Genomic DNA, 142,814 nt, shown 5'->3' with positions numbered 1-142,814 from the left:
GATGCACAGGAAACTGAGGCAGTGCTACAGAAACCTGATAAATGGCAAGAAACTACAAGAAGGAAACAGCTGGAGGGAATGACTCATGGTTTCAGTTGTTTCTACCAATGCACAGAGTATGGGAAACAAGCAGGACAAATTTGAGCTCTCAATAAAGTATGGCAAATATGACCTAATAGGCATTACTGGAATGTAGAAATGGTAAGGTATATATCAGAACAAACAGACCAAACAGGAAGGGAGGAGGAGTAGCATTATATGTAAAGAATGTGTACACTTGTGAAGAGATCCACGACTTGGAGCATGGAAGGCAGATTGTGGGTGTATGGGTAACATTTGTAGGAGAAGGAAACTACACTAGCCTTACTGTGGGTGTCTGCTATAAACCTCCAAGCCAGACTGAAGCCTTCCTGGAGCAGATTACCTAACATTCAAAAAGGAGAGATATAGTAGTTTGGGAGACTTCAACTACCCCATATCTGTTGGAACACAAACTATGCCAAGAATTCCTCCATTGCCTCACTGACAATTTCATTTCCCAAAAGGTGGAAGAAGCGACAAGGGAATAATCTATCTTGGACCCGGTTCTCACCAAGGGGAGAACTAATTGATAAAGTGGAAGTACTAGGAATCTTGGGAGGAAGTAATCATGTGCTTCTGGGTTTCATTATACAAGGGCAGGGGAAAGCTGAGTGCAGTCAGACATTGTCGTGGACTGGCTGGATGCAGAGAAGTAATGGGAGGCACTAGCTGGGGAACTCCCAAGGGAACCTCCAGGCAAAGAAAGCTCAGAGCCAGGGGATTGGTGGTTGGACAACAATGAGAAGAGAAGACTGGGAGGAGGAGGTGTCAGAAGCTGAAGAGGTAACAGGGTTTAGTGAACAGGAGGAGGCTCTGGCAGAGTGCAGTTGTGACTTCTGATGTAGAAGCAAAGGGGAGGTCAAAAGGCTGAGTGGAGGCAGGCTGCTGAATAAGCCAGAGTATCTCCCCTTCCTGCTGTGACCGCCCCCCACCCCCGTCTCCCAAAACACACAGAGAAATGAAGAGGGCAAAGCAAAGAGAGGCAAGATGCCAGAGCCTTAGGCTGCTGGGGAAGGAACCAGGAACCAGGAGAGGAACCTTAGAAAGACCTACTGGGAAGAGTTGCTGTGATCACTACGCCTGCACTGTTTTAGTTTCTTTCAATAAAGAGTTAACTTCACTGACACCAGTGGTTTTTTTATTGCTGATCTCTGACTCTGGCTCATGACAGCTATGTACTCTGGAGATATGATAGCCATCTTCAAATATTTGAAGGGCTGTCACATGGAAGATGAAGCAAGCTTGTTTTCTCCTGCTCCAGAGGCTAGGATCCCAACCAATGACTTCAAGTTAAAAGAAAGGAGATTCCGACTAAACATCAGGAAGAACTTTTTTATGGTAAAAGCTGTTCAACAGTAGAATGGACTCCCTCGGAAGGTGGTGGACATTTGTTGCAGGTTTTTAAGCAGAAGTTGGATAGCCATCTATCATCGATGCTTTAGCATTGCAGGGGGTTGGACTAGATGACTTTCCAGATCCCTTTCAACTCTACAGTTCTATGATTCTATGATGTAGTATGATTTCTTTCCAGACATAATTACCCTCTCCATTTCCGCAGTCTCACTTTACACAAATGAAAGTCACTGGCAGATGCAGGGAAGTACTCAAGATAACTCTGTCAGGAAACAGGACATTGTTTACAAAGTGGGAGCAGGATAATTCAGCACATTTTCTGAGGAAGTCCTGGCTTCTAAGGTGCATTTCTACCCTAAGAGTGTTTACGTTATCAATGCAAGCACAACAGTTCTTAGTGGTTTTTAATCTATTTTTGCATGTCACTAACCAAGAACTAGAGTGAAAGATGAAGGCTTTATCATCATGATCATAAATGGCTCCTGCCAGTCCAATGGTATACCCAATGTGGGTCTAACACGGCGTTGGCAGTGCTACTAATTCAGTGCAGACTCTGAAAGCATGCATTCAGATTGTGTGGATCTATTATGAATCAGTGCACCTCTGGATTGTTGTTGGGAAAAGTGAGTGGGTTTTTGCTGGAACCTTAGACTGCCTGTGTGGGTGTGTGAAGACAAATACCTGTAAAACCAATAATTTTATCCTGACAGACTCAGGGGGAGATCCATGTATGGCACCTTGAGCTCCTTGGAGAAAAGATGGAATATGAATATAATAATAAAGAATGATTTCTATTATTACATTTATACCTCACTTTTCTTCCAAATAGCTTAAGCTGGCGTACATGGTTCTGCCCCTCTCCATTTTATCATCACAACAACTCTATGGAGTAGAGTAGGCTGAGATATGGTGACTGGCCCAAGGTCACCCAGTGAACATCATTGGTAAATGGAGATTTGAGCCCTGCAGTAAACATGCATTTCCTGAGATAGCTTGCATTTGCTGAGAAGGCATAGGGTAGGAATAGATGAGTGGGCTCGTAGTTTTGCATAGCAAGGGATATATACTGTACCTTTCTCCTTGTCTGACTTTTTGGTAACCGTAAACATGATGCAGTAAAGATTTTGAAGGCAAAAGTTAATTAGCTTTTTCCATTCTGTGCAATACTATACCTGAGATTGGTGCATCATATTGAATTCCAAGGAGCCAGGAGAATTACAGGAAAAATCCAGGGTGTCTGAAAATTTGACATTCATGCCTAGACATGTTATCATGTCTTCTGTTTTGTGTAGGGTTCAAGGCCGGCCCACCCATGAGGCAAGTTGAGGGGACCACTTTAAAAGGCAAGATCCACAGGGGCAGCAAATTCAGGCTCCAAATAATTCATTGCTCGTTGCTGCTGCCAATGCCGCAGGCTTCTTGGAAGCCAGATCTGACTCCTCCTCCTCAGCCTCTTGGCAAGTAGGAGTTGTTGCTGGTCTCTTCCCACCCTTGGGAAATGACCCTCAGATCCAGGGTTACTACAGAAATTTTAGGTGACCTATCAGAAGCAAACTATAGAACCAAAGCAACATGGGACTGCGCACACTTGATCCCTCATGAACTTGAAGATCAAGAAGTAGGGCGTGTTCCGAGTGCAGTATTTCTGTAAGACGAGAACGCTTTCTGTTGTAGCACAAGAATTATGGGACATTTCACTTTAAAGGGCCTGCCAAGCACTGTCTTTATCCAAGTTTTGATAACAGGTGGCATCATTGTACTATTAATTTAGTCCAAACAAATTTTGTCCAAATCTCTTGTCTGTGGAGCCAGCTTTATTGATAGCCAACTAGAGCTGAGTCAAGAGACAAAGAGCTTTATTTCAAGTGAGTTTGTTAGTATAGAGGCAAATGAGCCATCAAAAACCACAGTTAGCATATCTGTATCCTTCCTGCCTTCTTGCTATGCTATCTTGGCCCACCATCTCCTTAGACAAAGACAGTATAAGAACATTCTTTACATAATATATATTTACTTAGTTCAAGGGCCAAACTAGTAATTACAGCATCATGACCAACTAGGATAATTTCAAGACATGCAAATTGGAGACCAGGAGGCAGGGAAAAGTAACTGAACACACACATTCTCTCCATCCCACTTTCCCCTTTAATTTTTTTTCAAGACCTGATAACACTCTGCCAAATAAATTATTAGGCATCTTGCACACACTTTTATTTTCTAAATACCTTAATTCTCTGCCAGCGTTGGAAATTCAGTTTCATTGTATTAAACGAGATTGCTTTTATTGAAGGATTATCTTGTTCTGAATGGAAATGGAATTTTTCACACCATAAAAATGTTGTGAGCCATACATTACCAATGTTATCAGTAGCCTTTAAAAGTATGGTTTGAAGAGTTGGGTGGTTTCAGGGAGGGAAATGAGCCTCAATATTATTCATTGGAAATATGGTACTTCAACTCAAACTTAGTCTCTTTCCTGTTTTGAGAGGAAGCTGGTGGCAGTTCTATCAATGTCGTTAAATAGTCTCTTTACTGTTTATACAGTACAGTTCTATGTACGTTTGCCCAGTAAGTCCTACTGTATTCCACTGAACTACTCCCAGGAAAGTGTGCATAGCATAGCTTTGCAGCAGCAGTGTTCTTTGCTGCTTCAAACCTGTACACACCTCATAGGCATAGAGTTGGAAGGGAGGAGATAGATAACATCCTATGGTCAGAACTCTGGTTTCTGACTGGGGGGGATTACCCATGTACTGCAATGGTTTTAAAATTCTGAGTTCAGATGGGCTTTTTTTGCTGTTTGTATGATGTTCTGTTTCATGGCTTTTTATCATTTGTACTTCCTGTTTTTTTAAAAAAACAAACCAGAAAATAGTCAAGAAATAATAATAAAAAATGCCTGCCCTACTTTCAGATGACAGCACAAAATCTAAACACAATATTAGGAATTGGTCATTTAACAGTTCTAACTAATCCTCTTTTGCTATTTTGGAAATGCAAACATTATGGGTGGTAATCAATGCTAGTCCTACAATGCTAGTCCTGCCTAGAGCAGATCCACTGAAGTTAATGGACATGACTAACTTAACCAATTTCAATGGGTCTGAGCAAGACTCAACTGAACACAACTCTAAGCGATGTTTCAAATCTTCCTGGAATTGTTTCCATCTTCCAGAACCTTTGGTGGAAACCAGCTATTTTCCTCTTCAAAATGACAGCTATTGCAGGACCTAGTTTGCTAGCTATGTAGCAACAAGCTTCTTTGCTGTCAACAGTACAGGTTGATTTACAGTAGCAGACTTGGAGAATCTGATTACCGAAAGTAGATGAGCAAAAAGATAAGAGCTGCAGGGTTTAAAAAGGTATTTGTCTCATTATCCTAGTGACACTGAGCAGACTTTTCTCTTCAGGGAGGTCTGTAGCAAGGACCAGGCTTCTATGCTGAGCAGAGGTTATCTGAGGTAGAAGCGTAATCTCTTAAATCTGTAGATAAATTACATGCCAGAAATTAAATTTTACAGAACAAGGTAACTGCTGACCCATAAAGGAGTAGAAGGATGATTGGTTCCCCAAAACAGAGACTGTTATCCTAAGTCCAGTTATGCTGAAGCACTTGATTTGAGTTGGTTTGCGTGCATTAGGACTAATGGCTTGATCCAGAGAAGTTATTTCATCTGGAGCAGCACAAACAGTGATTTGTGCTGTTTCAACTGAAGCAACACCATGTATATTGTGGAACAGAGCCATGCAGCTCTACAGTACCTGTCATTAAAACTCATGATCTTGATCCAGCTGAAGTTAAGCAGTTTCAAGCCTTATTCATTTCAATAGGTGAAATTTCAGCAGGTGCTTAATGCTGCAATTGAAACAACAAGAGCAATAATAACAATAATTATATTTATATGCCACCCATCTGTCTGGGCTGCACCAGCCACTCTGGACGGCTCCCAACAAAATATTAAAAACAGAAGAGAAAAAAACCAAATGAATGAAACTTAAAAACAATTTTTAAAAATATAAAAGGGAATAAATCTGTTTAAAAGAAACAAAACACACTTCATTATTTTAATCACTGTCAGCTATCTATATATTTATGTTGCTAATAGTCAGATTTAAATATCAGTTAACATTCCCAAATTATATATTGAGGGGGAAAGTGTTCTTTTAAGAATTAAAGGTTGGTTATCCTCAGTCCTATCACTTCCATATGCAGACATCTCGGTTCATTCTGGGTTATGTATTTTTTTCTTCTGACATGGACTTGGTTTACTGTTATTGGGCTCTCTCTGTGTGTTTTGGAAATGTGCCGGCTTTGGAATCATGTCACAGCTGCTGTGCTTTTCCCTTCACAGATGAAGCTAGCTAAATTATTTGCATAGGCAGTCCCTTAATTTATCTTGTCTTGGTAGCTGCATTTGTCTCAGATAAGAAGTAGTATCTAATGGAAGCTGATTAAGATAGTGCCTTTTAATATGCACAGGCATGCAATTTCAAGGCATGCATTAAAATGTAAAGCCTGCATGGATATGGCTCTATGCTGCATGTGTGCATTTAGTGTTACTGCTGAGTAATAAATTAAAAGTAGTCCTAAGACATTGACCGCTGAAAAGACAAGCTGCTTTTTAAAGCAAGCCAAACTTTTCTCTTTGTGCATGGCTGTGAATAAAACATCAAAGCCCCAGTTGCAGCTTTCCTGTGCATACAGCCCTTCTTGAAAAATAGGTACCGGTAATTCTTTTATTAGGATTAGTTATTAGAACCAGTTATTAGAATGTTGGATTCAAACTTGTGTCAAATAAATCCCTCGGGCAAACAAACAAACAAACAAACAAACAAACAAACAAACAAACAAACAAATGCAGTCTTTCATGTCTACAGAAATTTCCTGGCCTCAAGACAGAAAACAAAAGCTGAAGCAGACAGCTCACTTATAAATATTAGGGGGCGGGATAAATCATAAATTTGAGTTACAGTTTACAAAAGGTTTTCCCTCCTTTTCAAATTTACTGCAGCTCTTGTGCATCATAGATTCAGGGCCCAAGGTAAATGATTCCAAGGGTGATGTTTAACTGTCCCTTGTCATATTTTATGGAGAAATGTCTGGTGAATTTGAGCAGTTGCTGTAAGCCTAGGGCCCACAGATGCCAGCTGAGGCTCCCTGTGTCTCCCTTTAAAAAAAAGCACCTCTTGGAGTTGGGCTCACTTCAAAGCAAAGTGCTGACCTCCAACCACCAGCATGCTAATATCCCCAGAATGCTCTTGGCCCCATTTGGGCTCAGAGGTATTTCATAGTGGACATTTGCAGACAGCACCCAGCTGTCCAGAAAAAGAGAGAGAAAATGAGCACACTCTTGCTGCTGCCTAATAAGTGGAGCAGTGGGAGTAACTGGGAGAGTAGGGAGTGAGGAAAGGGGTTGGGAAGAGGACAGCCACAGCAGTGCTGTCAGTGTTATGTGATCTCATCTAGCTGCCCTGCTTAACTGATAGGTAACCACACTCTGCACAAGCTGCAGCCTCTGAACCATCTTCAAGGGCAGCCCAACATAGAGTGCATTGAAAAATCCATTCATAACATTATTACAGCATAGATAACTGAGGGTAGGCTATCCCTGTCCAGGAACAGTCACAGATGACAAAGAAACTTGTTTCTACCAAGGCCACCTGTGCCTCTAGCGACACTTGAATTGAGGATAGCCCTAAGCTATGTAGCTGTTCCTTCAGCCCCATCCAGAACAGGCCATCTCCCTAATTCCTGAACTCAAAGAGTCTCCTATCCATAGTGTCTCTATCTTATCAGAATTCAGCCTCAGTTTATTGGATCACCACTGCCTCCAGGCATCTGTCAAACACTTGCACAGACTTTCCTGATTCAGATGGAATGAAGCGATCTTAGCTGTTACCCACATACTGATGGCACCCCACATCTCTGGATAACAGTTCCCTGCAGCTTCACATATGTGGGACCCTGCAGCATAAACACCAAGGAAACCAGCAGGTAGGAGTGGAACCACTGTAACACACAGGCACAAACTTCCAATCCTCAGAGATACCGGTACTCCAGAAGGACACTGTTGGCAAATACCTCCAAGACATAAAGAAGAATTAACAGGGCAACATTCCCAAAAAAATGTAATCATTTAAAGCCACTAAGGCTGTTCCAGTACATACCCAGGCCTGAAGCCAGACTGAAAGGAGTCCATGTAGTCCTCTTCATCCATACATGTCCTGCCACATCCATTTCTTAGGCAAGGGGTGAGAGATGGTTGTGTTTGACTGTCTAATAACTCAGGGTCCAGGGAGGGCCTTTTCAGGAGGAGTCATGCTGACTGCTCTGAAGAACAGAGTGGTATGATTCTCTCCCGTAACAAGGCTTTAATCACTCTATGGACCCACTCAGTTCCTCTTTGCTAGATCTTACCAGCCATGTTGGGCAAGGGTCAAGAGAGCATGTGGTTTGCCTAATCCCTGAAAACATTTGGTCTACATCCTCATGGTGCAATAATTGATCTCATAAATCACAAATGTATCACAGCACTGAGTGGTGAACTGTTGCTACTTGAAGGCTAGATTTGAGTAGTCCACTCACCACTCAAGAAAGCTCTGCTGACAGTTCCCTGTGGTGGAGAAGTACACCTTCTTTGCCTCCACCACTGCCATATAGTGAGTGCAATTTGGTTGTAGGTCACCCAATCTACAGTACAAGCCCATTTCATTGCTCATAGTCCCTAATAAAGCCAGGAGCCTCTCAGGCTCCTTGCACTTAGAGCACACATTTAGGAGTGATTGTGTCAATGTCTCTACTTGTCTCATTATTCCACAACAAGACCAGGAGCTCACCAGGAGTGCTAGTCACACTGGCTGGAAAATCCCCCTTGGATTCCATAAAACAAGGGTGGGTGGGTATTGAACTATCTATTTATCTATTGTATATCCCAACTTTTAGGATTAAAGAATAAAACAAAAAACAACAACAACCCATCAATAACAATAAAATAGCCCAGCATAACAGCATAGCTTAAATTATTCTTTAAATCATGTGAATGTATCCAGGTTAATAACCTTGAAAGTACAAGGAAAGTGGGCTTGCCAAATTTCCCCGGTCAGAGGATGTGGGAAAGATTCTACAATTTAGCAGCTGCTGCAGCAAAGGTCCAAGGTTTATTTTTATTATAATGAGCTTGATACTGGATTCCTCTGCAGTTTCCACACAATCGTTAAACAATACAGTACGGATTATCAAAATGTTTAAAAGCAAGATTGTCCCACCAGAGCACTTTTGGAAATGGTGGTATGAGGGTAAATTCTCTAGCTTCTCTGAAATTGTGGTACTTAGGCTGCAATCCTGTTTATACTTACAGTTGAACAACTCTGAGTAAGCATGCATAGGACATCACTGCATGGCACCACTGGCTTGTAGCAGCCCCAATTTTAATGTGCATATATATACTTTTTGGTATAACATAGCTGGAAGAGAAAATTCTACCAGGTGCAGCTTATGCATTTACCCCGGAACTTTGAATGATGGAAGCAGCATACAGCTGGTGGAAATATTCTTTCTGATACAACTTCTATGGGACAAGAGACATGTATCTTTTATTGATGCATTACCTGCTTATTTATGTACCAGCAGTAACTATAAGACCTTCTGTGTTAAGCACAACTGTCTTTGGACAAAGCCAGCTGATAAATCATTTTAACAGCCCTGGACTTCTCTGTCACAATTATTTATGTTTAAATATTTTATGTTTACTTCATGAGAAACAACAGCTCAGGATGGTGTGCAACAAGAATACCAAAACAAAAACACAAAAATTAAAACCCAAATTTTACAGTACATTAAAAATCCATTTACAACAGTACAGCACCCTTGGTAGCATAAACAAGTCAATTAAAATATTCACGAAAAGTCTGTTAATGAAAGTTCAACCAAGACATGAGTAATGATGCTCAGATGGCATCTGCCTTGCTTCATGGTGGAGGTGACTCTATCTAAAGGCTGGGCACCACAGTAGAAAAGGCCTGCCCCCTGGTGGCTACAGTACATACCTTCACAGGTGGTGAAGGAGCCTGGAAGTTTAGATCTGCAGAGCTCAGGCCTATGTGGAGGAAGGTATTTTCTCAGGTAACTGGGCCTTATATGTTAATAGCAACACCTTAAATCTGGTTCAGTAGCAAATTGGCTACCAATGCAGCTCCTTGAACAGCAAAAATGTAAATGTCCACAGGCCACCTCACTCAGCAACCAAACCACCAAGTTCTGCATCAGTTGCAGCTTCAGGGCCAACCGTAAGGAAATCCCCTACATATAGTACATTGCAATAATCAGTCTTGAGGCTACCAATACATGGATCATTGTGGTAAGCCACAATGTTCAGGAACATTATCCAGGAACAGCCAAAACTGATGAAAGGTATTCCTGGCTGCTAAGCTCACCAGAGCTTCCAGCAACAGTGATGAATGAAAGACTACCTCCAGACTGCATATCTGATCCTTTAGGGAGACTACAACCCCAGCCAGAACAGGCAAACTCTGATTCCTGAGCTTGGGAGCTGCCCACCCACAGCATCATTCTTGCCTGGATTTAGCTCCAGCTTATTGGCCCTTGTCCCTCCCAATGCTGCTTCAAAATCTAGGATTTGCACAGCCACACCTGGCTCAGATGAGACAGAGAAATACTCCTGGTTATAAACAGTGTGCTGATGATACGCTGCTCCAAATTCCCTAATGATAGTTCCAGTGGCTCCATATAGATGTTGAAAAAGCATTTGGGACAAGGTGGTATTCTGTGGGACTGCACAGAGCAAGCACCAAGGAGCCAAGAAGTACCGTATTTTTTGCTCTATAAGACTCACTTTTCCCTCCTAAAAAGTAAGGAGAAATGTGTGTGCGTCTTATGGAGCGAATGCAGGCTGCGCAGCTATCCCAGAAGCCAGAACAGCAAGAGGGATCGCTGCTTTCGCTGCTCAGCGATCCCTCTTGTTCTGGCTTCTGATATTCAGAATATATTTTTTTTTCTTGTTTTCCTTCTCCAAAAACTAGGTGCGTCTTATGGTCTAGTGCGTCTTATAGAGCGAAAAATACGGTAGTCACCCAATGCTGCTTTCTGGAACTGGCCCTGCAGGTAGGGATGGAACAATCATAATGCAGTGCCTCTTGCTCTCAACCCACAGAGCCAGTCCAGGAAATGCCATTGTTGGTGGTATCAAAAGCTGCTAAGGGATCAAGAAGAATCAACAGATTCTTCTTCTTCTCCTTCTTCTTCTTCTTCTTCTTCTTCTTCTTCTTCTTCTTCTTCTTCTTCTTCTTCTTCTTCTTCTTCCAGAATAGGAAGTTTATGTCTCAGCCACTGTAGTAACATGGCTACTGAAGAAGGAAAAGCAAAATATACCTGCTAATGGAGGACTTTATTCTTATATCCTCTTCCTTCCCAGTACCCACTTTCTTTCAGCCAACTGCATTAATGTGACATGAGGTCTGACAGCTTGGGCCAGAAAAGCCTTTAGTCCCCTGGCAATCCTTTTCAAATGACTGTGTTGGTTCACATTGGAATCTCTGCCAATGTGTTGGTTCACCTCTCCCCTTGCATCCCTCCCCTGATCTTCATAGATGGCAAAAACAGCATGTCTTAGCTAATTTCAATTCCCTTTAGGCAGCTCCTCTCATCTCAATTTGCAATAGCGTTATGGACTGATTGCTTTAGACCAGGCCCCATGTGTTAACTCACCCAGCAAGAATGAAGCGTTTTGTGCCTTTTGTTATTGATGTCAAAAACAATAAGTGAGAAACAAATGATTAAGCAGAGGAAAGAGTGCTAAATTGTAATCTTGTCAATGAAATAATGCATATAAAGAGAGAAGGAGTGCACTAAAAATAATATTTATTACGTATAATAATGTGGCAGCTATAAACTTCAGCTAAGAGTCAAATTATTTTTCACAACGGATTTCTGGTAAATGCTTGATTTTATTTAAAAAATCTAAACCATACAAAGGATTAAAATATTGTAGCATAACTGAATAATATGTGTGTGTTGTATGTGTAAGAATCTAAAATTAAAACAGATAAATTAAACATTAGCATTTCTGCTTTTATGCAACCTATTCAATTGTGTCTCTCTAGGAAGTTCACAAGAAACGAAAACCAATAAAATAATAATAAAAGTCCCAACAATAAAAAAATATTCAAACAGTTTGGAACAGTAGCTTAAAGGTTTGCGTAAACACAAGCCAAAAGGGCCAGCTTTAGGACAAAATCCAAAAAAATGTAGTTAAAAGACTCTGAGAACAGAAATGTCTTTACTTGGTACAAAAAAGAAAACAGCACAGGTGCCAGGTGAGCCTTCTTGAGGAGGGCAAGCCATAGATGGGGCACCACCAGGGAAAAGGCCCTGGTATTGTATTGTATTGTATTGTATTGTATTGTATTTTTCCTTCCTTCCTTCCTTCCTTCCTTCCTTCCTTCCTTCCTTCCTTCCTTCCTTAAAAATATTTATCAGCTGACTTTTTGGTAGCCAACATCTCAAGAAGGATTCCATAAATACAAAACCATATACAGAATAATAGCAAAGTATAAGACAATGGCAAAGAATAATGCACGTATGGCTGTTTCTGAGCCTTACTATTTTTCTTCAGGTTAAAGCATTCTTCATGATGTGCATTAAACAGCTGTGACACTGGCCACAGCTAGTTTCTGGGGTGGGGGATGTACTTTTTATTGCTAATGCTACTTTCAATTATTTATTTCCTGGCTCTACTTTGTTTGTTTGTTTGTTTGTTTGTTGTTTGTTTGTTGTTAAAAAGGTTGTTTTGATTTCTACTGTTGGCCCTCAACAAACCTAAAAGCGAATAGAAATATTTTAAATAAAGTATATAGCTCCCTCTCCATGAAATCCTTTTCAGTAAAGTTACTATGAACATCTTGATCCTAAATCCCAGAGGAACGTAGGGGAATTATTGCAACTAAGCAAAATATTTTCCTTGTTCAGATCTCTGCACCCTTCCAGTCTTCACCCCACCATTATTCAATCAATCACATTCACAAAGCAGTAATCTCCTTGCTCAATAGAATCAACACTGAGCATTTTATAGGTATCTATACATTAATGTATAAGAGATTCCATTTTCTCTTTGCAAATAACATTGCCATCACTGTAGATCAATCCCCATCTCAATCAGTTTTACAAAATCAATTCCTATCTCATGAATCACTCAACCTACCACCACTGTTGCACAAAACCTTCCTTTCTTCCCTGTATCACAGAGGAAGGCTGGATTCCTATTTCTAAAATATACATTGTTCTTTTTTAAAATTTAATTTTTATTAAAGATTTTCTTGGTTTACAAAAGTACACGCCTTGTCTCTTTTTTCATGTTGTACAGTCATTCTTACAAATCAGCTACATTTGTTGTGACATTAGTGTTGAGTACAGTATAAGGTTGGGGAAGAAGAGCGGGGAGAGGAGGGGTGGGGTGGTGAGGCTTATATTCCTTTGTATAGTGTATGTGTGGGTTCTTTTTAACATGAGGAACAGGGAGGGCTGCTTTTTTGGGTAGGGTAGGCCCTGAAGGTTTCTCTGCTCTTGTTCTGCAGCTCCAAGATTCACCGTGAAAAGGATTTATAGCCAAGGGGCAGGAGCCCATCTGCAGGCCTGAGAGGGTTTTCATTGTTTCATTATTCACATGTGTTTGGCCCCCTACCTTTATTGTCTCTCTGGTAAGAAAAGAGTCTAGCTACAGATGGACAGTAAAAAAGAGCTGGCAAGCAGCTAGAAAATCAGAGTAGAGACTAGCACAGATAGCAGTGATGAGAGGGAAGAGAGCTTAGCACAAGGGGAGTCTTGTCCAAGGCACAACAGCTGGCGGTTGGGGGTTGGAAGAGCAGCATACAGAAATGACTGTCGTAATATAACATTAATAAGCACCAACAGCATGCTGCATGCTGTGCAGACAACCACAATAGAGATGATGAGAGGAAGAATCAGATTGCAACAGAAACTGAAAGCAGGAGTGTGGGGCATGGAAGAAGAGGTCTTTAAAAATAAAAATAAATTTACAATCCAACGCCTGAGTACCTCTACCTCCTGCCACCACACACACTATTGTATCTGAAGAAGTGTGCATGCACACGAAAGCTCATACCAAGAACTAACTTAGTTGGTCTTTAAGGTGCTACTGGAAGGAAAAAAATTTTTTTGTTTTGACTATGGCAGACCAACACGGCTACCTATCTGTAACTGGAACTATTGTTTAAGTAAGTAACTTACAGCACAATCCTATATATGTCTACTCAGACGTAAGCCATTGAATTCAAAAGTGCTTGTGCCCAAGTAAGTATGTATGGCATGGGTAGGCAAACTAAGGACCGCAGGCCAGATCAGGCCCAATTGCCTTCTGGATCTGGCCGGCGTATGGTCCAGGAATTGCCGCGTGGATTGCCAGCACGCACGGTCTTTCCCTTACATGGCGGCGGCGCCTCCTCCCTCCTGGCTTCTCCCCGCCCTGCCTAGAGAAGGAAGGGGGCTGGGCTTTGTTGGTGCCAGCAGCAGCAGCTCTTGAGCGGCTACCATTTTAAGCAGCCCCTCTCCGGAGCCCTTTTGCGTGCCACTCATTGTTCTGCTAGTGGCGGCAGCCCCTGCCGCTTGCAAGACACAGGTAGGCAACCACCAGGGCTCGTGGTGCTCTTGCATCATTCCGCCCCCCCCAAATATAGTCCGTCCGCCCCCCCAAGGTCATAGGGCAGTGGACCGGCCCCCTGCTAAAAAAGTTTGCTGACCCCCTGATGTATAGGATTTCAGACTTAGTCCATTTCATGTTTTATTAGCTCTTAGCACAAGATGCTATTTTGTCATTAATAGTTTCTCTTAGGCCTAATTCATAGGCTATGTACACACTGAGTTAAAACAAAACTAGGTTGTTCTTTTTCATGAAATGTACATGGAAATACGATGGGGTTGGACAGAGTTCTGCCATTATAAGCCTCAAAATTCAATAACTATCTTCTGAGTGGGCATGCATAGGATTGTATTGTTAGAATACTTACAATCCAAAACTAAGTATCCATAGTTTGATGCAAGTCCCACTAAGTATATGCAGGATTTCAGCATATCCTTTTCTATTAGGGTAGTCAAGATTTTCTATGCAACTGGGCAAGCTGGGAGTAGTCATTTAGTTCTCTAGTCATGTCTGCTGTAGTCAGACCAGCAGGAAAGGCATTTTGCTGCCTTTTCCAAGCAGAAAAAGATAGGTGACTTAAGTTCAAAGGGACAAGATGTAGAAAAGGATGAAAGTGATGGCTAATGGGAAGGAAAATTAGGAGAAAATGAGCATCCGACTGACCAGAAAGGTTAAGTTGTAGGTAGAAATATTGAGAAAACTCTAAAGCTTCAACATCCAATTAAATCATAGGGTCACTCGCCTTGCATAGGATCAAAAGGAGGCTTGTGAGACAAAGTGGAGAATATAAAGGCCTGACTGGATGAGACAACACAGATCTGTGATTGGATAGCCCATCTCTTTACATTTTATAGAGTTGCTATGGAGTTGATACTGGTTTGGAGTTGTGCTCCGTCAGCCCAAAGGAGGTTTAGCATTCTGTCCCTTCCAGTATGTATCATTCAAGGCTTGGATCATTGTGCTAGTCATTGCTGCATATAGAATAAACACCAAGATTTTAAAAGCTGAAATAAAAACTCCTTAGAGAGCATAAGGAAGCTGACTTATCTAATTCCAACTCCTGCACAGGCAGGATTTCCTACACTTAAAGCACGATTTCTTCAGCTTACCCACCCTTTCTGAAAATACAGCTTCCATTCAGCGAAATTATGCATCCAGGGATGTCTGAAGGATTTGTGGGCAGGTTGCCAGCCAATGCAGTTTGGGGTAGAACGGTATCTGGTGGCAATTAAATCTCTTATCTGGTCCCTTCAGCAGTTCTTCATATTCTCTCTCTCTCTCTCTCTCTCTCCCCCCCCCCAAATTCCTGGCAGACATAAAAAGTAAATACGAAAACAGTTTAAAGGGACAGAGGGTTATTGTAAGAAATCTAGTGTCTCAGAGGAAGATGTCAGCAGAGAAGATCTGAATTTTAGTGCTTTCTTTTTGAGAGCCGTATCAGGAATTCAGGTGCAAGGCTAGGTAAGTGCTCATTGTAGGCAAAGAGCAGGTCAAGGCCAAGGTTGGTAGTCTAGTGCCCCCCTCCCCTGCAATGGTAAGTGAGGCTGAGGCAAGGAGCTGTATTTTGGCTAACCATGGGAGTCAAAGTTTATTCAGTGCAAAAATTGTCAATTGCACCATGGCTAGTGCTCAATCTGCAGGAGAAATCCCATTTCCAGCTCCATTTTAGGAGCCTTATACAGCAGTTTTCTGCAAATAATCTATCTGACATTTGTTCCACTGTATCTGCACTGCTACTCCTTCTGCACTGTATTATTAAAGCCTCCAGATGCCAACACTATACATTACTTGGTCACTTGTATATTATGAGATTTGTAGTATTTAAATTGTATAAATGCTTTCCTATGTTCATGCCTGTGTATTTTGCAGCATGTTGCATATAACATGTGATTTGGTAAGAACGCACAACATTTTGGGGCACTCATTAGTAAAAGAATGGATGAAATAAAATTCATATTACTATTAGACATAAGCATGACATAAAAATGAGCATTTCCTAATATATGACAATTCTACATATATATATATATATAAAATGAAGCAAGTTTAAATAACGTACCTCGTGACTATGATATGTTACGCACATGTATCAGGGTAGAGACTTGAGCATGATGAAGTAAGAGGAGGGCTAAATCCTTATTTGTCCCCTAACAACTACTTAATCTGAGCCAACTCTGAGGATTACATGCTTCATCCTGTGCAAGGACAGCAGATGCCGCAAGAGCTGTATAAAAACGGGAAAAGGGAGGTTCCTCTATCAAACACTCAAACCACAAAGAAATATTAAAAACATGACTCAAATTAATACACAAGTACTTGATACCCTCCCCAATCCAACAGTTGCTACTGCTACATATTTGACAGAAAAACAAAATGAATAGCAAAGGCTCCTAAGAATATATTTCAGTGGTCTATATATACCCGGGACGTATATTTGGTTCAAATGAATCCTGAGCTGGATTCAGAAGATTTGAAGACACTCAAGACTCTTCTGAAACAGGTGTCCCACAAACTGTCCCAAGCTAAATCTGGCTGCCTCTGAAGCCCCATTGGGGCTGCTTTGGAAAACCTACGGAACTCAGGCAGACTCAGACTGTCTGTCTCTTTAAAATCATTACGTTTCCCCAAACTACAACTTTTATCAGCCCTGGCCAGCATGATCAATGACTAGGGGTGACTAGTGTTGTAGTTTAGCAACATCTGGAAGGCCACAGGTTGTCCATTCCTACTACAGAAGGATAGGGGGGAAGGTGGGAGTGTAAGTTTCTGACTGAGAGCTCTAACTTACAACCAACTAACAGTTTTTTGTAGGGCTCTCCTTTTTCTATTTGATTGCTGTACTTTGGTGTAGAAGGAAGAAACTTAACTGTTGTCAACTGGGGGAAAAACCCAACCCCCCAGCCTGCAAACTTTCTTATTCATCTTAACTCCTTAATCCCTGTACCAAATCCTTCTGAAATTTTACAGGTTACCAGTTTAAGGACTTGTAATACTCTATGATGTTTGGTATGTTAATATACACCCCCCACACAAAAATCAGGGAGGTAAGTAAATCCTCTTTTAGTCCCCCACCCCTTGGTCAACTTCAAAGGCATCTGGCATAAAACCTCCACTACCTATCATTCTGAAATTGGGCAGGTTTCTGACCTAGGGGTACCTCATAGTGTCTGTTATGTATGCTGTTTTCCTCCAAAACAGAAAGAGGAAAAGGGGAATCCTTTTTTCTAACTCCCCCCCCAAAAAACCCTGTATAAAACTGATGGTATTCACCCCTTCAGAAGAGCCTTCCACAAATTTCTACAAATTTCATCCAATTCAGCCATAAAATAAACAAAATATAGATTGCTGCTTTTTTAAAAAAATGAAACGTGTGCCCAACACAAAAATGCCTGAACCTGTTTGTCTGAAATTAGGAAGGTTGTATACATTCAGGAGGGGCTACTGTGTTTTAAAATTTCATCCAAATATGTGAACAGGTAAAGGATTTATGCCCATGCAATATTTATCCATTACAAGCAATAGGGAGATAGGAAGTCTCATATATGTGAAGTTCTGATTTGTACCCAAGGGAAAGTGTTTGGTCCAGGAGCAGTGGGCTGAAGTCACACCAATCCCTTTCTGTTAGCAGTGCCACTGCTGTTTACCAAGAAGCAGCAGGACAGCAGGAATTGCATGGATTTTCTGGCAGAGCCAATCCAGCATTTCTGCAGGTTCAGCCAGGCAGCCTTGACCTCTTCACCACATCATCCCTCCCAATAAACAACAACAGTGCTGCTATCAGGGGGTTATTGGTGCAACTTCAGTCTACTGAGCAAGTTTCTGGGATTCTTGTGGGTGGGTGTGGACATCATGTGTGTTAAATGCATGGAGTGTTTGCAACCTGTGTCCAGTACCTACTCCTACTGTATACATTTGCTTATCCCTAATACAGTGGTAAAGGTAAAGGTAAAGGGACCCCTGACCATTAGTCCAGTCATGACCGACTCTGGGGTTGCGGCTCTCATCTCGCTTTATTGGCCGAGGGAGCCAGCGTACAGCTTCCGGGTCATGTGGCCAGCATGATTAAGCCGCTTCTGGCGAACCAGAGCAGCGCACGGAAATGCCGTTTACTTTCCTGCTGGAGCGGTACCTATTCATCTACTTGCACTTTGGCATGCTTTTGAACTGCTGGGTTGGCAGGAGCAGGAACTGAGCAACGGGAGCTCACCCCGTCGCAGAGATTCAAACCGCTGACCTTCTGATCCTAGGCTCTGTGGTTTAACCCACAGCGCCACCCGCGTCCCTACATACAGTGGTACCTCGGGTTAAGTACTTAATTCATTCCAGAGATCCATTCTTAACCTGAAACTGTTCTTAACCTGAAGCACCACTTTAGCTAAGGGGGCCTCCAGCTGCCGCCATGCCGCTGGAGCACGATTTCTGTTCTCATCCTGAAGCAAAGTTCTTAACCCAAGGTACTATTTCTGGGTTAGCGGAGTCTGTAACCTGAAGCGTCTGTAACCCGAGGTACCACTGTACCAGCATTTGCCACAGATTGTACAAGGAGCACACCTTGTGCTCTTGCATGACTCTCATTCATTGGTACTTGCTCAATGTAAGTACCCAATGCCCTATAAAGGACTGACCTTGAAAATAGCACTTGCTTAAGGCAGCAAAATATTTAAAAATTCAATCTTCCTAGAGACACGAATCCCTGGTGAGGGGGGAGAAATTCTTCTTTCTTTTATTTTTCTGGGCCTTCACATCTCTGTAGCTGTTCTACGCCAGGCACATCTGTTATGGTATATATAGCTACTGCTTCTTCTTCCCTGAATCCATGTTATGTGCACTGTACAAGCCATTCACAATCAATGTAACATTGTGTGTTCTGCATAAGGCAGTCAAAGTCAGCGTACCCAGTACAGCAAGAGAGGGCAGCACCAAAAATGTCAAGGAAGGCAACAACAGAGAAAAGACAGAGAGGCAACCCACAGTCTCTGAGTGGAGAAATTAAGATTTCCCCAAACATTTCTGCAGTCTTTCTTCTTCAAGGGCAAGAGTTCTCAATTTTCTCCTTTTTTATCAGTGCTCCCTTGGAGTTCTGACTCTCAGAAAGAAAAGCCCTTGAAGAAAACACATTATCACAAACCACTATCGAGGACCATCTTTCTCATCTTGTCCTAGTCTAATGCTTTACTTGATGGGTTGATATGATAAGAATAATCCTTGGTAATGGATCTGTGATCATGACATCACCTAAATGATAGCTGCTCGTGCAAAAAGCTGTTAAGGCCTATTCCCGTAAACCGATTGTATGAATTGCCCTTAAAAATGCTGCTTTGCTCATCAGTTTCCTAGATAAATTTAAGCCAGCATACCCAAGCAAAGTGACATGCAAATTGGAACTCATGATTTTGTCAAAGATTGCAGTAATTAATAATTTAAATTCATGTTAATCCATGTTGGGGAGGGGGCAAAGTGAAGAGAAATGGATCAGAAAAAGTCAAGAAGAAGAAGAAGACGACAGGAAGACACTGCAAGACATGATGGGAAAAGACTGATGGAAAAATTGACAGATTCAAAGAAGAAGCATAAAGGACAAAATTCATTGAGCAAGGCAACTGGGTTCCTAGGGTCATTCTGTCGTTACACCATGAGTATGAAAGTGTCTTATCTGCTGTATACTTGATCTTTTGTTCAAATTGTATCTCTATCTCCTTCCTGTGGCTTTTCCTTCAGTTTCATTATCCTGGTGTGTGTGAATGACTTCATCTGATGGCAGTAATCTAACAATAGAAAAGCATTTCTCAAGCAGAGATTCAGGTTCAAAGCTTTGACTACCAGAAGTGGAGACTTCAGGCAAGGTATCAGATCAAAGTTCCTTTCTAAAACAGGAAAGAAGACATATACACTCTCATAAGTAAAGCAATACACCCAATGTGAAGTATTTCTCTTCTTTTTATACCCTTTATATTTTATAAGGAAATGCAATTCTAACCCAGAGAGGGAATGGATGGGGAAAGATGAGAAGTAATACGGGTTGTAACTGTGAAAAGTAATTCTATTGATGTTAAACACAGTGGTCATGAATTGTGTGGAAAAGAAGAGTTGTGTTCACTGAAATAAATAGGTTTGGAGACTCACTGACAACTTGAGAGTCAGTGTGGCGTAGCGGTTAGGGTGTTAGGCTAGGACCTGGGATACCAAGGTTCAAATCCCGACTCTGCCATGAAATTCACTGAGGGATCTTGGACCAGCCTAACCTACCTCATAGGGTTATTATGGGGATTAAATGAGGGGGAGAACCATGTACACCACCTTGAGCTCCTTAGAAAAAAGGTGGGGAATAAATTCAATAAATCACTTAGTGATTTCTGTGCATTCTTTGTACAATCAGTGATTACTCGCCTTGATGGCTATGTTATACCTCTGGCATCAGAGTATGCTTCTGAATATCAGCTGCTGGGTATCACAAATGGGGAGAATGCTGTTGCGTTCACAAAGGCTGCCCATAGACATCAAGGTGGGCACTCTGAAAAGAGGGTGCTGGACTTGTTGTGCCTTTTGCTCCGATCCAGCAAATTACGGTAATTCTTAGGTTCTTAAGTTTTGAATAATAGAATTGTAGAGTTGGAAGGGTCCCTGAGGATCATCTAGTCCAACTGCTTGCAGTGCAGGAATATGCAGCTGTCCCATGCAGGGACTGAACTTGCAACCTTGGCATTACCAGCACCATGCTCTAATCAATGGAGCTATGAAACATTCATTTGATAAAATCACCTAAAATCATTTCACATATGTGAAAAAGATATTAGAGAAAGAAACACCAGGCAAGGAGCTGAAAGGTTAGGATAAGGGACTGGAAATGAAAGTATTAAACACTTTTTGTTAAAATTATTCATACACACACCTTTTATTTTTTCACTGTGAGTTCTTTGGAGAGTGGATAGTATTGGATTGGAACAAAGAAGGTCTGCCTTTATGTCCTTTCTCAGTCCTGAATTCTCTGCTTGGCCTAAGATAAACCATTCCCACTCAGCTTTCCCATTTGTAAAATGTAGAGCTGTAAGCGTGACATGGCAATGCCCTTTTCCTAAAGGACATACCCTCTTTGCAGGCTGCATCCCCTCCTCCTGACACCAGATTTGATTATTTGAACTTGTCCTGAGTGCTCTCTCTGGGTTTGTGTGGGTAGCTAGAAGAAATTAATGAACCTGTGCCTCCACGGTAGCAATCTAGGTTACAAAGCAACCTAGCTTCAAGAAAGCTACTTCTGGCTCTTCAGTATGACTGTAAGCCTCATAGTGGGTATGAGAGGTTCTCTGGGGATTACAGGCAGCATTTTCTTAGGCTAGAAGGGCATTCCTTCTCCTTGGCTTCATTAATTTCACTTCTGGCCCCTGGAGCATTAAACATGACAGCAGGATGGTAATTCTTCACCTCTGTGTTTCTAATGGAATGATAATTGTGCATCTACTTGCCAAGTGCGGGGAAGTTCTTGCTCCACAGTCTGTCATGACACTTCCATTGCCAAGCCATTTTGCTGACTGAGAATGTAGTTGTTTCTTGGATTCCTTGAAATAAAAGCTATAGAGAGATAAATAAAGCAAGAAAAATGTTCAACATACTAAATTGTTCCACCCCAGCTGTCATTATGCCAAGGCCTAAATGTATAACAACTGACCTCTAAAAATCTGGAAAGTACCTTGAATGAAGAACACAGCCAAAAAATAGAGAAAAATAATCTTGACAGCATGAGAGATTCATTTATTTAAAATATATTCATTATGCCATAAGTTCTCTTTCCAGAGCCATAAACTACAAGCAGATATTGTTAGACATAGCCAGATTCACTGCAGGATGAAGTAAAAATTTGGAAGTTTCCCTGGTTTGAATGTAACATCTGCTTTAACTAGAATATACATTTGACCTGAAAATAGCTACCTTGCATTCTATTGTACATTAACAACATTCACATATGTTATATGAGTTTTGGTGGGAGAAAGTAGGCTGTGCCAAGACTCTTCAGTTGCTTGGGCATCCCTTCTAATTCCTGGATTAGCTAAGCTAGCTTCCCAGTAAGGTGATGGGCCATTAAGGGGAACAAAGGAAGGGGCTCTGTGCGAGAGAGCAAATGGTTGGGGACCCCTCCCTCAACCTGGGAATAGTTAGAAGGACAAAGCCAGAGTTGAGAGTTGGGAGTGATGTAAGCTAGAGGCAAATCAGCAAGCTGGGAAGATAGAACAAGAGTGATGTTTGATTTCTGTTTGAATCCAAGGCTGTCGCTATGGAAGAAGCAAGAGCCTCTTGGGCCGTTAATGCTGTGAACCCCTCCTCACAGGCTCAGGTTGTATATGTGTGTGTGTGTGTGTGTGTAAATAAACCGTATGTCATAAAGACACCATCATCTCCACTTTACCTCATTCCAAAGGGAACACAAACCCAGGTTAAATGCTTGGAACCCTTGGAATCTCTCACTGCTTGGAGATTGGGGTGGTGTGCAATGTTATATTACTTGCCAAGAGGCAGGTGTGACGTGTCTCATTAGATAAAGCAGAGGCTTAGAGAAATACAGTTTTATTGTATTTATTGTGTATTGAAATGTTTATCAGTTGTAGACAACAACAACAACAACAATAATAATTTATTATTTATGCCCCGCCCATCTGGCTGAGTTTCCCCAGCCACTCTGGGTGGCTTCCAATCAAGTGTTAAAAACAATACAGCATTAAATATTAAAAACTTCCCTAAACAGGGCTGCCTTCAGATGTCTTTTAAAAAGAAGATAGCTGCTTATTTCCGTCACATCTGAAGGGAGGGCGTTCCACAGGGCTGACTGACTATGCTTGATACTAGGTTAGAAAGGTGGGTTATAAGTTTAAGATCAAACAGAAGTATTCTTCAAAGATGGCCACCTTCTGTCAAGTTAGACAACCCATGTTGTTGTTGTTTAGTCATTTAGTTGTGTCCGACTGTTCGTGATCCCATGGACCAGAGCACGCCAGGCACTTCTGTCTTCCACTGCCTCCCACAGTTTGGTCAAACTCATGCTGGTAGCTTTGAGAACACTATCCAACCATCTCGTCCTCTGTTGTCCCCTTCTCCTTGTGCCCTTCATCTTTCCCAACATCAGGGTCTTTCCCAGGGAGTCTTCTCTTCTCATGAGGTGGCCAAAGTATTGAAGCCTCAGCTTCACGATCTGTCCTTCCAGTGAGCACTCAGGGCTGATTTCCTTCAGAATGGATCAGTTTGATCTTCTTGCAGTCCATGGGACTCTCAAGAGTCTCCTCCAGCACCATAATTCAAAAGTATCAATTCTTCGGCGATCAGCCTTTATGGTCCAGCTTTCACTTCCATACATCACTACTGGGAAAACCAGAGCTTTTACTATACGGACCATTGTTGGCAACGTGATGTCTCTACTTTTTAGGATGCTGTCTAGGTTTGGGTGCTGTCTAGGTTTGAGATGCTGTCTAGGTTTGAGACAACCCATATTAGCCAGCAAACAAGCATAATTCAACACCAGAGGACCAATGGGCATTTAGGGAGACCATCTGATCCCTTGCAACTTCCTCATGTCCCATATTAATTTATAGGGCCCACAATCTGCCTTTAGCATTAACCTAGCCCTAGGCACTATCCTATCTACATGGGATCTGCCAAGCATAGTTTGGATTTGTAGTGAGAGCTTATTTATTAACTGGTTCAGAGGAGTTTCTTAGAAGAAGAACTGGTGAAATGGGAGAATCCGTTGTTGTTGGCTGAATCTTGTTGCCAAGACAGGGCCCAGAAAATTGGCTATTGCTCACTCCAAGGAGGAAGGTGCTATTTCAGACAATGCAAGGAGAGGTAAGTGGTGCTCTCCTTGCATCCCAAGCTTTTGTAGTCTGCTTTTGAGAGAGAAATTATTTCTGGGGTTTTTTTCCTACCCCCTTTTTCTTCTACCTCCTAAGTGCAATTAGCTGTAACTTTTCCATATTTATAGTCCCATTGCTCCCTGCTATAGCAGTTATGGTATTGGCAGAAACATCATATGAGAAGCAAATGTGGCAGAGCAGTTCACCTCTGCCTCTCTTGCACCATCTTTCTACATTCATTTGCCAGTGCAAGTTTGCACTGGAAGTAAGAGAATATAGCTACTTCCAGAATAAGACATTAGACCTTGCCACTTCCATACAATTGTAGGTAGAAAGAAACTCTGTTTTGCACCAGGAACTTTTATATGTAACAATGAGTTTACAGCTTAGATCAAATCCTGTATGAGAATATGATCCAAGAACAAGCATAATGGCATGTTTCTTGTAGGTCCGTTAATACAATGATATAAGCAAGTTTATACTGTGAAACACTTGGAAACCACTCTAATAACCATCTGAGGATTTTACTGAAATTGTTAAAAATGTGAGTAGTGTTAAACACAGTAATAATTGCTCTGTGGTGGCTCCAGTTTAGTAAGCTGCTTGGGACACACATTGCTAGACATCCCCAATTAACTGAAATAGGCACCTCCTGCAACCAAGGTAGACACAATTCACCTGGAAATTCTATCATGTTATCTATGTCAAAATTAATGTGCAAGATCTCATACTGCGATCTCATGCACAGGAGAATATGCTAAATGTGTAGTGCTCAGGTAATTGTGCAGGCACCTGCTGTTTGTACGTCTATTAAACTGGTACTTTAAGTTGTAGGATGAACAGAGTTGAGACAGTTTTTCATTTTCTGTGTCAACCAGCAATTGGCCCATCAGTTATCAAAATATACCCCAGACAGAAGTTGTGATCCATAGGACAGGATCTCCACACCTGTGGACATTACAAAATTCCCTTCTGACCATAGCTCCTGCACCACGCAACAAGCTGTTTATTAAACTAATGAAACATTTTGTATCAGAGTGATGGTGATGGCGATGATTGTAGTTAATAATACATATATGTAAGAAAACTCTGGGACATTCTGAAGTTCAACACCTTCAAACCACGTTTGCTTCAGAATCTCCTATATTTTTTTCATGTACATACTCATGCTGACATATCAATAAGACAGTGGAGAGATGGCCAAATATTGAAAAAGCCATGCTAACTAGCTGTAGTTAGTATTTTGGCTGGATTCCAGGACTGAAATGATTTATTTTGCATTCCAAGGCACTATTTATTAACTCACCTCTATAACATATATTGCTTCTTTTCTCTTTTTTGGCCCTTCCTCTTTGGCCATATATGCCACTAGCTCAGATCTGGGTAGTAGAGGAACAGATTTAAAGGGAAAATAAAATGTGTTGCATTTAGAACTGCATTCCAGCCAATTCTGGTTTTATATAGTTCCTTGGTAATCTTTCACCTTTTGCTCCCCTTGGTTTCAAGTATATTTTAAAACATCCATACACACTTAAGTAAGCAAAGTGTAAGACTATTTATTTCTAAAAAGGGTCTTGGAGCAACCTACCCAGTTTATTTTCTATACCATTCCTACTTGGGTTACAAACCATTATAATCTCTTCCAAGTCATAAAATAATGGCTTTTTATCATCTCTGTTTTATTCTAGCATTCCATCTTTCTATTATCCTAAACATATGTAGAGCAAAGAAAAAACAGATGGGATTTCCCACTGCTAGTGCATCCTTGTAATGATGGTTATTTCCAACTCACAAAACACTCAGCTGTCAACTCTGATTTATTTTTGAAGCAAATTTGGATTTGGTTGCTAGTGGAGTGGTGCAGGGTTTCTCCCCCTACTTCCAACATAATCTTTTGTGTGTGTGTGTGGAATGCCACTATCCAATCACAATTCAGCCTGTGTACCATCTATAATAATAATAATAATAAAATCTCTTTCATTCTTCTAGTTAACAGTGTGCAATATTTTGTGGTTGGAATTTGTGTTCCAGCATGATAAAGGATATGGAAAGGAAAACATATTTGCAGCTTGCTCTCTTCTTTCAAGCTTCCTCATTTGAACATCCCCGTCTTCCCTCGGGGGAAAGCACGCTATTAGAGATAAAGAAACCCCCACTATGTTCAATCCTGTCTATAAATAATGGATTTTTATCGTATAAAGACATCTCCCTTTAAATAAAACTCGTTCTCTCCTTTCAGTCACATAGCAAGCGATCACCTATTTGCTGAAAAAGCTATTCCCGCCCCCTTTACGGTTCTTTTCCCTTCTGTCTCCCCTTTAATCTATGCAACACGAATTCCAGCTAGCCGACTACTATGCTAACTGCATACACCAAGGGCAAGGAAATTCCTTTGCAATAAACAATAGCTGTCTTCCACCCCTTTGGCTGCAACTAGGCAAGGTCAGTCCCGCTGCGGCAGCAGCTACAGCGCCTGGAAAAGACCCCCGCCTCCAGCTCCACTATGCGTGCAGAACTCAGCAGCTGTACATCAGGAAGAGCCGGCCAACCCCATCAGCGCTATTGAACTCAACCCAAAGGAGCTGTCCAACTCCATCGTGGTGCTGAACCGAGCTAGAGCAACACAGCTGGGGAAGCTGTCTATCCGCGCCGCGGTGCTGAACTCAGCAACATCCGCTCAGCAAGGAGCTGTCCATCCTGCCGCGGTGCTGAAAGCTGACTCCTCTCCGACATCTTTCCAGCTGCAAGAACAGCAGCAGGAAGAGACAGCGGCTACTGTGGAACATGGAGGGAAAGGGCTCCCGGAAGAGCAGCAATAAGGCTGACTGCACCCGGCTGTATTTGCGCTGATCGGTTCCATCCCAGCCCGCTCTCGCTGTTTGGACACAAAGCCACCCGCAGCCATGGAAGAGGAGCTGAAATGTCCCGTGTGCGGCTCGCTGTTCCGGGAGCCCATCATCTTGCCCTGCTCGCACAATGTCTGCCTGCCTTGCGCCCGAACCATCGCCGTGCAGACGCCAGAGACCGAGCAGCACCTGCCCGCCATGCTGCACCCCCGGGGCCCTGCGGCAGCGCCGGGGGCCGGGGCCGGAGCCTCCGGACCAGCCTCTCTCGACTACGACTGCGGGGCCGGAGGGGGCAGCGGAGCAGGCGGAGGGGGCGGCGGAGGCGGCGGCGTGGATCATGCGGACAAGCTGAGCCTGCACAGCGAGACCGACAGCGGCTACGGCTCCTACACCCCGAGCCTTAAGTCTCCCAACGGGGTGCGGGTTCTGCCCCTGGTGCCACCTCCTCCGGGCTCCTCGGCGGCGGCGGCAGCCCCTCGGGGTGGAGGCACCAGCTCCTCGCTGACCTGCCCGCAATGCCACCGCAGCGCCTCGCTGGACCATCGCGGCCTACGCGGCTTCCAGCGCAACCGGCTCCTGGAGGCCATCGTGCAGCGCTACCAGCAGGGCCGGGCCGCCGCCTCGGCCGCCGCCAAGTGCCAGCTGTGCGACCGCAGCCCCCCCGAGCCGGCCGCAGTGATGTGCGAGCAATGCGAGGTGCTCTACTGCGCCTCTTGCCAGGTCAAGTGCCACCCGTCCCGGGGGCCCTTTGCCAAGCACCGCTTGGTCCCTCCGCCCAGCCAGCAGGGAGCCCCGAGCGGAGCGAGCGGCGGAGCAGCTGGTGGTGGCGGCGGGGGCAGCAAAGCGCCCGGGGCTGCCCGCAAGCCCCCGACCTGCGCGGATCACGAGCTGGAGAACTACAGCATGTACTGCGTGACCTGCCGGACTCCCGTCTGCTACCAGTGCCTGGAAGAAGGCAAGCACGCCAAGCACGAGGTGAAGGCCTTGGGGGCCATGTGGAAGCAGCACAAGGTAAGGCAAGAAGAGGTCCTGATCTTTGCTCCACAGCTCGCTCGCCTGCACCGCCTGCTGGCAAAGGCTGGAGCGTGTCACGCCAGATCAGAGCCGGCCATTGACTCCCGGTTCTTTCGTAAGGAGCCATTACCGCCCTCTAGAACTGAACTAGCAATCGCTACAGCAGATGAGAATCCCAACGTTATAGATAAATTGGCACTGAAAGAGTGGTGAAGGCCTACCCTATAAATCACTTTTAGCAGGTAGTTATTTCACTCCCAGGTGGAAATTTTTTTTGAATGCCAGTAATGTACATGTACAGGTTTTAAACAAAAGGGTGCCCGTCTTTCCCAACACCATTGAGTAAACCCAACCCTAGGGAGCAGGGTCACTGCAGCACAACATGTCTTGAATCCAGGCTGAATAGAGATGTGCTACTTCTTCTTTTAGAAATTTGCTGCTGTTCTGTATAATGGTCCCAATAGCTGTATGGACCAGCTCTTAAAGTGTATTGTGGGACAGCTGAACTACATGAAGTGAACTTTGAGTGCATCCCAATATCTCCTCCAAGGTTCTTCGCCCCCAAGCATTACAGTACAAAAAATATTTAAAGTTGCACAGTTCTGTACTATCTCCATTGTGTTTGCCTTTCTAACAACCCTTTCTCCCATTCTAAAGATGAAGAACAATGGGCAAAGAAAGGTAGTAAACTTGTAGATGTCCAGATGTTGTTGGACTCCCATCAGCTCTGGTCAGCATAGCAAAAAGCCAGGGATGGTTATTATTGTTTATTATATTTATTTATTTATTTACTAAATTTGTATACCACCCTTCATCTTTTTTGGGATCGCTCACAACAAGAAAAATAAAAAAAATCAAAACCCCACAAAATACATAATAAAAACAAGAACAAGAACAAACCAATAACCCTTGTCCCCTTCCCACCCGCTCCCACAACACATTTAAAAGGGTATCAGATGTAATCAGCCAAAGGCCTGGTTGAAGAGAATGGAAGTCCAGAACCTCCCTATAATGGGGCTAATGGATAGTGACTTCCTCAAGGCCACCTTGGTGAGAGACAAATAACATTATATTAGATATACCTGACTAGACAGCTCTTACTAATCTGCTGTGCAACTTGCCTGTGCTTTCCACCCTTGGGAAACTTCTACTAACAGCTTTATAAACCACTTTGCAGCAGCAGAATAGTTCAGAGTGACCATCCTGAAACAACTAAGTGTTATAGTAGGAATGTATTCATTGTAATTTGGTTTTGGGGGGATGTTTGCTAAGAAAAGCAATAGGTGTTTATTCAGAGTGAGAGAGGAGAATATGGGAAATTTCCTTGTAGGTTTCCAGCAACATTTAAAAAAAAAACAAACAGTTAATGCAATTTTTGTTCACACATCACTACTCTGGATTTCATTTCCATTCTACAAGTCTGTTGAAAAACCAAGCTGTATTAAAGTTGCAGGATAAAATGCTATTTTCTTGGCTCTTAAATTATGGGAATAAAGAATCCTAGGTAAGTGAATAAGCGTAATCAAGTATTCCCTTCTGCTTCATTATTTTTATTTACTATTTACTACACATTCAACTATTAGCCATTCAATAAAATTTTAGGGTTGAAACAAATTCATGTCAGTTTTGATATCACAGGACATAGATCTCATAGATAACAGCATGGCATTTGTATTATTTCTATTAAATACAGTTGTATTTTCTTTACTTTTGAGTAGAACATGAAGCTCTTGAGATTGAGTTGAAAGCCAATTATGTCCATTCATCCTTGCTGAAAATAAAGGCCTACAAAGTATTTATTGATTATTCACATTGCGCTTGGGTGAAGCGCTTTCTGTTATTAAATAATGCATACATTATACATTTATACATCAGAGCTCTCAGGGAACTGTGACAGTTATGTTCCTGTGGGATGGCTCGAATGCTGCTATTCTATTCTTTTCTGTCATGTGGTAACATTGGGCAGGGATATTTTTATTTAGTTGCATTCAAAAATACATCTGCTTCATATATTGTGAGGTGATTCAGTCCCCTGAGGACTGTGGCATATGACCTTCCCAAATGTTTGAATCAATTTCTTAAATGAATTAAATAGGAACTTCAGTAGTGATTGAAGATTTCTGGCTTATGTAGCTCAGTACTTAACAACACCCATTGACCATTTTTTCTTCCCAGTTGGTTGACCTCTTTACAGCAACCACTTGCACTGCTGAAGAAGCAGAGGCAGCTGCTTTTCAGTTCATATTATAAGACTGGAACTATTCCTCTTCAGAAACTGAAGGACTTATCTGGCCCTTTCAACATTTGCCTTTGTTATTTTTAGTATGATCTTGGGGATCACCAGGAAGCACTGGGGGTTCCCATGCCATAGTTAAAGAACCCCTGATCTTCTCTGACTTGGTCTTCCTGGTCAGAATCCACTGTACCCCAAAACTCTTAACTGCATAGTCTACATTATTCAGACTACAGTGTGCAAAAGTGGGTGGGAGGCTACATAGCCAGGGTGCCTGTGGGGCAAGGTATTTGTTCAATAAATTGGAACAGTCAAAATAATTTCCCTTGATCGTTTAGACTGCCCACCTACTATTTAAATCTTCATAGGTAAACCGGAGCTATTTTGAACTGCACCATGTGGAGACATTGCACTAGATCTGTTTGCTAAATGGCTCCCCAGATTATTCAAAAGATGATTTAAGCATGACAAAAAGGCTGGCTTCCTAGACATATGGGCAGGAGGAGGAATCAGTTTGCAAAATAGTTGCTAGTAGCATATGCTCATGATGGGTGAACGCTCTCTACCTCCTCCCACAGCCTTATCCATGCAGGAACTCATAAAACCTGATGAAATGTGCAGTCCAATTCAGCCCATGGCACTTTGATTTATGATTTAGCCACTATTATGGGGCTCAGGAGGCTGTAAATTATGGAGAATTGCAGCATGCAAATATCCTGCTGCAGCCAGTTTTAAATATGTGGCTTTAACATGCTTTTCGCTTGGAAGAGAACAGTCAGTGAGGATGTTGGCTCCCTGACGTCACATTTACATCCTGCCAAGGATATTGCACTAGGATAATTAACACTTATAGGAGCACAAGATAATCACTATTATCACAAAAATTAGTTAATTGTGTGCTTATTTTCTTTCCAGTATTTACAACAAAAAGGATGAAACAGCATTAGGGGAAACCTGATGCAAAGAGAAATAAAAACACTGTACCTACAAGTTACAAGTTACACTGTCTTCGTGCTCATAGTTTTAGAATTAAGTTGAGTGATTTGAAATGGTGCATCGATCAACAAAGCATTTCATCCCACACCTTTGAAAATACTGTTCTTATCAATTGTTACGCAAGGTGTAATTTAAGTTGTTGGTGACTCCTCCCAAATGCTTCTTTTTTATTGTGTGTACCATGTTGCAGCTGGCCAAGACACCAACACTGCTGCCTTTTTTGTGCAAGATTAAGACTTGTCTGTTCATCCAGGCCTTTTAAGATTTGGTTTTAAGTTCCTGTGTTATGGTTAGCAGTTTTGATGAGTTGGTTTGATGGTTGTTTTAGTTCTGTGTTGTATATAGTATTTTATTGTGCTGGTTTTGATAATAGGGACCAGATTCAACTAAGCAGTTGCACTAGCAGGAGCCAAAGCAAGGAGTCCTGCCAGGGCAACTGGGGCTTTCTGTCCTCTTCTCCCACCTGCTCCATTGTACCCCCCAATTGGTTATGGGAAGGTCGAGAGAACCCCCAGTGCATTGCACAGGGGAAGGGAAAGAGGAGATGGTTTAGTTGGGCAAGCAGAAATACTTGCACTAATTGAATGGTTGTAATAACACAATGTTGAATTCCACCTTGGGGTTTTGTGCTGGTTGTTTCAAGTTTATTGGCATCTCCAGGTCAGTGTAGCATACATTAATGAACTAGATGGGCAGACAGTAGAAGGCTCCTTTCTTTGTTCCAGTCACTTGTGCAGTTTGGTGGAGAACAAATGCATTTGTTCATGTTCCTTTTTAGACCTGGGGAAACTAGGACTCCCCCCCCCCTCCTCTCATGAAATAAGGAGTGCTATCCCTAGAAAAATGGATGAGGATGGGGATACATTGTATAGCATAAAATACCAAACAATAGCAAACACATCTGGGTGTGTGCAGTTTCCCCACATACATATGTATATACAGTGGTACCTCGGGTTACAGACGCTTCAGGTTACAGACTCCGCTAATGCAGAAATAGTACCTCGGGTTAAGAACTTTGCTTCAGGATGAGAACAGAAATCGTGCAGCAGTGGTGCAGTGGCAGCAGGAGGCCCCATTAGCTAAAGTGGTGCTTCAGAACAGTTTCAGGTTAAGAACGGACCTCCAGAACGAATTAAGTTCTTAACCAGAGGTACCACTGTACAACAAGAAGGCAGCATCTAATTAAAAGTTAAGAAGCTGGTCCAGTAAAAATGAAGTTGGTCTAATAAAAGTCAAATAAAAGTGCAAATACCGATTTAATTATAACCCAATGCTTTTTGAACTCTTGATAGTAGTAGTTTGAGAGAAGTAAGCAGTGTGAGAACCTTAGATATATAAACTAGGCGCCAAATGTCTCCTTAAACCAGGGTTACCATCACCGACATGGAATACCTAGTTGCCAATTTTGGGGCCAGATGGCTCAAAAGTTATATCAATACAACTATTTAGTTCCTGGAATTCATTCTGATTTTGCAGATAAAATATAACAGATAGAATTCCACAGGATGTGTTGCTAATGTGTGAAAACAGGCAAGATCCCAGGATCCCCAGGCATGCACCTCCAGATGGTGGAGACATCAGGCGCCATCCTGGCACCCAGGCATCTTCACTTTGTCATAGGTGACTGATAGCCAGGAGCAAAATGTGCCTGGCAACTGGCGAGCTTCTAATGCTGCATCATTGGCTGCATACCCACAACGTAACCCAGTAAATCGTATTCAGTCATTGAATAGTGTTAATGGAGGAGTAGATTTCCCCAGAATTCAGTCCAGGGGTATCAGGTTAAGGGGAAGTGCATGTGCACAGAACTGGGGGGAGGAATTGCCTGGGTCATAGAACTAAGTAGTTACTGGTTATTGACAGGATTTGCTCAGGACAGACAATGGGATGTCACATCTTCATGCCTTGCTTGTGAGTTTAATCATCTGTTGGAAGCAGAACGCTGGACTAGTTGGAGGCTGGGCTGATCCAAAGCAGCTCTTATGGGAGGAATTGCATTTCGATGGGGCTACCCATTTCAGTTTGTGAACCAGCCCTCCGTGGGCTTAGGAATTAATCTCTCTGTTTTAGAATGTGGGCCTCCAAAGTCCTGAAACTTCCCATTCTCAGCAATTTGTAAGCTTCAGTCGGCAACCAGATCAGGTGAGGGAAGATCAATATTAATCTTCTGCTGCTATTACATACAGAATAAACAATGAACTTTTATCTGAGAAGGAATAGTAGGATTAATGCTTATTTGTAAAATCAATAAGGAACCTGTTCTTGTATGCTATGCTGTTGACAGATTCTGGGACAAGTGGTTAAGAAAAATCTTGGGAAAATAGCCAGAGTCAGGAATTCTTAATGGCTTTAGTCAATGGCATTTACAACATGGGGCAATTTAGCTCCTTTCCATTATTGTGAAGGAACTTGTGGGCTGCATGATAGTTTACAAGGGTTTGGATAGCCTTTAGTGTGGAGGCATCTACCCTTTGGAACTCCCTGTGCATCAGGCGGGTGTCGTCTCCATTGCATTTTTGTAGCCTGCCAAAGGTTTTCCTCTTGCAACATGCCTTTTAAAACCTTTATTCTAGTTTGTATCTCTCCTGGATTTGAATTGATTTGATGTTTGCACGTGTTGTTGCTGTTGTTAACTTTTTTTCCCCTGGAGATGGATGCAAGCAAGAGGCTGGGCAGCTGAAGCATGCAGGCAGTTGGCCCTGGTCAACAAGTGGAAAGTTTGGCAAGGTCTAGAGATGGAATCGCTTTGGCGAGTTGTAAAGGGAGGCTTAGCTTTGGCAAGGCTTACAGGGAGTGGGAGTGATGTCTTTCGAGATGGGTAAGGAGGGGAGTAAGAGATGGGATGCGGGTGGCACTGCGAGTTAAACCACAGAGCCTAGGACTTGCCGATCAGAAGGTCAGCGGTTCGAATCCCCATGACTGGGTGAGCTCCCGTTGCTTGGTCCCTGCTCCTGCCAACCTAGCAGTTTGAAAGCATGTCGAAGTGCAAGTAGATGAATAGGTACCACTCCGGCGGGAAGGTAAACGGCGTTTCCGTGAGCTGCTCTGGTTCGCCAGAAGCGGCTAAGTCATGCTGGCCACATGACCCGGAAGCTGTACGCCGGCTCCCTCAGCCAATAAAGCGAGATGAGCGCTGTAACCCCAGAGTCGGCCACGACTGGACCTAATGGTCAGGGGTCCCTTTACCTTTACCTTTAAGGAGGGGAGTGGTGACTATGGTGAGTAAAGGGGTGGCTTTGGAGAGGAGGGAAGGAACTAGGGCAGGACAGCAGTGAGGTTTGGGTCATGCAGGTGCACCAGCAGGCATGCTGGATCGATATCAGCTGTTCTGCCAGGGGACTTTTGCAGTCCCAATCTCGCCATCACCCTGCCCTGGCCCAGCCACATCTAGATAAGCAGCAGTGACACCGGTGTCAGAAGGGTGGCTCAGCAGCTCCACCCCACCCCACTACTGAGTCCAGATTAGTGCTTTTCTCATGAGAAAGCAAGTCAGTACAGATTAATAATCCCAGATGTTATAATCCTGAAAGGAAAAACAACAGTTTGCAAAATTCTGTTAAGAGTGACTCTGAACACACATTTTTGTGCAGTTGGAAGTAAGTCCTACTGTGTATAGCAGAGCTGCTTCCCAGGTACTTGTGCACAGGATCACAGCCTAAGCATGTAAAGAGAGCCCTTTAGAGTGACTAGAGGACCAAAAGAGTTCATAATGAAAGGAGTTGAAAAGAGTGAAAAGAGTTCATAAAGGCAATCTGTCTTGATTAGACACATAACTTGCCCACTACTTTAAGGGGTTCAGTTTCTCTCTCCTATAAATAAAAACCCAATGATAGCAAGCACTAAAATGTTGACATATATAGTAACTATTTTAGGCATAACTTGTAGAGAATAAAGATTATCTGTTTTATACTTGGCGTCACTGGGCTTTTCCCCCCTTACAGGCACAACTGTCTCAGGCTTTAAATGGCATTTCAGATAAAGCAAAGGAAGCAAAGGAATTTCTGGTTCAGCTGAAAAATATACTACAGCAGATACAGGTAATAATTACAGAATTATAGCTGTTTTGGATTTCATATCAAACTGCAGTAACTAAACAGGCAGATATTAAGCATGTTTTGTAGCTTTTGTTTTATTTTAATAGGACTATATGGCTAACTGTGTCGCAATCCAGCACAACACCTAACTCTGTGCTAGGTTGTGTCCCAAATGCATTGATAGAACAAATTATAGCGATCACCATTTAAACAGATTGTAATGATAATCAATTCAAGCTTCCAATGAACATCAGTACTGACAATCCTATAGCACCTACAGTATTGGCATTTAGGTACCTGCTTAATACTCATGTGTTTACCCAGGCAGTTCCTGAATGGTGATCCAAAGTATATCTATCTATTAATCTGATCTACTGATTACTGATGCATTTTGTGCTTGGTTATGAATGTAATTTTATTGTGGATTTTATGCTGTTCATTGCCATATATATCTTTTAAATTAATGTTGGAGGAATAGGCATTTTTTGCAAAAAGAATAAAGAAAGAAAACTGCATTATTTTAGGGCACACTCCTATGCACACTTATTTAGAAGTAAACACTTTTGAAACCAATGGGCATTTGCTTCCAGGTAACTGTGTGTAGAATCTGGGTGTTGGTTTGGTTTATAAAAGTTTCTTTGGTTCCAATCCTGCCCCACTTTCCTTTTTTGAATTTGCTTATTTGGTCAACTTTGTAAAATGTTAATCCAATAACATCAGCCAAATAAAAAATTTAAAAACCTGTTCACATACCCAACACATACCCAATTGTTATGTTTACCATCTAACCTAATGAAGAGCTCTGGAGAAGAAACTATTATTTTGATTTTACAAAGCTGGAATGCTGTTCAGGCATAAGGCATAATGCTGTTCAGGCATAAGTCCCTAAGACCTCAGTCAGGCTCAGTAGAATTGAAGCTACGTGTTTCTTTCACCATGACTTTACAGCAATACACATGCCCATGTACTGAAACAATACATTGATTGTCAGCTGTTTTGTTTTAAACTGAATTATTTTCCGCTTGTACACTGTGCAGCCACAAATGAATTTCAGATTGCAATGACACCTTTGAAAACAAATTTGGGGACAGTGGGGACAGTCCACCACAAACTCTCTATGCAAGCAAGTCCCACTGAAATGAATGGGAGTTGTGCATATGCTCCCCATGGTGCCGAACCATTTTATAGTAACATTTCCCAGAACTGCAAAAAATTAAATATGCTAAAGATTTAGACTTTTTCAATGTTCCAGCATAACCATCTTGATAGCATCCCCACAGAACTTTTACAACAAGCTGCTATTAACGTCACAACTTGTAATGAATCACACAAACAGCATGCTGCCAAATCCTCATTTTTAAAAAAAATCCCCAGGAAGATGAAACACTGGCAATGCATTGAGTAAAACAGGCTTTCAGTTGTAGAAGGAAATGTGGGGGTTTTTTTGTCTTCAAGGAAAATGGCTTGGACTATGAAGCCTGTCTGGTGGCTCAGTGTGATGCCTTGGTTGATGCTTTGACTCGTCAGAAGGCAAAACTGCTCACAAAAGTTACCAAAGAGCGTGAACACAAGTTAAAGGTGAGTGGAAATTTCATTTGACAACACCCATAAATGCGTAGGCTTATTTGAGATACCATCTGCTGGGTACCGCCCCAAGATCAAGCCCCATTAGAATGAGGGCTGTTTGTTATCATGGCAAATGAACTCTAAAACCACATTTATGTCAAGTCAAGGACATGCAGGACATTGTAGGAGAAGCTTGGTGGCAGTGGTGGAAACCAGTGTGTTCACCCCTTACTGTGTCTGCTGATTCTTCCCTGAAAATGCTCCCTGGCCATTCCCCACTGCTACTGCAACCAGGCTTACACCAGGATAGATAAAGAAAAGATATATTGAGTTGGCCTATCTGTGTCCAATGGTGGCTGGTCAATGCCCCTTTAAACCTTACAACTAGGGCATGCTAGAGATAGCCACACCCTCTTTGTTTCCAGTCTATGGTAATCAGAGGTATATTGTCTCTGAGCATAGAACTTCCATTTTTTGTATGTATTTTATTTTTAATTTCTTTAATGGATTGTCTTAAGCATGAATTATCCAAATTATTTAGCACCATTAAAATTATGATGAAATTCTTATAAAGAACTAGGGCTAAGTAATGACAACTAAGTGGCACTGATGCAGATGAGGTGGTGTCCATATGGCTGCAAGAGCCTTTGCTTTCCTGCTTTTGCTTCCGAAATAAGTTATTTAATTCAGTGAAAGCCCAGAGGATTATCTACTATACATGGAATTTCCCCCTCCCCAGGTTGTTTGGGACCAGATAAACCACTGTACTCTGAAACTGCGCCAGTCTACAGGGCTTATGGAATATTGTCTTGAAGTAATCAAAGAAAATGACCCTTCTGGGTTTTTACAGGTATGTTGCCTCTTAATGTTGTGATTAATGAGAAAATAATAATGAAGTATTGTACTTCTGAAGCCCCACGTGTGCTCGTTCATTAAGCATTCATCCTGATTTGTTTGGAAGCAGGTTAGAAGATGCTGAAAATTTAGTGAGCACTTACCCTAATTTGTTCAGAGAGAGGTTCAACAATGTTGCATCAAGCGTTAGTCCAAACTTTCCAATGCATCTTCAATGCATCTTCCCCAACCACTTTTCTTATCACAAAAATTCTATAATTTGCAGAAGCAGGTTTGTTGCACAAGACCTCCCAATCAACTGGAATTGTGCAATATGTGACTGAATCCCACTCAAAGATAGTGAGAATCTGGAAGTGCCCTCTGATGCATGCACAGGTCTTGTGCATTCAAACATGGGATACTCCATCCATTTCAATGGCAGAAGCCAGGGAAAAGTGGACTCCTCTGAGACTGGTCCATTTGCATTAGTTTAATCTCTCCCAAGTTTTTCTCATAATGGATTGTTCCGTCCAGAGTACACAGGCAAAAAGACTTGGTGGCTACAACAAAAGTTGAGGACACAATTTTGGGCCAGCCCTAGAGTGTCCTATATAGAGCACCTGTACCCACAATTTGCTTGAGTCACGATCAATTTTAAATGATTATTCTATAGCTTGGGACTTAAATGTTTTCCTTTCAGATTTCAGATGCTTTAATCAAACGTGTTCAAGTGTCTCAGGAGCAGTGGGTCAAAGGAGCTCTGGAACCCAAAGTATCTGCTGAATTTGATCTCACTCTGGATAGCGAGCCATTGTTGCAGTCAATTCATCAGCTGGACTTCATTCAGATGAAATGTAGGGGTGAGCTTTTGTAGATTGCTTTTCTTTCTCTCTCTCTCTCTTTCTCTCTTTTACACCAGGATTTCAAAAAGCAGCGGGTGACAGTGAGGCACCTCCGATGGGCCTCCAAGATGGGAATTTCTTATCCAGATGTAACCAAGCATTTGTGTGATGAGAAAACCCTTTCCTCTTCCTGTGACCCTAACAAACTCAGACAGTAGTAATAGATAATGTTAGACATCTGAGAATATGAAAAGCTTCAGACTGGGCCATCTGTTCTTTTCTTAAGTGAAGACGTTTACTGACATAACTGTAACTTTATAAAAAAAATAGCCTTGCCCCATTTTGGAGCATTGCAGATCAACAGCAGAAGTCATTTCAATTACCCATACAATCATGCTTGCCCTCATTCGTAGGCTGCATGATTCTAAAAATGTGTGAGAGAACCATATTCATATAGAGCTGACATTAATTTGTTCCCCAAAATTCTTCTGTGGGCTAAATATTCTCCAGTATGCTCTGTTTGTACATTTTGATATTTGATGCCTGTGTTTTACATCTAATAATATCTGATTTCAATATTTGCCATTTTGCTTTAGTATTTGAGTTCAGAATTTCATAGCTCACATGGAATCATAAAGCATTTCCGTGTATTCGCTGCATGATATGCAGTGATCATTACCATTTTACAGTTTGGTCAGTTATCATGTGCCGGTATAAGTATTTGTATTGATAGCTGATGTGAAATTGTATGCAATAGTATTGTCTGATGTGAAATAGTATTGTAGTTTTTCACCTTAATTGGCAGCTGTCATCCAACAAGATTTGATGTTTGAAAATTGTTAAGGTTTAACATTTGACAACAGGGGAAATGCTGCAATTCGGTGATTCAGCATCTGTTTTGCCTGCAGAAGGTCCCAAATTCAGTCCCTGGAACCTCCAAATAGAACTGGGCATGTCCCCAGTCTGAAACCCAGTCAGTTTAGACAAAAGTGAGCTAGGTGGACCAAAAGTCTGACTCAAGCAGCTTCCTATGTTTCTAAATTATGACAGTAGTTGATAGCCTATGGCTTACTGCATTTGCTATTTGAGCCCAGCAATTTATATATACACAGAGAGAGAATATGTGAATGATAATGCGTTCAAATTTTGAATTCAAAATTCAGATGTAGAAATTGTTAATTTCAAATTTCCTTTCTGCTGTAGCATAAAATTTTGAGAAAGAGAAGAGCATCATGTGGACATGGCAAATGATGAATGCTCTGAGGATAGTCTATATGAAAGGGAGAAACCTTGTGAACTCACAGCCTCGTTTATTATGAGCATAGGGCATATTAAGCAGTTTCCAGAGGCACAGGTGAAACTTTTCCTTTGTCAAAGACACATAGACACATTATAGCTGTATAAGCAATGTTGTAACCCGCACTGGGACCTTAGGGTGAAGGGTGGGTAATGCAACAACATTTTTTTTATATAATCAAGTGTTGTACCAATTTTACGAAATAAACAAATAATAACAGCTCTTTGAGCTGGTATATCATTTGATAGGTAAATTCTATTGCATAAACTTGTCCCTGATTCTATCCCATTTGAGCCCGCATATGCTAAAACAATGAAGGTGTGAATTCAGAACCCTAAGGTTTGTAGCCCTTGGGGGCTATGTCCCAGGAGGACATTGGATCAGCTGGTGCAGCCTGCACCTTTTTGCAATTTATCCCTCTCAGTTATATGATACTCCATTTGTATTTTCTCCAAAGAGAGTGAATGCCTCAGCAAAACCTACCAGCTTCTCTTCAGTGTCCCTTTTGGCATTCTGAACAGGCATTTCACAGAAAGATTGTTCTTGCAATTCTGCTGCTTGGAGGAGCAGGCTAGAGCCCCTACTTAGGATGAAAGCTACTCATGAGTGGCTGCTCCAGCCTGATGATTCTTTTGAGCTGCTTTTTATGGGAATGTGCATATTGCAAGTGCCCAAAGATCAGCACAGGAACAAAGAGGGACAAACAAAAATGAAATCAAATGAAAGACAACAATGGGTCAATTTCCTTTGATGCAACACAGAAGACTGCTAGGAGATTTCTGCTGGAAGGAATTGCATGGTTCATAGGTAAATGATGTTACCAGTACTATTCATCTTTACAAGAATCCTTGGTACATTTTTATCCTTGTTCATCCAAAGCTCATTTGATTTCAGTTGGCTTAATTCTGAACTCTAAAGGCTCAATCTAAAGCAATTAGGTCAGTTAATTTGACAGCTAAATCCTTGAGGAACAACAGAAAAATGCTTGAATTTAGGAAAGTAGTTAAAGGCAAAAATATGCTCCCCAAAAGGGTATTGTTTCCTAAACTAAATGGGTTATATTAATGAAGCCACTGAAAGAACATCAGCAAATTGCAACATCAAAAATTAAAAAACCCAGAAAAGAATATGCAGATGAGGAGAATTTAAGGTGAAGTCTCTCTTAGATTGTATAATTGCAAAAGAACCTGGTCTCAATTTGGATGTATTTTATTATTATTTGATAGCTTCTATTTGCCAGTGTAAGGGACGCGGGTGGCGCTGTGGGTTAAACCACAAAGCCTAGGACTTGCCGATCAGAAGGTCAGTGGTTCAAATCCCTGTGACGGGGTGAGCTCCCGTTGTTCGGTCCCTGCTCCTGCCAACCTAGCAGTTCGAAAGCATGTGAAAGTGCAAGTAGATAAATAGGTACTGCTCCAGTGGGAAGGTAAACGGTGTTTCCATGTGCTGCTCTGGTTCACCAGAAGCGGCTTAGTCATGCTGGCCACATGACCCAGAAGCTGTATGCCGGCTCCCTCGGCCAATAAAGTGAGATGAACACCACAACACCAGAGTCAGCTACGACTGGACCTAATGGTCAGGGGTCCCTTTACCTTTACCTTATTTGCCAGTGCAAGAATTTGGACTGTAATGTTTCCATTATAACAGGTGTCTTCTTGTATGTTTAGGCAGGTAACAGGCATAAGGAGGGATGCTGTGCTTCCTTTCTTCAGTGACAAACCATCTATATCCAATTTGCCCCATATTATGTTGGGATGTGTGTCCATCTCTCTCCCAGTGCTGCTGCTTTCTCAGTCTGAAGCTGGCTGCCTCTAAGGGCCAAAGCAGCAGAGATGTTAAATTTGCCACTTCCAGCTCTTGGATTCATAAGCTATTGCCTACATGGGCTGTTTTCCTTTTTTGCAAACCCATACGTGCAGTTCCTGAGTTTAGTGGATGCTTTCTGAAAAGGACACACCAAGTATACAAATAGGCTCCATAGAGAGTGGGGTAAAGATGTCTTAGATGTCTGCCTCTTCTCATCACTCTCTCTGGGCGAGAGTGGTAATCATGGGTGCAGTGAGTTGGGTTTCTATGGCAAGGCAGTTGCAATTTTGTACGTGCAGTTTGTACAAAAAGCTTGGGTGGAATGTGAGTTGTCTGGGAAGTTAGAATGAAGAAACCAAGGGACAGAAATGGGTGCAGATGTTCTGTGATGGTTTTCTAGTAGTTAGGCTGCCCAGGGATGTCTATGTTGTACTAGGACAACTTTAAGCTTAAATGAATAATATATACTTAAATGGTGGATTATTATAAATGGCAGAATGAAGTCATGAAATGCTTTTAACAAGCTTCTGTCCTTATTCAACCTTACTGAGAGATGAATGTCTGCCCTTAGCTATGCTGTGTTTTCTACTAAGGAGAAGGAAAATGAGGATCAGACTTTATTAAAATGTGTGTGCATTTCTTGCCATTGGTGAAATAACTCTTCCTCTCCAAAAGTATAATTTCATCAGTAATACAGAAAAGAAGAGCTTCTTTAGCATTGCTCTAGGAACAGATTAATTAGTAATGTTATGTTAGAGAAATCTTGAATTATTACCTAGTAGTAACATAATTCTTAAAACAGCTACTGTAAATATTCACAACCTATTGATACTGTAGATATTCACAGTAGCTATTTTACTAGCTGTAAGGCACCAAAGATTTCAAAACTGGGACTCTTACTGGCTAGGCTTCCAAACCTTGGGTGATAGTAAAAAAAATTACTCAGAGTAAACCAGCTGACATTAATGGCTCTAACGTAGTCATGTTCATCAGGTGGCACAATGGCTCAGTGTGTCTGGCTGTTAACCAGAAAGTTGGTGGTTCGAGCCCACCCAGGGATGGCTGTGGGTAGGCTTCCTGCATTGCAGGGGTTGGACTAGATGACCCTTGGAATCCCTTCCAGCTCTATGATTCTTTGACTTCTATGTTAATTAATTTCAATGGGTCTAACTCTTGAGTAAACTTTAGTTGAACACCACCCATAACTTCATGCACCTCTTGAGGCAGCATGTCTGCTAAAGAGCTTGCAGGCTGAATTTTTTTACCCAAATGTCTAGGCAGCATTATGTGCCCCATTGGCTGACTTATACCTTGTCACATGGCCAGGGGAGCCAGCATAATTCTGCCTGTCCTTATTAAGTCTCACGTTCTGGGCCTGCTCTTCAAACAGAACCAATATACTGTTGTTGTCATCCATTTTCCTCACGAGACAATGGGGTACAGCTCCGTGGATGAAGTCAAACCACTGTGTAACAGTACTGAAGTGAGCTTCCCTTGGATGAAAGCCTGGGCAGTGTATATGGAGGTCCTGGGCTACCCAGATGATGATGATGATGATGATGATGATAATAATTTATACCCCGCCCATCTGGCTGGGTTTCCCCAGCCATTCTGAGTGTCTTCCCACAAAATATTAAAATACAAGAATTCATCAAATATTAAAAGCTCCCCTAAATAGGGCTGCCTTCAGATGCCTTCTAAAAGTCAGATAGTTGTTTATTTCTTTGACATCTGATGGGAGGGCGTTCCACAGGGCTGGCCCCACTACCGAGAAGGTCCTCTGCCTGGTACCCTGTAATTTCGCTTCTCGCAGTGAGGGAACCGCCAGAAGGTCCTCAGAGCTGGACCTCAGTGTCCGGGCTGAACGATGGGGGTGGAGATGCTCCTTTAGGTATACTATGCCGAGGCTTTAAAGGGCTTTAAAGGTCAGCACCAACACTTTGAATTATGCCCGGAAACGTACTGGGAGCCAGTGTAGACACATGCACCCCCTCGGCCTTGCTGATGTGGTCTAAAGGTGTATACATATTACTGTTTACTCCAGCTCCAGGAGCTATCACTGCTGGTGTTTGAAGTAATGTACACATGACATTAACTACATTCCATATCTATCCTTTTCAGACCATTTAAATTCAGCACTTCCTTCAGCTTCTATAATTAGGACTCTTAATGTTTGCACCTATACTTAGCTTTCTAGTAATAGTTTTGTATTGGTGTCCAAACAGCCATCTGTCACACAGATTCCCTCTGCTGTATTACAAAATCCTAAATGCATCATTCTAACATGTCTCCATCCTGGCTGAGTTTTGATGGCACTCCACCTAGTGCCGACTTCTGTGCTGGCCACACCCTATTCCAAACATTGCTCTCCACTCATTGGCTCTACTGTTATGTCACCAGATGCTTTCCTGCCCATCTGTTACCTCATGCATTGTGCTCTGCTGGCTCTGCTTCAAAGGTTAAACTACAAAATTTCAGCCACAGAATTCTTGCAGGAATAGAAACCTTGCCTGATGGAATCTAGACACATATCAAAACCACACTGAAAATGCTTTTTTTAAAAAAAGGGGGGGGGAGGAGAGCGTTTTTTAAAAAATACATTGAATTTTCCATAAGGCTCACCACTGCCATCTAGTGTCTCACTGTATATTGCACTTAAAACACACTTGAAACGTTTTATTTGCGGCTGTATATCTGAGTCCTCTGTAGATGGCAAGCTTAAGTGGAATGTCACCTGTATTTACATTAAATCCCTAAACTCTTTTGTAGTGAGAATTTTGTCAATAGGCGTATGATACACATTTGACGTGGTACCTTTTACCTTGGGGCAGAAAGAATGCTCCACTATATCACCATGTGGAAAGTTAGGGGGCATATGTGGCCTGTGGGTTACACAAATCAGATTTATACCAATTGAAATGCCAGCCTAGTTAATATCAACCAAGGTGACATTTTGCCTTCATCCAATCAGTAAAAGCAAGGGTTTTAGAGATAAAGTGCTGCAACAGTTATGAGCAGAAGTAAAATAAAAGTTAATAACACAAGAACATTAGTTGTCTTTAGTAGAAGAATGTATGGTTCAATTATAGAGATGCGGGTTTCTGGGTGAATAGTGAGTGCCGAATGCACACCAATGCCCAATTGCATTATTCTGTGTTGAGGCTATGGATAACCATTCTGCTTCCAAATAAAGAAAAGAGAAGAAAGCCAAGACATGAGTTGAGAGGTGGGATCTTGAACCAGTGTGGTGTAGTGGTTAAGAGCGGTGGACTCGTAATCTGGTGAACCAGATTCGCTTCCCCGCTCCTCCACATGCAGCTGCTGGGTGACCTTGGGCCAGTCACACTTCTCTGAAGTCTCTCAGCCCCACTCACCTCACAGAGTGTTCGTTGTGGGGGAGGAAGGGAAAGGAGAATGTTAGCCGCTTTGAGACTCCTTCGGGTAGCGATAAAGTGGGATATCAAATCCAAACTGGATGTGCAGTGAAGTAAACAGATGGTGACTTTGCCAAAGATTCATCGTTCACCGCTTTCTCAGATATGGATATTCCTTATGGTTAAAAACAAACAAACAAACACAAGACAGTGTTAATTGGTCATAAAAATGCAATCCTTGGGACTGTTGCTCCAGAAATGTTCCCCTGAGTGTTAAGTGCCAAGAGAGCTGCAACTGCAATGCCAGTTGCGATGTGTGTGGATTTTGCTGCTTGTCACACGGGTAAGGGCAGAGTTGCACTAATCGGTGCTTAGTTTCTGTTTCAGTGCCGCCAGTCCCACTCCTGCAGCTGGAGAAGTGCTGCACTCGAAACAACAGTGTGACCCTCGCCTGGAGGATGCCACCTTTTAGCCATAACCCAGTGGAGGGTTACATCTTGGAACTCGATGATGGAGACGGTGGCCAATTCCGAGTGAGACTTTCGTTCCTCGTTGATTTATGTTTGGCATCCTCAAACAACTGCTTGTATTGCCTACTGGTGTTTAGTATCAAATTGAAAATGTTTTCAATCCAGTCTTAACCTGGCCCTGAAGAGGACCATTCCCTTCCCCATGACAGAAGAATAAGGTCACATCCACATCATATATTAAAAGGACAATTATACCACTTTAACAGTTACAGCTTCCTCCAAACAATCCTGGGATCCCCTGACAGAGCATCCTTAACAAAATATAGAGCAGAGGGTGATGATATGAATCAGGTTTTTCAGTGGTGGCTTGCTGTTTGTGGAATGTCTTGCCAGGGTGTGATCATTATCTGTTTTTAGGCACCAATCAGATAGCCAATCCAGATAATGATGGGGTCAATGAAACCAAATAAAAGATTCCCTTCCCTAATCTAAGGGGATGGGGCTTAGGGAGAGAGAGAGATTGGACTGGCAAGTGGTGCAAGCAGGGGCAAGCCCCCTAGTACTGCAAATTCTCCTTGCATGGTCGCAACATTGCTGAGATTAATTGTTTTGCAACAAGAAATTACATGTGGGTTACTTTGAAGGGTCTTATTAGGAAAGATCCCAGGTTAAAAAGAATTTGGTGAACTCAGTTGCTGCCTTTCTCCTTGTCTAGGAAGTGTATGTTGGTAAGGAGACCCTATGCACTATTGATGGCCTTCATTTCAACAGTACATACAATGCAAGAGTCAAAGCCTTTAATTCATCAGGAGTGGGCCCTTATAGCAAGACTGTTGTTTTACAGACTTCTGATGGTGAGTAACTTTAAAGATATGTAAAGTTACTTCTAAAGATTTCTCTTTGTCTAAAATCTATGGAACCTTTGAGATTCTGGTAGTTTCTGGTACCTTTGAGATTCTGCCCAATACTCTTTAGTGAAAGAAACCCAGCAGGGATTTAAATTCACAAAATATGCAGCAAAGGAAAGCATGGAAATATTGGCTGTTAGACCTTTAAAATATATCCTCGTGAGTTCTAAAACTCCCCTCTTCCGAAGTTCCCCACTTCCCAGCACAGAAGAAGATCACATGTTTGATAAGTTTAGATGGTTTACTTACAAACTCTCCAAAGGTCAAATTCATCTGCTTTTCCATACAGCATTCAGAAAACACAGGCAGTGAATCTTGGCCAAGTTACAGTAGGAACACAATAATGCAGTCAGAGCTTGGAGCAAGCAGCTCACACCTCTTTACATGTTTTACTGGTAGAATGAAATACAACAATAGGCTTGATTACCTTCCTCCCAAGGAGAGGTAGAGTGACCAAGCAAAGCCTGGCAGGGCATACAGCATTAACCCCTTCATGTGTTAATTAGATTTACCGTAAGCGTATCGTGTATATTAGGTTGGTTATCCCACATTTAATGCTTTGAATATGTCCAGGGCCAGGCTAAAATATTGATTGAACTAAATCTCAGTAAATCTTTGAACTTTTTAACCATCATTAAACAACAGAAAAAGCATCAAATTCAAAAAGCATTGAATTAGAGCTGGAAAGAAAAAATCAGGAACAGTGTAGATTCTTCTTTTCATCATTTTGTTTGTTTTCAAGATGCAGCTTGTTCAAGCAGCACCTACAGATGAATATTTTTGTTCAATTTCATAGTGTGTTGCTGATTCTTCTTTTGAGATTGTCATGTGAAGTCATATGACACCATGCGATTGATAGGTGGCAGCCCCACCCACCTGTCAAAGTAGCCCACTCAGGGTTAGTGAGAAAAGGAGTATTGTGTGGCACACACATAGTTTGTAGAAAATATTGTGTGTGGGTTTTTAAAATAAATAAATAAATAAATAAATCCATGTTTCATTGTGGGAAATCAGTTGATTTTACTACCTTATTATCTAATCCTTTAAACTCTTAATATTTAACAACATTTGAAACAGGGTGAGGGAAAAAGTGGTCCTGTGAAACTAGAAAGATGATGAAGTTTATGGAACTGAAAACTGTACATAGACCCTTGAACTTTTGGCACCTAAAAGCTAGAAGCTACTTTTGTAGAAAATGGAGATGTCCATTGCTTTTACAGCCCCCTTTCCCTAATTATATATAAATGATGAATTCCAGAGCTTAATTACATTTTCTCTCTGTGGAAATAATTTCCTAGCAATGTCTTATAAAATATGGATGTTAATTCAGGCTTCGGTTCTCTGTAATTACACTTGCTATCCATATGGGCAACCGAAGAAATTAATATTGATTAATGATACTTAACTGTCATGAATCACAAAACACATGTTAATCTCATCCTCTCTTAGTACATTCATGTTGCCAAACTATGTCAGGAAAAACCATTTGTTCCCAAGAATTTCTTTTCTTTTTTAAAAAAAAGTCTTCAGAGGATCATATTTTGTAATCAACCTGGCCACGGATAGAGCAAAATATGCAAGCCTGAGTGAAGGGATAAGTTGAAGCTAAATTCTCAAGATGAACACTATTGGATTGTGAGAAGATGAAGATTTGCCTATTTGTTATTTATGTAGCTCAACCGGGATGTTCAGTGTCGTACAACAAAGCTAGTTGCTAAGGCTAGAATTAGACATTCTAGCAGATGTGTGGCTCCTGCTAGAAACAGAAGCCTTAACTCTTAATTCTTTCTGGTAGTGATACAGAATGAACCTAACACATTGTGAATTTCTGTGGCTTCACAAGAACCAGCCAATGAAATCAGAGTAAGAATAGGGAAATCTGCAGCACAATGATGTCATGCAATATTACACAATTATGTCATGTAATGCCACACATTTTCATCACTAGATGTGCTCCTGGGGGGGAGGTGGGATATAAATGCAATAAATTAATAAATATAAGGAACCATTTTGTTATCATGCATATTACTGAGGCGTTCCCAAATCAAAGGAAGGATTGAACTCTGATTAATAAGAATACACACAGAGGCTTGAACCAGCAAGACTCTGGGAAGGGTGCACATAATAATCTCTCTCCCTTTCTCTCCAGACCCTGGCCCAGGTCGTTTTATTCACAAAAGAGCTTTTTACAGAGTGTTCGTAAGAACCAATCAGATTTCTTCTGAGCATTTCCACAAACCCCATGTGGGAACAAAGTTAAACTACCAAAACTAATTAAGCACACATATTTCTGGGGTAAACAAAGAACAGAACTACAAAGGAGTACATTTAAATAAGCAATATGCATGATAAGAAGGATGGCCAGGAGGACAGCGATCATTATCACCTTCATGTGAGATCTGTTTCCTGGCCCTAAGATTAACATCCTGGGATTAACATATCAGAAAGGCTACATCAAAGAAACTGCCCACTGTCTTTGATGACCCAGGATGCCTGCCTGGCAAAGCAACTGGCAGTGTATGTGACTGGTCAAGAAAGAGAAATGGAACAGGGATGCAGAGGTGTGGATTGATCAAGAATCATATCAAAATAGTTTAAACCCAGTCAACGCAATGCTTTCATTGCTGACACAGATGGCGTATTCTATATTTGTTATAATTCCTCATAGCAATCCCACCTGATCACTACATATTACCATACATTGGCAGTTGATGTGTAATAAAAATTCTCCTTATCACATGACGAAGGTGATAAAAGAGACCAAGTTATGTTGAGGTAAAGAAGTATATAGTTGCATAGATTGGTTGTCTGTATGGACTTCAGCATAACATCCTTAGCTCTCAGTTACTGAAATCAATGGAACCTAAATGTGATTTATTTATTTACTTCAGGGATAGGGATCCTCAAGCCTAGGAGCCAAAGGTGCCCCCTGGACTTGTCTACCTGGCCTTTGGGACTCTCCCAAAGACACCCCAGCCGCAGCCCCTCTCCCCAGACCACCCCCTCCCCTCCCCTGCTTTGCACCCCCTCCTTTTTGCCTGGCAGCAAAATGTCATTGGATTTTGATCCTGCTTCTTGCTTGCCTGGATAGAGGATAAAGAGAGGTCTGTGTAAGAACTAGACTCCAGTGCAAAAGTAAACTTTGTCATACCGTCCAACGTGCCACAGAGGAAAAATGGAAACACATGCCTTTGGGGGCAGCAGTCCCCCAAAACACACGTATTTTGGGGGGCCCACTCTCAACGGAAGCCAGGTGACTTGTGCGAGAACACCGCTTCCCAGAATGGGCGTCTTTGGGAGCTGCACTTTCGTGGGAGTCAAACGGGACATCCCAGGATACAGTCAGAAGCTAGGATGGTTTCTGTAATACCAGGATGTCCCGCTTAAAGTGGGACAGTTGAGGCGTATGCTCTGTTGCTCTGCCCTCTTTTGCCATTGACTCAAACTACCAGTGGCATGTGGCCCTGGAAGGTTTCCCAGAAGGAAAAGCGTCGCTTGGACTTAGTACATTTGTATCCTACCTGTCTTCCATCATGGAACTCAGGGTAGCCAGGCCACAATCTGTCTTCTTCACCTGCTAATCCAGTGCTACTTTTCCAAGATAGGGTGTAACAAACCAGTGCCTTTTGTGGCATCCTCCTAATCCGTCTACACTTTCTTTCTCAATAGTGGCCTGGTTTACATTTGATCCCTCTTCAGCCCATCGGGACATAGTCCTTTCAAACGACAACCAGACTGCTACTTGCAGTAGCTATGATGACCGCGTCATCCTGGGCACAGCAGCTTTCTCAAAGGGGATCCACTATTGGGAACTGCATGTAGACCGTTACGACAACCATCCAGATCCAGCCTTTGGAATTGCTAGAATCAACGTCGTCAAGGACATGATGCTAGGAAAGGATGACAAGGCATGGGCTATGTACGTTGACAACAACCGCAGCTGGTTCATGCACTGCAATTCTCACACCAATCGGTAAGCATCCAAGGACATTTTCTCATGTGCATGTGGAACTTTCCCCCCTCAGGAAGTCGCTTCTCAAGAGAGAGGGCTTTTGGGAACCCTTCCAGCATTTCAATTCTAGACATTGCAAACTTTCCCCATAAATCAGAAGCTTATTGCTGTGTAGTTCTGTTGACATTTCTTGACATTATAACTTCATTATTTTTTATGGCATCTATGGACCAAGCTAGATGCAATATGAGCAGCCACTTAATTTAAACCTGGGCCTGCTTCAATCACATATAAATCAGCGAATGAAGAGGAGACTGACAATAAGGACACCCAAGTGGCGTGTACTAAACTTCCCCACCAAAATATCACCTCAAGACAGCCTCTACTCCAATCATTTTTCTCTTCAACCAAGCTCTAATTTTGGAAGTGTGGATGGGGCAGAAATCGGATTCATTTCTCACTTAAACACAAACTTGCCTAATTCACAGTTTCTGAAAGAATACATGAACTGAAACACAGTCATCCTTTGAAATCTGCACTTCTCTAGATTTTCCAATGCAGTTCTCCAGCAAAATAATGTACTCAAAAATGCATATACCAGGGTAAAATGTATGTATAAATGTGCATAATAGTGAAAATTGCATTATACATTTGGAATACTGAATACATTTCTGGTCACTTCACCTCACCTCACCACAAAAAACATCCAGTGGAACCTCAGCTCCCAAACCCCTTGGGAGCCGAACATTCCTGCTCCCAAATGAACATTTTTTTTGGAAGCCAAACATCCAATGTGGCTTCTGTGGCTTCCAATTGGCCGCAAGAAGCTCCTGCAGCCAATCAGAAGCCTCACCTTGGTTCCTGAATCGTTTTGGGAGTTGAACGGACTCCTGGAATGGATTAAGTTTGGGAACCAAGGTTCCACTGTATTGTAAAGTTGGAAAAGGTTCAAAAGATGGCTATCCAATTGATCAATGGGATGGAGCAACTCCCCTATGAGGAAGGGGCACATGGTGAAGCAACCTGGTGATGATTTCCTCAGAATCTGAACTGCTACATAGACTGAGCCAACCCATATTTAGAGGTGTTGTGTAAATTGGCTACTAATTTCTGTGCCAGTGGAAAAACTGTGCTCCATCTTAGTTCTGGAAACTTTCAGATATTTGAAGATCATTATAAAGGCTATATATTATTCTCTTTACAATAAATGTTGGTTTGCATGTTATACCTAAGCAGGGAAAGCAGCTGGGCAAGTGAGGCCTTGTGTGTGTGGCAGAAACATATCTGTTGGCCTCCCCACCTCATATGCCTGACTCTCTTATTTGGAGATGACATTTGCATAAAAGTGCATAGGCTATGTACACACAATTTGTATCCTTGGAAAATTGAGGGCATGAACTATAAATTCAGAGCCTGCACGTGTTGGCATGGATGCACATAACCACTCCCTGATTAGAGTGGTTGCCCAATGCATGGAGACTGAGCATGGCAAGGGGGTGTGGTCAACATCTGTGTTCCTGAACATGTGTACACCACACATACATCCATGTGTGTTATGACTATCTGCACAGAGGTCAAGGTACAATTTTGCTTGTGCTGCTATAAAGAGTCAAAGAAAGGCTCTCACTGGTGGTAAAATCTGCAGCGAGATTCAGGCATTGTTTCTTTGTTTATTTATTAAAATGGTCAGTTGCTTTATCTTGCCCAGGGCAACCCAAAGTGACCTACAACCAAACAAATAGTCAATAAACCCCACATAGAGTAGAGACATTTAAACCAAGAAGAATGAGAAATCCATTAAAAACATCCCACCCACAGATGGATCAGAGACGGCATTGCTAGATCCTGCTACAGGAGAAGCTTTTCAGTGCAGTGTCTGAATTAGGGCTTCACTAATTTAAACACTTCCTGTGGCATTCTTCTCAATAAGGTTTTTTTTTATCTTTCCTGCTGCATGCTGGGATTTTATCCATCTTCGCTATGCCCATTTTAAAATGTGGAGAAAATAATGTGACACCTAAGATTTGAATGGAGAAACTGTGAATCACTTAACATTTTCTTAGAACAGAATGAAAAATTGATGTAAAGGTAGGAAATAAGGATAGCCCTGCTGAACAACAGCAGCAGCAGCAGCAGCAGCAGCAGCAGCAGCTCATATTTAACATTTAAATGTGGCACTTTCAAGTATTCTATGGCCGTCACATAGATTATCTAGTTGCAGTCCTTACTACAACCCTGTAAGGTTAGTACTATTACCCCTCTGTATTTCAGATGATAGTACTTAAGACTGTGGGAAATTGGTTTTCTAAGGACATCTAGTGAATTTATGGCAGAGATGAGAATCAAGCCAGAGTCTCCTAGACTTGTAGTTCACTTTCCTGAGCACTATGCTACACCGGCAGCCTGATAAAGACTTGACTTTGATTTCACCAAACCCAAGCCCTTGTCCAGCTTCTCTGCCCACAGTACACACAAAAAAGAATAATCAATAAAGCTTGCTTGGGGATCCTTACCATTCTGTCAAATCCTGTCTATTATCCATTTCCTCGTTGCTGAGCCAAGCAGCTTAGCTATGATTAACTCCAGCCTTCCCCCCGCCCCTACTAGCCCTGGAATGCTGATTCTATATTTCAGGAATGGAATTCCACTGGATCCAGACATATGTTTAACGTGTGAGGTGGAAATGAAACGCCATCTTGGTCCCTTCTTTTGTGAGCCCAAGACTTATGATCCACAGCTCAGGAACAGACAGATTACCGTAATTGCATTTATTTTAGACAACCTGCATATTGCATATTACACTGGCATAGCAAGGTCACAAATACTGAAGAGAAAGTAGGATGAATGGGTTGAAGGGTTTCTAATTAGTTTGCAACCCATTTATAGGATGGAAAAAATAGGCTTGAGATCTGCTCAAAAGTTCCTAAAGACAATGAGCATGTTTCCATTTCTTTTCTCAGAATAATTTTAAACCTGCCGAGAGTAATGTTTCCCCAAAAACAATACACATCAAAGGCTCAGATATCTGCCCATTTAAAACCCTGATTAGATTTAAAGAGGAAATAATGTTAATCTCTACTAAATTTAGAACACTGTGTTGCTTTCAGGCCATGTTGTGTTGCGACAAAATGGCAGCACTCACTCATTGCCCTAGAAACCTACTTTATTAATGTATTCTCAGGCATACTGGATTATAGGCACACAATCTATTTTATGAAATATCACCAAAGCTTAATAAAATCTATTCTGTGGAGGACACAGAAGGGAAATACCCTTTTCAGATTATTATTCATTTAAAAATTATTATATTATATTATATTATATTATATTATATTATAATTATAAATATACAAATTAAGTGCTATTGCCTTTACTCAAGATAAATTACAGAATATCACAAAACTGTGATCAGACAGAAGTAACTAAATACATTAATGTCAAGACCATAATTTTTGCTTCTAGCAGCCATGGGATGCTCTTAGCACACACACACCCCATTATTTACGATCTTTCAGTCCGACAGTTTCACCCACTCTAGACAGCTGAGTGGTTTGTCCTACCTTTGCCAGCCACTACTACTACTTTATGGTGGGAGTATTTGGTATTAATCAGTTTTTGTTACTTACAGTTTTTACTGCTATTAATAAATCTATTATCAAAGGATTCTGAACTGTCAGTACAATGTCATACAGAAATATAAATGGCAAAACTGTAGGATTTTTTATCTTGTTGACTTCCTTAACAAGGTTCTGTCCAATTTTGGGTGAATCCATCCCCTTTCCAGTAGACCTCCCTGTCCTATCCCATGTTGTTGAGGGAGGTTCCAGACTCCCACAAGTTGCTTTTCCACAGCATCAGGTGGCAAGAGGGGGCAGAAAACTACCCCCTGTAAACTTTACTAAATAAACTTAAGATCAAAGCCATTGTCACTTAATTGAAAAAAATTGAAACCACTGAAAATCAAAATGTATTTGACATGTGTGCTCATTAAAATTAATGTTTCACCATTCATCACATTGGTAAACTTTATCACCTGATATTTCAACCAAAGAATATTACTACAATGATATTTCGCAAAAGAACCACGCACTGATTAATGCACAAATGTTAATTATAGTAGTTTACAATACTTGTTTCACAATCTCTTAATCCTGATGTAATTATTACTTCACATTCCCTCTTAGGCTAATGGAAAGTATTCTTAACATCCTCCCTTGTGATCATAGTAATTTACCATAAACATTGCACAATCCCCTAAGACTTAGTGTTATGAATAAGGGTTTGGAGACTGAGAAGCATGGCTGGAGTCCTGCTTATTCAATGGTACTTTCCCCTCCCCCCACCTCTCTTAATTTCTTTATTCGTTCAAGGAAGACAATAATAAAAAATGTCAAACAATTAAGGTGCATCCTTGCAGGACTTCAGTACTACACAATTGTTATGTACTGAGTTGAATAGGATCCAAACTGCAGCAGTCTGATTGGTCCTAGAACAATAGGATCCAAAAGGCAGCAGTCTGATTGGTCCTAGAACAATAGGATTCAGAATGCAGCAGTCTGATTGATCCTAGAACAATGCAGCAGTATGATTGGTTGGCAGGAACCACCCAATCATGCTCCAGATAGAAGTGAATCCACAACCTGATTGGCTTACAGTAGAATTCCGGAATTAGCCAATCATGTGCAGCCCATTGTGTAAATAATGTATATAAAGCAGATACCTTGAGGGGACATTCATTCATTCCTCCTCACCACTATGAGCTGAATAAAGAGCATGAAATCACTTTGCGACTCTGAGTATATTTCAACAATAGTTTGGTTTAAACTGATCTAATGACATAATACTCACCCTTTAACTATGCCTTTCCAACCCATTGTTTACTTAGTTTCTTACTGTGGTCCTCTCCTCTTTTTATAATGATGTTATGCATAACTGTTCCAACAGTTAAGTGTGTTGTTTTCTTCACTCTCCTGTATCCATTGAAGAGTGAAAAGCCATACCTCAGTAGTAGAGCATCTGCTTTACATGCTGAAGATCCTGGGTTAATTCCCCAGCATCTACAGCAGGCTTAACCAAACTTGGCCCTCCAGATGTTTTGGGAGTACAATTTCCACCACCTGACCACTGGTCCCATTAGCTAGGGATGATGGGAGTTGTAGTCCCAAAACATCTGGAGGGCCAAGTTTGGCCATGCCTGATCTACAGGTAGGGCTGGCAGAGATTCCCAATCTGAAATCCTGGAGAGCTGCTGCCACTGTAGCTGTAGATTTGCTTGAAACTGATGCTAAGATTATGCCTTGCATGTCAGGATGTAATTCTGTTGCAAAACTCCAGTGACATTAACAAAGCATAAGTGTGTGTGGTCAATGCACATATTCAGGGAATTTCTGGCTCAGTGGTTCTATACGCTATAGTGTTGGGCTAGCCTACCTTCCCTGAGGAAAAACACATTACCGTAATGTCAAATCAGTCTTGCATGTAGTAGTTGGCTGAATCCCTAAGCATAGTTTGATCCTGCCGTTTAAGCAGCTGTTCCTGTCACCTTATCAAAAATTATTAGTAACAAACACAGATTTACTAGGAGCTAGTCTCATAGCCTTTGAATTCCTATTTCATTTAAGCAACATCTTTTCATGATGGCCAGGTCAGTTGGAAACATATGCATGTAGTTCTTCCCTGTTTACTTTCAATCAAAAACTAATAATAATAACAGTAAGCACAACAGAAACAACACAAATATCTCTATTAGTTTAATATAACACAAAATTGGAGTGATCTTTTTTTAGAAGGGAACAGGGCCTTGTTTCATTTTTAAGAATTCTGAGGAAGGCATAGATGTGCCACAGGTACAACTTCTTCTAGCAGGGATTGAGCAAAGAGCAGCTGTTCATTGTCCCAGCTCGAACGCTGTTCTAGGGAATGGTGCCCTGTGGTTGCCCTAAAACTGACCTTTTCTATTTCTGTAGTGTTGCCGCTTACATACATTTTCAGACAAATCTGAAATTTTACAAAGCATACATATGACTTAGTTGCGTAGATTTTTCTTTTCACAAAACGTTATGCTTTTTACCCCCTTGATACAGATAATGTTGATCGTGGAAACATATATCAACTTTAATTAGAAATCCTGGCATTTGAAATTAGTTTCTTACATTGCATTTAAATGAAGGGTTGAAATCGAAGCACCAACAGTGTTTTACAAACCACCTGGGCCGTCTTTACCCGGGGGTCCAAGGGGTGCAGGGCAGCTGGGTGCCAAATTCGGAGGGGGGCACCAAATGTATACCTACTGTATACTGGTCTCTTTTGATTGGCGACCGTGAAAAGCAATGGAGCGAAAGTCCCCGCCCCCCTCCTCTGTCGCTCCGTTACTCCGTAGCGTCAAATATTCCCAACGAGTTAGAAAACAAAAGCAGTTTTTTCCGCTGCACTGCTGTTACAGGTGAGCGATTCCCGCCCCCCCAAAAAAGCTAAACAACTTTGAGTTCGCCCCCATAAAAGGTCAACAACTTTGGCTTCCCCCCTCCCCAAAAAAGCTCAATAAAAATTAATTTGGGGGTGGCTAAACTAAATTTGGGGGTGCTGGGCGGATCTTTACACCCCGGTGGCACATATGCTAAAGACGGCCCTGCAAACCTCAAACCCAAATAACATTACGTGGGGTCATATCCAACACTGCAAATCAACATTTGTAAAATTTGCTTGTAAAATTGTAGTTCAGCAATTTCAAATCTAGGAAATTTGGTAAGTGTGGGCCAATATTTCTTTCGGGTTCAACTCTACAAAATAGTAATGATTATTTCATTCTTTTCCTGTGGTTTCGTAAGAGATTCCTGCATTAAGTACAATACATCGAGGTAATGTAGCTAACATAGGCGTTTTTGTCTCTGATCCTTAGAACAGAAGGGGGTGTTTCAAAGGGTGCAACTGTGGGAGTTCTTCTGGACCTCAACAAGCACACCCTGACCTTTTACATAAATGGGCAACAGCAGGGACCTCCAGCATTTGAAAATGTGGAGGGCGTCTTCATGCCTGCATTAAGCCTCAACCGAAACGTGCAGGTAAAATTATTTTCCCACAGATTTATTTATTTGCTTTTGTATCCCACCTTCCCTCAGAGGAGCTCCTAGTGGCATACATAGTTCTTCCCCTCCTCATTTTATCCCTATAACAATTCTTTGAGGTGGGTTAGGCCAAGAGATTGTGACTGGCCCACCGTCACCCAGTGAGCTTCATGGCTGGGTGGAGATTTGAGTCCTGATCTCCCAGGTTGTGTTCTCACTCCACACCATGTACATTTCATGTACATTGCCAAAGGACAAAATCCATCTTCCTTTATAAGCTGGAGCCATTTCAAATTCTGGTCATTTTTCTGTAGGGATTCAATTGCTTTACTGACACATTCAATTACAAATAGACAAACTTAGGTTGTACAATTAAAGCAGATTTGATCCTTTTCTTCAACAAACCTGCCCCTGTCATATAACTTCCCCACAAAATTTGTGAAAACAAATCAGAATAAAAGCTATTTTAAAAACCCACCAGGTTGTCTGGGAGTAACCAGAATCAAAATCAGAGAATGGGTGGTACAATTTCCTTTATCCAAATTGCCCAGTCAAGTAGTACAGTATTATTTGTTGGTGGACTGGCACAAACCGCATGAAAGTCAGAAGTTTTGGATGAAGAAAATCTAATTACTGTAGTTAAAGGAAACACAGTCATGTGTTGGTTCTTGAATGCCTTGGTATGCGTACGTTTTGGCTCCCAAACGCCGAAAACACAGAAGTAAGTGTTCCATTTTTTAAACGTTCTTGGAAGCCAAACGTCCGATGCGGCTTCCACGGCTTCCGATTAAATGAAGGAAGCTCCTGCAGCTAATTGGAAGCTGTGCCTTGGTTTTCAAACAGTTCCAGGAATCGAACAGACTCCTGAAATGGATTAAGTTTGACGACCAAGGTACCACTGTAGATAAAGGTCTACCAGACACTCTTTATATATCCTGTATAAATTCCCTCTTAACGGAGGTGATTCTGGGTGTGGGCAGGGCAGGCGGTCATTTGGGCTGCATTCACACAAGCAGTGTATTCTGTTTCTCTGACATTTCCCTAACTTCTAATTTCCACACTATATTTGAGCTTTCACATGATATAAAACAGGGGTCAGCAACCTAAGGCCCATGGGCCACAAGTAGCCCACGGGGTAGTTTAACCTGCCCATGAGCCACCCCTGAACCGAGTCGCCCGCTCGGCGAGTCCCCACACGCGATCCGGCCCACAGAGGGATCTCCACTGGAGTGAACTGGCCCAGGCAAAGTAAACCTTGCCGACCCCTGATATAAAAGACTCTTCCAGAAATCTAGTGGGATATAGTGAGAGTTTAGCATTCAATTCCACGTTAATTGCTTCCAGAAAAAAATCTGCTTGCAACCCCCTTAACTCAGGAGTAAAGTGAAATGTGGGGCTGTATACCTGCATACAGATCTTTCCTGCCATTTTCATGGGTAAATCATGGGGGAACAGAAGCATGCATGTGCAGAAAGGGAGAGGGAGTGGCAGTGTTGTCCTATGACGTTCATTGTTGTGTCAGGAAAGAGATGAGAGGAGGTAACTCCTAGCGACCTCTCACAGAACCCTGGGTTTCCATGGAACCCCAGTTGAGAAAGGCTGCTTTAGACTAACTTCTGACCCACACAGCATTTTCAGGCCTGAGGCTAAGGAGCTTCTGTAGTCTGGCTGAGGTTATGGAGTTTCTCCACACAATGCATGGAGACTCCCTAGCTAGCTAAGGCTGTGAAAGTATTCCACAAAATGTTTCTGGAACAATTCTGGAGCAATTGCCTGGAACAGCAGTAGTCAGAGTGGAGCTCTTCACATATAACAGGCTAACAACTGCCAGCTTCCCTGACCATCGGCTGTGCTGTCTGGAGCTGATGGGATTTGGGAGTCCAACCATTATGTTGGCTCCCCTTGTCTACTTGGGGGGGGAGGGAGTTCTTATTTGTCAAAAGGGCAACTTCAAGTGGTCAGAACTGTCTTTTTAAACTGATGAAAAGCCCTTCCACGTTGACTGGTTGCTATGCTATCAAACTCATGGTATAGTTGAAGGTTTCCTGCTTCATCTTCAAGTTTCAGTTCTAAGCCTTTTTTCGTTTTTTCTCTCCTTGCAGGTGACTCTGCACACAGGACTCGAGGTACCTCAGACTGTCAGACCACCAAAGCTGCCGAGCAACTGAGCTCCTCTTACGTAAATCTGAGCTGGATTTTATAATCTTTCTAAATAGATTTTGGCATAAATATATACAAAGCATTCGTCATGTAGATCGAAATCAGAATTGGTTATTAGGGTTAAGTAACCCAGCACTGTTTTTTGTCTACATGCTTTTCGAAATGTTACAGCCTTCTGAGAGTGCTTGCATCACCAAATTTCCTGTGCATTAGCAGTGCGTGAAACCTGATTGGTCTGCCCATCTAAAGTCAATCACATAAGTAGATTTTTTTTAATTTCAAAAAATGCCTCATTTTCCTTTTCATCCATTTTCCCTTTAGCCACTCATGTGGCATGTGCCAGAGAAAGTGAAAAGTACTTTATCACCATTGATTAGACTGGGATTAAATTCTTTGTTGTTATTGTTTTCCATTCTGGTCTCTGAATGTGATGTACTGATGTGGATGATAACAGTCCAAATACTGTAGGTACTGTTTGGGTATAAAGGACCCAGTCCCACTGGTGGGATTTGGACTAAGTGACCTCTGAGGCATCCTCCAGATTTAGGCATGATGAAACAGGAATGAAATTGTTTGTGATCCCACTGAGGTCAGTAGCATAATTCTCAGTGATTCCACTGTGAGCAAGGACTTAATTTTTAAAGCAATATATGCTGCAGGCCTCAAACTGATTGCTGCAGAGTAGTGCTACCGGACCTCTGCAGTGGTGTAGCTGCTTGCAGCACTTGAATGAAGCTCATGCAGCACTAATGTAACTTCATGATTTATGACTTTGTGGTTGAGAATATAATCAAATGATTTGCAAACAGAGCAGATCTCTGGAAGAGATTCACTCATTAAAACACAGATAAGAACATGTGGGGCAACAAAGCAGAGATCCCATATCTACTCAGTAAAATAATAATAAATCTTTAACATCTTTATGTGATTTTAGATCCTCTTCTTTTAACTATGTCCCCCACTCCACCTTTCTAGTCAATATTCTATTATTCAACAGGATTTAATTAACAAAACCGCTAAACCATATACCATTCATATCCTCCTTCTTCCAGTCTAGCAAAATGGACTTTGCTTAACTTATCACTCGTACATATTCTTCCACAAGTATTTGTTGGATTGCAGTAAAGCCCTTTTTGAAGTTGTTTCATGGCTTTCTGAGATGCCAGCTGAGTCAATTACTCAGCACGTAGCAACAACTTCGTTTTTAGGGCCAAACTAGATGTGACATTAACTGTGTCTGTGCATTTAGCACACTTAAAAAACAATAAAATTAGCTGATGTGGTGCTATTCACTGGTAGCCAGGGTGGATGGGTTGCTCCCAGCTCAAAGAGCAGCTTCAAAGGAATGATTTTAGTAAGGATGAATCTTTCCAGGCTGCTTCTGTGATCCCAGTAGTTACCTATCAGTGGCGTAGCGTGGGGGGGGCCGGCCGCACCGGGCGCAACATCTGGGGTTAGGGCAAATCCACGGGTTAGGGGGTACAAATCTATGGGTTAGGGGGCGCAAATCCACGGGTTAGGGGGCGCAAATTACTTGCCTTGCCCCGGGTGCTGACAACCCACGCTACGCCACTGTTACCTATCCCTGATGTACTTTAAATGCAAATATGTATTTAGTATGAGGTCTAGTGGCCAGGTTCAGACAAATTTTCTTGGCTTCATAAACGATGGTCAAAGTGGACTACTCCTTCTTTCTTTACCCCTCCTCTGCTTATGCCAGCTTCAGCACTTAATTATTGGTTTGACATTAAGCCAGAGTTCCCAATTACGTCTGAACCAGGGAGATCTGGGTTAACTGGAATTAATTAGCTAGGATACTAAACCTGGTTAGTTTATGAGATTAAGGCTGGATCTAGACACATCAAAAAAACCGTTTCTGGAAAATGTGTTGTAAAGCTCATAATGGGAAATCACATTGCCAAAGAATCGAACTCTACAGCACCATCTGGTGTCTCAGTGTTATAACACATTTATAATGCTTTTTTTTTTTACTTATGTAGCTGAGTCCTAAGTCACAGTTCCTCTGATCAGACATAATAGAGGACTCTGGTTTAATACCAAGCCAGGAACTAAGTACTGAAGCCAGATTTCAAGAGGTGGAGGAAGAAGCACTCAGTCCTTGTTCCATGTTTCATGAACCATGATCTATGATGCAAGGAAATATTGTTCAAATCCTGCCATAGGGTAGCAAATGTTCCAGTCTGTAATGAGATGGTTAGTATTATCAATATCATACAGCCATTACTTTAGTTTGGATGAAGATGAGGCCTTGATCAATCAAGTTCTTACGTAACTTCACCATATGTTCTTTCAGAGTATTGTTTTGCTAATTTTTTACCTTTCTAATGATGCTATCACTCTTTGTACATTTAGATGTGCATCTAGGCTAATACGCATGCTCTCCTCCTGTTAAAAAGCAACACATGCCAACAGAAGTCCCAGGTGATGCAGGTGGTGTTGCAGGAGTTGGGGAGGAATGCTGAAATGGTCTTCCACAGAAAGAGCCAGGTAAAACTCTAGCCTAGAACAGGGGTGGGGAAACTGTAACCTTCTAAATGCTGTTGGACTCCCATTAGCCTTATCTACTATGGCCAATGGTCAGGGGTGATGGGAGATGTAGTTGAGCAATATATGATGAACTACCCCTTCCTCACCTCTTACCTAAAAGCATCTCCCTGATATGCTAGTTTTATATGCATGGGGAATATGTTTTGCCAGGAAGCAGGAAAGATACCCAGTCCCTGACCGGCAGTCTGAAATTAAGGACATCAGAAATGGATATATCACAAGAATATTCTGCTCATCTGCTATAACACCGATATAATTATGTGCCCTTAGTTAACACAGTTGTACCTTGGAAATCAAACAGCTCAGTTCCCGAACGTTTTGGCTCCCAAACGTTGAAAACCTGTTCTGGTTTGTGAACTAATTTTGGAAGCTGAATGTCCGACGGGGCTTCCACAGCTTCCAAGCAGCCAATCAGAAGCCGCGCTTTGGTTTTCAAATGTTTTGGAAGTCGAAAGGACTTCTGGAATGGATTCCATTCGACTTCCAAGGTACGACTGTATAAGAATTTTATACATTCCAAATCCAGCTTTTTGCCTTGAATGACACCTCAGATATGGGACATACTGATATGTAGCATGTGGTTTATTGGTTTGTTTGTTTTTTAAGAAAACCTTGGCTAGTTCAGATGTTAAATTGGGCCAGGAGTCATCCCAGCATCTGCATCTGCAGTATGTGAGTCCATGGGTATAATAATTAGCAAAACACATTATCTCCAGCATACATTTCTGAACATCAGAGATAATGGGAGTTGCCTATGGCATTCTAGCTCATACATTGCATTGTAAAAATACATTGCTGTGACACTTCTGCTGAAATCAAATGTGGCCCTGAAAATCAGCACCTCAGAACCATGGAGACTAGGCATGCCATTGCATGCAGACATTTACTGTTCACAACCTCATGGTAGGCATCCTCCACTCATCGTACATATGGAGTTCTAGTCATTATTTATTATTCATACAGGTATATTACATGGAAAGCTGTGGTGCACAGGGGTGTGCATTTGACATGGAAACTAAATTTAATGCATCAACTGAATTTGTGATTATCATGCTTATACTGCTGCAAGAATTCAGTGATTGGGCTTCACACAATTCCTAGAACTACTACACAAAAGCATTTCATGTGCATTGATCCAAATGCATCCTTATCATAGTTTCTGTGATTCAATGTGGAACTTCATATGCAACTCAAATGAGCTTTCCATGCAAATATGCAGAGAGTACTATAACAGTGGAGTGTTATTGGGGAAGGATTAAGAAGTGGGAGAATTAGGAATCTCATGGTGAAGAAATGGAGGGAACCACCAGTTAAACATTTCCATGCAATTCCAACTTTTTCTTTCAATCCCTGTTTCCTCCAGTCTTGCAAGTAGCAAACAGACACTGAGACTGGCAAGGAAAGAATACCAGTGGGTTGGACAGAAAGGTTCCCTTTCTCTGACAGAATGGTCTGGAAAGATTCCTTCCACTGATGGGGGGAAAACTCATGCCATTACAGGAAGTTCTTTCCATTGGAGGAAGGAAGCATTTGGATCCAACCAACCCCGTGAAAATGTGTAATTTCCCCTCTTAAGCCTGCAAGCAAAGGTGCTTTCTGTTAAGATGTAGCTCTTTTTATTATGCTACTTTAATTTTAAGATACTTCTATATGACTGTGATATATTGACAGTAGCGACAAATGCTGTTCTATTTATTGAATTTCTTGTTTAAAAGTTATCAAAGGGTTCAGCATCAAGCCTACCTCACCTAACATCTTATGGACCCTGCTCACTGTGACCTAAGCCTTGTCTGAATTTAGAACTTGTACAGATAGTAATGACTTATTATACAGTACTTCTTCGGAAATACATCATACGGCCATGATTCCCAAATGGCTGGGCAGCCATTTTGCTCCTGTGAATCACAACAGCTTTATGGGCCAGAGGTGAGCGTTGGGAATAAGGTGATGCAAAAGACTAAGAGGGTTCTGTTTCTGATCCAGCCTAAAGCCAACAGATAGGCCCAAGAAACCCAGTAATCCCATTGGTATTAGTCCCATTTAGTAAAATATTTCGGAATCACAGTTGAATGTTAGTGCCACATTTCAGTAATATATTCCTTGTTATACAACCTTGATACCGAAAACACTGGGCTTTTCTTATTAGCAGTAAAGCAGCACTGCTTGTTAGTGTTAGATTGAGCTTCTATCTTCACTTTCAGTGATCCCTTGCAATTTAAATTCTTGCAATTCAATTTTTAAAGGGATTTGAAATCATTTTTATACACCTGTTGCAGAGTTCTTTTTTATAATTTCTCTCTGTGTATATATAGATATGGCACCATAAATTGGTGTGGTGCACTTGCACTAGACTTTTCTTGTAGATTGTGACTAAAAAAAAAGGTGTACCATGAGCTTAGAAGACTGAAGGCAATGCATGCAATTGGAAGGGGGATTATTCCTTGCTGTAGAGAAGTGAATAATCCTCTCCATTTCTGTTCTTTCTCGGATTCTAAGGGAAGAATAAACTAGACAGAATCTCCACCTCCCTTTTATCAAAACTAAGGGCCATTTCATAGGAATGAGTTTGCAGCTTTTGCATGTTTAGGTGTACACTTTAAATATCTCCGGTGCACACAAAAAGTATGTAACATAGGAAGTACTAAAAAGAGCTGTTAAAAATATGTTAGGCTGGATTCACCTAAGAAGCACTGTCAGCGGAAGCCATGTGCAAGGACTTCTGCTTGCACAATTGGGCTTCCCTCAGTTCCCAGCTATGCAGCTGTGGGAGCAAGAACAACAGGAGGACAAAAAAGGCAATGATAAATCATATAAGCTAGAATGAATTGCAACAGAGGGTCCCTGCAGGAAAACATTCACTAATAACCCAGCCCAGCTATCTGATTATTAGTATGCAAGTATGGACTACACAATTTGTGCATTTACACTAAAGGAAAATGCTGTTGCTGACTTTTATTAATATAATTATTTCAGACAACCTCTACAAAGCTTTTGCTACTGGCTACAGTGTTTCCCCCCCCCCAAAAAAAATTAGCAACCCTACTTTATGACGTTGCGAACCCACCATTAGCTTCCCGCTTCTCTAGCTGTTTCTTTTTATGTAATAACTTTGAATCTTTGAAGGGAGTGCCCCCCAAATTTTCCTCCATCCCCTTTGAAGACCTCAAATGATGAATCCACATTATTCAGTTGTCTTTATCAATTGTGGGGGTGAGGAGGAAGAGAGAGAGATGTTTCAGGAATGATGAAAAGCCTTTTACTTACTGTGCAGTGTAGAGAACTATCCATTGTCATTCTTCCGCCTTCATAACTTTCCCTGACAAAACAGCCCCATTTTATACTGCTGCAACTAATTAGAAGAAAAAATGATATGCAGTTGCTCAATGGTTTCCTTCCTACTGACAGATTTTTAAAATAAAAAACCCTGCTTTTGCTGATTTCATTCTGTACGTCATTCATTCCATCTCCCCGCCTAGCGGGAAACTGTTTTCTCTTTAGGAAAAAGAAATCTTTGTCTGAAGGGCCTTAGCTCAGTGGTAGAGCATCTGCTTTGCATGCAGAAGGTCCCAGGTTCAAATGCTGGCATCTCCAGGTAGGGCTGGGAATAATTCCCCATCTCCCCTGGAAAGTCACTGTCACTTGGTGTAGACAATACTGAGCTGGCGAATGGACTCAGTTTAAGGCAGCTTCCCATGTACTGCAGAAAGGACAGTGATGTTTACTCAGAAGTAAGTTCAGTGGGGCTTCTTCCAGGTAAGAGGGTAGAGTTACCGCCTGAGTTGACCTATCCAGGTCTGACTTGCAAACTGGATTTTTTTCAGATTTAGAAGGCAGGCCAGAGAGCATGTTCCTCCTGAGTCCTGACTGTATTAATGAAAAAACGAAGTATAAAGAGAAAGGCCACAGTTCGACAGTATACCTAAAGCCACCATGGGCTTAAAAGTGTCTAATTTACGTTGGATTATAGCCAAAATATATTGGACTGAGGGGAGGGGGGAAGGTGAAATAAGCTATATCAGAGTTTTAAGAGGAGATATTAATATGTAATGTAATGTATTATGTATACATACCAATCCATCTTAGTGTATATAATGCATTGTAATGTACTGGCGTAGTCAGTTATTGATTCGTGGTCACATTCCATTGTAGTGCTGTAGATTTTTTTAAAGACTTGTTCCGCAAAACGAAAAGGGGGGGGGGACACACTTGGTTTCCAAGTTTTTTAGGTGTTTTAGAGAAAGACAAAGTGTGTTGTTTTGACTTTTATCCTCCTTTTAATATGGACAATAAGTTTTAAGAGATTATGGCTCCGCCACCCACCACAATGCAAGGCACTGCAGTTTGCTATCCGGTGCAATCCATATTCTAGATGTACACAACCCCAGCTCTGCTTTGCCTGCAGCTCGAGCCTGATCCATACATCTACCAGATCGGCAATCCTCTCTGTGCGGTGGAGGAGGAACTGAAATATGTCTCGCTCCTCCACCACACTCAGAGCATAATATATGAGGTAGGTGTTCCAGACTGAGTCACATGTGCATGGAAGCCTGTTTCACACCCACTCACCCACACACACACACCCACACCTCTTTTTTAGGTGGCTGAAATCACAAAACTTGAGCCTCTACAAGGCTTGTGGGATTCTTAGGTTATGGGTGTGTTTCAGGGGAGAGGTGTACATTGAAAATGGGGACCACACTATATATTGCATGAATGTAATCAGTGTGTACGTTGTTTGTTGTGCAACTAGCAGCCCAGGGAGGGCTGGGAAGCTTGTGTAGCCTTGGGTTCATGTGAGCTCGGGAGAAGGAGATTCTCTTTCTCTCCTGTCATGGTCCTTCCATATACATACAGACAGACATGGAAACTGCTATTTGCATCTTAAAGGAGCCCTCCATTGGTGTACATGGAAGCTTCCCTTGAAACGCAAGCAGCAGCTTTGGAGAGACAATGTTTGATGAACTCTCCCTTCCCAACTCCTGCAATACTGAAGCTGCTCAGGCTTCCCTGCAGCTGCTATTTACATATTAATTACATTCACACAATGAATGTCAGCTCTAGCCTGGCCCTTAGACTTCAAGAGGCAGAAATGCACAAGAAATCTCAGTTGGATTCTTCTGTATTTTTTCCCCTACCCACAGCTTGCATGCAAGGATGATAAGGCAGAGTTATGGTACAGTTCTGTAAAGTCTAACCCTGGGTTTTGAGCTACCTTTACAGCATCCTTGAATAGAAAAATTGAAACATTAATTGTAGGAAGTGCAGTAGAGTGTAGTCATAAAGTCACCTCGTAACCTCGGTGAGTCCTTCCACAGTTTAAATTACCAAACCAAATCAATACAAAAATATAGCGGAGGTGGCTTGTTATTGCTAATGTTTAACCTCTTTCTTTCTTTCTTTTTTAATGAGCAGTTACCTATTTTTATTGACAATATTTATTTCAGAATCAAACAGGGCAGCAAAACCAAGCACAAATTGATTTAAAATGAAATACGCATAGCCAGGCTTCTCTAGAATTCCACATACACCATGATATCTACATCCTCACACAGTCTAATTTTATTATTTCAGTGGGTTTGTAACCTAGGGCTGGATAAATCTACCGTATTCAGGAGATTTTTCGAAAAGCCACAACCCCACCCACCCCCAGTAGTTCCTTTCACACACCCTTGCCAGGAAAGAGTGGCAATTTGATGAGAAAAAACCCAACATGATCAGACCCATCAATCTACATGTATGGCTCAAATTGTTCATGGCAGCAAAACCAAGCACAAATTGATTTAAAATGAAATACGCATAGCCAGGCTTCTCTAGAATTCCACATACACCATGATATCTACATCCTCACACAGTCTAATTTTATTATTTCAGTGGGTTTGTAACCTAGGGCTGGATAAATCTACCGTATTCAGGAGATTTTTCGAAAAGCCACAACCCCACCCACCCCCAGTAGTTCCTTTCACACACCCTTGCCAGGAAAGAGTGGCAATTTGATGAGAAAAAACCCAGCATGATCAGACCCATCAATCTACATGTATGGCTCAAATTGTTCATTCCAGCACGCTAAGTACTCTGGCAGAGAGGCTCTCCGCACAAGACAAGCCATCCATGTGGCAACTGCTGCATAGAGATCCAAAGAAGGTACTTTTGTTGGTCTCCATCTGCATGGGTAACACTTGAATGAACACTCTCAGCCAACTGTGGTGTAGTAATCTAAGGACTATGGGCCAGCTTCCATTCCATATACAGTACTGGACTCCTTTTGGGGGGAAAATCTCATAGACCATGACACCTATGCTTGCAGCACATATTCCCTGTGGGGGGAAATTGTGAGTACCGTATTTTTCACTCTATAAGACGCACCAGACCACAAGACGCACCTAGTTTTTGGAGGAGGAAAACGGGGGGGGGGGGGGGAAGATTCTGAATCTCAGAAGCAAGACAGCAAGAGGGATCGCTGCGCAGTGAAAGCAGCAATCCCTCTTGCTGTTCTGGCTTCTGTGATAACTGTGCAGCCTGCATTTGCTCCATAAGACGCACACACATTTCCCCTTACTTTTTAGGAGGGGAAAGGTGAGTCTTATAAAGCAAAAAATACGGTACTTGAAAATCTGCCCTGCCCTGTGGGGTTGGGGAGAGAATCTTATTTTGCATATAGCAAGTGGCAACAGATTTTAAATGTGGCACTAGCTTTATTTATTTAATTTATATCTTGCCCTGGCTCCCAAAGGAGTCCAGAGTAACAAACACAGCCGTACTTTTCCTTAAAGAAAGGGTTATAGAACAGTTACAATCAGAGCTTTATTTGGGCCAGAATTCACCGAAACTCAGTTCCGGAACCTCTCAGGTGGGCACCATTGCCATTGTAAGAGAACAAGGGAAGTATTCATGGTGGGATCCAGCACCTCTTTTTCTAGAAAAATAGCACCAGTTAAAACATTATAAAAACGGTTACAATTGAAAACATTGTTTTGTCCAGTGATACAGGGAGTGCCAGGAACAGCGTTCTTCGGCCTCCGAATGCCCGGGTATGCAGGCATGTTTTCAAATTCCTCCAGAAATAATGCTGGGGATAGACCTACCACACTAGGAAGTGCATTCCACATATGGGGGACCACTACTGAAAAGGCCCTGTCACATGTCAACACCAATGAGGAAGCCCCCGCTGATGGCTTGATCAAGGCTTTGCCTTGTTATCACTCTCTTAGATGTTGTCATGCAAATGGCTATGTTCTACCTCCAGTGCTATGTCTCTGAATATCACTTGCTGGGAATCACGTGTGGGGACAGTGCTGCTGCACTCAAATCCTGCTTATGAACTTCCCACAGGCATCTGGCCACTCTGAGAACAGGCTGGAGGGATAGATGAGCTTTTGGCCTGATGTAGCAGGGCTCTTCCACTGTCCTTAAACTCTTATGTATGCACTTCCATGCTCTTCTGTGAGTGCAGGCAAAGAGACTGTAATAAACATGTCAGAAGTGTGAGTTCACTGGATGCAACATTTAATTTCAAATTGGGAGGTGTTGTAATAGCTATTATAAACAGATCAGTGACCTTGAAACCAATCACATGATCACTTCCAAAAAGTCGTTGCACAGGAACTTCATGTACCTGTGTTATTGTCATGCGGAAGGGCTTTTAAGCACCATTGTTGTGAAAAGTCTATCGACGTGACACAGAACATTCTATTAGAAATGGCCAAGAGCATGCAAAGATTAAAAATTCTTCCCACATGGAAGATTTCACATTTTGATAATCTTTTAAAATTGCACAACCGTATTCATCACCATACATTTACATTGTCCTTTGAGAGTACTTATCGTCTTAAGACAACAAGCTTGTTTACTTGTGAATTTCCAAAGTGAAACCTCAAACTGGTGCAAGCTTTTCTGTCCCCACCCTGTGACACCCACTCTGTTACAGGAACGAATGAGAGGAGGTGATTGGGTGCCCAGAAACACACCATGTTCCCAAAAGACAAAGTGCAGCCTGGCGTTCTCCTTTCTTTCCTTTCACAATGAACGGAAGGAGAAGGCAAGGAACATCCATGCTCCTCAGACTCATACCAGCTTGATATTTCTCCTTGGAAAGTAATAGTAAACAGTCCTAAGGCATGCCAAGAGTTGGCATTCAAAGCCGATTCTTTGCCATTGATACCTGCATGACAGAAAAAAGTCAATAGGTACAGATACTTTTCATTGCATCCCTCTCACGAGGAAGGGCCAAGCAGCAGAATTTATTTTTTGCTATGCAATATTAAAGGACCCAGAACCCCTTCTCAGTTTCATGGGAGTTGACAACCCTGTGTTAGGTAAATGCTGTCAATAAAAATACCAAGCTGTTAAAAAATAGTGAATGGAAGCACAGCCTGAAGACACGGTATGATGAAAATGTTATAGAATTAATGCATGAGGTAGAACTGCTGTTTTTTCTCAAGTTGTTATAAAAAAGCATGGAAGACGTTAATTTAAATGTTGGCAAAAACAATTGGAAAGAAAGTCACATGTTATGTTCATGATTGCTTAAGTAAAGAATACATTTATTTACTCTTGTTTTCTTCCCTAATCATGACCTTTTTGTTTCTGTCGTGTAGCCTAGTTAATATCCTTAGATCTGGTGGAATGTACATATGTCACCAGATCACGTAAGGGGAAAAAATTAACTTTTTCTAATTTTTCTACCTGTAGCAAAGTTTGTATTTTTTCAATTGGAAACAAAACAATTTTTGTCTTATTGTCTCCAAGTCAAAACTTTTGTGTATTTGCCCCTTTTGGAAAACATAAAGTATGAGTTTATGCTGTTTTACAAATTTTAAATAAATTCTTATTACACTGCCAACAAATCCATTGACACCGTCTCCTTTATTTTCTGCTAAAATACAATTGCATCCATGTGATCTCCCAGCAAGGTTTAGTTAGCAACAAAGCACTGTCATGGGTGAAGGGTTGTAGCTCAGTGGTGGAGCAGAAGGTCCCCTGTTCTATTCCCAGGTAGGGTTGGGAGAGACCTGTCTGAAACCCTGGTGAGCAGCTGCCTGTAGCCAATAAAATTGTCACATTTCCCTCACTTGCTGAAACTCTTAAAAAAAAAAAACCTAATAAAAACAACAACTCTGATATTGGAAACTTGACCTCATTTGTATCCCAGCTTTTCTTAGAGAAGCTGAAAGCAGCATATACAGGAAGGGTGGGGAACCTATTCCAAGACTGAGTGCCACATTCCCTCATGGACAACCTTCCAGATGCCAGAAGTGGATGGGACCAGGGGGGGAATTGGACTAAGCGACTCTTACCTCTGTTGACCGACATAGAAAGCCAGACGTTTCTACATCACTCCATCCAGGTAAACGAGGATTTTTCTTAGCACAGAATTTGTATTGGCTGGGCATTAAGTTTCAATAACTTCCTCAGTTTCCTTCCTTTGCAGATAGCAAGTGTGAGCCCCTCCTCAGGCCATAGTCCCAGTCTGTCTCAGCCTCTGCACTATTTTTTCACAGGCATTTGGTTGGCCATGGTGAGAAGAGGATGCTGCACTCGATGGGCCATTGGCCTGTCTAAACCACTCAGCCTCTTGGGCATGCTGACTGGAAGGTCGGCAGTTCGAATCCCCACAACCGAGTGAGCTCGTTGCTCTGTCCCAGCTCCTGCCAACCTAGCAGTTTGTAAGCATAAGCTGTTTAGTCATGCTGGCCACATGAGCCAAAAAGCTGTCTGTGGACAAACGCCGGCTCCCTTGGCCAGAAAGTGAGATGAGCATTGCAACCCCATAGTCACCTTTGACTGGACTTAACCGTCCAGGGGCCTTTACCTTTACCTTCCCTTATGTTCTTTTCGGCTATTTATTAAGCAAAGAACACGTTCAGTGGCAAACTATGCAGGTCCCTTCTAGTTTGGCCCTCAGACTGGCTTCTTTCTATACCTGTTACTGTCAGTTTCTGCTAGTGAATCCACTGGCTTTCTTGATTTGCTTTTTAATGGAGTCAGGCCCATTGTTCATAGCTCCCCACTACCACTTTTCTCCTCCATAGGAAAGAGATGAGGCATACTTGAGGGAAAAGTCTGAAACAGGACAACCGGGGAAGAGGGGAAATGTTTGAACCTGGCAGAGTTCCACTGAAAACAGAGCTGCTTTGCAGACAGCTGGAGAAAGGTTGTGGTTTTATTGTTGGTTGCTGTTGATCTTGGCTTGGAAAGTAAAGCATAATTGTAGGCTAAGTGTTTCTGATTGGCTTAGGCAGGCAAGAAATGCAAACAATTATGTAGGTTTAAGAAGCAGACGAGCTCCCTAAAACTGGCTCATCAAATTGCAGGTGAGTCTGAATCATGGGCTCTTTATGAGTTAAACACAGATAGCTACTCAAGCTGTGAAATTGTGTTCACTGAAGCCCAGTATGGAACTTGGTCCACAAGGAGAATGCCACATTTTGGTTGCGACTTTACCATTGTGAGAGACAATAGCAGCACTGGCTAACACTTCAGAAATACTGATCCAGAAATCCTTGAATAGATTCAGACTGGAATCTTTTCTGCAGGGAGTCAACACCCTTTACTATTCAGAAAACAGATTACACTGGTGCCCAGTCTTTGTACGCCAATACCAGGAAGTGGAGTGGTCACAGGCACAGCTTGCCAGAACCCTTAATTTCTAACCTCCTATGAAAGAGGTGCAAGAAACATTCATACAACATGTTCACACAACTCCTCTGATACTCCAGAGGAGCATCAACATCTACTGTGGTGAGAGATTAACTCTGGACAACACAGGACATTCATTGTGAATGCATTTCTTTCTGCTACCCAATACACAAATATAGAGGATGACATAGCTCTGAGTTATTGGCAGTTAGGCTGTAAAATTTACTCTCTTCTTAATTACAGATTTCTAAATTAGTTTCTTAAACTGTATAACAATTTTCTCAACAATCCTTACAGCAACATATCCTTTCCATTTTAATATTGCAAAACAGCAGACAATGCTGCTTTTTTTTTTTAAGTTCACTGGGACTCCAATCAAAATTTATCAAATTTGTTTATCAAAATTTCAGAATAAGAACATTTTTATTTATTTTTTACAAAGATTTTAAACTACCCTTCTTCAATGCGACATCAGAGTGGTAAGCAATAAGAGATCATAAAAAGATTAAAGAAAAGTTTCTTTTTTAAAAAAGTTTATTTTGCTACAAAGTTTATCCATTTCATTTTCCATTTGAACATGGTGCAGTGATGTTACTTAATGACTTTAGAAGACTTTATTTTCTTTATGTCAGAACTTCGAAGTATGAGAGTGCCGTTTTTAAAAGTTCCAACCTGCCCTGTTGGTAACATACTCTGCTTTTTCTTCTTTTTCGATTTTCTGCTTTTAAAAGAAAAGTATCATCAGATGCTAACGAAAATACTAACCATTTTTAGGTTTCACAAGAAATGTTTTAAGATAGGTATACTTTAAATCCAAATACAACAATGTAGCTAAAATTACTACCTGTTTAGGATGTGAAAAGATTGGCAGAAAACACACTATCAGAGTTTTATAGTGAAGAGATCACAGCAGTGTGTTCAAAACAAAACAAAACCTGTTTTGTATTCTTCTCTTCTTAAAGAAAAAAATTGAGTTCAGGATCCAAAGATTCCTGTAATTAGTTTTACATGTCCCATGTTACAGCTCTCTATGTAACATGGAAATTCACTTTTGAAACTAAAAGGACTAAGAGCAGATTGTGAAATGGCATAGAAGGCTGCAGTCCCAAGAAACAGTCAATGACCCATTTTGCACACAATATTAATCCATAGTTCAGGGCGTGGTGCATAAGAAGCAAAGAGCACCAGGCTCACATGCTCCCCCTTTCCTAAAGTTGCCATGCGGAGGACAGTGGAAGTATGTTGTTCCACTTGTTATCTAACTAGAGTTTCCTGTTATGTCCAGACTTGTGAAACGCTGGTTAGCTTAAACTGTGGTTTATTAGCAAGGATCATAAACAATGGTTTGAGCCTGGTCTGACAGAACCAATTTTCATTTAAACCAGGGTTTGGGAGCCTCTAGCCAGGGGCTGAATGTGGCCCTTGAAGCCTCTCTGTATGGCCCTCAGGACCATCCTCAGGTCATGTTCCCTCCCCAGCCACACTCCCGCTTGTCCCTAAACACCCTCCTTGAGTATTTTTGCCTGCTTAGAACGTGTCCTTGAACTTGGGCAATGCCCATTGCCTCCCTGGATTGAGGACAGAGAGGGATGAGTTGAGTGCATATAGAAATTACTCTAGTGTACAAAGGTGAATTGACACTCTTTGTTTCATCTACTTTTACTTCTGGGCCCACTCGCCACTGATATGTGGTCCCCAGCAAGCTGTCCAGAAGGGTATGCAACCCTGAGGCATGAAAAGGCATAATGAAGAACACCGGTTAATTTAAAAGCATATCCTTCTTATGACCTTGCAGCTACAGGGGGCAGAGCAGAAGAGGGGCAGGGATATATGTGAATCCAAGATTCACCAGGGTGCATTTCCTTAGCATTTAGTTACGAATTAGCATTATGTGCAAAAGAAGTCATTCCTCCGGGGCAAGCCTAGGCCCTTGCACACGCCTTGAGCATTTTTATGGTTCCTAGCCTGACATTTGGTTACTGTGTCTTCATTAGCAAAGCTGAAAACAGATCCAGGTTTTTTTTACTACTCATTGATGTAGATCCGTAAATACTGTCTCACCTTTCTTCGGGCCCTTTTTTCTTCTGCCTCTTGAGAGAATTAGGTTTATTTTCCTGTTAATGAAAAGCAGTAAGTATACATTAGCAGCTAGCCAGTAGTCTCCGGAGTCAATCAAACATGGCTCCCAAATGCAACGAGTGTTGATTAGAACAGCCACTATGCCAGGGACATGACATTGTTATTATCCAACTGTGGGCACTGGTGTGGCTTCATCAGAAACCCCCACACTAGATTTTCCAGTGTTCATCCTTGCGGAAACCTGAACTTTTCTCCAGCAAGTGGCTGGTGGACTTTGCATTTTGTTTTCATAGGAAACATTTGACACAAACCGTCATGTTTTCTTCCTTCTTTGCTGCTTTCATTTCTTTGATTTGCTGCTGCAGAATCTTGTAGTTCAAATACTGCTTTTTAGGAGGCTGCAACAATTTCAAAAACGACTCATTTCACTAACATGCAAATAAATACAAAAGGTAAAGGCAGTCTGAAGCAGAAACTTAACAGACGGTGCAACCTTCTCCAAAGGAGGATTCTTGGCTTCTTTAAATATTAAAAACATCTGAATTTGATTATTTACTTTGGGAATGCCATTAAAACAGGCCCCCTAGACTAACACAGGTATGACTTTTGGGGATGTGCGGATTGGCTTGGGTTCCAGCCTTCTGACTCGTATCACTGAAACTTTTTAAAAAAATGAACTGGGGACTGTTTTGCCAGGAATGCAACCAAGAACCCCCACCCACTATTTTCCCAGTCAGAAGCAAATGCATTGCCGGTATTGCAAGCTCAACACAACCAGAGCTGAGTTTTAACCAGGGACTGTAAAGGACTGAACTCTAGAATAAAAACTGATTCTAGAGTTCAGCCCTTTACAACCCTGGTTCAAACTCAGCTCTGGGTGTGTTGAGCTTGCAATACCGGAATAATTTTTTATTCTAGAGTTCTTGCCTAACAGCAGTAGAGGTGATGTGAGGAGTGGTTTCCAGCAGAAAACAGAGAGCCCTACCATTTCCCCCTTGCCTGCAGGCTCAGTGACTGGAAGGAAAACTGGAGCAGGGGTGGCAGGTAATGGCTGAAGGTAGTGGCAGGCAGAGGAAAAGTTCAATACTCACTCTCCTGCTCTCGCCTCCTCTGGAAAATCCCTAATGCTACTACTTTCCAGCTGTTTGGCAGTGATCTCTTGGGTGTGCAACTGCCATGCCAAGTTCTATCCAGAGTCTTGTGGTGGGAAGAATTACGTCCTCTTTTTATAGCTCAGCAGAGAAGGAGACACAATACCTTTGCTCCCAACATGATTGCACGTTCTTGTTCCATAACTCGCTGCTCTTTTTTCTCAAATCCGGTGATTCCAAACCGGTGCACTTCCAAACGGGCCTAGCACATTACAAAATTGGTTAACAGCATCTTCAAAAGAACTAAAAGTGCATGATTAGCGTGATGCAATCGTGTTTTCAGAGGAACAGTATGGGATACCAACATGTGGCAAAACCAAAACACAGTATGAGGAGAATGAGGCATTTGATGGAATTATCCACCATCCGCTTCTATGGGCATTTCTCCCTCTGGGGTTTGCAAGAGCAATTTTTCATCACAAACATCTCTTGATCTCAAGTATAACCAAAGATGGAAGACAACTTGCTACCAGGATCAAATAAATTGCATTTGGCGGCAAATCTATGCCCACTTATTTGGGAATGGGCCTACTGAACATAGTTCAGCCTAATTCTGCATCCCCCACTCCCAGAGCACATTTTCATGGATTTTCTTTTTCAGAGTTCTGTGCATGCCCTTTCCAAATCCCACACAAATCCCCTAGAATCCTAAAAGAAAATTGCAAGATTAGTTTGGGCAACACAGGGAACCTTAATACCTGTAGAAGGAACTCCCATTTATGTGTGCCCTGTTTCATTTTGGAGGGTCAATAGATTTTCTTTTTGACATAGAGACTGTCACTATAGCATTCTGACAACCCAGGATCCCTACAGATATACAACCACCTTTTTCTAGCAACCATCAAAATACTGTGCACGTTGAACACTGGTAGAGCAATCATTTAGGGATAAAGCATTTCATAATTCAATACCCAATACAGATTTATCTGCAGTCTCTTTGAGAAATCAGCCATCTGCATGTATTGAAACAGAAAAACAATAAAGACTTACTTTTTCCAAGTTAAATTCTTGGTCAGCGGCATGGTTTTCTTGAACAGTCAATTCTGCCTATTAAAAAAAAATACAAAATAGCATTTTGAAACAAAGTGCATTTTGCCACACAACTAGATTATGGCAGTGGTTGCAGTCACATGATTCCAGGGTTATGGCATAAAAGCGGAAACTTTTATTTTGGACAGCTTTTGATTAAGAGCTATAATACAGCTCTTACTAAAAGAGAACAACTGATTCTTTATTTAAGCAAACATATTAAGTCTTTAATCCTACAGATAATTTCTTGGAACTAAACTGAGTTGAGCTCAGTGCGACTTACTTTTGAGAAGACATGTAGGATTGTGCTGCAGATCTAAAATAGCATATGCATTTCCAGCACATTGTTTTGCATGCTGCTGGCACAGCTCCAACAAAAGAAAAAGAAAATCTATAACTTTTACTTCACCCAATATATAAAGTTTAACACAAAATGTCACTTAAAAATTGCTTGAATTACGTCCTTTGTTTGATATCTGTAACCTTGACAAACAAGTGAGATTTTAAAAAGTTAACTTAGTATACTGAAACATGAAGACTCTGAAAAGTGCCTCTCTGCCCACTGTACTCTAACTATCCCTTGATCACGCCTACAAAAGCTTACATATTTTGCATATGGCATTTTTAAGATGAGGGCCAAAAAGGTTAACATGTTAACAGAAATTCAGTTTGAACAGTACAGTGAGAATAAAGGAAAACAACTAAAAGGAGAACATACATGAAAGTAAAACATGAAGTGTATATTGAGGGTGGAAGAACAACGCCACTATTACCACACAATGTTTAGTCATCAAAGACATTGTACAAGGCTCAATCCAGATGCCAACCATTCCATATTAATCATGTCAGCGCCTAAAGAGAATCTAAAGTTCCCTGTAGTGCAAGAATTGTGGTCAGACCTTTTATCACCCCTTATCAAAAAGTAGAACAGTGCCATGGAGGGCATGGCTGTTAACTAAGATGTATAAGCAGGAAAGGTTTGGACATAAAACAATGGGACATCTCGCTTCCTGGTTCCTCCGAGGAGATCAAAAGTTTCCACTTCCAATTTAAGTTAAATACCATTTGGCATGTTGTTCAAACTAAAGGACTGTGTAATTTAGAGCCACCATCATCATTTCCTACTCTGTGGGTCTCATTTTCCGGGATACAAACAGCAAAATGTTTGCCCTCCCAGGATGTTTGTTTTGTATGCCTTAGTTTGGATTTGATATCCCGCCTTTCACTCCCCTTCAGGAGTCTCAAAGCGGCTAACATTCTCCTTTCCCTTCCTCCCCCACAACAAACACTCTGTGAGGTGAGTGGGGCTGAGAGACTTCAAAGAAGTGTAACTGGCCCAAGGTCACCCAGCAGCTGCATGTGGAGGAGCGGAGGCATGAACCCAGTTCCCCAGATTACGAGACTACCGCTCTTAACCACTACACCACACTGGCTCTCTTACTCTTACTCTCTCCTTACACTGGAGGAAATCTAGTCTCTGTTCATTGTGGGTGGAAGTATTTAACCTTATCAACAAGATAGACCAAACACACCCACCCATCCCCAAAAGGAATGTAAAGATCACATAGCACCTTTGTAATAGTCTTGGGCTCCATGATCACTGCAGATGGTGACAGCAGTCACGAAATTAAAAGACGCCTACTTCTTGGGAGAAAAGCAATGACAAACCTAGACAGCATCTTAAAAAGCAGAGACATCACCTTGTCAACAAAGGTCCGTATAGTTAAAGCTATGGTTTTCCCAGTAGTGATGTATGGAAGTGAGAGCTGGACCATAAAGAAGGCTGACCGCCGAAGAATTGATGCTTTTGAATTGTGGTGCTGGAGGAGACTCTTGAGAGTCCCATGGACTGCAAGAAGATCAAACCTCTCCATTCTGAAGGAAATCAGCCCTGAGTGCTCACTGGAAGGACAGATCCTGAAGCTGAGGCTCCAATACTTTGGCCACCTCATGTGAAGAGAAGACTCCCTGGAAAAGACCCTGATGTTGGGAAAGATGGAGGGCACAAGGAGAAGGGGACGACAGAGGATAAGATGGTTGGATAGTGTTCTCGCAGCTACCAGCATGAGTTTGACCAAACTGCGGGAGGCAGTGGAAGGCAGGAGTGCCTGGCGTGCTCTGGTCCATGGGGTCACGAAGAGTGACACGACTAAATGACTAAACAACAACAACAATAGTCTTCCGCAATTCCATGTCTCAACCAGTGCCATGTCGTTTCAGGGAAGCCCTCTGCCCACTTTTTTACTCACATTGCATTGGGAGTCAGTTCTATTCAAAAATGCTGTTGTTATGTCTACAGATATGTAGCCCAGAACCTGTTCTGTCCGTTTCATGCAAGAAAGGAGAGCAGAAGGTGTTTTGCCTTTTCTCATAATAGTCAGTTCACTCAATTCCCTCAATGTCTCCACAAACAGCATCAGTGGTTACAAAACAGTTTACAAACTTTAACTGTTTAAGCATTTTCCCCCAGTCAAAACCTGACCTGAGATCTTTTTTTTTAACCATGGCTATTATTTTTGACAAAACATAAAAGCCTGGTTGCTGGGGTTGCTAAGATCTCAACTGCATCTGCAAATGTTTTCAAATAACCTGCACCCTCACATCAGGAGGTGGCCAGACATAATGGCAACTCTTGTTAAAAGACCTTTGGATGCTCATCAAATAGGACTTGAACCACTGCAAAGTGTTACAGCCCTATATTTTTTAGGTCAGAGAACACCTTGCTTCATTTGCTTTGGTTAGAGTACCTTCACTGCAAGATCAGCAGGGGATGAATCAATTTTATGTAACATATTTCCAGCGGATGTTTACCTGAGCCCAGGTTTACAGCTGCTAGAAAGCAATTAAGAGGCATTCTGGTGGGATATTGGTAGACATTTCATTCACTCTGTTCGGAATTTGAGGGTAGTATTTACTGTGTAAAATCTATTTTTAATAAATTGCAAAAATAAATAGATTGCAAAAATAAGAATTCTTGCTGCAATTTCCCATCATATTTTTTGAACCTAGAATTTGTTCAGATTAAGGGAGAGATAAATTAAAAACCCCTAACCCAATAACAAGAATCCTAATCAATTTCTTCTGTCAAATGAGCACACTTTTATGAATTCAGTCTAGTTCAGAGATTATATGTGCTTGTGGGAGGTGCATGAATGCTGTTTGCCCAGAGACAGAGAAGTGAAGTTACAACTTGAACAACAGCCATGTAATGATAACTTGAATGATAGCTTGTTTATCTATGCACCAGATCAATACAATACAGCATTTTGGCCTAGAGTCTAATTTAAATATCTGCTGTGCCTCAGACTGCTGGCAAGTCATGGTCTCATGGCCTCAGTAGGTCATCTGTAAAATGGGAATAAAGGTAATATATCTTTCAAGGCTTTTATGATATTAAATAAAACATGCTACCTTCTCATAGGCTTAGGAAGTAGACAGACAATGAATGAATATAATGAAAGCATCACTGGGCTCTCTCATCAATATGCCCTGTTAGCAATGATGTGGGTCAGGATACATGATTCACAGATAGAGACATTACCAAATATATACTCTATTAATTTTCAAACATGTAAAGAGATTCTGCAGTGTCAAAACTGGCACAATTATTTTTCTTTTTAGAAGACAATAGTCATCATGCACACAGATGCTTTCAGGAGTTCATCTGTTGTTCTAATTTAATTACAATGCTCATTCTATCTTTTACAAAGCTCCTTGCAACATTCACATGACGTAAACCAGTACTGCAAGAGCCCTAAGCACTTGTCTATAGAACCTGTCTATACACCCAAAAACTGATGATAACATTCTGGCAATGAAACCATGCAGCTTAGACTTAATTACTACACAATGCTTGTGTTTGGCAATCCAGCACCCATCATGACATCTTGTTGAACCACCAATCAGAAGCCAGTTTCAGTAGGAGGCTACTGTACCAGCAGCCGTGAGATACAAGAAAGAAGTGGAGTGGAACTGGAATGTCTAATGCAAACATTGCTAAAAATGGGTCAGAATCTAGCATAGGACCACAGAAGTCTTGAGTGTGGGTAACACTGTAAAATAAGATAGTACTTTATTGCATGAAGAATTAGCACAGAAGTAGATAAACCAAAATCCTGACACAGCAAAAAAAAACAAACCCAAAACCTTTACAGCTGATATAAACCTAAAAATTCCACTGTAGCAAGGAACTAAATTATCTGACTTTTAGAAGACATCTGTTTGATGTCGTATTGTGTTTTAATTTGTTGGAAGCTGCCCAAAGTGGCTGGAGGAACCCAGTCAGATGGGCAACATATAAATAGTAAATTGTTATTATCCTCTTAAAAAAAAGAAAAGACCTGGGGAGTGTCTTATATTACCATTAAACATATAATTCCAGAACATTATATAAAGGCTACTGTTATACCAGCCAACTGAGTTTTTTAACCCAGATTTCATACTTTTAAAAGCCATCCTTCTAAAGAAATAAGATTAGGAGCAGAATTTCATTTCAGAGGCCATAAAGAGATTCATAACTGATTCCACTATCTTATTTATCCACAGGATTTTACAAATATACTAATAAAACATACATGAGTTCTGCCAGTACTTATACCTGTTATTTCGCCTTTATTCTATAAAACAAGTATCCTTGAGGTTTCAAATTTTGTCACAATTCCAAAATATACACATAAAAGCAAACCATGTAGATTTACAGTCTTATCTACAGCTTATGCTAGAGTACTTTCAGTTCTGTTTGGCTGCAATCCTGAGCCCATTTATTATGAAATGTGTCCCACTAAACACAGTGGCCTTGCTCCTTTTCAGAGACTTATGCCTGCTCATACAGCTGCTTTGCCCCTCCCTTCACAGTGCAAGCAGTCAAACCAGGAGGCGTCTGATTAACCAAAGGTTCTCAGGGAACCAATAGTTACTGTATTGGCTTCAGAACAAGCCAGATGATAAAACTATGGTTTACAGTTGTCTTAATATCTTTGATTGTTCCAAAGCTGCAAAACACAGCTCCCTGGTTCAGACAAAACAGAACAATGTGGTTAATTAGAGGCTTCTTGGTTTGACTAGTTGTATGAACGAGAAACAATGGAACTGCATGCATGGGCAAAAGGTTTAAGCTGAGATATGTTTGTCCAAATGTTTCCAGTAAGTCTTATTTACTAAGTGAACATGCTTAGGGCAACTTGTTTAGAGTTCTGTAGACGGAAACAGGCTTGTAAACAGCCACTCATTTAGTCAACTGGAGTGAATAAGAACCTGTAGCTGGTCTGATCTGAAATCTGGTTAACTTTACCTTAGAACTACCATCTTCAGCAATTTCAAGTTTAGCTTTCTTCTTTCTAGGTCGACCATGAAATGTCACAACTTCAATCTCTGATGTGTTTCCCAACCGAGCAGATTTAAATGTATCAGCATCAGGGGAACTGGATTTGGGGATAGTGCTTTTCTGATGAATACAGTCATAAGCCAGTTCATCTTTCAGACTCTCAAAGAAACTGGAAGCACTATTCTTCTTACCAAAAGGTACTGCACCAGATTCAGGAATCATGCTTTTATTTTCCACTTGAGTTTTGCTGACCGCCAATGTTAACTTCTCATTTGAATTTCTCTTTTTGCTCTTTTTCTTTCCACCCCCATCCGGTAATGATTCACCTGTGGTTTAAAAGTGAACAATGGTTAGCAGAGGCATTGGAACGATTTTGGATACCACATCATTTTTTAAATATAAAATGAATGTTTACTATTTAGAGAGATCACATCCACAAACCATGTAGGAAACACACACAAAATCTCTCCCGCTTTAATTTAAAAAAATGTTTTAGTTTTAAGTGCAGGGAATCTATAAGTGGATGGGGCCCTGGAGGAAAATATGAAAAGACCATTTATTTTGGAACCTATAAAATCAGGGAGTGACCTGTAACCATAGGACAACAATGAATATAGATTGTGGTTAAGGAAGAGAGACCTTAACCACCACCCTGTGTTCTGACATTGTGACACTGAACTAAAAAGCCTCAGAGAGGTTCCTGAGGTGGCAATTTTGATTACTTTCCTGCACCAGTTTTGATCCACTCTGGCCTGCTGGATTTGGAGTTGCAAACATCTTTGCTGAACTAGTATCTGCTTTACTACTTTATCGTTTTAACAATTCTAGTAGCAACCAATTAGTTTAAGCCGTATCATAAGCTGCCTGCTTTCTAAAAGAAGTTCTAACGTTCCATTGAAGCAGCATGCCTTTGCAAAAGTGCTGAAGAAGACTCAGCTGTTTTCCAAAAGTAAAACTAAAGAGCATAAGAATGACTCTGCTGGATCTGGCCAATGGCCCAAATAGTCCAGCATCCTGTTCTCACAGTGGCCAACCAGATTCTCATGGGAAGCACACAGCAGGACCGGATCAAAACAACTCCTATTTAGAAGCATACCGCCTTTCACAGTGGAGATTAAAAGCTAATCCTCCATGAATTTGCCCAATAGCAGGGATGGCAAAATGGAACAAACCCCAGCCAAGCACCGCAGGTGATTCCCTAGACACCGGGTCCACAATTACACCATACGCTTAAAGCACCATGCATGAGACCACTTTCAAGTCATGGCTTCCCCTCAACAATCCTGGGAGCTGTAGTTTGTGAAGGGTGCTGAGAATGGTCAGGAAGCCCCAGAGGTACAATTCTCATAGTAGTTTAACACTTAGTCCCTCGTCTTCCTAGGGAGCTCGGAGAGAGGGGAGTCCTTAACAACTCTCAGCACCCTTAAAACTACAGCTCCCAAAATCCTTGCGGGTGGGAAGCCAGGACCACTGCTCCAAAAGCATGGTGAGCATGTGGCCCGGGAACCGCTGCACGGGAATTTTGTAACGTCTGAAAGCAGCATGTGCCGAAGAAACGAGAGCAGCCAGAGTCTAAGAGAGACGCTTGCAATAAATTTCCGGGGGTGAGAAGGGCAGGTGAGCCTGGAGCAACTTGCAAAGCGCCAACTCCCCGCACGCGGCCATTCACGCACCGAAGTCGTACAAGGAGGTCAAGACGGCGTCCAGCAGGCAGCTGGCCGAGGCGGAGCCCTTCTCCTCCACGTCGTCCTCCCCCGGATTCAGCTCGCACCCAGCCGCCGGGGTCGCCGTCATGCTCGAGTCCTCCTCCTCCTCGCCGGCTCACTTAATCCATCGGCAACGCGCCGTAGGAGGAGGTTTGTCCTCGCTCGGCCACCACCCCAGCAAGATGGCGGCGCCCACAGAGCACTTCCGCCCATCCCCTCTCTCCTTACTCCCTCCTCCTGAAGTCCGCGCTGGAAGAGCCGCCGGGCAGGGAGGCGAGGAGGACGGGCGCAGGGGCGGGTTCATGGGCTCTGCCGGCCCCCGGAGGAGGGAGCCAGCTGGGAAGGAGAGGGCTTAGCCAGGCAACGGCTGCCGGCAGGAGAAGCTGGCCATGGCGGATGCAGTCGGTGGCGCCGTCCGGCGAGGGACCCCCATGTACTCGGTAAGTGCCTCCTGTCCCCTCAGCTCCTCCGTGGCTGCTGCTCCGTGGCTGGGGAGGGTGGGGCGGCATTGTGCGCTGGGAAGCCGCATGGGAAAAGGAGAGCGGCCGGGCCCTGCTTCCTCGTCAGGGCTGGGAGGGAGGCGCGGCCGCCCCTCGCTGACCTCTTGGTCGTGGGCAGAAGGTCCGCGCGATGACAGGCAGGTTGCAGTTCGTCAGGGTGCGTGCTCTTTCAGTGCTGGGACACGGGGAAAGGAAGGCGGGGAACTGCACATGCTGCATTGCTGCCTACCTGACAGCTGTTCGGGGGCCACCGCTCCACGCCATAAACAGCAGGCAGCTCTCACGTGGAGCCCGCCTGCTCATGTGCCAGACATGCTTACTGGGCTGTCACAACACAGAAGTGCAAGGTCTTTTGTGCATGGGCGCTGATATCCCGAAAGAAAGAATCGTTGTCCGTTTAGACAAGAGACATTAATATGTTGAAGCCTTTTTGGCATGGTCGCTTGAAGATAGGCTCTGTGTGTGGCAGGGCTGTGAGTTTGGTTGCTAGGGTAAATAAGGGTTTTTAACTTGGGAGGAAGCTCCACTGAACTGTCACTTTGGCTGTCGCCCCACCGCCTTCCCTCATCTACTGTAAAGCCTGTAAGCCTCTTTTCCTTCGCCAAGAGCAGGGAATAAACCTGAGCTATGTGGACACAACTGATTTGAGCAATCTCAGGCAGCAGGGATTGCACAGGAATGGGGATCCAGGCTGCTTCTTTAATCATAAGGGTTTTTTTACTGCGTCAAAAGAAGGTGGACAGTACTGTCTTGAAAGGGAAGTGTGTGCATTTTCTTCCTACAGTCCCTATCCTGCTGCACAACATAAACCAGTGCTGCAGGTATTGCTGAATTTTGCGGTAGTATGTTTCACTCAGTTTTGTTACACTTGAACTTGTATGTACTCTTGCAACAGTCCTTCAAATAGCTGGCTTATCAAGATGCTAAAAATTCCCCTTCCCTTGAAATGTAGGAGGAGATACCTGTACAGACCAGTGCTTATAATTGGTAGAAATCCTAACATGTAATGTAGTACTGCCAACCACATCTCAGAAGCAGTGTTTGAAACTCCCATTGTTCTAGGTGCCTTTTGTGACAGGGAATTTCATTTACGTGAGCAGTTTCTGAGCTCTGGGCGCAGTACTACACCTACGATTTCAGATTAAAACTGCAGAGTGGAAGGAAAGGAGGACTTTTTTCTGCCTCCCCACTTCCAGCTACTGTATGAAGACTGGAGAAGAGACCCTCTTAAGAATATTGGGGGGGGGGGGGAGAGGCAGGGGAAGGACTAGACCATGTGAAAATATTTTAGCTGCAGTTCATTCATTTTCAGCTTTGTATTTTTGTTATAAAAAGTGCACCTAGACATTTTGTTGTTGCGCCCATAACCTAGGTGTAAGGTGCCATTTAGCTCCTAGCTTTCATATCTGAGTTTCAAACACTGCTCAGAACCAATTGAGAATAGGGAAGGATGCATTCTCATGAGAATAGTTTGTCCCTTTGGTAACAGATAAATCTGTAGTAACCAAAGAAACTTGCACTCCTTACAGCTAGTTCTGTATCTTTGGATTTTTTAATTGCAAACTCCACTTATTTATAATTCCTTGTTCTCAGTGCTCTGTCAAAGAAAATTCCCACAAAAAAGAAGATGAGTGGGGTGGTGTTTGTGACTACTGCCATCCTGGAATAGGGAGCTTAATGTCAAAGGCTTAAACTACAGCAAGCCAGGAAAGTTGTTAATGTAGCACCTCTGTACTGCCTTGCCTTAGTCCTGTCTTTATGTTAATGGCAGTATGGTGGTGCTTTAATGGATCCAGTCATCTAGGCTGGCTTTTCGCAAATCCATTTCTTTCAGATTGCATTGGGATGTGTGCACATGTGTTATGCGTACAAATTTATTTATTCCTGCATTGCAGGGGTTTGGACTAGATGACCCAACTCTACAATTCTATGATTCTATGCTGGAGCCTTTTTTCATCGAATAAGCAAATCAGTAGGGATTTTCTATAGCAGTAGCAAGTTTTGCCTCCAGTATGTCTCTTGTGCAGTGTTGTTCTTGTCTGAAACAGGAAGACTGACAGAGCAATCCTATTTAGGTCTACTCAGACTGAGTTCAGTAGGACTTGCTCCCATGGAAGCTTGTAGAAGATTGCAATCTTAGTCCTCTGCCACCCCTTCCTAACCATGTGCCCCAAGTGCTAGTGTAAGAATTCCTACAGATGCAGAACAGAGCCATACACCTATGTTGGGTATACTTCAGTTCATCAACACAGACCTGAAGATACTGGGGGCTCAACAGTGTGAGCAGCACTTGTGAGTACGTATGCATCTCATGCTGGGTTGAAGAAGCCACTATTGGATAATGTATATATAGACACATTTGAAGCATCCTTATATAGTCACACCACTGATGCATCTAGCCTGATACTATCGATTCTGCCTGGTTGTCCAAGGTTTTAGGCAAGGATCTTCTCCCAGCTCTGCTGTCTGGGATCCTCTTAACTGGGAATGCCACTGTTTGCACTTAGGGATCTTCTCTATCCAGCATGTGCACTCTCCCACTGTGCTACTGTGCCTTCCCAAGGGATGCAGGTTAATCTGTAAATCTTCTTTCATTGACACACACAACAATTTGAAATGCACAGTTCTCCTGTTTGTAGAAATCAGTGCATTTGTTTTTTTAGTACACTTGTGGCAGTGAGGTCACTGGCAGTTATTGGCTGAATTGGTGTGGACATTCCAACTTGTGAATGTTCCAAACTGCCCATGGGACAATGCTGCCTCAATGCTTTCAGGGTGGAGAAAAGCTCTGAAGAAACTCCACTTAAGGTCAGTAAGGGCTGTATGCTATGGTGGGGAGGGAGACGGACTACCAAATGAACATGGAACAAAACTGATGGACAGATAAAGAGGTACTCAAGGAAACAATTGACAATGGAGAGATGGAATTAAGGGAGAAAATAGGACAGAGGCAATGCATAACATTGAGGGAGCTAGAAGCCAAAGGATTTGTGTATGCTATTGACAAGAAGGAAGTGGATATGCAAAGGATGATTTGGAGAGCTTGGGGACTGTGGGTAGCACTGGGGTGCTAAGACTATAGTTAGAGATGGAGAGGAGTTGTTCCTTCTATTTTCATGGCGGCATTTGTTACCAGATGACAACCCTTATGGACAATAAAGACCATGTGAAGAACTGAATTTGCCAAACTAATTTAAACCAGCCAGCCAGCTCCTTGATTGTAAAACTCAGCTATTAAGTCTTGTGGCTCATTTGTGTAGGTTGAATTCTAATTAAATAAAAGCAAATATTACAAAATGGTTTCATGATAGCAGAGATAAGGGATTTCATGAAAGTAAAGTTACTGGATTTCATAACAGCAGAGATAAAGGATTTCATGATAGCAGAGATGTTACTAATTGTACATTTTACTGTCATGACACCATTTTCTCTGACAAACCTCAGAAAGCTATTTAGTCCTATACACAGTTATGAGGGAATAAGTCCTACTGACTTTATAAGGACTTAACTTCGGAGTAGATATGCATGAGATTGCACTGTGCATGGATTAAGTTACTGTCTGATTCTTCATTCATTATGTTCCCAGCAGAAAAACCTCACATCAAAGAAAAAAGATGATTTTGAAGATATCTTGGAAGAGAGGCGGCAATCCAGTGACCTCAGATACGCAATGAAATGCTACACACCTGTAGTTTATAAAGAACTTTCTCCCTGTAAGCCAAGTGCCATTAAAACTATTGTTCTGCAATCTGAACAAGTTCAATATGTCATCAAACACGTGAGTAAAAAATTGTTCTTACTTCAGAAGTTAATGTATTTGTAGGTTTTCTTTGAGCAGCACCCTTGTTTACTGCCAGGTTTTTTTCTACTCATGAGGCTATTGCTTTGATTTTCTCAGGGTAGAATTTTGTTTCTTTTCTTTCCCTTGTAGTAGAAATTCCTCAAATTGCATAATCATCTATACTGTTTTCTGTGTCTTGCTCAGGTGGAGGTGGTCTTTTCAGCTGAGAGAGTTTTATTGGATCGGCCTTTACATGATTTGTGTAATTCATATGTGCTTTGAAATAGAGTGTTTCAGGGATTTATAACTTTATCAACAGGTGGGGCTTTCCCCATAACTGTATTTCCATAAAAGAAAAGGATTACCCTATTTTATTTGTGCTAGTCACACAGCTGTTAAATCCCCAAGGCATAATTTCCTTTGCACCTGCACTTGTAGTTCTTGCTGCAAGAGAGTAAACCTCTTCAACAATTCTTACTTGCCACATACAAAGCAACTATAGGCCACAAACAATCTTCAAAATGTCAGAGACATTTGGTTTTTATTGACTACTGCTCTTCATCTTTCGCATAGCTATCGAAAGAGACAGGTGAATCACCTGACATCATACAAGAAGAAGCAGCAGAAATTCTGGACGAGATGGCGCATAGCATGCATATGGGTGCTATACGGTTTTTTGCTTTCACACTGAGCAAAATATTTAAATCCCTTTTCAAGAGCATCTGTGTGAATGAAGATGGCATGCAGAAAGTAAGTATGTGTATGAAGGCATATGGAAACAGCTGGAACTCTTGACACCATCACAATCAGAATGAATCTGTGGCCATGCTGACTGTAGTAACCACATTATAGTGTGACAGTTTGACATACTGATTGTCCCTGAGATGGCCTTTTCAGAACCCTTGGGTTGTACCCATAACTAAAGAATTACCATGTTCATGGCCTTGTGTAAGTGGACCAAAAAACCTATCAAGGCCAGCTTCCTGTTCTCACAGTGGTCAACCAGATGCCTATGAAAAGCCCACACTAGGGACATGTCTGCTGCAATGCTCCCCAGCAGCTGGTGGTATTCAGAAGCTTACTGCCTCCAACCCTAGAGGTGGCACATAGCTATCCGAGCTAATAGCCACTGGGAACCTTATTCTCCTTGGATCCAAACTCTTTACCTTAAGATGTATAAAAAACGACTAAGGAAAATTGTTCTTTATTTGTAGAAGCGCCTTTTCCCTTTTTTCTCTTGTATCAGCTTTTGATATGCAACTATCAACAAGCATGAGTTTGTACGAATTTTCATGCCAATGTTAATGTGGGGTTGGAATCAATGGCCCAATAACTCTACAAGTCAACAGGTTGTTTTTCGAATCTGCGCAGTGAAGTGAGCTCCCGTTGCTCTGTCCCAGCTCCTGCCAACCTAGCAGTTCGAAAGCATACCAGCGCAAGTAGATAAATAGATACTGCTGCAGCAGGAAGGTGAACGGCGTTTCCATGTGCTCTGGCACTTGTCACGGTGTTCTATGCGCCAGAAGCAGTTTAGGCATGCTGGTCACATGATCCGGAAAGCTGTCTGTGGACAAACACTGGCTCCCTTGGACTGAAAAGCGAGATGAGTGCTGCACCCCATAGTCGAATTTGACTGGGCTTAACCATCCAGGGGTCCTTTACCTTCTTTTTTTAACTTTTTAATATAAAAAGATTGTGCTACTGCAGGCATGTCATCTTTTTATGCAATCCCAAGTGATCTGTGGGAGATACTTAGGACAGCAGCCTTACATAGAAGTAATTAGGTGAACCTTGTGTGGGCCAAGCTGATTTCATTCACACAACGACTGCATGCAACCCAGAGTAATTAAAATGCTGATGTAGAACTTCTGAGGTCTGACTTCCCTGCTTCTGTTATGTTTAAGTCATCATAAAAGTTGATGCTTTAGTTTATTATTCAATCATCTTCTCTAAGGAAAAATCTGAAAGAGTTGCAGAGTATATTGTGGCCCTGTGCTGAAATTAAAGAAAAAGACAACTCAAGATTCCTTCATAGTGATAAATGGCATTTTGTTCTTCGTTAGTTACAACAGGCAATACAAGAGCACCCCGTTGTTCTGCTGCCCAGTCATCGCAGCTACATCGATTTTCTCTTACTATCTTATGTGCTGTACACCTATGACTTGGCTTTGCCTGTCATTGCTGCAGGAATAGGCAAGTATTTCCTTTTAAGCAAAACATTCTTAAAATAGCCAGAATTTTGTAATGGCGCAATCTGGATTGCCCAACGTGAGCTTGGATCAGACTGCTATAAATGTGTGTGTTGGTCGTCTTACTGTGCTTGCAATCTCCCATGGATTTGTACAGCAAGGAGGCTGCACAAGGTCAGGCCAAAAGGGAACTGATGAATGCAGGGATTCCTTGATCCCCCGGTAGGAGGGAGAATAGCCCGTCCCGAGGGAAATCGTAGTGGATTTTGTTCTTGAAAACCTGTGAATAATAATAATAATAATAATTTATTATTTGTACCCCACGCATCTGGCTGGGTTTCCCCAGCCACTCTGGGCGGCTTCCACAAAGACCAAAAATACACTAAGATGTCACACATTAAAAACTTCCCTGAACAGGGCTGCCTTAAGATGTCTTCTGAATGTCAGGTAGTTGTTTATCTCTTTGACATCTGATGGGAAGGCATTCCACAGGGAGGGCGCCACTACCGAGAAGGCCCTCTGCCTGGTTCCCTGTAGCTTTGCTTCTCACAATGAGGGAACCGCCAGAAGGCCCTCGGCGCTGGACCTCAGCGTCCGGGCAGAACAATGGGGGTGGAGACGCTCCTTCAGGTATACTGGGCCGAGGCCGTTTACGGCTTTAAAGGTCAACACCAACACTTTGAATTGTGCTCGGAAACGTACTGGGAGCCAATGAGATCACCAGTGTGAAGATCACCCTTTCGGATCTTCAAGATAGCTCTCTATTACAAGTAGGAGTGTTAATACACTTGAAGCTTAATTATAAGCATTTAAAACATAAGATGCAATTATGCATGTCATTTATCAAAGGCTTGTGTACATTGACACAACCAGCAGAAAACCAGGGTAGAATACCAAGGCTTCCATAACACAAACCCCTTACAAAGCAAGCCCATTGAATTCATTGGGTCATAGCCAGAGGAGTGCCAGCAGACCTGCAGTGGTGCAAAGGATGTGCACTGGCAGAACTTTTCTCTCCTCTGCTCCACCCACACCCAAACCCACCATCAACTCCAAAGCATCTTCCAATCCTCTGCAGCTGATTTTGGGGGCCCATAGGGGGCTACAGGCGAAGAGAGATGGAAAAGTTCCATTCCACTAGTGTATGTCCTTTGCACTAGCAGGGAGCCTTGGATAAAGCCTAAGGTGTTTATTCTTATTCTATGACTTATTCTTATTCTATGACTTATTCTATGACTTATCACCCTAAGAACGCTATGTAATTTGCTGCCAAATTATATCCTCTAAATATATTTTTGAAATTTTGTTTCTGATACGCTACCCACATAAGTGGTTGGCTGAATCTCTGTGTGTTTTGCATTCTGCTTTCTGAATGGAGTACCACTTTGAAACACCAAATGATTTTGCTATTCTATTCTGTGCCTCTGCTAGATTTCTTGGGAATGAAACTGGTTGGTGAGCTGCTACGAAAATCAGGTGCCTTTTTTATGCGACGTACATTTGGTGGTAACAAACTCTACTGGGCTGTGTTTGCTGAATATGTGAAAACTATGTTAAAGGTAAATAACTGCAATTTTATGTTGAGTTTTAATACTTGCTCAGGTTTACTTTATTTCTTTATTTGTGGTTGATGCCACATTTGGTTATACTTTGTTTGACCCAAGTAGCTTCTAAAATATTCATTTTTTAAAATAAAAAAAATAAACACCACTTAGATTACTTACTTAAAAATGAGTTAATAGATTTCCTTGTGTTTGCTAATGGTTACGTTTTTGTCGTTTTTGTCCTAAAGAATGGATATGCTCCCGTTGAATTTTATCTTGAGGGGACAAGAAGCCGCACAGCAAAGACTTTGACTCCAAAGTTTGGTATGTTGGTCATAGAATTCCAGCCTTTGTCACAGAACTAAACAATTTATGTCCAGAATTGAGCCATGTGTTCAGCACAAATGACATGCTATAACTTATCATGCTCTCTGTAAACAATCTTGATTTAATTTTTACATGAATATTATGCATTTATTTTCATACTAAATAACATAATTTTCTTCTTACAGGTCTCCTCAATATTGTGATGGATCCTTTCCTTAAAAGGGATGTGTTTGACATTTACCTTGTTCCAATCAGTATCAGCTACGAGAGGGTATTGGAAGAATCCCTTTATGCACGCGAACTTTTAGGAGTCCCTAAACCAAAGGAATCTACATCGGTAAGAAAGCAGGTTCAAATTATTGTAGTCCAACGGATGGAATCTTGGGCATTTATTCTGGGTTCATATCTTGCTTGGCCTTAAATTCACTGTGGCCTTGTTTGGTCATAATGCTACACAATGGTTGACAATTACAAGAACTGGTCACCACGAGTCTTGGGCTCATTTGTTACTTTCTCCGCCTTCAATGTGGCTACAAGGAGGAATTTGGAAACTTTTGCTTCTGTTTTAAACTAAACTTAGCCTGCCATGACATCCAGACCTGGACAAACGATGGTTAAGTATGGTTTGTTGAAACAAGCTACCTGCAAGCCATATGGTTACATCCATCATTTTGTCATAATTGAAGTAAACCCATTTAAATCAATGAGATTGGTTGACTTAAAGCCCATTAATTTTAATGGGTCAACTCTGAGTAGATTTTAGTTGGCTGCAACCTATATTTTATGAAGTTGCTTTATTTTAACAAACAATAGTTAAAATCTGGTAACTGTAAAAGAAGCAGCAACTTCTGGTGCTCTTTTTGCACCTGTGCTTGTAAGAGGTGGATGCATGCAAACCATGACTTAGTGTTGCATTTAAACATTGCCTGGATGTCAAGGGCAATTTCCTACCTCAATCACAGTTTCCTTCCTATAGAAGAGAAAAAAATAGTCATGTACCTCAAGGTTGTGAGGATGAATAGGCTAAGAATCCTAAGGTAATCATAAAAATTGCAAACTGATGCTGTAGAAGGTATGATAAAATAATAAATGTAGTATATCTGCATGTATCTTTGCTGTTGCACATGTCTCAAGTTTTATCCTTTGTAGGGACTCTTGAAAGCCAGGAAAATCCTGAGTGAAGATTTTGGAAGCATACACATATTCTTTGGACAGCCTGTATCACTCAGATCATTGGCAGCTGGGAGAATCAATACCTGTTCATTTAACTTGGTTCCAAGGTATTACAATGTATTATTTATATATATATATATATATATATATATATATATATATATATATATAGAGATAGATAGATAGATAGATATAGATATAGATATTAATAGCTTGTGGGGAAATTAGCATGAGTCTGTTTTTCACTGCAAAATTTAAAAGTGCTCATTAGCTGGGTAGTGACGCTACCCCTTTTATCACAATATTTAGTCATAATTTTACTGTATCAGACAAGTCTATTAGATCATTCATTGGTCCTGCCTTCAGCATCGGCCAGATCTCAATATTTGAGGGGCATTACAGTGCGAATGCATCATGGGGATGCTGATCCCAAAATAAAGCATTCCTGAACTCATTTATTACTTCCTGTAGATGTAAATACTGTTTAATGAGCATACTTCACTTTGTTAATATGAACTTCAAAATATTGTTACTTAAGTTTTAGATGTGAAAGTAAGTACCCCCACGTGTTGCTGCTGCTGCTGTTGTTATTATTATTCACCCACCATTTGGGACCCATAGGCACATTTGGAGTTTTGAGACAGTGGCATATGGGCACTACCCTTTTGACTTGTTTCTCTTCTTCCAAACCCCAGGTTACTTCCTTTCCAGAGGAAGTGTGCATTTATGTGGGTGGGTGTGGGTGGGTGCGTGTGGGTGTGTGCACACACACACGCGCGCGCTCTCACACACACATGCTCTCACTGTGTTTTTTTCTATGAGGTTCAGGTACAAGTTGGGTCTAGTTGAATGAATACAGGTCCTCTTGAATTAAAAAAAAAATGTGTAGACTTCACTATCAAAAACACAGATCCAGTTTTTCCCAGTATCAGGAAAACAAGGCAGAGATACTCAGGAACCTTCATTACTTTTGCATTACAGTGGTACCTCAGGTTAACTACTTAATTCGTTCCGGAGGTCCATTCATAACCTGAAACACCACTTTAGCTAATGGGGCCTCCTGCTGCCACTGCGCCGCCAGAGCACGATTTCTGTTCTCATCCTGAAGCAAAGTTCTTAACCCGAGGTACTATTTCTGGGTTAGCGGAGTCTGTAACCTGAAGCGTATGTAACCTGAAGCGTATGTAACCCGAGGTACCACTGTACTTTTGCATAGGGTGACAACAACACTGTGGATGCAGTTGTGACCTGTGATTTGATAGTGTTTTTGAGGAAATCCCTTATAAAATTACATGGAGCCGTAAGGATCCATGCCTTGCATCCATGTTTTTGCACCATGACAACACTGAAAAAAAGCACTGGACTTTTAAATTGTATGGTTCAGTCAATGGCAGACAGGTGTGATCAGTGATTTGAAGGTATTGCTTGCTGGTGGGGGCGGGGATTCCATGCAAAAATAAATGCAATTTCACAGGTCCCTCACTCAGTGGCACTCAGAGGTCCTGTGGGATGGATGGAATATCCTTTGCAAAAAGAAATTTCGCAAAAGCAAACTGAATCTATATGGGAATACAAGACTTTGAATGCCTTTGCTCACTACACTTTTCCTTTTAGGCATATTCCACAAAAGCCATCAGAGGAAATCCAGAAATTTGCCTGTGATGTAGCCTACAAAATGGAACTCCTACAAATAGAAAACATGGTTCTGAGCCCATGGATATTAGTTGCTGCTGTCCTACTCCAGAATTTACCAGCCATAGATTTTCAGCTTCTTGTTGAAAAGACACTTTGGCTAAAAGGTTTAACTCAGACATTTGGAGGATTCCTTGATTGGCCCGGTATGCAATGAACATTGTACACTCGTTTCCTTTTCTGAGAACAATGTAGCTTATGTTACTTTTTATGTGTTTGGGAACAGTGGGAGGCTAGAATTTTCCTTTTAGGACTTTAAAACCAGTCTGATTCCCGCACCCCGCACCCCTAAATACATGAATGTTACTACGGCATATGATTACTGTTCTTCCTCAATATAAAAAAGATTTAAAAATTGCAGGAAAGGTTACTTATATTTGCGGTGACCATCTCAATTATAAAAGAGAACAAAACATGCTAGAAAGCAAGGTTTTTAAACACAAAACAAAACCACCAACACAAAATGCACACACAACAACTATGAGGCAAGGTTAAGCAAGAGCCCTCCCACTAGGGCCCTACCCAATTGTGCTGATTTTGTGTTGTTTGAGCCTTGAGGCTGGGATGGGACGCAATCTAATTGAGTTTTGTATGGCAGACATACAATACCAGTGTCTTGCCATGACTGCTCAAGGAGCCACGTGGTTCAGGGCAGGAGAGATGATTCCACAAGGAAATGCAAATATGAAAAATACCTGAGCTTTGAAGCCAGCATAATTTTGAGCTGGAATACGAGGTTCTTGTAGTTTGCCTTCCTCCATAAGTCATTTATTAATTGGTCGCTATAAATAAGGTTCACAAAGGCTGAAAGTATACAATTGATGCTCTTACCTTGTGGTAACAGGGGTCTTCTCTTTCTCCCACTTTCACATTTCCATCTTTCACCTGATCATAAGTCTGCGGTTCTCTTAATTTTGAAGAAGCTCTGGTTGCTTTTACTACTTTGCAGTGCAGTGGAATGTGAAGGGTACTTAACTTTGTGTCGTCTGAAAATAGGATAATTTTCCACTTTCCTGTTCGAGGAAGGCAGATAATAATTGCATGCCTTTTTAAAGTTGCCAGTTTAGAAATCTCTTTGTCCTTACCAGCTTCCACCCTCTTCCAAATTCTGCCTCCACTCAGAATGGTTACCTGCTGGCTCTCTCATCCGCCTGTTTCCCCAACCTTTCTCAAACTTACCAAGTTGTAGGGTGAGGTTGCGGAAGGGGAACAATAGCCAAAGACCACTTCACAGTTGTTCCAGCATTACCAGTGTGAATTCTGAGGACTGCAGTTGTTTGTTCTTCCTAAGTCATTGAACAGAGTCCCCATTGGCAATGGAGGATCCAAAGATTTTCTGAAGCCTTCACGTTAGAGAACTGGAAACTTAGGAAATTTTTTGGCAAGACACTCCAGCTGCTTGTTTTTTCTCCTCTACCTCCCCGTCCCAGCAACTTAGTAAAATTGTGAGTGCGTGGGAAGTAGGGCTAGTGATAGTGGGACCTAAGAAGGTAGGAGCATAAGGAAGTGTTGTGGCTCAGTGGCAAGGCACCTGCTTTTCATGCAAAGGCGCCAGGTTCAACCCCTGAAATCTCCAGGTGGGAGTGGGAATGTCACCTGTCTGAAAATGCTGGATAGCTGCTGCCATTCACTGTAAGTCATACTGAGCTCGATGGACCAGTGGCCTGGCTCAGCTTCCTATGTTCCTCAATGGAGGAACTCCCCTAGACCAGCTCTTCTGAGCCTTTGGGAAGAATTGTCAGAAAACGCTTGGGCGACTGCTTCTGAGGATTCTCCAAAAAAAAGGCTAAGATAGGCACAACCTCCTCTGAATGAGACAGGCGCATTTTGCCCATCACTAGCTGAAACAATTCAGTTTTCCTGCCTCTTTCCTTGGTATTTTTCTTGAAAAATTCAAAGCTAAAATAAGAGATGGTGTCAGTTTTGGCATTTATTCCCAATTTGTCTTTTCCTAGATAATCTGTGTGCTAACAAAGCGGTGCGATCCAGTCTTGCTCTACACTCCAACATTGTGAGCCTTGTCAACGGGCAAGTGGTTCTCAATGACAAAGATATGGAAGCTGGCGCTACGGAAGAACTTGTCTTTAAGCAAGCGCTCGCCGTCCTCATGTGCGGGTCCTACAGGAACCAGCTGCTCAACGTCTTTGTGCGACCAGCCCTTGTAGCACTCGCGTTGCAAATGACACACTGTTCTAGAAAAGGTAAATTCATTGTCTAATATAGCAAATCTGTAAAGCCACAAATCTGTTCCTATAATGCAGTTGTGTCATTTGCTAAACAGGCTTGTGATGAGATTTTTGGAGCTATTCCCTTGTTCCCCAAGCATTTTATGTATGGTTAGACTGAGCAGGTCTGGATGAGCTACAGATTGGGAAAGGGTATAAAGAGCATTTTGTGCATGCTCCTTTTCCTGTGCTCTGGATTAGGGTTTATGTCTTATCCCTCTTTCTTAAAATATATAAATAGATTGTTCAGATATTTAGCACAATTATAAAGTGCTTTCCTATATTATAAGCTGTACTGGAAGCTGGCAAGTTAATGTACCCAATATGCCTATTCACCATGATCTAGTGTTCATCATGCATGCAGACTAGTTAGTGTAAATAAAATGTGAAGCTTATATTAGTTTGCGGTTCATGAAGGTAATGCCCAGTGGCTCTCTGTGGTTATAGCAGCTTCACTTCCCGTGACCTGACTAACTTGGTCATGCTTCAGATCTGTTACAAAAAAGGAGCAATGCTGCAGAAGAGTGCTCCAGATGGCTGGAAAGCCAAACAGGATGTTGATGTTTTGGGACTGTACCGTGGGAACAAAGGAACAGTCTATTATGTGCACTGAGCACCGGATGTTAGCTCAGAGTGTCACATGACCCTGTACTGGAAGTACATGGGAGGAGTTTTTCTCTCTCTGCTGTTGGTGTTAAGAGAGTGCAGACACGTTTACTCTGGACTGCTGGAAAGACAGAAATAAAGGCATGTAAATACATATCTGTCTGTCTCTCTCCCCTCCCTGGGGATAGCAGGGGAGGAATGGTGTGTTCTTCTCACGTTTGAGGAGGATCGCCGAAAGTGATCTCGCCTTGTCTTGCCGGGAGCCGCTGACGGGGGAGATCAACAAGGAATCCAAGCCGGGCACCTGGAGAGTGGCCAATTCCTCTGACTAAGGCTTGAATTCCGACAACTGGTAGCAAATGCCGGTGGTTATCTGATCCATGGGAATCTGCATGAGAGGTGAGAGGTTGATGGATCGTGTGCCATCCTCTGCACCAAAGAAAGAAGATAACGTCTGCATTGCAGCCAGAAGCTGAACAGACGGCTGGACACCGAGAGGGGGTGTTTTCCAAGCAACGGAGCCCCAAAAGGTATGCTGAATTTTGGGCTGAAAGTGTGAACGCAGATTGATTCATTCTCTGGTTCACAGGAGCTGCGTTTGGAAAAACAGCTCTGAGAGCAAAGGCTTGCATACGAGGAATACCTGTGGTTGATAAGAAATCCTGTCTGAAGAAAGGTATGCACAGTTGCTAGGCAACGACAGTCAGTACAGTGGAAAGTTACTGACACGTGGGGCTGGCTCAATGAGAGCCTGGGAACTCAAAGTTGTTTTGACTTTGAGACAGCTTGCAGTTTGCCTGCCAGAGAGGCAGTAAACACCCGGAAAAGACTTTTGGATTTTACTGGCTCGAAAGTGAGAGCAGAGGCTTGGATTCAAAATGGATGCCAAGAAGGGGGGAGGCTTACCTTACCCACCTCCACTGACTAATGACAATTATTCATCTTGGTCTGTAAAGATGAAGGCCCTGCTGCAGAATCAGAGGATATTTGATGTAATTCAGAACCCCATCCCTGCAGCTCCAACGCGAGGTTGGGAATCACAGAATCTAAAGGCCAGGACGGCTATAATTCTGTGTGTCTCAGATAGCCAATTGGTGCATATTCAGAATTTACAGTATGCGCGAGAGATTTGGCAGACGCTGCGTAGAACACATCAGAGGGATGCTGGTTCTTCAGCGTTGCTGTATTTTGAGAAGCTGACCAATCTGAGGCTTGCGCCTGATGGAGATGTTCAAGCGCACCTGACGGAAATGAAATATCTGCGCCAGCAGATGGTGGAACGCAATTTCCGTCTACAGGAGGAAGTGTTCTGCTTCATGATGATAAACAGCCTAAATCGGACTTACAAAATGGTTGCCAGTCAGCTTGGTTCCCTTCCGGCTCAAGATTTGACCGCGGAGAGGGTGTGTGCCGTTGTTTTGAATGAACACGACCGCCTTGCTGCTCTGGAAGTGAAGGACAGGGGGAGGGAGGAACGGAGTTCTAATTCCCCACTGATGTTGCTACTGGACAGAATGCTGTAGCTTTGAACGTTGTCCGATGTTACAATTGTGGACAGGCTGGGCATCTTCAGCGGAACTGCAAGAAGCCACGCCAGCCAAAAGGAGCTAAGGGCCGCTCAGCAAAGCCTGAGGCAGCAGACAAAGGTCATACCAAGTCTACGGTGAAACCTGCAAAGGCTTTGATGGCGAAAGGAACCACGCCAAATGTTGGAAACTCGTTTATAATCGATACGGGCTGTACTGTTCATATGTCCCCACACAGAGGACTCTTTTCAACGTTTAAGAAGCAAAGCTTCGCTGTGAAACAAGCCAACGGTCAGGAGCTGGATGCGACCGGGATAGGAACTGTGTATCTTAAGAGTCTGAACCTGACTATACACAATGTTTACTTGGTTCCTGAACTGAAGTTCAATCTGCTGAGTGTTTCGCAGATTGCAAAGAAAGGACTGAAACTGTCCTATGATGCTGAGAGCTGCAAGATCTTCAAAGATGGAGAGTTGTATCTTTCTGCCAGAGAGAAAGATGGACTGTATTTGTTGACTTTTGAGCAAAGTGATTACATGGAATGTAATTCCGAGTCTAACTTGATTTCTCTCGCAGGTGTGACCAAAACGAGCGCCAAGAAGATGACCAGGGTCGACAGAGCGTTTCAGCGGGTGTATGCTGATGTGATTGGTCCTCTAGAACCATCTAGAGGCAATGCAAGATTTTATCTTGTGTGTGTGGATCATTTCTCTAACTTTGTCTGGATTTATATGTTACAGAGGCCACAGGAAGCCTTGGAAAGGTTTCAGGAGTTTTGTGACAAGGTTAAAAATATGCATGATGCTAACATTGATTGTCTTTTAACAGATGAGAAGCAGATTTTTCTTTTACAGGATTTTCAGGAGTTCCTGCAGAAGAAAGGGATAAGACACAAGGTTGCTGTTTCAGCGGAAGCGTGGAACAGGGGTGTCTGTGTACGGGTGAACAAAGAATTGCAAAAGGGGATGAATGCGCAATTGCTTAGTTCACATCTGCCACATGAGTTCTGGGCGGAGTCACTAATGTTGTTTTGTTATGCGTGGGTGAGAAAGGTTTCAAAAGAGTTGGGAAGTTCTCCTTTTGAGAAACTGTTCCATAGAAAACCTTCTGTTGCCCATTTCAAGGTTTTTGGGTCTCATGTGAGGACAGAAGCTCCAGGTGGAGTAAAGAATGCCAGAGGCATTTTTATGGGATATGAAAAGGGTCTCTACAGAGTAATTTTGTCTGAATCTGGTCAGGTGATTCTCACAAGATTTCTAGAGAGTGCTCCTGAACAGGAGAGAGTGATAGTACACACATTTCCCACAGAGGACAATTCAGATGATGATGATGATTTTACAGATTACAGTGGTACTGAGAGCGACAGTGATAGCTCACAGAGCTCAGTTGTCACAGTTATTGAGAGGAAATCTCACACAATGGATAGACCTTCACAGGTGAAGGATGAACCACTGTTTACTATTGGAACTGGTTCTCCTAAGAGTCCTGAGACTGAACCAGTGAGCAGAGAGGATCAGCACCTCATACGTAGGTCTGAGAGAGTTACAAAGGGTGAACCACCCAAAAGGTACTCAAAAGAGTTTGCTAACTTAGCTGTTGCATGTGTTGCTGTTGTAAACAACCGAGGACAGGTTGGAGCTGTGTCTAAGTCAGAGACAAAGACACAACAGAGAGTTGCTAGCCAAGGTAATGCAAATGCACTCATTCCTTGGAAGCCAGACAACCAGAGAGGTACACTGGGGAAACCAGTGGCGAGGAGTTCCAAGGGTGGAACTGTAACAACAGGGGAGTGTTATGTGTATAACAACTGTTTGTTTTCTTCTCTGGATCACGCTTTGCTTGCCGCAACACGCATTGATTCTTTTGGGGGAGGATGTTACGAAAAAGGAGCAATGCTGCAGAAGAGTGCTCCAGATGGCTGGAAAGCCAAACAGGATGTTGATGTTTTGGGACTGTACCGTGGGAACAAAGGAACAGTCTATTATGTGCACTGAGCACCGGATGTTAGCTCAGAGTGTCACATGACCCTGTACTGGAAGTACATGGGAGGAGTTTTTCTCTCTCTGCTGTTGGTGTTAAGAGAGTGCAGACACGTTTACTCTGGACTGCTGGAAAGACAGAAATAAAGGCATGTAAATACATTTCTGTCTGTCTCTCTCCCCTCCCTGGGGATGGCAGGGTAGGAATGGTGTGTTCTTCTCACGTTTGAGGAGGATCGCCGAAAGTGATCTCGCCTTGTCTTGCCGGGAGCCGCTGACGGGGGAGATCAACAAGGAATCCAAGCCGGGCACCTGGAGAGTGGCCAATTCCTCTGACTAAGGCTTGAATTCCGACAACATCATCCTTAATTTAACAGCTATGACGTGTGCCAGTGAACTGTCATTATCTGGTGAACTAATTCTCCAGTAGCTGTTGATTGAAGGGGATGGTGCATGCCCTGACAACTTCCATTGGATAATTTAGTGTTAAGGTTAACCGCAATCCATCAACAATTCTGGGTTGTGAAATCCCCTGTCATTTCAGTAGACTTTGCGCAGAAGTAACTTCTGATGGTGGCACCTACCATCACCTTGCAGACATCCTCTTTTAATAGTGAAACACTTTGAAAAAAGGGTTTATTCATGGGCAGTTGCATTTTGTTTTCCAGAGGAAGTCTATAGCAATTTTGCTTTCTGGCGTGATGTCTTCTCTGACGAGTTTATATTCTTTCCTGGAATACCCCTGAAGGTAAAGTATTGTGTGCGGTCCTGGTAGCTTAATATCTACAGGAGTTTCTCATGACTTCACTAAATAGTGAAGCCTAATGTGAATAGAGAGAGGGATCTTGAAGCTGTTATGATCTGCTGTTGGTAGTATTTTTGGCTGTAATTTTGAGTGAGTTTTCAATATGCTAGTCCCTCTTTTCCTTGAAGCAACATGGCTAAAACCCACTCCCATCAGTCCCATCTAGCATCACCAGTAGGCCAGGGATGATGCGAGTTGGAGTCTAACATCATTTGGAGGACCACAGGTTCCTCATCCCTGTTCTATTCCTTCTCATAAAATGACATCATCTATAATGTTTTAAGATGTTATGACTTCCTTTGCTGTAAAACCAAAGCTATGTAATGTCATCTTATAGCCTCATTCTAGATGTCACAACCTAATTTTTACACATACACCTGAAAGAGCTTGACAACTAACAGTCTGAAACTTTAACGGTCTGAAACTTAAAATATATTTTTCATGGGTGGCATATACACCTTGTGTGTACACAAACACACACCACATTTATCTTTGCTTCTCTATTACCAGCATTTTATCACTGACCTTGCCGCACTGTTCTGTCCTTCTAAGATATCTGGAGAGTGTCAGTTCACTATCCCTACTCACATCCCCTGAGCAAAGATGGGAAACCTGTGGCCTTCTAGGACTGCAACTCCCATCAGCCCTAGCCAGTACAACAAGTGGGCATGGATGATGAGAGATGTAGTCCAATCTGGAGGATCACAGGTTCCCCATCCCTGCCATACAGATGTGTCTTATTCCTTACTTGGGGTGGTTTTCCCTCTCCCACCCCTTGTTTTGGGCTTTTATCTTTACATTTATGTTCTGTCCCATCATGGTGCGGAGGAAGACCATTCTGGTTGTGCTAGAAGTGCATGCACAATTATTTTCTTCCTTCTTTTTAGTTTTTAACAGGGGAAGTCTGTTCCGCCCAAACTTTCTCTGATCTATCTTCCATGTGCCGTTCTTAATACGGCCATAATTACATACTAGTCTGTAGTTCAGTTTGCTCTTGTGTAAGCCCAATAATGAATTGTTTGTCCTGCCTTTTGAAAGGTCAGGTCTTCAACTGCACTTCATGCACTCTCAGTACAAAAACTCAGGAATGCTTGGCCATCTAAGAGTATAGAGTGTTCGGTTCTAAGATGTTCAAGGAGCATCTCTTTGAATTACAAATCCCAGCCTCTTAATCTTGATGTAGCGTGCAAAGTGCTCAAACAAGCAGGACTATTTGCAGTTGTTGCGCAATGCAAACTGAGAATTAGCTTCTGCTGCTGGCTGGGAACAGCTGTTCCGTTGGGGCTAACTTGGTGCTAAAAAATCCAGGGGTTTAATACAGGCAACGTGGATTGCCTGATTATAATTACTGTTAAGCAGATTGAATTGTTTAAATTAAAGCAGTTTGGAGCAAAGATTTAAATGAAATTTCCCATTCTGAAATTCATACATATATATTTAACAAGCATGCACTCTAACTAATTTCTCCAACAGTTAAAGTTTGGTTTGCAATTAGTGTTATTATGTAACCTAGAGGCATAATTCAAAACTTTTGGTTGTGCATCCCATGTGCTGTTGTTTGCAGAATTTTGTCTGCTTACAGACAAGACAGTGACAAAATATGTGGCCTCAGCTTTTGTACGCCAGAGTCCAGTACACAGATATTATTTTCTTCAGATGGCAGGTTGTACAATACATGCATATGCTTGCTCTACTGGAGGGCCTGCAGGAAATTTTATAGGCCCAGTTCCAGAGTGTGTATGCCTTGGCTGTCTTGTCTTGAAAAATTGGTTTTGATTTGTGTAACCAGACTCCACTGTATGCAATTAACTTTATCATGCATCAGATTATTTTTATAGAATAAAACTATATTACTGTTTTGATATCGCAAAGGAGTCAGCTGCCATAAAATGTTAAAAACCATCTGTCTTTGCTGTGACCATAGTAACTGAAATACCTTTTCATTGAGATACCATTTAGGTATAATTTGAAAGTTAGAAACAGACTTGAGATACGTTAGACCTGTTTACTGGAGAAATACAGGTGTTGAATATCTGTAATTGTCTGCATGGCATTAAACCCACTGAAAAAACATAACCAATTTTGTTTAATCCCCAGGATTTTGAAGAAGGTTGTTTCTTGCTTACAAAATGTGACGCAGTTCAAGTCACATCCCAGCAAGTTTTCGTTACTGAGAAAGGAAACAATATAATCTCTTTCTTGACAGCAATGTTCAAGCCTTTTGTGGAAGGTTACCAGGTACAAAATCAACTGCAATGTTATTTTCACCAGTCTGTCTTCTATTCCTTTTGTGGGGAGTGACTTATTTATTAATATTTTGATGCTGGGGCCCACAGAGAAGGGCCTTTGGTAGGATACAAAAGATAAATACATAAAGAAAATGAGAAGGGCCTATGGTGAAAATCTTAACATGTGGGTGTTTATATAGAAGCAAGTGGCCTACATGCACCCTAAGCATCCTAAGAAAACAGGTTAAAACCTGTAGCACAGATTTTACTAGAAGTCAAACAAACACATGTCCTCTCCCACTTAGGGTTGTATCTCCTGATTGAGCTGGCATTTAAAATTTAACTGGGTGGTGTCATTGATTAAAGGAAACAAAAATTGAATAAGCAAGTTGAAACTGGTATTACCTGCAGAATGAAGCCCTGCCGTACAGCACTTACAGCTCTGCTCCCCCTGCCCTCGTGTGGGTTCCCATATATTTATTTCACAAGAACTATTGTGGTGTTCTGACAGCATCATCTCTCCCCCCCCCAAATGCCATATGACAAAATTGCTTTGAAACACAAAGTGGCTTTCAAAAACAGAGCTATGGCATGAGGAACTTAGCATTCAAAGGGGGGGGGGCGGGGGGAGATCCAGTCCGGCTGCCCCTTGGAAGTAGCTCTTTAGAAAGCAGATCAACTCTTTAAAATGCTATGAAGTATTTTTCAACTCAGAATGTTACATTTTTATTACAAGTTTAGTTTTCCAATGACTATTCATGCAAGAGTGATGATCCTTTTGTTAATGTGCTTCTTAACCAAATACGTTAATGGGTTTCTCTCCACTAGATAATCTGCAAGTACCTTTTAAAGGAATCGAATGAGACCTTTATGGAGAAGCAGTTTATATTTGGAGTCCGAAGCTTTGCTTCTGAGCTTCTCGAGGCAGGTGTGTGTTTTGTCTTTGGATGATGCAATACTTTACTTAGCACTTGGGGTAAAAGAACTGAAGCTTTAATTGTTCCCCTTTCTCCTGTTTAGGAAGCACACAGTGTTACGATGTCCTGTCCTCAGACATGCAGAAAAATGCTTTGGCAGCTCTCGTGCGACAAGGCGTTGCATCAAGAACGAAAACGTGAGTACAAATTTTCTGAGAAGAAAGTTGGGGTATAAAGTCTCTTACAAATTATACAGAGATTGCACAACGAAGCAGTGCCAGAAATTCAGCAAGGAGGGTTGCCAGTCTAATCTCAGTCAGGAGGGGCTTCTGTAGGCTTGGACTCACAACAGTGAATGTATTAATTATACGGCTCAGTTCTTTCCTTTTCTCCCCAGGAGTGATGGATTCTCCTACATTGTAAGGAAAGAAGCTCTAAGTAAAACCGCAGGAATGTTTGGTAAGTGTCTCTGCTAATGGAGAGTACTATGAAATCTGATGGAGATTTTTTGCCAAAAACTTTGCATGTGTCTTCTCCTCTTTTTGTTATTTCCCAAGTCAACAGTAGCTGAACAGTTTTTAAACTTCGTGCAAGAGTAGGAGCTGTTTTTCAAATGTAAAATGTAGCATGCTGAAAACTGGGCCCTTGCAATATTGTCTTGACAGAGTCTCACCTTGTTAAGATCATCTCTGACCCGCAATAGTTCATCAGAAATACAGACTGAGTGAATCATGTATGGTCTCCAAAATGTTAACACTCTCCATAGCAGCTTTTACGGCCAAATAGGAGTTTTTTTATTACATTTTAGCTGATTGCCTCCTGGCTTAACATTTTCAGGAGTATATGTCTGATATTCTTTAGTTTACCTTTACATTTTAAAAGTGATGGAAGTAATGATGGCAAAGACTTAGCATTACATCAGTGGATTTAGCATGAGGTGTAGCAGCTGACTGCAAGTAGTTTTTGCTTGAACATGCCCTGCCTGCCCAGTTCAATAATGGAGGCTCCTTTGCTTTTCCAAGTCCAAAACAGAATCTAAGCTCCGGTTCTGAGAGGTAGTTTTGTAACAAGTATTTTCCCTGCATAACTTTTTGTTTTCTTTAACAGCTTTTGTAATGGAATGGTAGAGTGTTTCTCTCTCAGAACTAATGCACTCTGTATTCCTGTTACAGAATCTAGGATACCTGTAAGCAAACCGATGGCTGCAAGACTTTAATTTGAGCTGCTTGAGTGGCTTGCCTTATGCACACTAAAACTGTGAACGGCTGGAAGTAAGGCAGATTATGAACAGGATGCTAACTGAAGACTTAGGATACACTTCCCACCTTGAAATGTTACTACTGCTACATAATTGTGGGAGAAAACTCCTGACGTCCAGAATATTTCCATCGCCACTCAGAGAACTTTGTCAGCATTGATGATTAACATTCTCTTTTAATAAACGTCACTCCTTCCTTCACCCAGTTAGCATTTAACAGAATGACACTGTTAACGTCTGAAATGTTTGCCATAAGGAAATTGTTGCTTTTATATAATTATTTTGTTGTTGTGAAGAAATGTGATTGAACAACTAAGGACATAGCATTAAAAGCAATATTTAAGGAAAAGCATCATTGGCTGTTGTTGTACATAGGAAGAGATTATTTCATTCCTTTCAAGGATGTAATTCTCACAAAATGTCAATGCTGTAACGGTTTTTTCAGGTTTTGCAACTTTTAAGTATTAAAAACTAAGAACGGAATACTTTGCTGCTTTCAACTGTTGCACATTTTATGACTTCAGTGTAATGTGCATTGCGTTGTTTTTCTTCTCTTGCTGTAAGGTTTTATAAAAGCATATTGCCACTTATGCTTTTATTCATGTATGAATGGTATATACATTTATATATCTGAGTATGTGCCTGTGCGTTACCAAATATAACAGGGTTTCCTACTGCAGCCTTTGCAACCTGATGCCTTCCAGATGTTCTGGGCTACAGTTGTGTTGGCTGAGACTACTGGGGGTTGGTGTATGGATGTAACTTCTCCACTGGAAAGCTTAAATAAGGGAAGGGCCTGAACTTTGTCTGGTTGTGGGGAGAAGACATGAGTATGCAGTCCTATACATACTAGGTATATTTCATAAATTGGGCAAACTCATTGTGTGTTTATTAGAAATAATGTGAGTCGCTGATAATGGCTGATTTTTAGCCTTTGCTCTCATTAACAATACTATCTGTTTATACAGTATATGCTTGCCAGGAGTGGGAGGGAGCAATATAAAAGAAAGCTAACATTTTGTCCCATTACCAAAATAATTTCTGATTTTAAAAATGGGGATGGAGAGAGAAGATAAAAGAGACTTGTCTTTGTGCTGGTTTGGATGGCTATATGTTGAAAAGAATTGAAAATAAAATTGGAAACAGTGCCAGTCCCACAAGAGAAGTAAGTGGAAGGTATTCATAGTTACTGAATTTCATGCTCTTGTGATAATGCAAACCGTTCCTTAATGTACAATGACCATAAGTATTAACCTAGTATCCAGTGCATCAGTACGAACTTGAAACACCATTCTGTTCTTGCAGGGAAGTGATCAGTACACACACCCCAAGGTGATCAATCCCCCTTCTCTAAGAAGGATGACCCAGCTGCAGTATAATATGTGATACTGTATGAGTTAAGACTAGCATTTGCCCCAGTATCTCTATTTATCTTCCTCTTTCATGCAGCTAATTCATATGGCCAAAAACGAATCATCACCTCCCAAAAATAATAGACGCAACAGTGACTGTAACTGGCACCTTAATAATGTGGTCATCTGAACCTAATTTGGGTTGGTCATATCTAGAAGAAGACATAGTTCCTGTACCTGGATAACTATGGAAAAGGAGATTCTATTAATTGCAGCTTTTCTTCATTACAAGCTCCACTTGCCCAAATCCTCTTTTCATAATTATTTAAAGGTACCTGCCTCTGCCTGTTAGGCAAATTTGCTTTTGCATAAAGCTGGTGAAAAGGAAGCTGTGTAAAACCTGGTGGCCCACTTCTCCCTATCCAGTTCTAGGGTTTATCCCAGGTCTCACCCCCACCCAGCTAGGTCACACTGCCCATGCTGTGCACCCTCCTTGAATGCTTTTATCTGGCTGAAGTGTGTCTTTGACCAACGGCAATGCTTCTTGCTTTCCCGGATGGAGTATGCTGTGTGTATCATCTGCAACACAACCCACCCGACAAACTTGCGTCCACAAACTTGCGTTGGCTCAGGCTGCCCACACGCCTTGCTTTTTGCCTTGCCCACAACTGGCATGTGGCTCTCAGAAAGTTGCCCATGAGGCCCTTGAGGTTGGGGGTTGGGAGAGTTCCCTGACATTAAAAAACACAACCCGATTCAGTATTAGGATTCGGAGTAAAAATCAGGCCAGCCCAGAGCCAGCTCGTGTTTGTTCTGGATCTGGAAGGGGGCAGGAATTCGGTTCGATTATACTCCAGCTAGGATTCTGACCCCTTTAATTCCAGGCGGTGGGGATTGAAGCCACCTCACTTCTTCGTCACCACCAGAGGGTCTTGTGAATCTGGTCCAATTGGGAAGAAAACCACCCCGCTGCCCGCCACTTTAAACAAGGGCTGTCCTGCGGGGAGGGAGGCGCCGTTTTGGAAAGAACCGTCTCCAGCCCAACCCCCGCAGGTGCCTCTGCTCTCCAACGGAGGCGCTGTTGTTTCCCCTCGTCAGGCGGACTCCATTGCCGCTGGCTTCCACCGCCTCGGCCGGGAAGGAGACATCATGGCCTCGCGGCGAGTCGAGCTGGGCTTCGCGGAGGAGGCGGCGGCCTGGCGGCTGCGCAGCGAGCAGTTCCCTTGCAAAGTGGGCGGCAGGCCGGCGTGGCTGGGCGAGGCGGGCTTGCCGGGCCCCGCCGAGCTGCAGTGCGGCGCGTGCGGGGAGCCGCGTGCCTTCCTGCTGCAACTCTACGCGCCTCGGCCAGGCCGGCCCGACGCCTTCCACAGGAGCCTCTTCCTCTTCGGCTGCCGCCGGCCCGCCTGCTACCGCCTCGCCGGCCCCTCCCCGGGCTGCTTGAGAGGTGAGGGGCGCGGGCAGAGAGGGGCCTCGTGTCGTCTGAAGGGCCCTCGGTCGGGTCTGCTGTGGGAGTAAAGGCATGCATGAGGCAGATGCTGGAAGTCCTAAGTCCCCTCCCCTTAAACCCAGCGGTACAAGTTAGGACTGCAGCTGAAGCCCTCAAGGCCCGACTGGGGAACCTGCGGTTGTCAGCAGCCCCGGCCAGCATGGCCAATGGTTAGGGGTGATAGGAGTTATTGGATGGACCGGCTGTTTCCCTGGGCTCTTTGTTGTTTGTGCCTATTAAAATTTGGGCCCTTCAATTGAGGAAGACGGAATGTTGCCCTAGCCCAGTGGTTCCCAACCTTTTTTGGGCCATGCCTTACCTAAGCATCTCTGAAATCCTGATGCATCCCCCCCCCCCCCCGCGACATATAATTCTTATTATTCAAAACGTGAACTCCTGTTCACGTGGAGGAAGCCTAAAAGGCCATTCACTGTTAATAACTAATTCTTGAATTGCCCCCCTTAAAAATAAAATTGCCCCCCCCTATGGGGCGTGTGCCCCACATTATTCTACGTCCCTAGCTGAAGGCAAGTCACTGGCCCATCTAGCTTGTATCATATACAGGTGATGGCAGTGACTCCCCTGGGTTTCAGACAGGGGTCTTCTTCCCTACCTTTATGATGGCGATCGAACATGGGGGAAGCAGATACTGTACAGCCCATTTCAAATAAAAATGCAGCTTTCTTTGCCCAGCTCCCTGCTGCTGAGCTCCCTGTGTAGGAGTTTGCTTATATTTGCTTATTCAAGGCATCTTCAGTCCTACCACTTGTCACGATACAGATGTGTGGTAACGTCTGCATTGGCTCACATCCTGTGCACCCTGATTCATATTTGTCAGGTGTATCCTTACAGGTTTGCTTCTGCCTTGCGGCACATCTGGTAAAGAGGTGGGATGTAAATATTTCCACTAAATAAACGCAAATGTATCTTAGGTACACAGCTAAAAATCTAGTTTTATTTATTTCTACTATTTATAGACTGCTATTCACCACAGATGTTCACAAGGCAGTCTACACAACAGTCAATAAAACAATCCATCGATCAAAATAAATCAGTGTTTAAAACAAAGAAAAAAGCACAGGTAAAGTTCAGTAAATAGGCATAATACAGCTTACTTAAATAGAATGCTGTGAAGGAGTTCTAAAACTGGAAGTCCAAAAATAATAAACAAAGCCAGCTCATAACTTTATAATAGAATTTGAAAATGGGGGGGGGGGGGGAGAGACTTGTCAGTGGCTTCAATCTTGTGCTCAGGAACATGTCATGTTGGCCCCACTAAAATCCGTACTATCTTTGTGTGAGTAACCAACTGCAAGATTACAGCATAGAAATGATGAACGGCTACAGTGTATGTCATTTGGTAGAGTTTTCTTAAAAATAAAGGGAGTCAGGCAATCTTTTTTTTCACCAACAACCCATGTCAGCAGTTAAATATCATATGGGAATGTTTCTTCCCTTTCCTTAAAGTGCTGCCCTTGTAGATGCATTAGAGAGCATCTCAGAGCACCATAAATCGCCATGTTTGAATTAAATGTCAAAATAAAAAAACTGGTGAAGTGGAGCTAAGGAAAGGGGGGTATTTTCTGTACTTCTTGGCTGGCTTTGATATTGACAAGAACAGCCCTTTTAAAATGCGAGACAACCAACCAACCTCTGAGATCCTAAACTGACAATGTTTGCCTTGCTCTTGATACTTTCATGGCATAACTGGTCTGTTGAACGGAGCAATTAAAGCATCAAAAACGGATTTAAGAAAACATTAGCAGTGTGAGTCTTACCTCAGATGGTGGCTAGAGATTTTTCAGGTACTAACTGAAATGTGTGGTACTATTAAACTAGAATTGGAGCGTGTGTAGTTTGTCACTGCTGAGAAGTGAATTTTCTCTCAGATTATATACATGCCGTGCATGCTGTTATACCACACTCAAATGCTGCCAATATTACAAAATTAGTGGATCGCTCCCTCCCTTAAGGAGCTTTGGATCCTTTGGAATAAGAGGTTTCTCCTCCGGTAAAGATTAAGGAGAAGTGTAGCAACTTGTATCGTTTCTGACATAGCCAGGTCAGAGAGAGCAAACAAAAAATATATATCCATACTGTTGCTTTCAGATAGTTAATAATTTTTTTCTATTTTCAAGTTTTTAGGAATCAATTACCAAGGAAGAATGACACCTACTCTTATGACCCACCACGGGAAGAGCCACCCCACGAAGAGCCAATTTGTGCAAATCTACAGCTAAAATGTGGGACGAAGCTGTGCCGAGTCTGTGGGTGTTTGGGAAGCAAAACATGCTCCAAATGCCACAAGGCTCATTACTGTAGCAAGGACCATCAAGTTAAGGACTGGAAAGCAGGGCATAAGCTTTCATGCTTGCAGTCTGGTAAGCAATTTGAAACTCTAGAAATTTGCATTGATTTAGAGGAGGGTCTCCATCAGTTGAAGATCGGCTTTCATTACTTCAGAATTAGCAGTCCAAGAAGAATTGTTATAATTGGGGAGAGCAGGGAGGGGGTGCAATCACAATGTTTCAGGGTAGGGGGAGGTATGGTATGAGAGGTGGGGCAGTTCAGGGAAGGGGTACATGGCCCACACAGTTAGTGACTATGCTGTGTGCAAGCCCGTCCTCCAACATGAGGCATTGCAGTCATCCTGTTAGCCAGCCCTTTGGTCCGCGGCTGCTGCCCTGAATGCCAGGTTAGCTCTGAGGAAGACATCCCTCATCCTATTCTGGATGAGGAGGCTGATCTGGTCTATATTACTGATACCTTGGTGGCTGAGCAAGGTGTGGTTGGTCTTACCCAGCTGTGTCCACCTGAGTATTTGGAGCAGCATCAGGGCAGACCTGAGGGTCAGGGAGGGGGTATTGTTGTGATCCATAGAAATTAGCTCTTTCCAGGCTCTCTGTCTATTTGGGGGCAGGAGAACTATAGGGCACGTTCTTGGCATTGGGCAATTGGGACAGATTTGGCATTCTGCTGGTTTACCGTCCACCTAGCTCCACAGCAGTCTGCCTGCCTAAGCTGACAGAGCTAGTCTCAGGTGGTGGTGAAGGCTCATAGACTGCTGATTTTGGGGCGATTTCAACATCCATGATGAGGTGAATGGCTCTACGGTGGCTCAGGGCTTCATATCGGCCATGGATCTGTTCCAATATGTTATTGGCCCAACGCATGTGGCAGGCCATGCTCGGGACCTTGTGAAGAGGGTTATCTGAAAGTGGAGGATATTGGCATCAGTCTCTAGCCATGGTCCAATCTTTTCCTGTTGAGATTTAGGCTTTTAGCATCTTTTTTCTCTCTGCAGAGGCAGGGTCTCTATTAGGATTGTCTGCCCTTGGCGGCTGATGAATCCAATGGATTTCTAAAACTGCTCTGGGAATTTTTTTGGCTGATATAATTGGTGCTCATATCAAAGCCCTGGCCAGCCTCTGGAATATCCTAATGGCCATTGACATGATTGCCCTTCAGCACCCTCTCCCATTTTGTGGAGCCCATTTGGCTTCCTGGTACAGTGGAACCTTGGGTTTCGAACACGCCTTGGAAGTCGAACGGCTTCCGAGGCGCATTTCTCCATTTTCTCAATGGAATTTACCGACCGCCCATTGCACCTTGGTTGTCAAACGTTTTGGAAGTTGAACGGTCTTATTACATTCGACAACCGAGGTACCACTCCATAGCTTAGGATGAGGAAGCAAGCTGGGAGACAGCTCAAATGCAAGTGGAGCAAAACTCCAGTCAAATGCAATCAAACACTAGTGAGGCCTCATCATCAAGCCTACCAAATGGCAGTGAAGGCAGCAAAGAAGGTATACTGTGCTGCCTCCATTGCATCCTCATTGTGTCATCCAACAGAGCTTTCCTGGGTAGTGCAAGGCCTTTTACAGTCTGGCCTGAAGGAGGTGACACAGTAGTCGTTGTTGTTGTTGTTATTCACCTACGAATTCTAAAACATCATATCCTCTATTATATTCAGAAATTTTTGCCAAAATAGTTTTTACATATTTTCTGGCGTTGCTGCAAAGTCCACTTTTGGTCTTTGACATCTCCAGCAGCACAAGTTTCTTTTTTAAGCAAAGTTGCAGTGCCTCAATTTCTTTAAAATCCTGTTTGTCTCTGTGAGTAGAATGACATAAAAACTCTACAGTAATGCTAGAGGTGTTACTGTTGAATTTTGGGACATTTCTGCTTCTAGAGACAAGCAGGGTTTTTAAAGAAATCGAAAAATTGAGAGCACTGCAGCTTTGTATAAAAAAATGGTGCCTTCTGCTCTGGCTTTATTCTGCTGGCCATTTCATTCTATATTTGTCTTTGCTAGTTTTAAAGTTTGCCCCCCACCCCCAAGAAATCATTTGAAACTAGACTGATATACAAAATAGAATAGGGAAGAATGATCAAAATAATTTTGGGTTCTTGTTTTGTAGGTGAGCTGGATGTTGTTATTCCAGATCATAAATTTCTTTTCCCCGAGTATGAAATTGTGATAGAGCCTGAAGAAACTGACTCCTCCAATGTCAGTGAAACAGAAGAGGAAGATCAGGACAAAAAAGAATTGACACCTGCCGCCAATAGAGGTAAGTAGTATGAATAAATTTCCTTGCTGCAAGACCTATTTTTAAATTATACTACAGTTGTACCTTGGAAGCCGAACGGAATCTGTTCTGGAAGTCCGTTCGACTTCCAAAGCGTTTGAAAAACAAAACGCGGCTTCTGATTGGCTGCAGGAAGCTCTACTCATCAGGAAACGTTTGACAAACAAAGGAATGCATAGTATAAAAGTAACACAGATTAACAATAAACAAAAAGTACATAAACCTGAAAAAGATTACATGCATAATCTCCCTGGCAAGACACAGCCTTTCCTTTTAAAAACATTTCACAAAAAGGAATATTTTAAACAAGTTACACTATGAAAATCAGACTCTTCATCTTAACATACTTTGTTCTAATTTCTCATGCAAACCTTCTGAAGATGTTACTTTTGCTTATCAAAACTATAGTATTGCTGATTTTAACACTATAAAGTTTTAATCTGTTTGGGTTTCAGATGAAGCACCAGATTCTCTAGATGAGACTTCATTGGAAGCAATGGCAAAACACGAAACCCAAGATGACAAGGTTTTTCAGAAGTTTAAAGAGAAAATTTCTTCGGAACCAGAACAGGTTTTGAAATGCATTTTTCTGTGGCTCCCTCTATTTTTTAAATATGAGTTTAATAGTAATGCCTGTTTGTCATTTGTTACTTAGCCTAGAATCCTGTCAGTATTGCTTAATTTTCTAACCACTAGGTCTTCATGCCACTAAAGTACTAAAATATGTGGTGAAGATCAGAAATCTGGCCCAAATGAAATCTTAGAAGTAATAGGGGAATTAGGTAGTGGCACCGCTTAGGGTGGCTACCTAAGAGAAATGGTAATATTGTTTTACATTTTTAAAAAAACACTTAAATGATAAAATTGGCAGAAGTGGAGAGCTTGCCCATGAGCTGGGCATGAGAATAGCTCTCTCCTGCTGTTATATACAGTGGAACCTTGGTTTGCATACGTTTTGGATTACAAACACGTCAAACCCAGAAGTACGTGTCCCAGTTTGCAACCTTTTTTTGGATTCCACCCATTTTTTTTTTGGATTATGAACAAATTTTTTTTTGGAGGCCCCATTGGCGAAAGCGCGCCTTGGGTGACAACCTGTTTTGGTTTTACAAACGGGCGTCCAGAACAGATTATGGTTGTAAACCAAGGTACCACTGTATAGCATATCCAACTAGTTCTTTTTTAGTTACATTATGTGCTGTGTGATGAAGTACTTCTGTTTGTGTCCCACCATTCAGCTTCATTGAATGAAGTTCTAGTATCACGAGAGATGGAGAAAGATGTCTTGATCCAGTTCTTTCACACTATGCATGTTTTATACCATATCATGTTCCCTCGCCCTACTCATTTTTTCTAATTTAAAAATAGCCAACTCTGTAACTTTTCCTTATAGTGGAACTGCTACAGTTCTCTGACCATTTTTGGTTACTCCTACATTTATTAATAATCATCATCTTACAGTTCTCCTTTTTCTTCCTGACAGAGGCATACGTGTGCCTCCCAATCTCTTTCTGAGATGCAACAAACAGAACTGTATGGTTCTCAAAATGTGGTTGCAGCCAGATTTCTATAAAGGCATTTTGATATTAGATTTGTTTTCCGAATTCTTCCCTAAGGCTCCCTACCGTGGTATTTGCCTTTTTTAAACAGCTGCCACACACATTTTTATTGAGCTACCTACCATGACGCCTTTCCTGGTCAGTCACTGTCAGCTCACAACACATCATCAGTGTAAAGTAAGGATTTTTTTTGCTCTAGTGTTCATCATTGTACACCAAACCGCATTTGCCACTTTATTTCCCATTCATCTGGTTTGGAGATCCTTTTCAAGCTGTTCAATCCCTTTTTGTTTTTACCAACCGGAATAATTTGGTCAGCAAGCATAGCCACTTCACTGCCCCTGAAAAATTATGAACAGGCACAGGTTCCAACTTTGATCCTTCTGGCGGTTCCCTCACTGCAAGAAGCAAAGTTACAGGGAACCAGGCAGAGGACCTTCTTGGTAGTGGCACCCGCCCTGTGGAATGCCCTCCCATCAGATGTCAAGGAAATAAGCAACTATCTTACTTTTAAAAGACATCTGAAGGCAGCCCTGTTTTTAATGTCTGATGTTTTAATGTATTTTTAATCTTTTATTGGAAGCTGTCCAGAGTGGCTGGGGAAACCCAGCCAGTATTATTATTATTATTATTATTATTATTATTATTATTATTATTACTACCTCACTTCTTACATCCCTTTATTGTGCAACCTGTTGCTTATTCCTTCTGCTACCCTTTCTTTAACTTTTTATTGATCCAGAGGAGGATCTGTCCTGTTATCCCATGGCTGCTAAGGGATGTCATTTAGAACCTTTGACTAGAAACCATTCAGACCTTGTGGTTTTTAATTTCTTGAGAAGGAAGTCTTGGAAGTTCACCTCTTGTCACTAGTTGCCTCTGTCCCAAGTCTTCCACAGTGAAGACACATTAATTAACTTTTCAGCAATCTCCTTAAAACCCTTGTTATTATTGGTTCAATTGCCTCCATAGCTGGTTGCCTGTATTTGACATATTTATACTTTAATCAGTGGTTTCAGCGGTATGCTTCCTTTTCATCTCTTACTGTTTTGTAAGGATGTTCTTATTTGAGTAAGACTTCCATTTTCTGAAGTCTCTGATTCTTAGCATCCTGAAATAAAGCAAGGATTGGTTCTAGAGGTTGTAGAGCAAACAAGCTAACATGATTGCCATGGAAGCACAAGGTTTGAGTGGGGTGACCAGCAGCACAGCATTCTTCCACAGAAGGGATGACATATATATTTCATTTTCGTTCAAAACCTTTTGCCCCAGTTCAGAGAAGTTAAATTGCACTTACTGGCATTGATATTAATGGAGCTTTAATTCAGGTTTCATTAATTTTAAAGGGACTGAAGTCTTGGGGCCTTTCCATGTAATTTAAAACTCCATCTGTGATCTCTCTTAATCTCAGATTATCAGATACTGTAGAGATGGAGAAGGCCCACTCTGGATTTCCGCAGAAAACATTCCTCAGGAGACGGACATCCCCAACTGTTTATGTGGCAGTAAAAGGGTGTTTGAATTCCAGGTATGGAAATCTGGTTAAATTGTGTGTAATAAGTGTGTGTGTGTGTGTGTGTGTGTGTGTGTATATATATATATATATATATATACGCGCATGCATGCAGCAGAGGAGAATTTTAGGAATGAATTCTTAGTTCTACTTAAATTTTCTTTCAATCCTTGCCAAGGTAGCCTGAATTGTGGGAAGTCAGGAGTTTAATGATACACATTTTCGGAACTATAGTCTACTTAAATTAAAAACGGGTTGTTGACTAGAACGTAAAGGTAAAGGGACCCCTGACCATTAGGTCCAGTCGTGGCTGACTCTGGGGTTGCGGCGCTTATCTTGCTTTATTGGCAAGTGCTAAATAAACTTTTTAGGACAGGTAATTGCTGCAAATTTTCTACAGATTTTTCTGAAGTATTTGAATGGTGCTGTTTATCTCTTTCCCCCCACCCCAACTAATCCTGTTGCTTTTACGGGGGCTGGAAGCTAAGATTTGAAGACTATAAAGAATTGATCACTGTGCCTTCTAAACTATGTAGTACAGCAAAAGTACTATGTAGCTTAAAAGGTAACTTAACATTTCTGTTGTTTTGTTTAAGATTATGCCGCAACTTCTGAATCACCTAAAAGTTGACAGCCTTGGAGAAAGCATCGACTGGGGAACACTAGCGATTTATACGTGTGCCGACAGCTGTAATAGAGGCAACCACTATACCGAAGAATTCGTCTGGAAGCAGGATATTTCTAGCACTATTTAATATCTACAAAATTTAAATGGCAGGACATTTAACTCCGCATCATTAAAATATCTCACTTCATAACTAATCCCGTAATTGTGTTTATTATCCTTGGGACATCTACACAAAACATGGATAAAACAAAAGAAGCAAGCGCTTATCCAGTGATGAGATGACAGCAGTTGCCCTTTTGTTTTAATAAAACCATTAGCTAAGGTAGCTTTATTATATTGTAGTGAAACTTTGCCATGCCTGCAGCTAGGTAAGATTTTTCAGACAGTTGTCTTATTTTTATACCTTTAATTTTAGAGCTAGATTTCTCCAAAGCATCCCCCTATTCTCAGTAAAGGAACAAACTTCCCTCCACCATGGAGGTAACTGGGTGCTCCATATGACCAGGTGTTTAAATGGTGCTACCCATTTGAAATTGTTCTTATCCTTATAGGGCCGCAAGCCTGCTCCACCACTACATGAATTGACCACCAGTTCCAGAAAATGTGTGAACTAAGCTATAGCTTATATGCTAAACTTTTTTTTAAAGATACTTAAGAAACACACAGAAAGTAATTTAAAAGGCAAAACACATTGCTTTAATACTGGATTGTTAAGAAATCTTATAAAAACCAATTCAATACACTGAAAGCTACAAGCATGCATTTAGCACATTAAAACAGCAGCAGAAGCCAATCAGGTTAATCACAGGCTTTTACTCTTCAAATTCTTTCCCCAATTTTCAAAAGCAGCATGTATTATACATTTAGAACTCAAAAAATTGCTTCCCAAATAGAGGAATATATATATATACAACCATCAGTTTTCATTAGCAACTTTCTGTCCTGCTGAATACTGAAAACAGGGAATGTGAAATGTGGTCTAAAAATGTAGAATCAAAGTTTCTGATTATAAAATTCATGGTTGAAAGAATACTGTAAGAAAACTGTTAAATGTTGAGTAACACGGTTTAACCAATTTGCCAGCGTAAGGTTTCCGATTTTTTTAAAAAATAGATGTTAAAACTGTTTAAAAGCTAGAAATATAAATAAGTTGAGTTGTTTTTCCAAGGAGAGCCGAGTGAAGCAACTCACAGTAACTCAGTATAGACGTAACACAAACACCCTCCCCATGGAGATCTGGTAATTAGGCACTAACTGGGAAAATGTTCCAAGGCCTGATGCTGCAGTCTGTAAGTCTCCTTTTACTGCTGTGCCATAATCAGTAACTTTAAAAATGTTCCCCAACCTCTTGGATGAGCACGAGGAACTGTTACGTTGTCTTTCTGAATCCTTTTAAAATAGGATATATATTTTCAAACGCTTCGTAGATTTCAGCTCTGACTTTTGCACCTAGAAGGCAAAGCAATAGTTATACAATCACATTTTTTTAAAAAAAACTACAATGTACCCCCCCTTTTTTTTTGAAGAGCATGAGGTAGGGTCTCTGGTTTATTCATTTCCTGTAATGTGGACAGGAAAAAGGAGGAAGTGCATGGCTCAAATATTTTATTTGTGCAGTTGGTCCATAGTTGTAGACTCTTAGAAGAATTCATCGACAGAAGTTGTAGCACATTTGCAATACCAAAACACCAACACTTCAAAAAATGACTAAGCCAACATTAAAATAATTTGGATTTTCATGAAATCATTACTATTAGGCACCCCTATTGGCACTACAATTTAACTCAATGCAGAAATGTCATATGTAACTTACCTGTTAAAACTACCTTCCCAGAAACAAATATAAGCAGAACAATTCTTGGCTTGATCATTCTGTAAATTAAACCAGGAAACAATTCTGGCTCATAACTGGAAGAAAAGAATAAACAGGTAAAATCTTTAAATGAAACTTAAGCTAGTGTGGGTTGATTGAGATGTCTGTAAGTGAAAGTCATTTTGTTTCTCTTGCCACAAGTTAATTTTTGTTATTACTAAATCTTGTGGCTGATATACCAAAGCAGACATTTCCAGCAAAATATATGACATATTTTGTATAAGAATGACAAAATATGGCTTAAGCTAACTGTTGAACCATCTCTTGTTTCAAGCTCTTTATGGGGAGCTGACATTTAAAAAGGTTTTCATACAGATTTCTTTGGCTACTCAGCTAGCAATGTACACCATTAGTCCCCAAGACTTCATGAGACCAGTCTATTCCCCCCCGCTTTTTGAGAGACACTTGTCTGTAAACGACCGGCTTATTTAAAATACGGCTATATACAATAAAATCATTACATCATAAAATATTAGCGAATGGAAGAAGTCTCAAGTGTTGTAATTCTTGTCTACAAAACTTTATAGATACAGGGTTGGATCTGAGAAAAGTGTGCAGTAGGACACTGACAGAAGTTGACTCAGTGCTTCTCCCAGGGGTCAGGGGACTCTGCTGAATAGGAAATCTCCAAAAACTGGATACATGCACCTTTTGCAAATGTGAGCAGTGCTCACTGAAAGTGCCTCTGCTTGATTTCTGTGGATGCCTGTCCTTCATGGAGAAGGTTTTTGGTGAGAGGTGTGGGGAAATTAACCAGCCTTCTGCTATGCACTTTTACCTGGATCCAACCCACAGAATGTCCTAAATTGGCTACAGCTTGACAAGCAATCCTTCTCATTTGCATACACCTAATTCAGGATACTATGGAAGATCCAAAGCAATGATTAAACATACTAACAAAAAAATTTAAAATGGCGGAGATAATAACAAGAGAATATGTTGCCGTATCCACTTGTATTTTGTGACAGGTTTTATTCACCACTTGGGTACAATAACCTTTTACCTACCTGCTAAACTGTTGATGCGTAAGTACCAATCCTTCGAGCCTGATGGGGAATTTCACATCACAGCTGCCCACCATATTCTGAATCTTAAAATCCAAGAATTTGGCTGGAAAGCCTAATTTCTGCACAACTCTGGCATACTTCCTGGCAGCTAACCTGGACTGCTCCTCACTGGGGAAAAAGAAGTCACTGTAATTTTACCAAGTATTATTTACCAAGTAAATAATAACAAAATGTTGTATATGGTGCATGTGTGTGCAGTAAATGTGCTTGGGGAGCTGGACTGTCAACCCCCAAGTGAAATGAGAATAAAACTATACTGGGCATTGAGATTAATGGGCAGATACTCCATGGACTCACATACCTCTTCGCCCCTGTACACACCATTTTCCCAGAACTGAATATGAGGGCAGTGGTACGTGGCTCTCTTATTCTCATGATTACAGCAGCAAAACGCTGAAATACAAAAAAAAGGTGGTTACTACAAGAATCCCAAGAAACATTAGTAAGTAATTTTTGAAGCTGCAACAACCTCTATACTCCTCATCTTTATAATTTTGCAAGCATTTTTAATCATCTACTTCAGGAATAAGAGTGTGGACCTCACATTCCAAAAGGGATTATTTATCTTGCTGTAGAAACAGCCCTCATTTCTACTTTAAGATATATAAGCCACATTTTGCAGCCCAAATTCAGGAGGCTTGTTAAAAATATTGCAAGGAGTATTGCAAGCTCACTCTGCTACAAATTGTTTTAAGTGTTTCATTATATAACATTTTTATTGTAGCAGGTTCTTCGTCCTTAGATTCAACACTAAAAAAAAGTTTTCTTCAACAAAGTATCATTTTTTACTATATAGAGACTCTAATCTCCAAATGTGAGCAACAGTTATCTAGCAGAACAGAAGTGCCAGTCTCATCCATTTGTGCCTCTCCCTCCAGTAAATAGGATGCAGAGGAAGTTGGGTTTCCCCAACAATTCTTTAGAGGTGCAGAACTCCCCTGGACAGTTGAAAGACTGCATTCTCCACTACTAATCCTTTAAAATGAACTGGTAAACACTAGGAAAAATACTCCCCTTCCCATCACCATACAATACCTCACAACTTCATGGACCTTTTCCTTTTTTATTTAACCCCAGGCTCTGTTGACTTGTTTCAAACTAACCATAGTCAATATTAATGACAGCTTGTCAGTTCAGAAAGCACAAACTGAATAAGCAAAAATGGGAAGGAAAGATTCTCCACTCCTTGCAGTCATCCCAGGAGAAAGAAACGGGAGAGAATTATGTGAGCTCAAGCCTCACTTCTCACACACTAAACTGATTTCACATACCATCTGAATATGGACAACTCAAAATATTACTTTTGCCAAGGAGCTTTTGGAGAAGTGAAAACTGTCACTTCCCTTTTAGAAATACCTTTGCAAGTGACTTTTGCATCCTTTCTACCAGTTCTGCTAGATTTATTGTTTTCTCTTCTTTAAAGAGTAAAGATAGGAAATTGCCAAACTCGATCCAACAGGTGAATTATTTGTTCTAGTGGAACTACCTATGTCCAACTCCTGACATATGATGTCAGGTGTGGGGCAGGTGGGCTTGGCTTGGGGAAGCAGCCCCACAGACCAATTTGGGACCTGTAGACTGGGGGCTCCCCAACCATGAGAAAGCTAAAAGAGATTCATGCTGGACCCATGGGCAATCAGAAACAGAAGCATCAGGTAATGGCTATCGACTCTCCATTATATCTTACCTTGGGGTTGTATTCAGCATTTCGAGCACGAAGGGCAATGGTTTTGAGGTCCAGTTTGCAACCAAGATTCACTGTAGACACAATATTCCTAAAGACAATTCAAAGACATGCTAGGCAAGCTAGATTTTTTTCCAAATTTTGAATGTATCCCCTACTATGCAATTGCATTTAAGCAAGTAAAAACTAGAATACCAGGACGCAACTCAGCCTTATAAGATTTACAACCGGGATAACTTTGACTCATGAGTTACTGTCTCATGCCAATTTTCATGTAAACACACCCTACTGATTTATATGGTTACAGTTATTATGAATATATATTTTCAAGAATAGTCTGTCTCTCTGTCTCTCTGTCTGTCTGTCTGTCTGTCTCTCTCTCTCTCTCTCTCTCTCTCTCTCACACACACTCACACACACACACACACACACACACACACTCAATCTCCAACAAAGGAAAGTCTACTACACCCCAATGAACTGTTCCATTTTCGCACAGTGAACCCATTGATTTGGGTCCTATCCTATGGAACAGCAGGAAATACATTTGGTCCATCAGAGCTGTGACAGATATTTGAAGGGTGCTATCGTATTGTCTCTGAACACAACAAAGAATTGAACTATCGTAAAACTACAGCAGCCCATTCAGTCCCACATTGATGTGCATTAACAGTTTATGGTCAACATATTAGGGGCACCTCCTGCCTTATAGCCTATCCTGTTGTCTAAGAACAATCAAACAATTGAGAGCACTCATGAACTCCCCATCTGTGAACCAGTTCAGAGCACAGGCATGCAGGGGAACTCTATAGCTGTCACATTCCTAAGAAGTTCCACATTCCAAAACATGAGCTAAAGCCTGAGCATCTTTTGCAAATGTTGTGAGGCTTATCTGAGATGTCCAAATAAGGGATATGTCAACTATTCAGAGGTTTTTAGTTAAGTCGCTGCCATTAAAAGGTACTTTATTATTGCTGCTTAACACCAGTTGCTTGGCCCTAGTCAATCAAAAAAGATAGATTTGCTAGCCAAGATCAGAAGGTTACAGGAGCTTACAGTCACTATTTAAAAATATTGCAGGGTCACGGGAGGTAGAAGAGAAGACTACACACTCACTGTAGCTGTGGTACAATCCCAGAGCTTTCAGAGGCAGGTGTTGCAGGAGTTATTGGGGTCATGGGGGTCATCGGAGAGGGGTAGAGAGGTGTGGTTCCTGGTAAAGGGGCTGTAGTAAGTGTCTGTGAGTGGAAGAGCTGCGGCGTTTGACCGGATGCACCCTGTGTGGATTGTGATGTGGACTGCTGTGCTGCTGCTTGCTGCTGCTGCCTCTGTTGCTCTTCCAGAATAGATAAGCTGTTGGTGCTTTGAACAGGTTGGGGTGTGAGCCCCGTGCCATAGGGCATCATGGGACTAAATATAGGGATGCCGGGAGTCATCGCACCCTAAAAAAAGAGAAGAGAATTAGAGAATGCTACCGACCACAGATGTTTTTGAACCATCAAGAAGAGGATTAAGTATTAGTGAAGTTGCTTTAAAAACAGCCAATTCTATTTTCATACCAATGGTGCAATCCAATGCATACTAACCTGGGAGTAAGACCCACTGGACACAATGTGCTTTACCTTTGAATAAACATGCACAGGATTGCCCTGAAACAGTAGCTAGGATCCTCCAGAATGAGTATATTACCATGTGTATTCTCCAAGGCATTGTTATCACCTTATTTTACTTGGACTCTTATAATAGGGCTGAAATTGACATTCAGTTACTATAATAATGGAAAGGGGGGGTAGATCAAAACTGGATTTCTCTCAAATATGCTTTCATTAGAAGGCTTCCGGCGATCGTGGGAGTGAAAGCAAGCGGGATTCCTCAGTGCTGAGAGAATCCAGCTTTTGAGGGGAAAAGGGAGTGCTGCAAGAGCGCCGCTGCCCCCCAAACACCCTTGAAAGGATATTCAAGGGGCAGGGTCCTGGCACAGTCCATGAGCTTATCCTCCAGCTGCCAAGTAAGCTCTTTTTTGGAGGCGACGAGAGCGGCAGGGTAGAGAAGCGGACAGCGGGAAGCCATCTCTATCCCTCAAGAGCGAAACTCCGAGCTTGCACACAGAAGCGATCAGCTCTCAAACATTAAGAAACCGAACTGGGACTTTTTAAAATACAAATTTATGGATTAGAGCCAACTCGAAGTGGGTAAGGTGGAAAAAAGGAGGTCAGCCTTGCCTGGAATTTAAACTACACACAAGAACAATCTTCAGAGCGGAACAAAAACGTAAGTCAATGCAAACGGATTAAACTGATAATTTATTTGACTGCCTTCTAAAGGACTATAAGGAGTATAAGGACTATAAAGATAGAGAAAAGGGGCAGAGTCGTTTGGAAAGCAAAATTAATAGTCTTATCAGTGAGTCGGTGGGAAACGTCGGGGGAGAAGACTCCGAGAGCTTTCTACTTTCGTTTTTAAAAAGATCTGTGCAATTAGCAGCGACGGACTTTAAACCTACTGACTTTTTAATTCTAGCCTGTGAAGTATTGAATAATGAAGTTAAAAATTTATCTATGATGTATAAATTATTATTAGAATGGCATTTGAAGGATGAGGCTGGTAGTTCTGTGTCTTTGCATCAGGGATGACGGACACTACATTCCTATGCATGTTTACCCAGAAGAAAGCCCAATTGTGTTCAGTGAGGCTTGCTCCTAAGTAAGTGTCCCAAATATTTCTGCCCGAATTATCCAAATACAATGTAGAGAGGTGTCTGAGTTGCCCAGCACTAGAGAATGCCAACCAGAAAGCAAAATAAAATCAAGGGAAGAACAGAGCAGTAAAAACATGAAGCAATGAAGCCCCTGCTGGACAGCTGCTTTGGGTTCAGAACATGCAGTTGGGCAGGAGTCACCTACTCAGTGCCATCAGCAGAAGCCCTGCACAAGAACTTCTGCTTGCATCATGGCGCTCCCCCGCCACTTCCCCTTGTGCCCCAACATTGGCTCTGGGGAGGTTGAGAGAGAGAGGTGGGATCATTCTGTCTAGCAAGCTGAAATGCTTTTGCAGGTGGGGCAACTGGAAGAGTGCAGTGCTGAATTGCATCTATTATTTCAAAATGTATCCCTCAAGGCACACTAGTATACCCCATGCCTGGGACACAGTTTGGGAATTACTAGTTGAAGCTAATTAAAATAAATTCAGTTGTACATGTCATACTCTTTAAAAAAAGTTCAGCAAATTCCAAGTATGCAGAACAGTTCTTTTTAAGCAATCCTGCAGTGTTTTGCAACTTTCCCTTCTCTCAACTTTCACCACAGGGATGTCTGAAGGACCATCTTGCCCTGAGGGGAGAAGAAGCGGTAACAGTTTTTTCTAAACAAGTTGTCCCATCCATTCTATTGCAGCTTCTTTTTTAAGAAGGGGATGCTTATTGTTGTAATAATCTTATGTGAAGTCCACCTGAAAAACGGTATATAAATACTCTAAATAAATAAACAAACTATTGTTTGCTTATTGTTCCCTTCAATCAAATTGCATTATGACAAAATTACAAAACAACAGAAGGGGGGCAGAGTTCGGAATTTCCAGAATACAAATAACCATCTAGACACACATTGTTCACTTTAACTGAGATATTTTGAAAAAGGATTAAAGTCTAAACCATAATTATAAATTGAGACTATATTTTGAAATTAAATGAAATAAGAGTCTCCTCCCTCCCTCCTCTCTCTCTCTCTCTCTCTCTCTCTCTCTCTCTCTCACACACACACACACACACACCTTTCAGGGCAAGGGTACATCAAAGACACAAAATGCTGGACATTGAGTTTGGGTAGTTAGGAAGTCAGTATGGAGGAGTCTGTGTCTTTAATGCTTCACCCACTCAGAAAGTAAACAAGAATGAAGCAAGAAGGGAAGAAGTGCCTCCAATATTTTCAGCTCTTGCCAAGGAACTGGCTTCCAGAGAGTCAAAAAAACAGAGAGGGTCCAAGAAAAGCATTCTTGGCTACCATTGAAGGAGGCTGTAGTAAGTTTGTGGCAGGGACTGCTCCATCAACAAGCATGCCGCCACTTAGGGCAATGGCTGTAATAAGGGCCAGTGGTATTTCTTGCCTCCTTTGCCAACTACCCTTTCACTGAGGCCACTGAAGAGGCAGAGCAAAAGGTAGGGCCAGAGCATGTTCTGGCCTTTGGTGAGAAGGGAGAGGTCAAACCACCCTGTAATCTTGGCAGGCAGGCAGGCAGGCAGGCAGGCAGGCAGGCAGGCATAGATAGATAGATGATAGATAGATAGATAAGATGTGATTCAAAAGAGTTTGAAGCAAGCCCACCGAGAAAAAAGATAATGAGAGGAAGAAGATCTAGTGCCTACAACATTGCATCACTTTTCACTGGGTAAATAATTTTGAAATCTGTGTTTCCTAATAAGCTGCAAAATTTGCACATCTTTACCTGAGGGGATGCTAAACCCTGGGCGTAGGGTGGTAAACTGTTGTTTTGATCCATGGCAGCAGATCCGGTGTCCAGTCAAGTGACAAGTATTTACAGAAACCCCGTCCAGAAAAGCAGTTTCACACCATCTGCCTTGAGAGTCACTTCCTAAAGCATCCCAACAAGGTATGCAGCCTGTCTTGACATATTTGAAAGGACTTCAGCTTCCAAGTGTCTAAGAGGAGGATCATAAGTCTGAAAGAGAGAAACAAGTTTAATGAAATGCATGCCTTGCAGTAAAATTAAGAAACACACAACACTGCTGTATTTTATAGTCACAAAATGTATTTCTGTTGTCCAAACAATGCTGTCAAGTGTGCTTCTTCCAGTATTATATGCATGGGCCTGCTTGCAGAATAGCTTTTGGGTGCCAGTTCTAAGAATCTGCAATGACAAATCCCCTTTCAGATCTCCCACATACTGAATAAATTGGTTTTTGAAGTAAGCAAAAAGCATAAGCCTAACAGACAGATGAGATCTGTGATGACAATTACCTTCGAAGCAGGACAAAGGAGAATACACGATCAGTTTAGCTACCCAACCCAAATAGCTCAGTTTGGAAGGAAAATAACGATACCTAAAAAGAAATCAAGTACTTACAACTTGGTTTCTTCTTTGACCCAGTAATACTGCAACTTAAAAATTCTATTCTGTTCATACCTGAACTTTTAAAGAATGTTAAGTAATAAGCAAACTGAGGTTATTATTTCATTGCTTTGTATACCCCATAGACGGTGAGCTTCAGCTGAGACAGAGTGTTATTCCCAAGGTCTTTCGATGACATTCATTATCTGAGAAAAGATTTGGAGGTCCAAACTCAACATACTAGCCATTGCACCAGCCTGGCCAGGACAAGCAAAAAGCCAAAATCAGGAGTGCACCAAGTAAATAATAAGTATCAGATTACATAAACATTTTTCACACTGAAAATAGAAATAAATAGCTAGCTAACTTGAGAGGAGGGTGGGTTGATGTGACCCCTGAAGTGCCTGCATCCCCTTGCTCTGCCTTGCAGTCCCTTGATGCTTCTCCTGAATGTTTGCCTTGGAGAGCTCAAGGTCATCCTTCAAAGAGCATTCCTCCAAAAGGGGCATGACAGTGACCTTTTACATCAAGAGATCCTTTTTGGAATAAAGCTTGAAACTGATTATCATATCCCTTGGCTGAATAGGAGGCAGCAGTTAGAAAAGGATCTGAAATGTTTTCCTTGAAACTTGAATTTGCTTTATACTGGATTGCTTTAGTTGATGCTTTAATGTGTTATCAACCTGTTTGAGATTTTTTCTTTAAAATATAAAGTGGCATAGAAATGGAATTATTATTATTAATAATAAGTCTCATTCTAAAAAAACTATGGTGCCTAGATATTCTGTGGTGGCAACCACAACATAGGTTTAAGGTGTCATTTCTAATGCTGGTTGTCTAACCAGAAAAAATATTGGGGTTGTGTCGCACAGCTCAATGAAACCAACTCAGGGCATGTCAGGAAAGAAAAAGGCAAAAATCCATGCTATGGGTTATTTGGAAATGAACATAAAATAAGACATCAAGAATTGTGAGGAAACATAATAATAAAATGTCTAGCTGTATCACTGAGTGTGAAACTATTTTGAGAAGTCACGTGCATGCACCTGTATTGAGAGAACATTATCCCTTAATAATTGTTTATTGATGACTGCTTATGGCCAAAGGCTGGCAAACTCCAAAAACGCCTGCATGGAAAGAATAGATCAAAACTGCACAATAAAACTGAGTGAGTTTAAGAGAGCAAAAATGCAATTCTAAGGTTGTTTACTATGAAATAAGTCCAATGATTTCAATAAAACCTACTCCCTACTAAAGGAAAGTAGAAATATGTTGGCTTTAACATTAATTGCAAACATGCCCTGGATTATGGAGAAAGCTAGAGAGTTCCAGAAAGACATCTACTTCTGCTTCATTGACTATGCAAAAGCCTTTGACTGTGTTGACCACAGCAAACTATGGCAAGTTCTTAAAGAAATGGGAGTGCCTGATCACCTCATCTGTCTCCTGAGAAATCTCTATGTGGGACAAGAAGCTACAGTTAGAACTGGATATGGAACAACTGATTGGTTCAAAATTGGGAAAGGAGTACGACAAGGCTATATATTGTCTCCCTGCTTATTTAACTTATATGCAGAATTCATCATGCGAAAGGCTGGGCTGGATGAATCCCTAGCTGGAATTAAGATTGCCGGAAGAAATATCTACAACCTCAGATATGCAGATGACACAACCTTGATGGCAGAAAGTGAGGAGGAATTAAAGCACCTTTTAATGAAGGTGAAAGAGGAGAGCGCAAAATATGGTTTGAAGCTCAACATCAAAAAAACGAAGATCATGGCCACTGGGCCCATCACCTCCTGGCAAATAGAAGGGGAAGAAATGGAGGCAGTGAGAGATTTTACTTTCTTGGGCTCCATGATCAATGCAGATGGTAACAGCAGCCAAGAAATTTAAAGATGCCTGCTTCTTGGGAGAAAAGCGATGGCAAACCTAGACAGCATCTTAAAAAGCAGAGACATCACCTTGCCAACAAAGGTTTGTATAGTTAAAGCTATGGTTTTCCCAGTAGTGATGTATGGAAGTGAGAGCTGGACCATAAAGAAGGCTGATCGCCAAAGAATTGATGCTTTTGAATTATGGTGCTGGAGGAGACTCTTGAGAGTCCCATGGACTGCAAGAAGATCAGACCTATCTATTTTTAAGGAAATCAGCCCTGAGTGCTCACTAGAAGGACAGATTGTGAAGCTGAGGCTCCAATACTCTGGCCACCTCATGAGAAGAGAAGACACCCTGGAAAAGACCCTGATGTTGGGAAAGATGGAGGGCACAAGGAGAAGGGGACGACAGAGGATGAGATGGTTGGATACTGTTCGCGAAGCTACCAGCATGAGTTTGGCCAAACTGCAGGAGGCAGTGGAAGACAGAAGTGCCTGGCGTGCTCTGGTCCATGGGTTCACGAAGAGTCAGACACGACTAAACGACTATACAACAACAAATGTACTTTAAATTGAATTAAGAAATAACGTATGTTCCGTGTATGCATATTAAATGTCAGTTAAAAAACTGTCAATATTATAATTTATGGGTACAAGTATATGGCTGCATATATTCACTTGAACTACTGTGTAGGTTTCTGATTGTCCCATCTTGGGAAGAAATTGTATAACTGTAAAAGGTGCAGCACAATACACATTTATAAAAGTATGCATAGTGTGGAGAAAATGAAAGAGTGTATTTCATTTCGTTCACCTAACACTTGGGTTTGGGACACCCTTAAAAAAACTGATTGGAAGAAGATTCAGTGAAATGAGAAACTAGTACTGTACTTCAGTGAAATTCACTGCTACAACTCAGCATTAACTCAGCTTGCTTTAAAGAAGGATTCAACTACCAGTAGTTTATGAGGGACAAGTCTATCAGCCAATTGGCTATCAGCCAATCATTTCTATGTGGATCATACAGGCTGAGAGGCAGCCTACCTCCCAATAACAGTGGCCTGGAAGAAGAGACAACATGCCTACATGCCCTCCATCAGCCTTCCCAAAAGCATCTGGCTGGTGACTGGATAAAATAAGCTGCTGTACACAGATCTTTGATTCCAGCATGGCTGCTCTTAGATTATGAACACCATGAGAACATCACTATCTAGTATAGTGGTTTCCATTCCACGCTTCCCCACCCCAGCCAATGGGCTACTTGAAAATTATTTATGGCCTTGGCAGATCACTTAATGATTTTTTTGCTTGCTGTAGCAACTGGAATGTGTGGTACTATGCATTTTGTGTGTGTGTGTTTTAATTTATTCCCCCTTGCCTGTATTTTATTGCAATTTGAACTCCACAGAATTCAAGTTGTAAGACAATCTAATATAAGAAATAAAGGCAGCAAAATAAAAATAAAAATCAGTATGAGTAATTAATGCAGACATGTCGCAGACCACTGGTGGTCCACTGACCGCAATCTGGAAACCCCTGGTCTAGTAGCATCATTTGTCAACATCCCAGGAAATGATTGTTTCATCCAGAAACCAAGAGCTTAAAGGCCTAGTAAAAAACAACCCAGAAACATTGTGAAGCACCTCCATACATCAATACTTTGAATAAGCTATTCTACAGAATGGACTATATTGCTTCAGTAATGAAGCTATACAAACCTTGCTTCGTCAAGGAGTGTTTTATAGAAGTACTCACTGAAGGCTGCCATCCAAACAGCACTATTTTTATTCCACTGACACAGAACTACACCAGGGATTAGAATAGTCTTGCCAAATGCCACAAATATATCGGTGTCAAAGCAGGATAATCTTTCCAGCTGCAGATACACCTACAGTTATTGTTATACTGCTACATGGGTAGCATTTAACACGTCAAGATTGAAAGAATTAGGCGAGTGTAAAGGAGTGCAACCATTGCATATTACAGCTGTTTGCAAATTGACTTTGTCATCCTCTATTTATAACTTTCATCAAATACAAAAAACATTCAACATACATTAACAGTGCACACACACAATACTGACATCTAAGCAGAAATAAAAACATGTATAAACTCTTATAAAATGAGCACAGTCAATCACCACTCCTTGTGGTCTACAGCTCCCTCTATTCATATGTTTAGAGAAAGTTATGTTTGTATAGGAATATGTGTGAAAGAGCTGGAGAAATAGTTCAAGACAGTTAAGTACCCACTGCAGGTTTCACAATTAAATATCTTTCTAAAGAGACTGACATCAACCACCCAATAGATGAGTTTCACTGATATCTATTACACACTACAACAGTTCAAATGGCACTTAACTGCCAGTAAGTTTAGGATTATAACCTAAGCAAACAACTGCCTAGCAATCTGTGTGGCGCAATGGATCAGTGCATCTGACTGGCACTGCAGGGAGTTGGACCAGATGATCCTCGGTGTCCCTTCCAACCCTACAATTCTATGATTCCGTGATCTTGAGCCCACGGAAATGTAACCTGTTTCAATTAAGTATGTTAAACTATGGCATTTTGGACTCATTGCTACTAGTTAAAGAGTAATGCAGCAAACTACCGTACACTTCACTGGCCCTTTCTTGCGAAACATTTTTAGGATGGCAAAGGACCAGGACAGCTTCCTAAATTGCACAGAATCATCGAGTGCTTCTCGGAATCGTGTGTGCCAAAACGACTTGCAGAAAAACGTGCAGAGAACCAGAAAGGTGATTATTCTCCTCTCTCCCTCTGAGCACCTCCTACAACGGTGCAAGAGCCCCATTCAGCGGAGTGGGACTTGCTTCCAAGCAGAGAGCATGCACAGAATCGGGAGGAGCTGCAGGAGGAGCACATGTGGCCGAGAAGAAGCAACCTACCTTAGGGCCACTAGCTAGGATCCTCCTCATTAGTTCCCATGGACTGGGAAACCGCACGGGCAGCAGAAACCGCAGCCGGGCGGAGGCGGGAGACCGGCGACATGGCCATCCCGCAGCCGCCGGGAAAGAGGTGTCGAGAAGGGCGCCCCTCCCCGCCGGCCGCGTTTCCGCTGGAGGGAAAAGCGGGAGCGAGGCAGGCGGGCGGGAGGCTACCGGGCCCAACTCGCGGCCCACAGACCCGCCAAACCCTCGTCCTGACGTTACGGGTCCGAAGGGCGGGAAGGGGGAGCGGGAAGGAGAAAGCCCTGCCTGCCGCCCGTAGCGGTACGAACAGTCGTAGCGGCGCCGCCTCCTCCGACCCCCTCAGCCCAGCGGCTCTGGGCTCCTTCCCAGGGCTGCCCTTCCCCTCGAGGGCGACGCTGGCGGACCGGCAACTTACCGCTCCAGAAGTTCTCCCGAGCCGAGCTGTGCCCCTTCGCTCGCTTCATCGAGCGGCGCGCCTCTTTCGCGTCATCCGAAGCAGCCGCTGCGCCGCTCGGCGGTTACCTCGGGCGCCAGCTTTCTTGAGGGCGGCAGCGGCCAGGAGGCGGGGTGGGGAGAAAAATGAGCGGAAGGAACGCGCAGGCGCGTTCGAAAGAATCCGAGCGCGGCTGGCGTGCCCCAAAGAGGAAAGGGGCATAAAGGAAAGGAGGGGTGAGCATGAGCATCGGGATGCCAAGCGCAGCTCCTCTCGAGGAGGCATCGGCGCTCAAAGCCGCCTGCTACTCGCCTAGGCAAATGGATCAGAGCACCGCAGGGATAAGAAGCGATTCCAAGCAAAGCGAAGGTGCTCCTGACCCCCCTTACGCTGGCCTCCAACCCTCAGCGCAGTGCTGTGTCTGACTCCCGTGTTCCCGTTTGACTGCAAGTCTTTTTTTCTGCCTCGACCTTTACGGCAGAAGCAGAAACGCCCCCCCCCCACGAAACAGGGGAAAGCGAAAACAAGATGTTGCTGCACTTTTCAACTGCCATCACTCCTGAACATTGGCCAGGCTGGCTGGCTGGCGCGGATGGGAGTCGGGCTCCCCAGCGCCGCCGCCGCCGCCTCAGCCTCTATCTCCCCGGGAAGCGCGCTTGGGTCTGAAGCTTGAAATGAATCCCCACTCCTTCGTCTCCGTTGCCCCCTTGTGAGTCCTAGCAGCCTCCCGCCTGCAGGTGGCGCTGCGACGCGCAGGGGCCGACGCCGGAAGTCGTCGAGGATCCCGCCCAGAGAGGGCTTGGGAAACCGGTTCCCTTCCGGAGACGCCATTTTGCCGTGAGACAGCAGCAGCAGCAGTAGTCCGGGAGGCGGCGGGGTTTCTGAAGCTAACGATGCTGTCGACAGCAGGCTACGCCGAGCCCGCGCTTGGCCTGGGTTGTGAGGCGAAGCAGGGCTCTGCCGTGCAACACCGCTTCTCCCCTTACACCTTCAATGGCGGGTGAGTATCTGGCAGCCGCTTCCTGTCCTCTCCTTTTGTATTCGGCTGCTCGGTCCGGGCTGCCCAAATTACGGCGGTTTTTGCTTCGCGCACGCGATCAGCCCTACTTCCTAGTGTTTGGCTTTTATGTCTTCGAGGCGTGCTTGTTTTATTACAATCCGACCCCACCTTATGGCATAGCTACGTTTCCCTTTTTTTAAGGGAAATTCCCTTATTCCGAATAGGATTCCTCGCAAGAAAAGGGAAAAGTTGACAGCTATGCCTTATGGCCGTAGAAAGGCCCCCCCCCCCCCCAAGACGGCTTCGAAGTTTAAAACACTAGGACAGCTTTAAAGATGAATGCAGTCACCAAGAGCATCAAGTCGCTGCCCTCCTGTGAGAGCCCACAGTTATCACGGCCTCCATATGCTCACCCGAAGGTCTCGACAGAGTCGGTGTGCTTTTCCAGATCAAAACTTGTACAAAATAGTTTTAATCCCACCCTCCCAGTCTACCCAGCCTTTTTATCACGGATTTTCAGGTTTTCCCGTTGGTGAGGGTGGCTCCTCCTTGATTCCCTCAGTTGTATTTCATCTCTTAACCTTACGTATATCCGATTTTCTTTTTATTTTAATTCAGAGTGCTGTCAGTATTTTTTCAGTTGTACAAGTGCACTAAGGAAAAACAATAACCAAGGGGTTTTTGCGGGGACGGGGAGACTCTCTGTTAGTCTGGCATCCTGTTTTTGAGCAAAATTGCTGAGATCTGGCTGCTATGTCAGTGAAACGCTAGTTTTGAGTGCTTTCAAAGAATGCACAACCACGTATGTGCAGGCTGTTTTTGGATCCGGGCAGGAGTGTGGCGTGCTTGCACACACTCCACTAACATGCACAATTGACCCAGAATGCAACCCCTGTTCAAATCAGGGGTTGCCTGTATCTGATTCTCTGGTATAAACATGGATCGATAACTGAGGGTAGAATGACAAGAGTCAATAAATGACAGGATTACACTCCTGCTGAAAGAGTGGGTACCTTATTTGGGGTATTCCTGAATCCATTGCTGTCCCTTGAGGCTCAGGTAGTCTTGGTGACACAGAGTGCTTACATCAGCTTCATCTGATGGCTCAGCTGTGCTCCTATCTGCACAGAGATAGCCTAAGGTCTGTTGTCTATGCTCTGGTAATCTGCAGGTTGCATTACTGCAATGCATTATGTGATTATGTCTTCAAATACGTGTTAGATGTGGTTTATATTGGAACAATCACAACTCCAAAGCAAAATCTATAATACTGTACTTGGAGGATTTCTAGTTTTTGTGTTGCCGAGCTGAATTGTTTGCTAAATCCTAAGTACCCAGAAACATTTGTTCCTTTTTTTGTCTTAAAGGACTATATTGGCAATTGCTGGTGAAGACTTTTCTATTGTTGCCTCAGACACCCGGCTGAGTGAAGACTATGCAATTCATAGCCGGGACAGTCCAAAATGCTACAAACTGTAAGTTTAACTTGATAGAACCTAAAATTGTAATTTTCCCTAGTCATCAAGAGCATCATATCTTCGTTGCAGCTAACTTAATTCTTTATAATTTTGCTTTTTGAAACAGGACTTCACTGAAGCCTGGTGTTTCCATAAGCTTCATTTGATTTCTTATAAACTCAAGTATCTCAAACTTTTAGCTAGAAGGATGATAACTAACTGACAAGGATTTTGCCTAACTTTGCTGTATCTTACATAATATGCCATCTGGTAAAACGGTGAAATTCTCTGGCTGTGTTCCTCCATCCTTCATGGCAAGCAGCTTTTGAAAATGAAAGAGCTATTCAAGTACACAAAAAGTTGTGTTAGGTCATGCTTTTGAGTGCACATGGACTGCAAACCTGAACACGCTTACTGTGGAGTAAGCCCCATTAAACATGGCAGTATTTACTTCTGAGTAAAATATTGTGCTGCTGTAGTAGCTCTTGGAACATTGGTAGGCCCAGCCTTTTCTAAATAAGTAGTTTTAGTTTCACTAACATGTTTCACTAACATGTCAGTGTCTTCTCTTGGGTAATATTCTTTAAAGTGAAATAGGAAAAACACCCAGTTACATGCTTATGCACGTCATGGACATTTCAGACTACAAAACAAAAATGTTTTCTATAATATTGCTTCAGAATTTTCCAGGGCAAAGGAAATAAATTTGCTAGGTATGAGTAGTACCACAAACCACTCATTTTTGCATAACTCATTTCATTTGATGCATGAAATATATAGCCTTTTAGCTTTCTTAATAGACATGTCTCATAGGTTCCAACTGGGGATGCATTCTTAGCATATTAGGATATACTCCTAGGTAAGTGGGTATAGAATTGTAGACTTAGTTTTACTGTTTTAGGCAGGCATACTATGTATCCACTTACTTGGGAGTGAGCCCCATTGAACATAGTAGGACTTCTGCATAGGGTTGTGTTGCTAGCTTTATAGTAGAATAGTTCTTAAATGGTTGTCTAGATATAAACATTTGACTTGTAACCTTCTATTGACATCAGTTGGTCTTTTGTGATGATGGTACTTGTTAATACTGTCTCCATAGCTTTCTCTGTAAATGGCAGGGTTTGTGCAAATTACTATATGCTATATAATATGCTATGCGGAGTCTTGGGGCTGGTCCAGCTGTGCATTACTGCCACTTTTTCTTTATGTGATTCTGTGGTGTCTTTGAGAACCTGTGATCTGGTGGAGAATATATCAAGTGAACCAAAGTATACTCAGGCACCAGTACATGGAGTTAAGAACATAAGCAAAGCTTTGCAAAATCAGACCCAAAGGTTCATGTGTTCCCAGATGCTTCTGAGAAGCCAACAAGTCTCCACCAGCTGGTATTTGGTGGCATGTGGCCTGTGAAGACGTAAGTTGTACTTTGCCTTCGCAGCTAGTACATCACCATCACGTCTTACAAGAATGCATTCCATATAATTGCTCCAGTTGTGTGTAGCACTGTATTCAAATTGCATGGGCCCATGTGATAGTGAGCACAGTTGCTTATCATGTTGAATAGAAAAAGTATCACTGCACAACTGAATCAGTCCTGGTTCTGCATGTTAAGCAGTAAAGTTGTAATTCGTACAACACCGCTTTATGAAAATTTGAATGAAAGGAATTCTTTGATGTTTTTGTTTACAGTTAATGTGTCACAGTTGACAACTAAAGATACTTTAACAAAAAATCTTATCTGAGAGTATTCATCATGTCAAGATTACTTAAAATCATATTAATGTTGCATTTGTACAGGACAGATACAACGGTCATTGGTTGCAGTGGATTTCACGGAGACTGCCTTACACTTACTAAAATTATTGAAGCAAGGCTAAAGGTAAATTATATTTATTTATATACGTTTGTAAATGGAGGCGGTCAAACGCTAATAAAAAAATGCGAAGAAAATATTTTTAAGCCTAGAAATTCCTATGGCATAGTGGTGAATCAAATATAATTTCTCTGCACAACAGCTGAAGCATTGTGGATTAGAAAGTAAATTTGCGTTTTTGTTGTTTTTTAACCTCAGGGGTGTGTATAAAACTTAGGTGGCTGTTCCAGTGTACAGTTACAACATTGGGTGATGCCAGATGTTTTAAGGAACTCCTTTACCCTTTAATGATAACTAGTTTTTCTTGCCTGTTGGTAGAGTAGCCTGCTTATGTGGTAGTCTGAATCTGGCCATCTTGCCTGTTCTGCAGCTCATTTCAGGGAAACATTCAGCATGAACTTCCACCTTGTTTCTGTTATAACAATTTTGCCATTTGATTCCAGATGTACAAACATTCCAATAACAAGACCATGAGTGCTGGAGCTATTGCAGCCATGCTTTCTACAATCCTGTATTCTCGAAGATTCTTCCCTTACTATGTTTACAACATAATTGGTGGATTAGATGAAGAAGGTAAAGTCTAATTTGAATTCCTAGTAAATATAAGTCTCTCTTGCAGCATTCAAAATTCGCTAGGCGCGAAATTTATTTTGTACCTGGCTATCGTGCTTGCGACAAAGTGAAGATGTCTGGGTGCCAGGAAGGCGCCTGATGTCTCCACCATCTGGAGGTGCGTGCCTGGGGATCCTGGGATCTTGCCTGTTTTCACACACTAGCAACACATCCTGTAGAATTACAGTGGTACCTTGGGTTAAGTACTTAATTCGTTCCGGAGGTCCGTACTTAACCTGAAGCACCACTTTAGCTAATGGGGCCTCCCACTGCTGCCGGAGCACGATTTCTGTTCTCATCCTGAAGCAAAGTTCTTAACCCGAGGTACTATTTCTGGGTTAGCGGAGTCTGTAACCTGAAGCGTATGTAACCACTGTATAGCCGTGAAATTTTATCTGCACAATCAGAACAAATTTCAGGAACCATGACATTCATGCCCATGAAGCCCCAAGCCTTCTACTGCTCTGCAACAGTCTGGAGTAGCCACTCCTCCATTCAAACAGACCATACATTGGCTAGGCAGAGAATGGCTTGGCATAATGTATGAACCAGGCCATTGATTTAAAATGCTTCACACATACAATGAACTGTAAACTAAGGTTTGTTCTTGGTTCATGGTTTACCACAAACCATAAGCACAGCTTGAGACTTAATGCTAAGACAAAGCATAGCTCAGCCCTAGGTAGCATGGTGGCATCAGGGCCAGGGATGGAGCACTGCAACTGCACTTTTTGTTCCAGGAACCCACACAATGTTCATTCATGGCAAGTTGTGGTTTGCCTTAGAGTTGCATATGAAATAGGCCAATACCTGTTGGATTTTTGGAATTCATTCTTTTGTGTTGTGTTTCGAGTTCATTCTTTTGGATTGTGTGATTAATTTTGTTATGCTTTGGTAGCTATATAATTTCTCATCCAGTTTTATCTAAGATGACAGTTCATTACTCGATTTCTGTTAAATCCACATCATCTGGTTCCAAACTGAAGTGGCTGCTGTAGCCCTTTTTTGTGTGTCTGCTCCAGCTATTAGACCTTATTCATGGTGGCTGCTTGTGATTCTAACGTCAGCTTCTTTTTCTTCTTAAGGAAAGGGTGCAGTGTACAGCTTTGATCCAGTAGGCTCCTACCAGAGAGATACTTTCAAAGCTGGTGGATCAGCTAGTGCCATGCTGCAGCCTCTGCTGGACAACCAGGTAAGATTTCAGACATGACTCTCTGGTTAGTGGTTACATTGACATAAGAAGTACAGTGGAACCTTGGTTCTCAAACTTAATCCATTCCGGAAGTCCGTTTGACTCCCAAAACCATTTGAAAACCAAGGCGTGGCTTCTGATGGGATACAGGAGCTTCCTGCACCGAAGCAGAAGCCGTGTTGGATTTTTGGCTTCCGAAAAACGTTTGAAAACCGGAACACTTACTTCCGGGTTTTTGGCGTTCAGGAGCCGATTTGTTCGCCAACTAAGCTGTTCAAGAACCAAGGTTTGATTGTAGTTGAATTGTTTTTAAGAGTAAGAAACAGACAAGCTTTTATCAACTAATTTTCCATACACAAGAACAAACTTGTAAATGGCTACCTGCTTGGCAGCCTGGAACAATTAGGATTTGCTTCCAGGACCCCAGACGTCATAGCTTTAGACAAGTTGGTGGTTCTTTCCTCTTAGCCTACTGGTGACTAATGTAGGTATTATGTGAGCAGGTGGGCTGATAAGCAGCTGTGGGGACTTTATTTGCTCGGTTGTGAGTTCCTGAAAGTGTTGTCATTCTATAAAGCAGTGCTGCTCTGGCTGACCAAGCATGATCATGCCACAGGCATTAGAAGGTCACTTAAATAAAAAGGAAACAATTTCTACTGGTCCTTTGTGCTTGTTTCAGTTTCTTTTTTATTAATTCCGAGAGGATGACTATTTTATTTGCCATAACTGCATTCAGATAATGCTTGCATCCATCACTTACCTTGAACATGTGAAACTGCTGTCATCTCATCATCAGTTGTCCGTAACTTTGATGTCATGGCATTTATGAATAGTTGATTTCCAGCAATTGCAGCCAAAGTGAAGGTGCGAATTTGGCCTTTAATTTATTCCCTTATTCTGCCCCCACCTCCAAATGAATGTAGTGATCATTTACCAAATGACTTCCTTACACGTTATTTTGATTTAAATTTTTTTTAGTGGCAAAACCTGGCCTGTAACAAAGTACAGTGGTGCCCCGCAAGACGAATGCCTCGCAAAACGAAAAACACGCAAGACGAAAGGGTTTTTCGGTTTTTGCGTCGCTTCGCAAGACGATTTTCCCTATGGGCTTGCTTCGCAAGACGAAAACGTCTTGTGAGTTCGTTCGCTTTTTTCCTAAAGCCGCTTGAAGAGGCGCAGTTGTGACGGACCGTGCTTCACAAGACGAAAAACATCGCAAGACGAAAAGACTCGCGGAACGAATTAATTTCGTCTTGCGAGGCACCACTGTAGCCCTCATCTTAATTGTCAAATGAAACTCAGAACAGAAAGGTTAATTAAAATGTCTTTCTTTTTGAAAGGTTGGCCTCAAGAACTTGCAGAATGTGGAGCATGTGTCTTTGTCTCTGGAGAAGGCTTTGCAGTTAGTCAAGGATGTCTTTATTTCTGCTGCAGAAAGAGATGTATACACTGGGGATGCACTAAAAATCTGCATTATCACAAAAGATGGAATTAAAGAAGAAATGACTCCATTGCGAAGAGACTAAATCAGTGCACTGTACATTTAAAGAATTTTGGTGTGCAACCTTAATTTTTGTGCAGGCTATATACTGCTGGTATGATATTTGATGTAATAAAAAAGAAACCAAAGCTGTCTTTCATCATTTATATTTCATTGTTCACAGCATAAGTGGGATTTGAGTCACATGAGGCCAGTCAAGGAAAAACAGGCTCAAGTTATTCAAATGTAAGTTGCAATCTGGTAAATGGTAGAAGAGAATAACTTAATGATCATTATGTCAGCGCAGTCTTCTACACAACCACTTAAATTTATCTTAATACTTTGGACTTGCACAAACACATGATACAAATTTATACCTTAAATTAAGATGATGACAGCTGTTAGTTGGACAAATTCTCATTACTTTGGGTGAGTAAGGTAGCCAGTCTTCTGTTTCTCTGAATTGTGGTGCAGAGAGGGCCCAATGAAGGCATCATGTTAAATATGTATTTGCATTTAATGTAGGGTGTTTTTTCAAAAAAATGCAAAGAATATCAGGTACACGGGAAGGGGCTAATAGTTTTTGGCACTAACAGGAATTTTCTCCAAAATGCAAGTATCTCCTTTAGGGGAGGGATTTTCTTCAGGATCACAGCATGGAAGGAGAGAAAAATTCTGATAATTATTACTCCTGATGTTCTATGGTGGGTCTTTTTTTAAAAAAAACTCTTTAAAAAGTGGTCTGGCCCAGAAAGTAAGTATTTTTAAGGTCTCTGCATACTTCAAAAATGTAGAAAAGGGTGTCCAAACTCTAAAAAGTGATTGATGCTATCAAAGTAATGGAAATTGGGATAAAGTCCTGTCCTAACGTTAACAAAGATTAAATTGAAACTTGGTAGTTTTAGTCTATTTTTAAAAAAATAGCTTGGGATGTCATATTTTATGTCTCTGCAGGTTCCTTGTCCCCTTTTTTCATTTTGTGGCCCAGAGTAAAGTATACTCATTTCTGTGTACCAGTTGGCAAATTATTAATATAATTAATATTGTGTATAGGCATCAAACATCCACTGTTTGATATATTGACTGCAGATGTTCACTCTCTGATTACAGGTTATGAATGAGAAACTCTGAGTAATACAGTGGTACCTCGGGTTAAGTACTTAATTCGTTGCGGAGGTCCGTTCTTAACCTGAAACTGTTCTTAACCTGAAGCACCACTTTGGCTAACGGGGCCTCCTGCTGCTGTCGCGCTGCTGCAGCACAATTTCTGTTCTCATCCTGAAGCAAAGTTCTTAACCTGAGATACTATTTCTGGGTTAGCTGAGTCTGTAACCTGAAGCGTATGTAATCCAAGGTACCACTGTATTCTTTGTGTGGGAAGGTATAAATCAATTGTAAAGTTTTTTTCCTGCAGTAGAGTTAGCCACCACCAGGTGGCATTACTGTTCCTTTGAAGTGAATTAAGATTTCCCTAGTTAGGAGAAACAGCAGATCATCTGTGTTTGGATAGAACAAATGGCTGGCAAGTTAAAATACAAAATGTTACTCTTAACATGGAATTATTCCTAACAGTTTTCGAAGCAAGACTGCTTATATAAGAATTGCTATATGAAATCATTTACCCTATGCCGTCTAGGAATTTCGTTTAACTTCATTTAATACTGAGAGCATTTGACCTTCAATTCCTGGCTTCTGCTCAGCAATTTCATATTATAACAGCAGTTCAGAGATGGGAATGTGGCAAAGTCAAAGAATTAACCAAGATAAAATAGTTCAGTGTTGAGGACAAGTGCAACCTTGAGCATGCAAATCAATAATAAAACTGGAGACCTGTAGCATACTTTACTTTACCTTAAGCTGCCTGATAAACTCAAATTACTAAGCACACACACACACACACACACACCATCCCTAGTTCAAGTGCTTGAATTAACTTGGTTTTTCCCTTGTCTGAGAAATTCCCACCTGCCCAGTATTGCTATGCAACCCAAGACTTGCCTTTCTAAAGACCAAGCATCTGCAGAGAGATGAAATATAGTCTGGAGCAAAGTGTTACGGGATTTGACTAGGCTATGCTGAATTGATCAGTTTGCTGCTAAATACAGGGAAGAGGCAAAGAACTACACTGTTCCAGAAACTGTAGGGAAACTATTGCTTCCAGTTTATGCTGGACTACAGCTCTGACTTGGCCATGCTAGCTGGGGCAAGAAAGTAAAAGTTGGAAAAGCTAATATTCTTGTTTTTCACCTAGAATTCAGAGTCATGTGATTGCATCAGTCCACAAGCCAGCTTATTATTCAACCTGCAACCCCAACCACAAAGGTGTCAGAACATAATAGAGTGACAACATAAGAACTGGGGGGGGGGGTGGAGCTAGGAATATTATGGCACATCACATTGCAGATTTTCCACTCAAAGCTGCATTTTCAATAGAAAAAAGGCCCCTTTTCACAACCTGCTAGCACGTTCCACAATCAACAGCCCAGAAGTATGCAATTGGCTTGTCTGCTCTGATGTCATGGAAAGCTGAGGTCTTCCTTAGAGAGCTGAGTGCTGATTGAAACT

At 42.0% G+C, this 142,814-nt stretch overlaps 6 protein-coding genes and 1 long non-coding RNA gene across 15 annotated transcripts in view; 5 read left to right on the top strand and 2 right to left on the bottom strand.

The window, feature by feature from the left end:
• The window catches only part of LOC310759192, a 3,963-nt gene extending 2,758 nt beyond the window's left edge, over positions 1–1,205 (top strand). The window contains exon 3 of the long non-coding RNA XR_014546249.1: positions 1–1,205. This exon is cut by the window's left edge and continues 913 nt beyond it. This is a non-coding gene — a long non-coding RNA (uncharacterized lncRNA).
• Positions 1,206–25,460: 24,255 nt separating this feature from the next.
• Positions 25,461–60,260, top strand: TRIM67 (tripartite motif containing 67). Of its 4 annotated transcripts, none has more exons than XM_083606024.1 (10): positions 25,461–27,798; positions 34,972–35,067; positions 36,520–36,642; positions 37,370–37,480; positions 38,165–38,318; positions 45,159–45,316; positions 45,969–46,107; positions 49,831–50,134; positions 57,012–57,174; positions 59,280–60,260. In XM_083606024.1, exons 1-10 carry the CDS (start codon positions 26,845–26,847, stop codon positions 59,343–59,345), a joined length of 2,268 nt encoding a protein of 755 aa, XP_083462150.1. In that variant the 5' UTR covers positions 25,461–26,844; the 3' UTR covers positions 59,346–60,260. The 4 variants fall into 4 exon arrangements, with proteins under 4 accessions (XP_083462150.1, XP_083462151.1, XP_083462149.1 ...); XM_083606025.1 differs by having other exon boundaries at positions 38,165–38,324; positions 45,171–45,316; XM_083606023.1 differs by having other exon boundaries at positions 38,165–38,324.
• Positions 60,261–73,056: 12,796 nt separating this feature from the next.
• FSAF1 (40S small subunit processome assembly factor 1) lies at positions 73,057–83,930 on the bottom strand. 2 transcript variants are annotated; one of them, XM_083606108.1, is made up of 7 exons: positions 83,796–83,930; positions 82,090–82,448; positions 76,761–76,817; positions 75,877–75,972; positions 74,931–75,017; positions 74,602–74,654; positions 73,057–73,261 (listed from the first exon to the last, which is right to left on the bottom strand). In XM_083606108.1, the coding sequence occupies exons 1-7, from the start codon at positions 83,914–83,916 to the stop codon at positions 73,132–73,134; spliced, it is 903 nt and encodes a 300-aa protein (XP_083462234.1). In that variant the 5' UTR covers positions 83,917–83,930; the 3' UTR covers positions 73,057–73,131. The 2 variants fall into 2 exon arrangements, with proteins under 2 accessions (XP_083462234.1, XP_083462235.1); XM_083606109.1 differs by having other exon boundaries at positions 73,057–73,258.
• Positions 83,931–84,127: 197 nt separating this feature from the next.
• GNPAT (glyceronephosphate O-acyltransferase) lies at positions 84,128–107,168 on the top strand. Of its 4 annotated transcripts, none has more exons than XM_083606037.1 (16): positions 84,128–84,268; positions 87,915–88,106; positions 88,683–88,859; positions 90,173–90,302; positions 91,730–91,857; positions 92,091–92,166; positions 92,355–92,506; positions 93,319–93,449; positions 94,957–95,180; positions 96,990–97,235; positions 102,039–102,118; positions 104,273–104,413; positions 105,232–105,331; positions 105,424–105,517; positions 105,718–105,779; positions 106,493–107,168. In XM_083606037.1, the coding sequence occupies exons 1-16, from the start codon at positions 84,218–84,220 to the stop codon at positions 106,534–106,536; spliced, it is 2,028 nt and encodes a 675-aa protein (XP_083462163.1). In that variant the 5' UTR covers positions 84,128–84,217; the 3' UTR covers positions 106,537–107,168. The 4 variants fall into 4 exon arrangements, with proteins under 4 accessions (XP_083462163.1, XP_083462164.1, XP_083462162.1 ...); XM_083606038.1 differs by having other exon boundaries at positions 84,129–84,268; positions 87,918–88,106; XM_083606036.1 differs by lacking the exon at positions 84,128–84,268 and adding an exon at positions 86,979–87,136 and having other exon boundaries at positions 87,918–88,106.
• Positions 107,169–108,996: 1,828 nt separating this feature from the next.
• PDCD2 (programmed cell death 2) lies at positions 108,997–117,899 on the top strand. Its single transcript, XM_083606090.1, has 6 exons — positions 108,997–109,374; positions 111,555–111,797; positions 113,838–113,987; positions 114,461–114,576; positions 116,976–117,092; positions 117,674–117,899. Exons 1-6 carry the CDS (start codon positions 109,080–109,082, stop codon positions 117,830–117,832), a joined length of 1,080 nt encoding a protein of 359 aa, XP_083462216.1. The 5' UTR covers positions 108,997–109,079; the 3' UTR covers positions 117,833–117,899.
• A 479-nt stretch (positions 117,900–118,378) lies between these two features.
• TBP (TATA-box binding protein) lies at positions 118,379–132,784 on the bottom strand. 2 transcript variants are annotated; one of them, XM_083606110.1, is made up of 8 exons: positions 132,618–132,784; positions 126,770–127,003; positions 123,446–123,771; positions 122,333–122,420; positions 120,947–121,038; positions 120,586–120,753; positions 119,519–119,613; positions 118,379–119,154 (listed from the first exon to the last, which is right to left on the bottom strand). In XM_083606110.1, the coding sequence occupies exons 2-8, from the start codon at positions 126,821–126,823 to the stop codon at positions 119,075–119,077; spliced, it is 903 nt and encodes a 300-aa protein (XP_083462236.1). In that variant the 5' UTR covers positions 126,824–127,003; positions 132,618–132,784; the 3' UTR covers positions 118,379–119,074. The 2 variants fall into 2 exon arrangements, with proteins under 2 accessions (XP_083462236.1, XP_083462237.1); XM_083606111.1 differs by having other exon boundaries at positions 132,179–132,631.
• Positions 132,785–133,328: 544 nt separating this feature from the next.
• PSMB1 (proteasome 20S subunit beta 1) lies at positions 133,329–140,398 on the top strand. Its single transcript, XM_083606123.1, has 6 exons — positions 133,329–133,635; positions 135,003–135,110; positions 136,890–136,971; positions 137,409–137,538; positions 138,663–138,769; positions 140,110–140,398. Exons 1-6 carry the CDS (start codon positions 133,529–133,531, stop codon positions 140,293–140,295), a joined length of 720 nt encoding a protein of 239 aa, XP_083462249.1. The 5' UTR covers positions 133,329–133,528; the 3' UTR covers positions 140,296–140,398.
• Positions 140,399–142,814: the final 2,416 nt, after the last annotated feature.

This window comes from Podarcis filfolensis, assembly GCF_964270895.1.
Source record: "Podarcis filfolensis genome assembly, chromosome: 3".
Taxonomy (NCBI): Eukaryota; Metazoa; Chordata; class Lepidosauria; order Squamata; family Lacertidae; genus Podarcis; species Podarcis filfolensis.
The sequence above is the reverse complement of the archived record's forward strand: the minus strand, read 5'-3'. Positions and strand labels throughout refer to the sequence as shown.

Bases quoted from the DNA above. Each gene is read 5' to 3' on its own strand.
- TRIM67 (XM_083606023.1), top strand. From the start codon at position 26,845: ATGGAAGAGGAGCTGAAATGTCCCGTGTGCGGCTCGCTGTTCCGGGAG. The intron at 36,643-37,369 runs GTGAGTGGAAAT...CCCCCTCCCCAG, and splicing joins AGCGTGAACACAAGTTAAAG to GTTGTTTGGGACCAGATAAA. The intron at 45,317-45,968 runs GTGAGACTTTCG...CTCCTTGTCTAG, and splicing joins GAGACGGTGGCCAATTCCGA to GAAGTGTATGTTGGTAAGGA.
- FSAF1 (XM_083606108.1), bottom strand. From the start codon at position 83,916: ATGACGGCGACCCCGGCGGCTGGGTGCGAGCTGAATCCGGGGGAGGAC. The intron at 82,449-83,795 runs GTGCGTGAATGG...TTTAAACCACAG, and splicing joins GACCTCCTTGTACGACTTCG to GTGAATCATTACCGGATGGG. The intron at 76,818-82,089 runs GTAAAGTTAACC...TTTTTTTAATAG, and splicing joins CTGAAGATGGTAGTTCTAAG to GCAGAATTGACTGTTCAAGA.
- GNPAT (XM_083606035.1), top strand. From the start codon at position 87,074: ATGGGACAATGCTGCCTCAATGCTTTCAGGGTGGAGAAAAGCTCTGAA. The intron at 105,332-105,423 runs GTGTGTGTTTTG...TCTCCTGTTTAG, and splicing joins TTCTGAGCTTCTCGAGGCAG to GAAGCACACAGTGTTACGAT. The intron at 105,518-105,717 runs GTGAGTACAAAT...TTTTCTCCCCAG, and splicing joins GTTGCATCAAGAACGAAAAC to GAGTGATGGATTCTCCTACA.
- PDCD2 (XM_083606090.1), top strand. From the start codon at position 109,080: ATGGCCTCGCGGCGAGTCGAGCTGGGCTTCGCGGAGGAGGCGGCGGCC. The intron at 109,375-111,554 runs GTGAGGGGCGCG...TCTATTTTCAAG, and splicing joins CTCCCCGGGCTGCTTGAGAG to TTTTTAGGAATCAATTACCA. The intron at 114,577-116,975 runs GTTTTGAAATGC...TCTTAATCTCAG, and splicing joins TTTCTTCGGAACCAGAACAG to ATTATCAGATACTGTAGAGA.
- TBP (XM_083606110.1), bottom strand. From the start codon at position 126,823: ATGGATCAAAACAACAGTTTACCACCCTACGCCCAGGGTTTAGCATCC. The intron at 122,421-123,445 runs GTGAGTGTGTAG...AATTGTCTTTAG, and splicing joins GGGATTGTACCACAGCTACA to GAATATTGTGTCTACAGTGA. The intron at 119,155-119,518 runs GTAAGTTACATA...TTTGCCTTCTAG, and splicing joins TGGGAAGGTAGTTTTAACAG to GTGCAAAAGTCAGAGCTGAA.
- PSMB1 (XM_083606123.1), top strand. From the start codon at position 133,529: ATGCTGTCGACAGCAGGCTACGCCGAGCCCGCGCTTGGCCTGGGTTGT. The intron at 133,636-135,002 runs GTGAGTATCTGG...TTTGTCTTAAAG, and splicing joins CCTTACACCTTCAATGGCGG to GACTATATTGGCAATTGCTG. The intron at 136,972-137,408 runs GTAAATTATATT...ATTTGATTCCAG, and splicing joins TTATTGAAGCAAGGCTAAAG to ATGTACAAACATTCCAATAA.